The sequence below is a fragment of the Plectropomus leopardus genome, chromosome 17 (assembly GCF_008729295.1).
Source record: "Plectropomus leopardus isolate mb chromosome 17, YSFRI_Pleo_2.0, whole genome shotgun sequence".
Lineage (NCBI taxonomy): Eukaryota > Metazoa > Chordata > Actinopteri > Perciformes > Serranidae > Plectropomus > Plectropomus leopardus.
Window position 1 is genome coordinate 14,455,867 of NC_056479.1, and position 127,026 is coordinate 14,582,892.

Here is a 127,026-nt window from a genome sequence, read left to right on the forward strand (position 1 = left end):
TTGCGGTCTCAGGTGTGAAACAATTCTATCACTTCATTTTCAGGTCGTCATTCCCATTTAGCTGCCGAACTTCCACCTTTAAGAAACATATGTGCTGCAAACATTGTGCCGGTTGAGTCAGAATTGTTAAACCCCGGTAAGGGGGTAAGGATTCATTTCAACATTGAAACAAGGAGTCCTCAGCCAGAAAATTTTGAGCAGCAAACACTCAACTTTCTGCCTTGTGGTGAGTGTTTATGCATCAATTTGTGCAACTTCTGCACCAACTTCAGGTGTAAATGGTTTTTGATTTGTCAAAACAAAAGTCTTCTGATTCTTTATGTTTTTATTGGGGGGGGGGTACAAATTCATATGTTCTAAATATTGACAGTGGTGGTGTGTCCCCTGTGTCCCACCTAGATCTATGCCTATGAATCCTAGAAAATGTTGGGGTAACACTACCTTTATGTCAAAGGAAACATTTCAGGCAAATGTCAATCACTTTTATTTTAAAATTTTACTGTAGTGTTTCACCAGAATATGCTTTTCAGCTGTTCTGGGTTCGTAGTCATCAATTGATTGAAGTTCTACAGTTTAATTAAAGACTATAGATACTCGTTTAAATGCCAAAAGATTGCAGGTGCCATCTAGACGGAGAAGCAAATCATACTTTAAAGCTACTTCCTCTTCAGGTGTGTCTTCTAATGAAAGACAATAATCATAATCACTGTCAAGGTAGCTCATAAGGTCTAATTATCAATGGAAAACTCCAGGTTTAGATATGAAATGTCTTTGACATCAGGTATGGTTTTAACATTTAGCCTAGAGGAATATAATTATTTCATTCATCCCTTCTCTCTCTTTCTTTACAAGCTTTCTTAAATACAAAATTATTCACACACAGTTAGTTTATTCAGCCATCCAGCCCTGCTTTGTTATCATACAGTCAGATAATAACTTTAAAGCCACCTTGCTTTTGACCATTTCAAAAACAGATCCTACCAGTCAAAGCACACATGTTGACTGTGTTCAGAAGGTTGCAAGGAACATTCACTGGCAACGGCAGCAACTACATACCCTAAGTTGAAGGCTTGGAGACTGGGTGTCCCTTAGGGGGTATATCCTGGATGAAAATGTGGCCCATTATTCGCTCTAAGAACAGGTGCTTTCAACAAAGAACACTGCATCCTTACGGTCCCGCGGGAAATTAGGGAAAATATCAAGGTCCAGGAATTTACGATGTGGCCTTTTGAAAGTGAAGCAGATCAGATGCCAGGGTTGTGAGTCAAGCTTGAGAAGCCATTTATAGAATAAAGCTGGAGAAGTAAGGAAAGCTTCTTCTACATGAAGCAGTAATGGAAGAGAGTTTTCTTAACCAGCATGCAACAGGTCAGTTGGACACGCAGATGAAAATTATGAGTTGGTCAAGAAATTATTTTGAATCTGCCATGTATGATGAATCACATTCATTATTGTAATTATCATGTATCACTAGATGACACATAAACACAAAATTGTGTAATTATTGTATATTTTAACATCTAATCAAGATGACATGAATAAATAACACTTAAAATATTAATGGAGTTCCCTCCAAGCGCTCTAAATCATTTCTCCTTTTTTTTTTTTTAAATTTTACTAAGTACAAAACAAGAGCTGAACATGCTGCAGCATGATTCACAAACCATTTACTTACAGATTTGCGTCTTAATTGTTTGATCTTCACTCTCAGTCAGCATTTATTGTTCAGTTGAGAGGCTCTGCATGTCAGCAAATACTCTGAGGTTACAAGAAAGCAGATCTGTGGCCAAGAAAAATGTCTCACTGAAGAGCCTTCTGGGTGGAGGTGCTCTAAAGACGCGTTTTACCCCACATTTCCGCCACCTCTCCTTGCCGATGCTTTTGTTTCAACATTCCTGACGTTCTTCTTCTTTCACTTCACTTTCATTTCACTCAAGTACTTACAAATCTTGCTTCCCTACTCACATATCTTGAGCATCTCTCAAGCGAAGTTAGAGGAACTGGGTGCAGACAACTCCCTCTAAATCTTTCTCACACAGGTATACAGATCCTCTGCCCTTTTGCTCCATGTTCACAATAGCCTTCATCCAGAGACCATGGCTCCTGTCAGACCAGAGCAGGGTCCCTTTGATCTGGGCTGAGATGACAAGGCTGTGAGGTCCCAGCACCCCAGGCCTCTGTCACTACAGGCAGAATATGACAAGGTCAGTTAGGAGAGGGCAGAGGGAACACACACGACCTCCAATATCTACCTGTAAGACTGGGTGGGGGGCACACAGCTAACGACTGCTTAAGAAAAGTGATGGGCAGACAGATTCTTTTCACAGTATCAGTTTCTTTGAGTTGATACATGTACAAGTATTAAACCTTTCAAAGTTTGATACTTTTTTCAAAATAAAGTGTCAGTATCTTTATGACACTCCATTACAGTGCATGAACATTCAACAACTAGTGTTGCCCATCTCAAAAAACATCTCCTCAATGCAATGCTAGTCATCACATAAATTCTAATTAAATTAATATGAATAAAGATGAAATATTCATTTTAATGCACTGATTCAGTATCCCACTTGTAAGTAGGCAGGCTAAGCTCAATACAATCTTACAGAAATGTTACTGATGAACAATCTGTCAGTCTTTAAGTGTCAGACATCGCAGTTACCTCGTCAGCCTTTGTGCTGCATTCATGTGGTGTCGCAATAATCTGAAAAATTAGTTCCTTAAAAGAAGTCATTCAAAAAGATTGAATCATTCATCGTTGCCCACCATTATTTAAGGCCCCAGACTGAGGTACAAATTGTTCCTAATGTATAAAGAAATGTAGTCTGTTGATGTTCTGTACAAAGTGTTCCTATTCTATAAATAAAGGTAGTCTGTTGATGTTCTGTACAAAGTGTTCCTATTCTATAAATAAAGGTAGTCTGTTGATGTTCAGTACAAATCTAGATTAAGAACATATTGTCTCATGAAAAACAACTACAGTGAAAAGTTAAAGCAAGCAATGTAAAACAGAATTTAAAGTTTCCCTCCAGACGCAATACTAAAATGGTTTTCCCACATAAAAAGTAAGAAAAGGAAACTCTAAAAGGGGTCTTGAAGTTTAGCATAACAGAAAACACTGGAGAGATTCAGCCATACATCTTTGAGCGTCAGTCAGACTCAGATGAGGAGTCTGTTGTGCACCAAAACAGGCAATTATCAGACACACCAGAATGCAGAATGGTAAGTGAAGTGAACATCTTTTCTTTGTTTATGTGGTTTCTTAACTTGTAACTGCCAGAAGCTGATACAGCATTAGTAGTTGCAAAACATACAATATTATCTGAAGTTTCAGTGAGGTCACATTTACATAATTATATAAATCAACTCTAATCAAAGTTTGCAGAAAGTCATATTATATTATATATAGCAATTGGCTTTTGAATTTGTGACACACTAAATCTTGCCCTTTGAATCTCACATTTTAGGGAAGTGCTCAGATATAGCCCCTTCAGTAGAGGAATGTGAACATATATATTTATAAAACATTAGCACATTTTTAAGTGGAGGGGATCTTTCACTAAAACACAAAGATCTCTGCATTCGGAGCAAGTGGACCCAAAAGCAGGAGACAGCAGACAACTGCAATTTAGATTACTCTTTTATTTCAGGCTGGATCACAGAAACAGCAAACAGAAAACCACACAACCAAAGCCAAGATGCAACAAAGAATGAAGTGAAAACAAGGACTTAAATACAAACTAGACTGACGAGAGGATGAACCGCAGGTGGAGAAAAAGAGTGGAGAAGCTCAGGTGAGGGGAATAAGATGATGAGGCAGAGAGACAGGCAGGAAAGTGATTGGCTGGAAGAAACTAAGGAGCAGGGAAAGACTAACAAGACTGATGTAAGACAGGTGTGACAGAAAAAAAGGTGGGAATTAGATAAAGGCAGGAAGTAATACAAGAAATTACACAAGGAGATAACCTACGTAATAAATTACATCATAAGGCTTTATCAGCAGAGGTTTACTGGTATCCCTAAAGAAAAACAACTTTGTTTACTCTGTGATTTAGATTAATATTGAAGTTGATGTGATGCATTTCATGTTTTATTGTTCATTATATGATGATTTAAGGACTTTACTTTGTAGTAAAATATTTATCATTCTCATTAGTTATTCTGGATTGATGGGCTATAAAAAATTATGCTGTGATTTTTTAGGGGAACCTTTTTATGTAGCAGATTTTACTTGTGGAAGTTCTTAGAAATATTTTATGTTCATAATTGACACTGCTGCAGCAGTGGTCTTTTATTAACTCCATGTGGACTGGGCACATGGAGCTAGCTGTGCTTAACTGCAGACATGCATGTAGTGTATATGATTTGTAATTCTTTGTGAACAGTAAATGATCTTTGGCGCCTCAGTGTTGCAAGATTTTAAAGTTGAGTAAGAATGCAATCAATGCGCTGATTGAAGAGTCAAGACATTTCCAGGCAGACCACTTAAGTAAATCAGAAATAGCTCAAAAACACATGCTGTTTGTCTCTGAACTACATTCATTAGAAATGTTTGGTCATTTTTCACTCTTCTAGTTGTATTTTCAATCAGTCACGCAGTTGTCATATCCACTGACTTTACTCTCTGTGGAAAGCTGGCTGAAATGAAATAAAGCTTGTCTGTGGGCAAGTAGTCAACCCCCTGAGGAAGAGACAAGACAAACATGATAAGAGGCTGTTGGTTAAATTACAGACTGCAGGCAGCCCTTAATGGAGTTCAGCGTAGGGTTGAGGGAAGTAAGGTCAGTCAGTCATCGAAGCTCCTGCACTGACGTTGATGCTTCCTACATTCCAGAGCACCAATGTCAACAGGAAAAGAGGCCGATTATTACATTAAGGTCAGCCTTTTAAACACGAATCCTGAAAAACATGCAAACTTTATTATACTTTACGTCCACAAAGAAAGCTTATTCTAATCATAATATACTGATCCCACATTAACAAAGCTCAAAAAAGCTCTATGAAGCCAATACAAACAGCATATTGGCGATTATAAAGTCTCCCTGCAGAGCTAACCACGCTCATTAGCATTGGATAAACACACTGCTGCGCTTGAAACATGTTTAGTGTATGCATATTTCATAAGGGCTGTGACAGACCATTGCAAATTCAAGAATTACAGTTCATGCAGCAGCAGTAAGGGTGGGCAAATACCAACCACCACATAATCCACCTTCAGTATACATTCTTCACTGAGGTCATGATCCAGATTTTTTGCCAAATATACACTACACAGGTCTTAACTCAGGGATTCAGAGCTATCAGAACATTTGATTTATGGACCCTTCAGTGTTCAGTTTGGTGGAGCCATTCTTGACCTGAGTCTCTAAAGCTTTAGGTTTGAGCAAGTGCTGTGGGATCCAGCGCTGTAATTCAGCTTTGTGCGCTCTGTGTACATTTTACTTTTCCCATGGTCTATGAGCAATCAGCTGTAATATCCAGCCTGTAAATCTTTCTATCACCAGTGGCTGCCAGCCCAGGGAGGAGTTGGCTTGTCCCTCAGGTTGCGCGCCTCACGTCATAAATCCCGGACCATCTGAGCTCAATCTGTCTTTCAGATCCATGAAATGCCAAGGCTACCTCAAGGCCTCTGTTTCCACAAGTGTTGGTCTCATATCAAATGTGCTGCGTGTGTGTGTGTGTGTGTGTGTTTGTGTGTGTGGGTGGGTGTTCATGTATTAATGTTTTAGCTACACATGCAATGCTTTTCCATACTTTGCTCTTTTATACTAACATTGCACTACTTCAGAATTAAATATTGTGCTTTTATCTCAATCATAAATTATGATGTTTCATTATAGATTACAATAAAACTTTATGTGCACGTTAATACATTATTGATCAGTATGTATCATATACTGCTTTACTTTGCAAGTCCCATCCTGCTGTGCTGTGATTAGTACTGGCTGTATTCATAACCTCTTTGTCCTAACCCTAACCATCTCTAACCATGAAACATCCGTGTGATGAGTATCGGCCAATCAAAGCACAATAGGGCAGGCCCAAGCAGTGGGGTTCATAATAACACATCACTGTCTAATCCATACACTGGAAACTTGATCTGTTCTGCACGTGTGCTGATATGATTGGGATTAGGTATTGACCTCAAATGGTTAAAGTCAGGATAGCCCACTGGTCAGGGGATAGGACCTGAACAACCTGGACGAATTGGTTTCTGGTACTGATCAGGTGACCAATGGGCTATCTTATAACCATTTGAAGTCAATGCTTAGCCCCAACTAACAACATGGTGCTGAGACAATACTGAGAAGTCCGTGTAGGTTTGGATTGCAATACATTTTTGATTGTGTTGTACTTTTTATTTTTCATGATCTGTCTTACTCTCCACCTGATTTGCTACTACTCGATGCCTTCATTGGTTGGATTGTTAAGGTTTAGAGGAATGGGATTGGTTTGGGTTAAGGTATGAATGCCAGAGTAAGCCATTCAGTGGCAGAGTAAGGTGGTGTAGGTAGGGTCATGTCTATCCTAGAAAACACAAATTTCCCCTTGTGGATGCACCTTTAAAATACAAAGAACTCAACAAGAGAATACATATGGAACAGCACAACACACAAACAGTGGTACAATAAAATTGCCATTCAGCTATCCTTCATAATTACATGACTGATGGGTGAGCACATCCACATCTTGATCCCCTAAACAGAAAAAAGCCCTCTATTGATATTCTAAAACCTACTATTTATCAAATGAGTGTGCTTGCATGTATGTACATGCTCTGTCTCCTAATGCAAACATATTCACAATACACTGCAGCAGGAGCTCACCACACCCCAACAAACAGTTATTGAGTTGATGCTCCATGTTTCCATCCAAGTTAGCTAATGGAAGGTGTGCTGTGAAAGGTAGCACCTTGCTGGATGATATGAAAGCACCATTTCCTCAATTTAAGTCTACACATTATAAATAGGATCTATGAATAATTGTGTTAAAGCAATTAAGCCACTGCCATCTGATACTTTTGTCCATGGAAAGAGGCTGTTTTATTTACAACTCTTTCTAGATGATCAGTCTCAAACATGCTGTCAGTGTTTAGTGCTCAGCTCGTGTCTCTCAACTCCAGGCCTAGTCACCTGCAGACCTGCATTTAGCGTCTAAAAGGTGTTTCTGATAACCGTCATTTTCTGTCATTTGATGCATGTTTAAACAGCCCCTGTAGTTTAGACCTGTAATATATTTCCCCCTCAGATGTCACAGCGTTTTCATTAGGCCTGGCGCTGGGCTTGCTGGGGCTCATTATGGCCCTAGATAACCCTTTAAAGACACACCACAAAGTCTGGCCTCAGCACTCAGGCTTACCTGAAAGGGCTGGTGTTACCTTTGTCTCTCCACACCCAGTTTGAAAGAGAGCTGTACCAGCTACAAAGAAAAGCATTCCACTCTGCTTTTTGCAAATTGTTTGAATCATATTGTAATATCAGTGATTGATCCCTGATTATATTGGGTGTGGGATTAACATAAAAGTGAATTTCTCTGAAATAAAAGGGGTACTGTGAGGCATAGCCAGAGGGTGTATGACTCACGGTGTCTGCCTGCTGCCTTGCAAACACCTCCTTGATGAATATGTCACACTTTTCTTTAATGACAGACCAAAGGCTTGTAGCAAACCACCCGTCACACACAGACTGATTGATCTGGGTATCGCAATGCTTTTTGTCTGAAGATAAAACACAAGCATGATGTACATGTTGAACCGACTAATCTTTGCCTCTGTTGACCGGGCAGCTTTTAACTTGAGCTCACAGTATGCCATTAGGTCCTTCCTAATGCTCTGCCCTAGTTTGTTTTGAGCGCTTGATACCTTAACATTTTGTTTCCAGCAAGACCTAATGACTGCATGCAAAGGTCTTGAAAGTGTTGCTCTGATACAGTGCCTCAGTGCAGCAACCACAAGGCATCCGTCTGACCAGGGCACTGTCAAACTGCGGCCCACATATCAGTAGCAGGAAGGGGTCATCAGGTGGAGAGGTTATGACCTGAGAGAAGGCTTCATTTGGAGAATTGGGAGCCAATTAGTCCCCAGCTGCCCAGTAGAGGAGCATTAGAGTGAGAGGAAGAGCACTCAGTCATCCCGCTCACTGAGAGGAACAGCAGGAGACCGCATGACGAATCGCTGTTCAAATTTTTTCTCTCTCATGAGATGCATGCTACAAACTTGGGAACTTGAAATCCACCTCTGAATTCCCTCGTAGTTTGACTTTATGTTCCGCCCTTGCCCTTTCTCTGCTCATTGTTGAGGGATTACCAGTGAGAGTTTCTGAAACAGGCCAGCGGATGTGAAGAATCATCCATGCTGATTTAGAAGTGTCCAGAGACGCTGTGGAGTAGTAAGTTTTGGGGGTTGGGGTTAACGTCGAGAAGACCCCTGGCGATGCTATTAGAAATGCTCCCTGCTTTTAAAGGGGGCCAGGGTGGGTGTCTGGACTGAGACTGGCCAGTTCGTCTGAGTGGGGACTAATGAAAACAAATGATCTGACAAGGTCAAAAGGTTGAGATCAAGGCTGAAGGAGCCCGCCCCTCTCAATTTCCAACTTGGGAGATTAATGAGGGTAAAGAACAGCCATTTCTCTGTATCACTTACTCCCTGAGGCCTGTGGACCCAACGGTAGCGTTGTGCAGCCCACCTGTTGGCCTTTTAAGGCCTTATGACAAAGAGCCAGAGGGCATCAGCCCTGACTCGGGGCTGTATCCGTTCTGTCCTATTCATGAGCACATCATGTTGCACTATCCAAGGCCTCCAACAGCCTCCTATTTGTCTTGTGTCAATTTTTACTCTTGACATTAGGGACAAAAGATAGTTGTATTCACATCTTTACCAGTATATACCAACATACATTCTCTCCCCTCTATTACTAAATGAATAATCAAATTGGAAATAAAACGACTTTATGCTCTCACGCTGCTTTGAAAAATTGCACTTCATAGAACCTTTTTGCCATGACTAATGGACATGCTTTTTAATTACACAGTTGTTGAAAATATTTGGATGGACTCAACAGATAATCATACACCAGGACAAGCATTTCACTTGGCATGTCATTTTGTTTAAGCGTGTTACACGGTAGCAGATATCCTGAGTAAACAGCAGTCATGGTGCTGAAGCCTCTGCTTCACGCTGTGGTGCTAAATATGGTTTATAGGACAAGACTGCTCCCTTCTGGACAGTTCAAACCAGCACCAAAATCAGCACAAACTCCAAAAATACATCATAACTGTGAAATCTACAGATTTCTTCACATAGCTATGATATTTTCCATACAGGGTCAGTTTTGAAGTGGTTATACAATTATGCATGCAATGTTGGTGACAGTGGTACTGTTACAAGCATCCCATTGTTACAACCTCTCATACTCTTTCTTCCTTATTACAAAAAACATATTTATTATCATTAACAATTACATTATGCTCACAGCAGCTTTAGCCAATGCATACAGAAGTATATTTTATCTGTTTGTTCCCTTTCAAATTTAGAAGTTAGCTTACCACTTTGTTCCCTTTAGCTGCATTGGTATATATTGGACACTAGATGGAGTTGTTATCCAGGCTGGCTCACTGCAATGACTACCTTATTGGACATTTATTACAATCTTTGTGTAAATGGTATTTCCCTCTCCATTCTATTTTATTATAGGATGGAAAGTAAATAATATCACATTAAATTATAATCAATGAAAATGTACAAAATGGCTGCAAATTCATAAATGTGAGACCTGATTTGTTTGAATTACTCTTCCTTTTATTTTCCATTTTTCATATATAATTTTATTAATGGAATGACGACAATACAAGCCTCCAGATTCTGTCGTATTTGTGTTTCCCAATGCCCACATTTGGTTGAATTTCTTTGTAGCCACTGCCTCAGGATTTGGGCAACATTATACTTCAGCTAATTCCATTGCTGTAATTGACTGCTTTAGTCTACACCGATAAATTGGATTTAAAGCACGTATCACAATAAACGCCTTTTTGATCACGCCTCACAGCCTCGTGGGTACCGGCGAGATCGGATTCTTTATTGAGGATCAGCCATGATTTACTACATTTCCCACACTGCATTGCTGCGCAGCCGCTACTTGTCACTGCTGTCGCTCTCTGCCTGTGAGTGCCCGCGGTGAATTGGTCCAGCATCCCTGCGCAGGCAGTGGGGCAAATGTAGATGTGAAAAAAATATATAATTTGAAAATATGTAATCGTGGAATAAGTTTACGGCGTCGGCAGCTTGCGATGAGGGAAGGAGAATATGGCAGACTGGATTTTGTGTTGCGCCTCTGTGGAGCACGGGCCGTTACATTGAGAGAAATAATGCGGAATATTTCTCCCTGTAGGTGTTAACGCAGAAAATACAAGATGAAGAAGCAATTCAATCGGATGCGACAGCTCGCCAACCAAACGGTGGGAAGGTAAGCAAACCCTCTCCGTGCGCTTTTCTCGCCGGGCCAAGTCAAAGGGAAGAGAAACCCCCAGTATGGCCCCGATAGGATGCAGATCACATCCATGCAAAAATGATGTCTGTTACATGTTATTTTGATAAATATATTGAATAGACAATCAGTGCAATCGTGCTATTTTTGCAGAACAAAAGATTACTCCATGTTCATGTTGGTGCTCCTATGCGTAATGTCCATTGAAAGAGGCTACCGCATAGGCAGCATGTAGGCGCATTGCCCCAGTAACCTGCCCACGGAAATACATTAAATATAGACAATCGCAGCATCATTAGAGACTACTCCCCTCTTTGAGACATGCCATCACCCCTGGAGTGTGAAAACACGCAAATGTGAAGTTACGGCGTGATTAAATTTACCTCCTGTCACAGAACCTGTCAATAGGTGAACGTGATGCAGACGGATGCGGTGTGGGCTGCGACGTGAGGGAAAATGGAAAAAGGCGCAATGTTTTCATTACGCAGTAATGTCAGCTGTGAGGAGGGAAGCACCTCCTAGGCGTGGGTTATCGAGTGCATGAATTCCTGAAGGTCGTATCCAGCATCTGCCATTCATCTAACATACTTTTTTGTTAGAATAATATGATTATATTCTTACCTCTTTAAAGAGGGTGCTTCATCATACCACTGTAGTTCATAAAAACCTGAATGAGGGGTTAATGTGGGAGGATTTTCCATCCCTCCCATTACTGTCCTGTACTTGCCCTGCATCTGGATGGTTCTGAAATCCCTTTCCACCTTCAGAAATAGATGCTCTGCGACCTTTTTACATAGATCCTATGGGTTTATCACTCCTCCCACCCTGTTTGTTCACCTCACAGAGAGGCAGAGCAGCTTGGGAAGCAGCGGGCCAGAGGGTGTTCTCTGGTGAGGATTAGGACCAGGAGGTGTGGGTCATTATTATTACAAGGCTGTGTGAGAGAGTGTCATGCACTCAGAAGGCAGGGGACACACCTTGCAGGCTCTGTTTGTGCTATCATTATCAGGTGGTTCAGGCTGCTTTTTCTATCTCCGGTCTTTTCATAATAATTTCTGTGTGACTCATTAATGTGTGTGGATGTGATTCTGGATATGTGTGTGGGCAGGTGGTTTGTGGGCCCTCATCTGAGCAAAGAAGGCAGAGCTCCCTTGTGTGTGTGCACTTATGCAGCCTTATTTGAATGCACTCCCCACATGTTGTGCATGCCAGTGCTGTTGTGAGTATAATATTTCTCTCACACTGCTGTTTTCTGAAGCTGTCTGTCTAATAAGAGCAGCAAGAGCTACCTGCTGAGGTGGCCTGCCTTTACCACAAAGCCATAATGAGCAACAACATTCTCCCAGAGCAGTCCTGGCCCCCTGCTAATGGTACCGACTGTTCACAGCTAGGACTGTCACTCTCAAACCCTTAGCTGAGCTTTGGATCAGGGCAACAAGTAACAGGTCTAACCCTTTGGTGACCTTGGGTAGTGTCACACATTGGTCATGTCATACAGAAAGAAATGGAAAGAAAGGAGAAGCCACAGCTGTGCCATCTATAACAACCTAGCCGGCAAGGCAAGTTAAAAGACAATGAATGAAGCAGGACCACACAGTACTTTCTTAGGCCAAAACCCAACAGACCAATTGTCCCTACCACTAAGCTCTTATCCTTTAGTCTTGTGCATTCCTGTCTAGAGGTAGGGGGTCCCAGTTCTGTTGTGATATAGGGGTAGGCAGTGGTGTAGTGGAGGGTATATGCACGCATACATGGTATACCTTCCACTTTTTCTGGCTGTTTACAGTATACCCATCTATCAGCCAAACAGCCATTGGAATATATAGGACAGTATACCCACTTCCTCCTCCATATGCACATATACCTAACAGTGCACTCACTTCATCAACTACAACTGCACTACTGGGGGTGGGACAAAGCTTTAGGGTTACATGACCCTCCAAACCGAGGGTTTTCAAAGACAAACTCCAAATTGATTGTTATGAGAAATAATTGGCAAGATCACTACACAAGCAACATAAGACACCCACAAATGTGGGTGGTTTTCTTACTTAATAAAGATTTAAAACTTATGATTACATTATCTTCATGTCTTTCTGTGTATTATGGTTCTTTCTTTTTAACAAGCATGCAAAAGATTGCAAGAAGTAGACTATGCTGATGTTTCAGTAGCTAACTAGTTAGCTATATACCGTAACATTGTACGTGCTGATTTGTGCATGACAGTTCCACATTGTGTCATATTTCCGTGTCACACTCCTCTCTTTGATGGCATATGACACTTGAAATGTTACTTAAGTCCAACAGCGAAGTTGCACTTGTTAGCACTCCTCTAATATCAGTTTAGACCGGCAGGGTTGGAGAATGGTTTACTAACATTAACCTACACAGTACTGCTAGTAGCCTATAATAAAGCAGCGTTCTTTTTAATTCGACGAGTTGTTTGTTTGATAGCATGAAACTAAGGTTGTGAACATATTGCGAACATCCTGACAACCGCAAAAGGAGGTCTGTGCTTAGACTGCATATTTGCAAAAATCTGGCAACACATGGCACATTGTTTTATGTAAACGTCAGCATCGTCGATGTATCAGGGTCTAGAAGGGTTGTCGCATTTCATGGGAACATTTCAACAACCATCCCTTGTGACTATTCAGAGGAGCAAGGTGGTACTTGAAAAGGAGGGATATTGGTAAAAAAAATAAGAAATGAGACTGTGCCAAAGTCACTTCATGGTCCTGTAGTCTTTCCATTAATGCTACAATTACACACAATTATGGAACCATAAGGTGCTCCTGATAAACCCTGTCCAATAAAAGTGTTTTTATGGTTTTGCTGAGAAAATAAAAACCTGGAGGATCCCTAAAGATCAACATGCTTTTCTTGTTCATGTATTTGAAGACTTTGCCACATTCTTGTCTATTGATAGTTTGAAGGAGTTGAAGAGGTGTTGTGCTGCTTTGGACCCTAACCACGAATGGTGACAACATCCCTAGATAGTACCACCCACAGAGGAGAAATGTGTAAGTTTGTGTGTGCATACATTATGTAGTGACTGTGTGTTTGGATCTATGTGTCCTTGCACACACATGCTTCAGTGTGTTACGTGGGTGGGGGTCAGACAACTGTGTGTATGTGCGGATTAATGAGGCATCTAAATGTAAACAGTCACACCAAACATTCCCATCATGCTACAGCTCTACTACTCTCTGTCTTTACTTAACACAACACTGGAGCTCCTTTTTTTGCAAGGAAGTGAATTTCATCATAATTTTAATAGTTGCTGAACACATCCAAGTACTATGTTGACTGATGTGGAGACGCTCTCGCTGTCTTTTCATTTTCTTTCCACTGGCTCGCCATTTGAGCTGCATTACAAGGCTCCTCCAGCATAAGTGTTACCCTGCAAAGCCAGGAATAAATTAGCAAATCAGGGAAAAGTCTGTTCATTAACGATTTCACTGATCACACTTGTCCTTGGTTTTGTTACCACCGAAGCTTGGGATATACTATTCTGCTGACTCAAGCGTCACCCATCTTCAGAGGAACAGGGGTTACACTGCTGGTTTGAGTCTTTGACCTTACTGACCGTCAGCAGTCTCAGTGGAGCCGTTAATACCGCTGACCAGTCTTCAGTCCCTTCAAAACAACTCAACAAATCCACAAAGATCCGCAAGACTGCCATGTTGGATGTTGTATGACTCTGATGGCAAAAATATGGGTGTGTGTATTGGCAGGACTGTGTATTTATTAAGAGATAATGAGTAAGCAGTTAGACATTTAATCCACTCACCTCCCTCTGGCATGTATTATCACATCTGTAATTGCGAGAATTTCTGCATTGACAGTATTGAGTCCTTTTTTAATGTGTGTCTTATATGTGATGGAGATTGAAGGTCTTTTTCAGTGGGGGGTTGGCGATCAGGTGTGCTGTGTCAGCATCTCTCTGGCTCTCAGAGGCTGCTGCTGCTGCTGCTTGCCTGGGTAGGATCCATGTCATGTGATCGCCTGCTTGACCAATCACCTCTGTGGAGCAGGACTTCATACTGGAGGATGTGCAGCCATGCATACTGTATAGCTAAAAGAAATGTGTTCTGGCACAGTGGGAGAGACAACAGGGTGTCACAGCTCTGTAAAGTGCAAGACAATATGCATGAATTTGTGTTTGTGTGAATGTAATTGTATTTTTGTTAATGATGATCAGTTTTGGTAGTTTAGCCTTATAGAAGCCTTTAGTTGTTTGCAAACCTCTGCATGATGTTAAAATCAAATTACAGGTATTTGGGTTTGTCTTTAATACGCATTGTAATTTTTGATGCTCTCATAAAAACCAAACAAGCCACGAAGAGATAACTCTGGTCCAGCCGGCTCCCACCCTCCATTTCTCTTGACCTAGTTCTCTATTCCCAACTCACTGCCCTATCTAGGTCTAGGACAGCCTGTTAAATGACTCCATGAGACAAGCCTGTTAGTGAATTTCACACATGAAAGAAAGGTGGAAACTAAACTTGAATGAAGCATTTTTATTCATTTTAAACTTGAAAAGGGCACCACTGTCTCTAGCCATAACTCTCTGGCCTCTATCTCTATCAAACCATCTTCACACTCTTCATCACTCACCTGTGTGATGTTCACCACCAGTGTATGGTAATAGCATTGTTCCTGCCCATGCCTTTAGGGTAGGCTTTGGCTCACCACTCTACGATGCAATTATCAGAAAATGGCAGCCATTTGTGGGCTGGCGGATGAGTTGAAGATGCTTTCTCTCTCCCGCATTGTCTCACTCTTTCTCTTCCATTTGACGCAGTAAGTGAATGCATTGCCAATGAGCTTGCATGCTGGCTTTTTACGGATTTTTAGTAGTGTCCATCGAAAGTAACTATACGAATGGGACACAGGAAGAGGAAGAAGGACACGAGGCAAACATAATGAAATGTGCATGTTTGTTTATAAGCAGACGATTACATGTTTATGTGTATGCACTTTGAATACTCCTTTACTTTAGTCAGTGGATGCAGACTTTGGCTATTGGACTGCCATTGGTTGCCTATTTAGGCTGAATCTTTGTGTAACTGTTTTCAAAATCCCCTTCATTTCAGGAAACACAATCCTCCAGGCTGACAACCTACACCTTGAAAATGGCATGCTTTGACGAAGATTTGGATTGTGCGATGACTTTGGTCTTTTGTTGAATTCTTGTAAAGATCTACAACAAATAAAACAACTTCTGAACACACCTGGCGCTCAAAAGTCAACATATTTTGCACAAAAAGGCCAGACTCCATTTCACAAGACTCTCATGCCCAGTGTTGATCTGTCTTCTGACATGACCATACGTAATTGATTTGCCACATCTTCTTACTCTGGTAGAAGGTTTGACCCCGATGTGTCAGTCTGTTCTACTTCACAGGAGCATCTGTGATAATGTCGTAGTAATGTTGTGCAAGAGCCATACAGCTTGCAAATTGTCCGTGGTTGTAAAGTGTCCAGGAAGTTTCTCCAGAGCAAAAGTATTCATATTCATATCATGAAATTATGTCTGTCTTTTTTTTATCAGCACAAGTTAAATCACACAGTCAACATATATCTGTGACTGTTTTTTGTAGCGTTTTCTTTTGTGGAAAATTAACCATTTTAATGACATTGCTGATGACACTATCTTGCAAGAGCACCAGGCAATGTTGTGATTATTTTAAAGAAACACAAACAAGCCAGCACATTTTTCCCCTATAGTAGAATGACAATCTGTGCTTTCAGACCTTTCTCTTGCACTGACACAGCCCCGGAGATAGGTCTTGCTACAAAAGACTACCTTTACTCTAATGTTGACAAGGGATTGAAAAAAGAAGATTATGCATAACTCATTACTGCATCCCTGAACATATTAATCTTATAAGCAAGAATCATCTTTGCCCGTTTTAACATTCAGTGCAGCATTTGCACATAAATGAGCATATGGTTGCTGACAGGTAGTATGAGATGTGGGAGGCAACCCTGTTGAATGCCGATACAGCATCTCCTCCTCTCCTCTCTCCCTTCCTCCGCCACCTCGTTGCTTTGAATCGCTGGCTTGGCGGATGAGGACAACACTGTGGAGATGTCAGAGAGAGTGGCCTTCACAGAGCAGGTGATTCACTGCTCCTCTGGCCTCACTTTTCTATAGTTTCTGGCTGTTCACATTGTCAAATCTTGACTGCAAAGTACACTCTCAGCATATTATTTAACGCCTCAAGGCCCTTTGATGGCAAGACTTTTATGTTTTGAGGCAGTAGTCATTGGCAATCAGAAATGAGTCATTACTTGTCCTAGATGGTGTAACTTTACTGAAAGACAGAGCGATTGCTTTAATTGCATAGTGTCATTCAGTGGTAGTATCAGAAGTCCATGATAACCCTGCCATAACCCTGTCAGTGCCTCTCAGCGATGGCATACTACACGATAGAGTTAGTGATAAAGAGCCTTTGTCAAGGGGCCATTTTGGCCATCAAAAGAGAGATGATGTAATATCAGACAGAAGCGCCGTTTCTCCCTTTCTATGTCACTGATTCAATCAAAAGACTAACCTCTTAAAGAGCCCCTGTACTGGTGATCCACTGCAAACTCCATTTATACTAGCACATGAAACATAGCATGAAACATTTATTTTTCAGTTTCAGATTCAGATTTCTTTTATAATTTTCAATATGTACTTCTATACATAAAGTAAGGCAAAATTATTTTTTCCCCAAAAGACAAAAACAGTGCAAGTCGTTAATAAATAGTAGAATAAAAAACAAGATAAAAGTCACAGTTCAAAAGCAGTCCCCATTGATCTGCTGCATATTAAAAGTGGATTTATCACAACTCTCTGTGACCTAGTCTGTTGCTCATGCTCTCATATCCAACAGGAAGTGACCTCGGGGCCTGACTGAAATGCAGCAAATGAATCGGATGCAATTCAAGCTGTGAGCCATTCAGGAGTGAGACAGGGTCTATACTACACATAGATACTGAAAGCCTTGCTGTGACAGATACCTTTTCAAGTTATTATCACAATGCTCTATTTGAATAACTTCAAGACATGTTTTCATTTATCATCAATACACAATGATGATAAATCATTGTGTATTGATGTATATTATATTGAATTGTCTCTGCCATAAAATGTGGATTATTGGAGTTATACACTCTGGTGGCATAGCCATTGTTCTTCATAAAGACAAATCATTGTATCCATCTCAGTGGCACTATTCTATCAGGTTATTGCTGTAAGAATTTTCAGAAAGCTTTACTGATAAGTCTTCTTAATTTATATCAATGTACAACCCAACACCTAAGCTACTTTAAATTCACTTAGCGACTGCTTCATTCTGAGTAAGCTGTGATTAAGAGGAGCTGCAGTAGAGTGGCATTGTTGTTAGAAATAACCAAGTTCTCCAAAGGAGACGGGCGACTCCCTATCAACATGCCCACTTCCTTCCATTCAGGAATGCCAATAGACTCAAAACAGGAAGCACTAATCCGCTAATAACAATTTCCTGTTTTGTTTACCTCTCATTGCCTTTTACTAGAGTTTCTGATTCTTTGTTTAAAATCTTGCTCTTTTATTATAGAAGATGATTCTTCATCTCCCGTTTCTTAGTAGAATTAGTACATTTGCTCTGGTTGCCTAGAAACGCTCATTTGGTATCAGCTGTTTTATCACATTTGTTCGGGTTTGTCGACCCACATGTTACATTTCCAAAAATGGCAGAGAATATTTTTTTAGAACTAAGAAAGAAAGATTGCTTATGACAACATTTTAATTTATGGCCCCAGTGGCCATAAAGTACAACACTCATCTTTGTTGCCTCACTTTGTTGTCTATTTGATGCTCTCTACTGGACGTGTGTGACATCATTTAGGTGCGATGTGTTTGTGCTGCGGCAGACTCCAAGTATAAAAGCACAGTTAAGTCACAGAGTGCTTCTTGTGGAGATTATTCACCATGAATAAAGTTATTAGAGATAACTCACTGCTTGTGTTTCCAGTGAAACGTTGCTGAATGCTGCAGGCTCTCTCTCTTTTCCTCTCTCTCTCGTTCGCTCCCTCCCTGGACATGTGTGTTTTTTGTGTGTGTGCGTGTGCACGACGCTTGCGTGCATGTGTGTATACACTCCTCTCACAGTTATTCTTGCATACTTAACAGATCTGTGACCTAGTTTGCTGGACAACTACAGTAAGTGGGTTTTTCTGTTTTAGTAACCTTGCGTCCCATCAGCCCTCCGCCTTGTCATTTGGGAGGAAACCGAGTGGGCCTCTGGATGCGTTTGCACGGCAAAGGTCTGGAGGAGAAAAAAAACAGTACATGGAGAAATCAGAGAGCGTATAGCATGAAAGCTGCTGTGTTTAGTGTGTGTGTGTGTGTGTGTGTGGCTGACTGTGGCTCTCATGCCAGCGCTCCAGGCCGTGTGGTGCCCTGCTGAGGCCCAGGGCCACCATTCTGCTCCACTACCCTCCCCTCGCAGCACAGGACCTAGCATGTAGCACAGCTCTTCCAGGCCCCAGAGTAAGCGCTTTTGTAAACCAGGCTAGCAGTTTGAGCAAACCAGAGCGTGACCACTTTCTTTTTGTTCAGATGAATCAGGAGGAACCTGTGGACGCAAAGTGCTACAGCCAACAGTTGGCTAGCTGCCAAAGCAATATGTTCAAGATGATGAATGCTATTTTATTCACATTTTCATTATGTCAACATGGATTATTCATGCTTTCATAAACCATGCACGGTGCTGGGGGGATGAGCACGAGGGTTTTAACATTAACATATCTCTTGATGGAAATATTTATTATATAAGACATACTTGTATGGAATGTGCAGCTGACATAAGCGGTCAACTGGGTATTTGGCTTTACTTCCAGCTTTTTGGAATTACAATGACTTGGAATGTTTAAGGTCTCTGGGAAAATTTTCACAATAAAATTACATTTCTTTTTGGCCAGCTGCAAATACAAAAGCCCAGATGTCATCACACAGATTCAGACCTTCCTCCTTATCAGCATTTTGCTAACATTACCAAAGGTGGAGAGGGAATTATTTAAAGTCTGGGAGTCAATTTCTCTGTGTGAATATCGTCTTAACCAATTTGTCTTCCTCCAATTTTCTGCGGTTTGAAGATTTGTGGTTCTTTTTTCACTGACACATCAAATAAGCAAGCAAAATTTTGTCAGCTTTTGAAAGTATTTTAAATGTTTTGGTCTGAAAGGTTAAATCCAGACACATTTCATCATTTTGGCTTTAGTTAATTAATCTGTGTATTTATAGATGTGTGTGTTTGTGTGTGTGTGCATGTTTGTATTGAGTCATCATCAGCTCCAGGTAAAGGAATGCCTGCAAAGTGGCAGATGGTTGGCATAACCCTGGCAAAGTCTTTCTCTCCCTCCATGCGCACACCGCCCACATGGCTGCCAAGTCTCCCACGTGTTTACTTTCCTCTCAGGGCTCATTCTGCACACTGTTTGCCGAGAGGAATTTCACTCCTGTCCTCACCTCCAAAAACTCCTGCAAGTTTTCTTTCCATCAGATCAGCAACCATAATACCCCCTGCACTGTAGTCCAGCCCGTGCAACACTATTTTGTCTCAGTGCTTTCACAGGCCGGTTATGTATGATACTGCTTTCCTCAGAGGAAATACCACTTTCTGAAAACAAACAAGCTCAAAGCACAAGACAGTCTGCTGTCTTTGAAGATAGGCAAAAATCTGTTTGAAGTCTGGGTCATAATGGCCACATCAGCTGTGGTCAGCGAGAACACACCACGTCTGCATTTTAAACTTTCACTGACTTGTTCTAAACAGCAAATGTAATGACGCCATCCTCTTGGAGTGCATTGAATCCACCTTCCCCTAGTCACAAGTCTTTAGGGAAAAACACTTCCACAGTTGCACAAACACACTGAAGACAAACAGAAAGAGTGATAGGAATATGATGGCCTCCCTCTATTGTATCACTCTAACATGTGTAGCTGTCATATTGTTTGGAGAGTTTGATGGTTATCCTGTCAGTAGAGCTCCAGACAGCCAGGCCGGAGAGCCTCACAGGTTGGCCACTTATCTCTGCCAAACATCGCCAACAGACAAGCTTCTCCACATCCCCGTCACTGCCAACCCTCCCTCCCCATCGGTGCTGTAGGTCCGTATTAGGAAAGATATATAGGCCTACTTGCTTTCTAACTTTTTCATGTTGGTGTCGACAGCCAGTTCGTTTGTGAACGTAATTCTTTACATACTTGGCCATGTACTACATATGTTACTGGAGGATTATCAGGATATCAGAAAGCTCAGACCATATTATACTTTCGGATTAGCATAATGTAAACAAGAACACATATGAATGTTGAAATTAGCCCTAAATAACAAAACCAGCCCCTTCAAACATATTTATTTCTGTTTTAAAATTGGGCATTTTAACATGGGGGATAATGGGGACTGACTTGCATTTTGGAGCCAGCTTCAAGGATCCATTCAATGAACTGTGTTGGCTTCATTTTTCAGCCCTGGAGACTGTTAATTCTGAGTCTTAGCACATAATAAAAATGACAATTAGGGTTCTCTTGTTTGGTGAGGACTTACGTTTCATACCTACCCCATTCAACCCTAACCCTTTTATAAAAGGAATGGGGCTCAAACCTCCAAGGACTATGTCCATTAAATCTTAAGTCCTTAATCACTCGGCCATCCTAGTGCATTGATTTGAATATCATGGTGTTGCTTGTTGGCCATCGAATGAAAGCCAGGCTTTTCACTAACTGGAGCACTTACTGTTATTGTGGGTAGGGCATCTTGTGGAAGTATAGAGATGATTTCTGATGCCGCATTTTCACCAGATCTGGTAATGACAGGCATCACAAAGCTTTCTATTCATTTTCCATAGGGCAGGAGAAACAGTCACACAATCTATGTTCGTAATGTTACGGTGAGTGTGGAGAATATGTTTTGGTCTGTATTTGCATAAAGAAGACTGGATTTAACTTGATGCAAATAAGTCCATCCGGCGTGATACACCTGATTGACAAAACCTGGACCAAGCTCAAACCAGGCAAAATGTGACAAGATTCTGCAGTGACACTGCTTGTTTCTAACCTCAAATGTTTTCAGAAATAGATTATGGTGGATTGTTTAGACAGAATAGAGTTAATGAGCAAGCCACCATGTTGTTTCCTATTTGACAACGCAAGTAGAGAACAAGAGATAACCAACTAGCTGCGCATTCATCCCATCAGGTGCATAACAAAGCTAGTCGTGAAGAGAATTGAAACCCACCTAGTTTTTCAGTGGATACGCCTATGAAGTGGCACACAGGATATGCAAGGCAGCCAATATGTGCACCAAAATCATATTTAAAAGCAAGTATATGTGATCTTTAGGTCCCTCAGCTGCCAGAGGCCCTCTAGGGAGACCTCAACCAGCCAATGCATGATGCCCTTTAGACAGTGACGAGCTCACAGTTGCACTGCAGACCTCCGGGCTACACACTCAGCATGGTATACATGTGACAATCTTATCTGCAAGGTCTTTTTCAGAACATGGAGCTTAAGAGATTTTTAGAGGCTGTTGGAGTGTTGCAGAGAAACGGAGCCAAACTTTAGAGCTTGAGTTATTTTTATACCCCTTTGTCATGTAATCAGCAATCTGCAATCACACTTATCCTTGCAAATCATGCCAGAAACTTCTCACTCTGCCATCATCCTCTCTTTCTCTTTTAGGCCTACATGTGCACAAACACATAGTTATGTATTTTTTCCTCCTACCTCAGTGAGCAGAGTCGTTTTCCAACAGGCTGGCTGTGATTAAATCCACTGGTACATGGTTTGACCCAGTTCCCAGAGCTCCATGCTCACATCTTGGCACCGAGAGCAGTGATGCTAATAACTGACATCATTAAGGCTCAGCTTTCTGTTATTGGCAAGTAAATATGGAACATGTATACATGATTACATGTCAACATGAAACAGACTCTCTTCCATCCACTTATTTTCTGTCATTCTTAGACTGTGATCTCCTTCAACACTTTAGTGCAACACAGAATGCTACAATGCTGTGTCTTTGACGGACTCGGTGACAAGGCATCATACATGAAAAGAGCATTTTAGTTATGTGCTGCTAATGAGTTTTCATCTGACTGATGAATGATGGTGCACAAACCAAGGTCTTTTCCATTCTCTTGGTCAACACTTAGATGAATTCAGATTTTGTTTTTAAATAAATGACAAAAAAACTATTATTCACAACTGGCATTGGCATGATTGGGGCACAATGGCAGGAAGAGGTTGTGCTGACAGGAAGGGGAAGTACAGAGAGAAAGTGCGCACCACTGGGTGGCTGCTGGGGGTCTGCAGGTCTGGTTTTGACTCATTTCAGGAGGTGGCCTACAATCCTTCTGAGTAGGAAATACATGTTATCCTCCACTCTAATAAGGCAGCTCTGATAGGATTGTTGCTTTAGATGTGTGCATTGTTGTGTCCAAGTGTGGAAGGGTATTCTCGCAAAACAACCCAAATTGATGTAAGATTTACAGTCCTATAAGACAATTTGCCTATTTTATTATTTTTTTAAGGATTATAAAAAGCATATTAAGCTCTGGGAAATCTGCTTGCAGAAAAAGTACTAAAGTCTTAAAATATAAGCTGTCTGAACTGAGCTGACACTATATATTTATGATATCTAGTGGTTTGCTCTTTTCTAAGCTTATGGCTCATTCAGTACTCCGGATGAGTAGTTTTATCTGCTTCAGCAGCAGTGCAGCTCTGCCCTTTCCTTCAGTCTTTGGCTCAGTCTCCAGTCTGCTGGATTCACAGTGGGATGTGATGCTTCTCAGTGGGAACTGGCATATTTGAGTCAGTGGCCTTTGCTCGCCGCTGTCCTGCTTGTTTCGCTCGCACTGGTGCCAGAGCACTCTAGCGAGTTATGAATAGTTTGCCTGATAGTTAATGTTTTCTTCTTATGCATTGTCAAAGATCATGACTAAGAGAGGCAGCCACACACTCGCATGCTCACTCACACATGCTTCAATGGGACAGGTGCACGGATGTGGCACACCCATTTGGAGCACTGCCACACTGATGATGTGCAAAAAGCCAGTGAATGAGTCTACATCCAATGCAATACAGTTGGGACTTTATTTCACAACTGTAAAGCATTTTGGCAAACACACATCCCATATGAAATACATCTGAATACATGTGAGACTCAAATCACTACAACTAGCATGTCATCACAGGCTTATAAAAAGAGTTTTATTACGTGAGATGTCACATCTTCACATGTTCTGCAGTTGGAATGCTTCAGTTTCTCCCCTGTGTGTCATTAGACAACAACTAAAATAGCATATGGTGATAATAAGAAATGGATACGTCTTACTTTTTTTAAAGTTTCTTTTGGAAGGAACATGTTTTGTGCTCTCACGTTAGAGTACAAAACCAGTCTGCAATAGTCACAGGCTGTGTAGCTTAAGTGACCTAAAGGAGGACATATCAACTGTCAGCAACAACTGTCAAAAGTTCGGTCACTATGACTTAAAAGAAATATTTTGTTTTTTCCTGGCTTTTCAGTGCACAAAGCTGCATTTACTGGTAGAACTGATGCAATGTAGAAACAGGTGTTAAAGTCTGCTAGAGCTTATATTTATGTTGCCTCCCTTGGATCCCCTAACCATTTTACACTTTTATCTTTACAGGGCAGAAAAAACAGAGGTGTTAAGCGAGGACCTGCTACAGGTAAGCTATGGTGTAAGAATGTGTGCTTGCGTGTGTGTGTGTGTGTGCGTGCGTGCATGTGTATGTGTATGTGTGTCTAAGTAGGGAGAGTGAACAGGTGCTTGATGAAATGATGGTCTCATAGCAGTTAGTGCTGTCACTGGTCATGCTCTGTTAAATAAACAGGTGTAAATAATTTGATTATGATGGCTGTGTTTGACCATGATAGAGATCAGTAGCTCTAATGGTTCCGTCTTGTGGCCCCTCACAGCAAAGCAAGGTCTCATCATCACAGGCTTACATCCTGTATATCCTAAAGCAGTTAAAGAGTGATTCCTCGTCCTCATCACTGATGTTTTATTTGAACAGTTATAGAGGAAGGAAGAAGTTTTGTCACCGAAAAATCAGAAAGCAAAACAAGATTGCAGGAATGTTTTTTTCTTCTCTCCTATTTCTTTGATCATCTCATAATCTCTCATGGGCACTTTCAGTCTCGGTGTGAGACTAATAATTTGTCATGAGATGCAAAGCATGTGGACCCAAATGCAGAAGACGGCAGGCAACAGGAACTCAAAAAGATTTTATTTTAGTTAAACAGTAACTATATGGAGGGGTATAAACCAGCACCTTTAAATATCTAATATCTTTCCTTTGTGCATATGCATAACTTGTGTGTAATTCATCTGTACCATAAAGACAGGAGCAGGTGCTGATTTGTGATGCTGTATGAGAGATGTCTTTTTAGAGAACAGAGTTGTGTGTTGTAATGCATGGGTGTATGTGTTGTTTTTGATGTGTGTGTGTGTGTGTGTGTGTGTGTGTGTGTGTGTGTGTGTGTGTGTGTGTGTGTGTGTGTGTGTGCGCGTGTGTGTGTTCTTCCAGGTGGAGAAGCGTCTGGATCTGGTCAAGCAGGTGACACACAGCACTCACAAGAAGCTGACTGCCTGCCTGCAGGGTCAGCAGGGGACTGATATGGAGAAGAGATCGGTCAAGTCACCATCTGTGAGTACCTGCATCCATCATTCAAACACTGAATACTGATGCAGACTGATGTGTGATGATGCAGCATTCATAACTTTGTTTGATTCTCACAGATGGTCTAGTAATAGTATAATAATTTTTTCTTTGCTGTCAGAAAAAACTACCGCTTACGATCCTGGCACAATGTATGGTCGAAGGGGCGGCAGTGTTGGGGGACGACTCTCTCCTGGGGTAAATTAACAGGCCTTTGCTCACACGATATCCTACACACACTGCACACACACAGAGTCATCTTTAATTATTGATTTGGAGATTGAATTCTTCTTTGTCCTCATTACCCTTGTCTGCATTTTAATTGCATTTGATTGCCTGTGACTTTGGCTGTTACCAAACAGGAAGATGCTGAAGATGTGCGGGGAGACGGAAGAGAAGTTGGCCCACGAGCTCATCCAGTTTGAGTTCCAGATAGAGAGAGATGTGGTGGAGCCCCTCTATGTTCTCGCTGAGGTGAGCACTAATTAAGACATAACACCTCCCTGATATGGCTGAATTAGAGAGCCCCACTCTGTCACTTTTTTTCATTTCTGATATTACTTACAGAAATTAGAAGCAGAGCATGGTCCTCATTTGCATAATAGTGCTGCTCTTTTATTCCCTGAGTTGACTCCTAATCCTCCACTTAATTCTCTTTTGTAGGTGGACATTCCTAACATCCAGAAACAAAGGAAGCACTTAGCTAAACTTGTCTTGGACATGGACTCTGCTCGGACAAGGTGACGTCCACTTTAAAAAGCCAGACTGCTCTTCTTCATTTATTTTTTACACAAAGGCTCAGGTTTTTAATGTCGGCAGGAAGCATGACATATCCAATGCTGCTTTCTTTTTCTTTTTTTTCCTCTTGCCCATAGATATCAGCAGTCGTCCAAGTCATCCAGTCACCCGAGCACGCTGCAGCCCGGCGCCAAGTCCGAGTCCCTTAGAGAGGAGATGGAGGAGGCAGCCAATCGGATGGAGATTTGTAGGGTGAGTCACCAGTTAGAGTCACTCAGATATTTGTCCCTCCTCTAGCCCCTTTACACTCCATTTGATTTATTATCCTCTAGCATGTATCAGACACAAATGGACCACAATGCCAGGATGATGTTACACTTCTGTGTTTTACTTTAGTGAGATCATTGCTTATGCTTGCTCTTTGCTTTCTGTTTCAGGATCAGTTATCAGCAGATATGTACAGTTTTGTGGCCAAAGAAATAGACTATGCAAATTACTTTCAGACAGTAAGTATGTTTTTTCATCACTTGTATTTTCAGTGGGAAAAATGTTCTTTCTTCACTGCAAATAAAATATTTTCTCCCACATTAGCATAGGTTACAGTAACATTGTAGACAATCTCATAACATTACTTTGCATTATAAGATACAGACATGTCTGGGATTGCTTGTTTTCATATCTTCTCCTTCTATAGCTAATAGAAACACAGGCTGAATATCACAGGAAGTCATTAGAGATTCTTCACAGTATCCTGCCCCAGATTAAAGCGCACCAAGGTGAGTCTTCGTGTGTGTGTGTGTGTCTGCTCCAATTCTGCACCTACAGCAATATCAAGATGAGAAGTAATTGAGTTAATAGCCCTGACATGTCACCTAACCATCTCATTAGACTATAATTATCCACCTTAACATTTATGCTATCAGCTAGTTTGCATGTGCTAAACCAAACAGAGGTCTTAAACATCACATTTTCCAAGTAACAGAAATAAAGACGCAGCACCAGAAAATTGTTGAACCTTGAAAGTCACAGTAAACTGCAGTTAGGATTTTAACTAATGGATGTGGACTCTGAACTTTATATGCAGTTTTTGGTCTTATGTTGTTCAGGAGGAGGATGCAGCTAAGGTGCGTGGGTTTGTTTGTATCTGTGTGTGATTCCAGCCGCTGTTTTGTGTTGCAGAGGCGTGGGTGGAGAAGCCATCGTTTGGCAAGTCTCTGGAGGAACACCTGAATATTAGTGGAAGAGAGATAGCTTTCCCCATCGAAGCTTGTGTCACCATGCTGTTAGAGTGTGGCATGCAAGAGGAGGTATAGGACACACACAAACTCACACCTAGACATGTAATTTTAGGTTTAGGCTAATATGCATATTGTTGTCATCTTTAATCCATGCCATGTCATTTTATACCTTCTCAGACTGGAAATTCAAAATAGTTTTTTATCTGCTAGACTTTTGAATTAAAATTGAAATAAATTGAGGATGGAGAAAATGGACAAGAAGGAACAGCTTTGCAACAGGAAACAAGAGTACAACCTACCTGTTTTTAGCTTATGGACCACAACAGTATTGCTGTGTTATTACCAATTTCAAGTACACAACGATTGAGGCTATTACTTTTGTACAGGACCATGTTAGATGTGATAATTACGGATGATTATGTGTTTCCTGTATGTGGGCTGCAGGGTCTCTTCAGAGTGGCTCCATCAGCCTCCAAGCTTAAGAAGCTGAAAGCGTCCCTGGACTGCGGAGTTCTGGATGTTCAGGAGTACTCCTCCGACCCACACGCCATCGCAGGTGAACTACACCCACACACATGCCTTGTTCAAAGCCCATTTCCATAACAACAACCCCTACACTGTCATTGCAAGTCAGGATAAAAAAAAAAACAGCGAAATATATCTATGTTAAAGGCAGTTCTTTTTACTCAACATCTGTTTTTGTTTGTATCTTGGAAAGGTCATTTTTATTGTACAAAAGTTTTCAGATTGATTTTGGAGCTGGTTGGTGGAAAATTTGCTTCATCGGGCAACATAACAGTTACCAAGGAGTCTTCATCAGCGCCGCCCTCAGTGTTTTTTATCCTGAAGGCTTTCTGTTCTAATATTGCTGTGCATTTCACACATTAGCATGAAATCTGTGTTGAGCAATCTGAATCTGGCAGCTGCACTAGTTGCAAGGGCCTGCTGGAGGGGAATGGAGATATAGGGCATGGCCTCGCCAGTGCTCTGAAGAGAGAAAACAACTCTCCCCTCCTCTAAAAAAAGCAAACCAGTTTTTACTCTCTCCCTGTTTTCTCACCCAAAGGGGCTCTGAAATCATACCTCCGTGAGCTCCCCGAGCCACTGATGACCACTGAACTTTATGATGAATGGATTCAGGCCTCCAAGTAAGTTGCTGTTTTCTTAATAATTGCATTTACTTTAGTTATGCCATTGGCCTCGATGGAAAATGGAAAACAGTCCAAAATCTTTTTCAAGGGTGTCTTAACTGCCAACATGAAAAATGGTGACATTTATTAGTAAGTGGAGCAACAGTAAATCATAATGATTTTTTTTTAATCCCCAGCATTCAGGATATGGACAAGAGACTACAAGCATTAATGGCAGCATGTGAAAAACTCCCCACAGATAACTTGAACAATTTCAGGTCAGTCGCTTTCCCTCATTTTCTGTCCAATCATTTGCACATTGTTCCCATGTGGTCAGGAAGAAAAAACATTGTGAGATAGCAGGGAAGTAAGATTTTAATAAAATTCCCTTATAAACATCTCTGTTCTAATTACTAATAGGCTAAACAACCAGTTCTATCTCACACAGGCTCCACCTTCTACTGGATACTAGGGTAATACTGTTCTCCAATCACAAGCATGCATTTACCGACTGAAATTTCATAAATGTGGTCAGCCAATCAGGATGTGCCTACCCAAGTACTTACAGACCCCACAGTGTATAAGCACCATTATGCTGTTTGTCATCCTACACCCTCTTCAACAAGCAGCGCAGCAGCAACAGGACCCCAAGGTAGAGGGCTACCTGAGTATGTGCAAACCCCAAACAATATAACCGAGCACCACAGCATTGTCTGTCATCTTGTTGCCAATGATGGCAATTTGCCCTCTGATCACCCTCCCACTGTGGTATACGCACACTCTACATGCAGTGTGGCAGTGTCTTTGGTCTTGTTCTGCAGGGTGAGTGTTGAGGACATATCTACGCCATCATCTTGGTCTTTCGACCCCTGCAGTATTAGACCACAGTCCATACAATTTGTTTGCATTCCACCTGGGTTGGCTTGGGCACCATACCTCTCCACTATGGCGGCCTAGGATATAAATAAGTAAGCAGGCTGAAATCAATGACCGATAGCCAGTCAGGATCAGTGTGGCTGGGTTGATGTTATGTCACAACAGGGCGTTCATTCATTGGGCTCCACCCACTGTACCCACAGAATCCATTAGAGGCTGGAGCCTGTGTGAGATAGTACAAAGGTTACGATAACGTAACCCTAGTTCTAGCACAGGTGGAGACCTGTACCTAGAGGCCCTGTCATTCTTACGAGTAAAGTCAAGTCCAGTCAAGTCAGTTTTATTTATAAATCACAATATCACAAATCACAATTTGCCTCAGAGGGCTTTACAGCATACGACATCCCTCTGTCCTTAAACCGCTTATTGAGGAGGGTGTAGGATGATAAACAGCATTGTGGTGCTCCCTTATATACTACACTTAGGACCACACTTATTCGGGTAGGCAAGTCCTGATCAGCTGGCCACGTTTATGCAATTTCAGTGGGCAAATGCATGCTCTTGATTAGACAAGAGAATTACCCATAGGGTCCAATGGGGGAGGCTCCGTCTGTGCTAATAGAACTAGGGTTACAATGTAGTAACTTTCAGTTTCAACATGTTCTGTGAAGACAGCCTGTAATGTATGCGCCCTATCATTTAAAACAGAAAGGCGACTGCTTAATGAAAGATCATTATCAAACAAGTCTTTTCTGATCAGTTACATGATAAGTAGTCATAAATTAGATCTTGTGTTGCTTACAGAAACTTGGCTTGATTTGAATAACAGAGCAGCTGTTCTTATTGAATCAGCATCCAAAAGTTTTAACTTCATTGATCCCCCGAGAGTTGACAAGAAAGGGAGAGGAGTAGTTGGTTTCTTCCAGACATGTTTCAGTGTATCATTGGGAGTCTTTTTAATGTTTGAATATCTTGCTGCTGTACTGAAAGGCTCTCTGCGTGTTGTACTCCTGATTATATATAGACCGCCAAAGTTTTCCAGTAGTCTGATTGATGAATTTACTGAACTGCCATCCATTATGTCCATTACATATGACTGCCTGTCTACATCAGGAGATTTCAACATTCTTATTGACCACCGAAATTATGACAGTCATGAACTGAATAACTTATCTGACACTTTTGGACTGGACAACGGGTGCCATACCTGAGATTTATTTATCACAAGGTGTCCTAAACCATCATTTGTAATGACTATTGATGTTGCTCTGCCTGATCATCTTTGCATTTTTTTGATGATCTCTTACATGCCCACTTCAATCTGAATTTACCCTTTAAAACAATATGTCTGACAAAACAGAATAAATAAGGTGTAAAATTAATTTTAAGATGCACTCTTATTTAAATCCCTCAGATATCTAATAAAATTTTTAGCCAAGCTGAGCGACTACCAAGACGCAAACAAGATGACTCCTGGTAATATGGCGATTGTTCTTGGCCCTAACCTACTTTGGACGCACACTGAACCGTATGTATTTTTAACTCAGCTATTTTACATGTATGAAATTTGTTTGATTCTTACCTGAACTTGTCACATGAGGATTATATTGTATTTCAATTATTTTCCTTCTTTCCAGGAACATGACAGAGATGATGACCACCCTGTCCCTACAGATTGTTGGCATCATTGAGCCCATCATCCAGCATGCTGACTGGTTCTTCCCTGGAGGTGGGAATCACTATTATGTATGTAATATTATAGTCAGGCTGAGCAACATGTCAGTTTTTACTGATCTTCCATCATTTTACTCATTTTACTACTATAATGGGATTTCAATGACCCAGTTTTGATCAAATTAACTTATCAAAGCAAGCCATCCTAATTATCCGTTTACATAAATGTTAAAATAAAAAAAAACAAATTGACATCTACACAAAAATACTTTCTAAAATAAGCATTGAATAAGACAATCACAACTGTGTAACTGTGTTTTCTATGTAGGAATGCAGTTTTATAAACGTTTTTTATCTGATCTACGCCATCATAGCAACTACTATAACATCAGTATACTGTATGCTGATTGTGTGTCCCCCCTCCCCAGAGATTGAATTCAACTTGACAGGCAGCTACGGCAGCCCAATCCACACCAACCACAACTCCAACTACAGCTCCATGCCTTCACCAGACATGGACCAATCTGAACGCAAGCAACAGCACGACCAGAGCCGACGCCCACTAAGCGTCGCCACGGACAACATGATGCTGGAGTTTTACAAGAAGGATGGGTATGATGCCAAGTGCATCCTTCTGTTGCCCACATTTCACTCCCTCTCTTTTCTCTCTCATTCCTCCCACGCCTCCTCTCAGGCATCTGATATTTGATTCTTATATCTAAGGCAGGCAGCAGACACACATTTAAAGTCTGTTACCTTGATGCAGCATTTATGAGTCCTGTGATCTAAATTTCTCGCTCTAAAGCCTCCATAGGAGCACATACATCTATATACCTTATTATCAGGAATCATGAGGAGGAGAAAAACCTCATTTGAAAACATGGGGCTGGATTGCCTTGAGTGGCATTGTCTCTATGGCAACAGGTCTCTGATGGAGTGCTGCCGGTTACCTCTTTTTTCTCAGGAAATATTTCTCCAGTGCTATCTTTCCATCCTCCCACACCCAGCTCCTCCTTCACAGTCTGGCTAGCACGTCACCTGGCCTGAGTCATTCATCCAGCTGGTGGAAAATCACTGGCAGAATTAGAACCAATGCCTTCACCAAAATACCTCCATCAGATTAGGGATGCAATTTTATAGGCATGGATCTAGAGCTTCTGTATCCCATAATCAGCAACTCTCAATATGAGGGGGGTAGAAAATAGCTTTTATCTATTTAGAGTAATGAGTAGCTCAGGATAAAGCTCTGCCTGTGTGTTTGTGTGTTTCTAAGGCCAAACAGGTTTAATTAGAAGAAAAGCCTTTAATGGTCTAGGATTTATTTAAGCAATATCACACAAGAGGGAGTAATGTTGTACTGTATATCATCACGGTTGTGATTCGGTTGCAGGTATGAGGCCCCCTTAATCTTACGCACTGAACCCTTAAGTGGCCCAGTGCAGGCTGGTTATATGGCCTGACATCCTCTCACCTCTGCAGCATCACTTCTGCTCCTCTCTGCCACTGTAGATCCCATCTTCCCATCTCATACAGTGTACTGAGTGGTTTAGTGTTGTGAACCATGTCGTCATTACTTCTGATCACATATCCCTTTTGCCTCTCTTCCCCCTACTAACGCAGCATTAGGAAGATACAAAGGTACCGTATCATGCCTTTTTCCCCACATCTTTCCTTACCACCCCCACTCACCTCTTTATTCATTATCATACATGACTTCAAATGTGGATTTGTCTCCAGCATGGGCGTCCGGGTGATGGATACCTCCTGGGTGTCTCGTAAGGGTTCAGCCACGCTGGCACGCAAGACCTCCTCCACCCCTCCAGGCATGCAAGGCCCCGGCTCTCCAGCTGACACTCTCATACCCGAGCAGCCCGGAGAGCTCGCCACCTCCCCGTCTGCGACACCACCACCTGGAGAAAGGGTTTGGTAAGTCACAGTGGAGACGCTGCACCACCCCCCGACCTCACGCATTCACTCTTGTTCATTTTTAATGTCATCACCATCATCATCACCATTATCAACTTTCTCAGCTCTGTGTGATCAGCTTTTTGATCATACTCCCATTAATTTGCAAATGTTCTTTTTAAGCCTCTGAGCACCTTCATGTCACATAATTTTATTATTATTTGTCACTCCACATTTCTCCCTGCGGTTTGTCAGGTTGATGTCATTGTGGGTAAAATTTCCAAAAGGATAATGACTCCTCAAAGGGTTTTTAATCCGAATACTTTATGGAAGTTTTGTTTCTGTACATGGCACTAAGCTTCAATCTGCAAGTCCTTTGCGAGCATGCTAATATTTCCAATTTCCCATTGTTGTGGCTTGGCTTTTCTCAGCTTTGGTCTTGAATTATTTCCTTTTCTGTTGACACTCAGACTGATTTCACCATCTTTTGGTATGATTATCATAGTTAAACACATGAATAATCACTTCATGGTCGCTGACTCTGCCTGTGTGGCAGACAAGAGATAAAATGGCTTCTGGCTTGGCTGGCTTTCCCCTCCTCTCCTGTGGCTCTTTCAGCCAATGAAAGGGTTTTGTGTCTGTTTCACACTGCCCTGGGCTGACTGCAGGACCTGCAATGCAAACAAGTCAAATAATGTAGGATAAGGGCAGATAGGGTCTCCGTATACGCAGCAGAGAGGAGATGTTCAGTCATCAGCTCAGCTTGGTGATACTGTAAGCTACAGACCAGCACTTTGGCTCCAGAGACAGATCCTCACAGCTCCACGCAGTGTGCAGACACAAGGTGATCACAGACACTGTATTCTTTTCCTTTGGCAATAAAACCCTCTTTTCCTTTGCTGTTTCTTTGTGCTTGTCTTTGTATTTGCATTAAGCTGACTGTGTGCGAAGCTTGGTGCCCACCGCCAATCCCAAAATGCAAATTTTTTTTTCTACTGTTTTTGGCTACGGACCAACTAACACACTAACACCCTAATCATCAAAACAGATTATCCTATATCGCTCTAATGCGTCTCCCTGTTCAATCACTAGAGCTGTGTCTTTTGTGCTGTCTATTCTCTTAATATCTACAGCTCAGACAACGTGTCGCCCAATCGGCCGGACACTTCTCATGCCCACCCCCCACCAGGGGGGGACCCGCGACCCCCCCCCCCACCCCACCCCTCCAGCCACACCTCCCGACCCCATCATCCACCCCCCTCCTTGCGCTCGCCCTGTGGCACCAGGTCCAGAGTCCCAGCCCCCCGCCTCTCCCCCGCCCCCGTTGCGCTGGTCTGGCTTCACTCCCCCAGCCCCACCCCCTTCTTCCTCTTCTTCTTCCTCCTCCTCGTCACTTGACATCAATTCGAATCCCAAACCCAGCTGTCTGCATTTCCCCAAGCACAGCCCGCCTGGTGACATGTCGCATGCCCCCCCACCAGACACTAATGCCTCACCACTCTACATCAAAACCCCCTTGGTACTAACCCGCCATGACCAGTCCCTTGGCAACCCCCCTAGCCTCCCTTCGTCCGCGCCCCCGCCCCCCGCCGTGGGCTGCCTGTCCATGTGCCCGAGAGAGAGGACCCCCCAGGCTGACTAGGTAAATACAACACCACCATGGCCACTATAGATGCATCACAGAGAGGCATCTGTATCTCTCCTCTCCTCTAGCTCGCTGGCTCATATTTTCTTTTTGCTTCTTTTCTCTTCCTCCCCCTCCAAATTACATACCTCAGATTCTGTAACATTCAGGTTGTCCAGGGATGCCTCTCATGGGGGTTGCCTAGCAACAAAGGATGTTACTGGCTTATATAGCGCTCAGTTTCATGCTGGTATTGAGTAGATGATAAATACATGGATGATGCTGCATACTGCTATCAAATAGCATATGAATGTATTTATTCTACAGTTTGCAGCATTTTTTTTACTAACCAGCAGAAGGAAAACAGGTTTTTAAGGAAGTAAAGATTTTTACAATCAATAATGCAATACTGTGTTTGCATTTATGTCCTGGTGAGCTACAGTATAGAATATAAGCATCTTCAGCTCAACCCAAAGTGCTGAGTTTGTATAGAGTGACTGTGGCAGTTTCCTGAGTCATGTGCCGGTGGTGTTACAACCACACAGGACAGTGTGAATCATTTCAGCAATTTGTCAGCAATAAGAATGAGCTTGCTTGATAAAGCTCCCTCTTGTGATTTGGTAGCTCCATGATTTTTCATTCAGACGGATTATATTTGGGAAAAGGTGTCTCAAAGGGACTGCAGGAGATTGCATTTAATTAGATGTCATATAATCCAGAATGTGACCACTACACTGCAGTATTGGTGCTCTTGGTGGGTTTGAGTTCATATTAGTTTTGCAGCTTGTCTATATTATTGTGTAAATCCTCCTTACAGGTATTAATTACATATGTACTTATATCTTACAGTGAGAAGAGGATACAGTAGGTCACAAAAAAATTGACTGTGTTTAAAAAAATGCCATGAAAAATAATGCCAGGCTTATTGTAAATATGTAAGGATTTCTGTCTCGCAACATCAGCAAGTCATGCTTATTGACTGTTTATACAGCCTACACGTACACTAATTGATAAATGAAGCAAAGATGAATGAGGTGGATCCTTGATTAAGTGTGCTCTATTGGTTGCATCTATGCCTACAGTGCAGATTTAGATTAGCTGAATGAATCTTGTTACATGCAGCATCTTAACTCTATTTCCTGTACGTCATCACTATGCTCTGTACTGTAATGCTGAAGCTAATCGAGGACTTCCTGCTAAAGGAATACATACTTCTTTCTATTTGTTGCTGAGAATTATATGTACACCGTCTGTTCATTACTGCTGGAAGGAATTACTTGAGCTTGGTGGTGTTTTGGTCAGGAATCGCTCCTGAAATTGAAATCTTGTGAGTCCAGTTGAGATCCGCCGGGCTGTGGTATTTTTTTAAGATCATTATAGGATACTGTTTCAATAGAGGAAAAGCATTGAAAAGCAATTCTTTTATCACTCAGAATACAACACAACTGACATGTGACAAATCTATGCAATTTACTATGTATTATAATTATGCTACCACACAGAAGCACATAAGACAGATTATATGAAAAAAGAAATATCCATGTTCCACTGCCTCCTCATAATGCTTCTGATAGTATTTGCAAGAATCAACTGCACATGAATGTGCATTGCCTTTTTTCTAGCCTTGTTTTCAGCAACATATTTTAGTGCCCTGTTTAGCTGTCAATTAGAAAGTTTGTGATCCGGCCACCATGTTGAAAACAATCAAGCCAAAACTTAACACCGCCAGCTGGCTCTGACTGGTTGTCTGACTTCAGTAGTCCAGCAAATACCATCAGAAGCACTATGAATAAAATGATACAAACTTTACAAATACAACACCAGACGCTCTATCACCTTTGTTGTTCTTTTATGGACTTATGCGCAATATTTTAGTCTAATTATGTAAAATACGAGGTGTTAAAAGTGATGATGGTGATGGTGATGGTGATGATGATGGTGATGATACTGATGATGGTGATGATGACGATGATGATGACAATGATGATGATGATGGTGCAAGTTGTAGCTCTTGGGTAATATGCATGAGGTATGGCGGCAGTTCAAAACACTTAAACACAATGTGTCTGACACTATTCACACACTAATGTCTTCCTGTCTTTTTCAGTTCATTGAAGAGTAAAGAGCTCTCCCCAGTAATTGGACACAAAGCCATCCAGGTGGCAGGTCCAACAGTCCCTGCCAGCTGTAGTCCTCAGAGCAGTAGCCAATCCCCCCACTCCACAGAGCACAGTCCGCACACCCTGCGCAAAGGTTAGCACCTGTCTCAATCTGAGCTCACATTCTGTTTGTATTAGGGTTATTTACCATTTATTTCATTTATTTCATTAATCACGATTAATGGCAGAATGTCAATAGTTTATCGCAGCCCATATGAACAAGGCAAAGCCTGATTGCCTTGATTAGGAATCAATGACAGCAAAAAATTGCATGGGGCGAGCATAAAGTGGACATGTCTGTAATGAGGAGACTCTTGGGTACTCACAGAACCCGTTTTCATTCAAATATCTTGAAGTCAGAGGTCCAGGGACCCCTGTGAAATGACCATGCCATTTTTCCATCGACAAATGAATTTTGTAGCGTTATTTAGCCCCCTCCCTGAGAAGCTAGTATGACATGGCTTGTACCACTGGATTCCTTAGGTTTTCTAGTTTCACATACCAAAATCCTCGCTTTCAAAGATAGCTTTTAACTTGACACAAACATATACAGGAGTGTCGGCGGACAATGAACACGAGTAAAAATAAAAAAATGCCTTAATTATAGACCATAATTGCATTGCGATTAACGTGTTAATGCTGACAGGTAGTTTGTATGTATTTTCATTTCTACCAGGAGATTAATATGGCTTTGTTTTGTGTTTCCAGGTTCCAAGAAGTTGGCCCCTGTGCCTCCAAAGGTCCCTTACAGCCAGTCTTGCGGGATGTCCGACCAGTCCACAGGTCAGCCGTCACCGGTCAGCCTGTCCCCCACACCTCCTACCACCCCCTCCCCTTATGGACTGGCCTGCCCTCCAGGGCAAGTGCCCCCATCCTCCCCTGGTCAGACCCCATTTGGGGCGCCCCACTCCCTCTCGTCCCCACCGTCCCTGACCGGAACGCTCACCAAGTCGCGGCCTGCCCCTAAGCCCAGGCAGAGACCCAGTCTGCCCCCTCCTCAGCCACCCACAGCCCCCCCGGGGTTCACTGGCACGGCCATGGCCCCTGTTCCCCAGCCCCTGGAGCAGGGCCTCCTGGATGGACTGTCCCCCGGGGAGAGCATGTCTACAGGTAAACATCAGCCCTTGGCAACAACACCCCCTCCGCCACCACAGGTGGGGCTGCAGCGGCCCTCTCTCAGACTCGCTGTGGCTCTGTCCAATGGAGACGGTGGACGAGTGTAGGACTCTGTAGGACTTGTAGATAAAAAAAGAAACCTCCCCCCTAAATTGACTGTTCCCAAACGAATGTCTGAATGAATAAAAGTTGCCTTTTAGACACAGATGCCTGAGAATGATGTAAATTTTAGCGTTTTTTTGTGCTACTGTAGTGAGCAAATCTCCTATGTACTCATTGCTTGTGTTATGTGATGATGTTTCTGGGTAATGTGTGGAAACATCAGAGAAGCATAGCTCGTCCTGCTTGTATGGAAGTTGCCATTAGATTCATCATGTGCTCTCTGTTTATCTGTGTTACCCAGACCCTCACTCGGCAGAGGTAGGTCAGAGGCTTGCGCACCAGTCCAGTCTTAATGCGTAGCAGGCGTGGAAACCTAGCCAGACAAAACCCCACATTATAACTGCAGTATGATGTTCTGATGATGAGGTGTTCTGTCATTATATACCAATCATTCTGTCACTTTGCTATATTTATCATTCTCTTGTTCCCCCTGCTACTATTGTGTACTTTGCAGCTGTGTGAGGCCAGGGATTCAGTGTGGGCTAAGTGTGAGGGGGACTTTTAGGGTAAGCCAGACCGTCCCCGCCCCCCATGCGCTCCATCTCACTGCCTGGCCTCGTGCTGTGGCTGCCTCTGGGGTCTCCTGCAGCCTGCCTCAAACATACCTGTAGCTCTCAATCCAAACCCTATTTCTTCTGAGCAGGTTATTGACTGGTTGCATGGTTTTGTAGTTCAACCGATCATGCATGGCTTAAGGACTTCCCAGAGTGCACCACACTGCGCTCACATTGCAGACGCCGTCGCTTACAAAGGTCCATCTTATAGCCCCCCCCTCTCCTTTCGTTCCCCATTCCCAGCCCTATGCCAGCAGACATTCCCCTGTAACGCACCTGCCACCGGTATCAGGGGGCCACAGGTAACCCCCATTCCTCCTTTGGCAGGTTCATCGCTTTTTATAACCTCTGCTCCCTCTTACTACACTGCCACGCTCCATCTCATTCCTACACAGGAGTAGTCTCTGCTTGGACGTGCTGCTTTCAGTAAATGCAGCAGCACTTTGGAATATATTTAGAGCAAATAGTGTATACGGTCCTCATGAGATTTCCATCGTTACTTCAAGCCCACTTGGTGTCTTGGTGCCATTTTTTCCACAGAGTTCCACACACATCTTGTTGCCTCTGTGTTGGTTTACCCGGCCATTTGTTGTAAACGTGTACAGTAATGTGTCATTGTGCAGTCTTTTGACCTGTTATTGTATTTTACCTGACAAAATAACTGTTGTTGTTGTCTTAAAAGACACAAAAGAAGCTGTGACATATCACACTTGTTCAGGTGTGACTAGCAACACTCTGAAAAACATCCCTGTGTAGAATGTGAAGCACATGTAATCTACTGATTACTTCAATCAGGGCAGACATCATATGCCACTTACCATGAGACTCAAAAAGATTAATATTATTTCTGCTCTCTTCCGTTTTTTACACCTCATTATCATCACCATACGCCCTCTTCTTCTCCTCCTCTTGCTCCTCATCACCATTTTTCGCCATTCTGCTCATCACACTCTCCCGCCATGCCTCACCATTAGATATCTTCAATTATGAAATCCCCTCCATCAATGTCAATCTGGACAGCCTCATCGATGAGTTCAGCGGTGCCCCTTGCAGGAGGTCCGTGGCAGTGACAGACTCTCCAGAGGGGGATGCTGTGCCTGAGGAGGAGCCACAGAGCACCACTCTATGACCTATGACCCTAAGGCATCACAGCTTACCAGCACCCCAGTGGCTGTACATACTCTAAACTGTCGCCACCAAGGCCTGACGGAAACACCAAATTGGCCTCACCAATGCCCACCTGAAACCAGAACTCGAACACATCTGCTACAGGCTGCAAAGAAACTCATCTCTTACAATTGCTCGCTATAACATAAATATGACTAAAAAAAAAAAAACACCAAAATGCCATAGTGAAGGAACAGTTGCCTTTAGGAGGAAAGACTGGAATATAGATGAGTATTGCATTAAAAGATTTTTTTTCTCGCTTTACTTCGTTCATCTTTGTTGTTTGATGCAGTGGTCTGTATTTCTGTGAGTTTTTCGAATTTCTTTTTGCCTTATTAGAACATGCAATCAAATTGCAATATGATATTCACAAGTTGTTTGGTAAGGGAAACTCAGAGCCTGATTGGTTAGGAGCAAAGCCCATCCTCAGGGTGAAATGGAGAGACAGAGAGGTGTTTATACTGCTCACAGGGTATTCAAAGCTTTGTGCACATTAGGAACATGCTGAGCCGTAGAAAAAGGTTTTGCATGCGGGATGAATCATTTAATGCAGTTTACTTATTATTGTCACACCCAGTCTTTACTTCCCCCTCTTCTATCAAATATTCCAACCTATCTGACATTTACCTTCATACAGGTAAGCTCACTTTAACTCACTTTATACCAGCACAGTATGAGAAGAATGTTACTGTAAATTGCTTTTTTATTTTTTTTTCTCTCGACGAAAGCACCACGACGTGTTTGCATGACAAGCCAATATGAACGAACCGCTTCGGATCAAGGGCCTCAGAGTGGCAGTGTTTTTATTTTGTGTGAGTGTTTCTGTTATTGTTGTTGTCCTTGGAGAGAAAAAAAAAATTAGCCTGTTCAATGATAATGGATGGATGACTACACTGCCTTGAGGTTTATGTTTCTCTCTCAACCTTGTTTCAAGTGCTTCAGGTTCAGTGACCTTTGACCCCCTAGTGTAAATACAAAGACTGTACATAAATTGATGTATATAATAAATCTGAGGAAAAGTATATGTAAAATGCATATCTTGAATATATATAATAATAATAATAATATATGTGCTGTATTTATCATGTGTAGAAAATGTTGATTTGATTATTTTAAAAAAATGCCATTATTTTTTGTCCCTGCACACAGTGAACAGGTTTACTGTAGATTCATGATGTTTCAATGTAACACCAGGTTACAATGATGCTGCAGCCGAAACAGACTAATTTCTGCTAGCTAGAAATCAGTTGTGGTTTTTCTAATTCTGTCTCCTGAGCTTTGACTTCAAACATGCTTGAGCACTAATGAGTTGCACACCAATGCCCTCTCTTTTCTTTTCCATTTTAAAACAGTTATTTAATTGATTCATGTGTAAATAATTAGATTACTTTTAGCCCACTCGGAGTATTTAATTAATTCATTATGAGGATAAATGTAGTCCTAAGCCCTAAAGTCTTTGGCTTACTAAAAATATGTGCTCATTCAATTAGAAAAGGAGTCAAATTTGGCCCACCAACTGTCTCACCTCCAATGTTGAAAAATTATGGTGTCCTTTGTTGTTATTCTCACCGCAGACAATTAATCAGAGGTATTTCAAGGTCATCAGATAACAGATGCTGCAGTGTCTCTTTTTTAATTCAATAAAAATGTCTTAGGACTATAATTTTGTCAATTAAAGTGCAATTACAGTGTTTACTGATCCACCTCAGTCCAAAAACGTGGTCAAAGTTCCCAAACCTACAGAAAAAAAGCCATTAGTTTTATTGCTAAACAGTTCATTTCTTTTTAAGTTTGTTTTCAATTCTAGATTAACCTTTCTCCCAAAGTGATCTATGGTATGCCTCAGTGTGTGTTCTCAATGGACTATGTTTCTGAAGATTTTGGTGATGTTGATAATTATATTGATAGTTGTGGTGATTATATGACAACAATTGCAAGTGCCCTCACACTGGCTGTTATTTTTGAAACTATAGGCATAATTAATGTGTACTAGAGGTTTTATTTTCTGTGCTGGATCCATACATTTATACGAGGAGGCAGGGGTTTCTCTCTCTCTGTGCAGACTGAATGTGACTCACTCAGATTCCAAACGGTAGGCTACCTGATTTTGTAATAAATAACAGGCAAACGAGTGCTTGTATTTGGATGAAGGTTAATTTTGGCCTGATGGCATGTATTATTATCAGTGCAGGGCAGTATTACTGTAATGCTTTTGTGCATCATAACTGGAACTTACAGCCACCTAAAAGCATGCATTCATATTCATTCTAGGTGTGATTATTATGCTGCTGAATAGAAAAGAAAAACATCTGTACCCTCCCCAAAAACACAAGTCATAATTTCATCTTGTCTAATTTTAAGCCAGTTAATAACTTCACAGCAATTTTCAAGATTTCCATATTCATGGAGCCACCTTTTGCACCAAATGGTACACTGTTACATAGTTTTATCAAGCGTTTTAACTACTGTAGACCTACATTTCCTCACATCACCACCAAGTATGTTGGTCTAAAGAGAAGCTCAATTTGTTTACAATCTGTGGGGGTGATTTTAAATGAGGGGAAAAAAATCTGAAAAAGTGACATGCATGCGCTTAGATAGTCTTTTGATAATCCACGTTTTGTGTCAATCACTGTCTTTTTAGGGATTGTAAGAGGGGTAAAATGTAGAGATGGACTCTTGAGAATGTGGATCACAATAAATGGTTCTGTGTGGGGTTTTGAGCAATACGGTAGAGGAGTGGATGTTGCCTGTGGATGTACTGCCTTCTTCTGCTTTCACAAATAGTGTACAAACAAAAACCTGCCGCTTGTCAAGCCCACCATGCCCACCCCTTCCTCCTCTGCTTAGCATATCAAGTGGAACACAGTGTGTACTGTGAAGCCTACCTGCAATCCTTATCAGAATGTCAGAAATAAATATATATATTAAACTATACATTTGTAATAATCTCACCTGGTTCATGAGGGTTTTATTTCAGGTTTTCTTTTCCTGGACACATATCTGTTTTAGACTGGACAGCAGATGATCCCTGATGGCAGAACTATTACTAAGAAAACTTTACTAGAGTATTTCTATTTTTCGCCACTTCTACTCCTATACATTTTTGAGATAGATATTGTACTTTTACTCCACTACATTTGCCCAGTGGTAAAATGTAACGTATTTTAACTTAGTCCATCAACAAAAACAGGGATTTTGCATCACTCAAAACACAAGACAGTTTTACTTTTGTTAAACAGCAAAACTGACAACTTGTAAACTGTGACTTTGGTTATGGGGTGAAGTACCTTTAATTTGAGTCAATCCACTTATATGCAAACCACCAATGGGAATGGTATATATATATATATATACATACTATATACTAAAAATACTTTACCATACTAAAAAGTCTGATTCATCAAAGAAATAAATCATTATCCACACCCACTCTCTGAAAAACCAGGTAAGGCTTAAAAAGAGGCCTCTTCAAGTGTGTAACCTGCAGGACTGGCCCAGCAGGATGGCTGAGGGATTGCAAAAGGGGAAACATTTGATGTGAACTCTTTGTTTACGAGCAGTTAGTCTTTTATCAAATAATTCAGTTGCCATATTATCTCATTTTTTGTTTTTATATAACTTCTGTTGTTTCTCACTTTTGCCACAACTAACCCATTTTTCTCTGCTCCATGTCAATCTGGAGTTTTAAGAAAGAGAGAGAAAGTTGTAATCTAATGCCACAGTCCAGCAGTGTATCTCCTTACAGTATTCAGCCAGGCTCAGCTCATCCCCAGCTGCAAGTCTATCTCCTTCAGACTGCCATGGGTGCATCAATTATTTCTTACCAAAAGTTTTAAAGGTGTCTCTGTTTACACCATCTTTCTACACACTACAAGAGGAGCCAGTCACATGCTGTGTAGATATCACAGAGGAAGCGTCTAATTACAGCACTTAACTCCCTCCAGTCTGCATATTAAACACTTCCCCACTTGATCAGCATGTGTAAGATGACTGTTTAAAATGGAAATTGTGTGGGAATATTTGTAGATGTCTGACATCTTTCCTTGTGATGTAAGGGAAAGAGAAGGTCTGTTAATGTGATACACTGACTGTTTTAACAGGGTTTTATCACACTTCACTCCCTCACTAAACCAAGCTCACGTCTTGCTGCCAAAGTGTAACCCTTCTTTTATCTTTAGTACATATGCAGATACACGAAATAATCCTGAGGGTGAGATGGATGCAGTTTACCCCCACCCCCTTGCTGCATGGAAACAGTGTATCCAACAACAGGGCAACGCAACAATGAATTGAGCTGCTTTAACAATTAGGTAGGCTTAAATTGTTTTTATTGATTTTTTTCAGCCAAAACCCCTCTTTTTGTTGGAATTGTTGTTTCTAAATGCCCACACTTGTGTGCTTTTAATGGTTACATTTCCTGCATTCTCATAAAACAGGTAGAACATGTCACAGACAGGAATGTAAAACAAAAGATGCTGCTGTCAAGGCTTTAACCTTTACATTGACTGTTGCTTGGCAATGCACATAAAAGGACATGGGCATGCCTATAAACTCTCCCTAAAGGAGAGTCAATACCTTGACAATCACATCTCCAAACCATGTTGCAAAACAAAGCACTTTAACATACTGACTAAATGTACTACATTTTCATCTTGAGTATCTACTGGAATGCATTGTTTGATCAGTAAAACACATAAACTGCTTCACACACTTCATTGGATAGCTAGTGGGTAAACTTCGTTTCATGAATGAGAACTTTTTTTTCCTATAAATGTCAGTTCATGTTTGGCACTTCCGAATCCCGACATCACTGGTTATGCCAACAAAATCCAGGGTAAAGTTGCAGCCACCAGTGCTAGTATGGTAAATGCTGAGAGCAGAATGAGCAGGCATCGTGCAGTTGTACAAATTCTGCGCCTTCGCCTGCGCTGCGGTTGAACCACAGTCATCACAACACTGAGCGCATCGTCTTCAGCCATGGGCCTCCCTTGAGCGCTTATGATAAAGATCTGAGATGCATTATTGCTTGGGCTAATCAACCTCTGTCGACGGATCCTTTCAGACATCCCCCTGAAGCAACGAGCGATCCATCTAACTCCGTTCGGCAAAGTGTCTGTGGAGGCGCGCCGTGCGCTCTGGAGCTGTCTCTCCGGCGGAGGGAGAGGCACCTCTAGGGTCTGCCCTTCACCTGGTTCCTTGTGATTCGCGAGGGACACGATCGCTTCTTTTTGTTTCTTGATGAATGTAAGATGTCGGCAGATAGGGCAAACAATAGTGTCTCTGGCAATGTTCCCATTGCTGTTGATGCTTACCAGCGTTTTGACCAGACAGTCGTGGCAGAATATATGTCCACAGCTTAAAGTCCTCTCTATGCCCGACAGACTCTCATAACACACTGGACACTCTCGTGCGTCCTCCCGACTGTCTTCTCTATAAAATGCCATCAAAGGAAAATTAACCACTGCAGCAAGAGAGTTGAAAACCTATTTAGTCGATTCCTTTATTGTGAATTCACTCAACGCACGACTTTCTTGTCTGAGGGTGGAGCTGCGCCTTGTAAAACCGGGCCTGCCACCTGTGACTGCAGTGACTTCAGTGATTGGTTTCCTTGGAGGTATCACTGGCAGCCCAAGTGGCCAAGCTGGTTTAAATGTCATGCTCTTCATAAGGAACGTGCTCTCTAACATTCCCTAAATATTAGAAACCTATTCTGTTGTCAGGTCAGACTGTACAGGCCATAAGTAGCTGTAACTTTAATGATAATAATAATAATAATAATAATAATAATAAAATTAGTGAGACAAGAAAATAGTGGTTTAAAACAATTAAGCCATGAATCCTTTCTCAGCTTAAATTGCCCCCCAAAAGAGACTTTAACAGAGAGACAACAGAAAGAGAAAAAACTATCATGGTGTTTTGTCTCCATGTTCCCTATCCCTGTGTGGTGGTTTCTGGAAATCGCATGCCACCTTGTGTTCACTGCAGTGAAACTGTGTAGCAGCAATTCTACAGTCAAAAACAAAAAGGTGCGGCTGTGTCTAGTCTATCACATCTATTTCTATAGCAGCCCTGCCCAATTCTGACGTATACGTGAAATTACGTCAGCACGTACGTCTGTGTCAGGATTTACGTCTGTTCCGGGAGACGCGTTGGCAATTTCCTAAACACAGCTCAGTTACTTCAGTATCATCCGAGGCCAGAGCAGGAGAGCTGTGTGTGTATTGGATGTGACACCGGCTGGACGGCGACCTCCTGAAACAGAAGATATCTGGACACCGATTTGACATGAGCAGGTACCGAATTTAACCATGAAAATTTTACGTTTTAATGTGTTTTAATGTGTTTTTGTATCGAGGTGTCGCGTTCAGCCGCGGCGTCTGTGTGATTCTCGAGATGACAGCTCGAGCTCGCTTTAAATGCCCGAAGGTTTTCACTTCTAGTTTTGCTTTATGTGTCATTTATTCTTACTTCGTGGTATTTTCTGATGTATTTAACAGCATACAGCGTACTGTTTGGCATTAAATGGCCTATAAGCTTCTCTGCTGTCTGTCACGCAGTGTCAAATATCCACACATTGACGACTGCATCTTTTAGCTAACATACCTAAATGACAACCCGCCTCCGTGCAGATAAATGTAGCCTGATATATGTCAGTCTATTTGTATGACAGCTTTTTCTAGAAAATGTGTATATTTTTTCTCATAAAAAATTATTTTAGTTGTCAATTTTACAGTAAAGCCTCCTTTTGTTGTTTTTATTACCTTTTTGACAAAAAGTATGATTTTTTAACCTTTGCCTTGCAAATAGCTTGTCCTTCTGCAGCTAAAACTTAACACAAGGGACCAGAATATGGGCCCAGGTCAGGGGAACGCCACACCATGTAAAGCTGTAATTCAGATTATTATCCACATTAGAGTAAACCAGTAGGACTACAGAGAGCTTACTCACCCTTCTCATGGGCCCCATTATAAAAAGGTGACTACATCAGTTCAGCACTTGGATGCTTAGTAAGCACACTGTCATCGGCCCCAAAAGAGGATGTAGAGACAAAAATGTGGGGAAGGAAATTCTCTCTTCACTACCTTCCCCTGACCGTAATTTCCAGATGGCTCCACAGTAAGAGGAGAACCTCCATCATCACCACCGTCTTTGCTGGCTTCGAACCCTGCACTCTGTCCTGGTATTGTTACCACAGACAAATAGATCCAGGGGTCAAGCTGACACCGCTCCAAAGGATGCTGAAATGAGAGATAACAGGAACTGTCATGTGTTCTGGCAGAGTCTCAATGTTTGAGCTGCTGCCTGACGCAACTGAAGCTTTTCGTCTTGTTTCGGGTGATCTATAATGTTACCAGTTTGTCCTAAATATGTGAAATAGGTTTGGTAGCTCCCGTTGCTGGTCAGTGGGCTAATAAAGTAGCCTTGTCTTGTCCGGGTAATTATCCTGATATGGCTTTGATCTGGATCACCATGGAAACAGTTTCCTGTTGCTCATGCCGTTTGAAGACCCACAGGCATCAATAAAAAGCACCAGATCCCATTACAAACAGAGATCTGCCATGTTTGCTTGATTACATTGTTATTATGGTCTGTGTATCTGTTAATCAGAGGAAATATTTTGTGTTGTTCCCTGGAGATATTTTGAGACTCACCTTGGTTATATGATACGACTAACATGTTATGTCAGTATCAGCTTGGGAACATTCCCCTCTCTCCACCCTCAGGGTATTTTGGTCTCCAGTTTCCTTCGTGAAAGTAGCGTATGGACACGTGAGGCACATGTAGTGAGTGTTGATGACGGCATCTCAGAAAAATGTCTAAGGGGAAGAGAGGGCGGTCCAGCCCCTGAGTCTCCATCCCTCTGTATCTAGACGATCATGGCAAGGAAAATAACACACCCTCCCTAATCGCCTAAACCCAAGACTGGCTTGTGGTCAAAATAATACCTGCCTTTAACCTTCGAGCAAAGTTTGCTTGACCACAGTCCAGCTGAGAAGTTTCATTAGCTGCATCCACAGGTTGTCTGACCTCTGTGCAGGAAATCCTTATAATCCCAGTTGGGATTATGAATATTTTCCTGGTTCTACAGCAGTGTGAGTGTTCGGGGGTGGCAGCTTCCCCCACGCAGAACACACACAGCCGCTCTTTCCAGATGTGTTAAATAATTTCCTGACAACTACCACATAGATCAGAGTAGGTTTACTAGCTCACCAGAAAAGAGGAACTACTTTCAAGTGTTATTTCTGCAAACAGGACGGAAGATGAAAAACTTTTACAACTTGGTCAGAGCTTCAGAACTAGGCTGAAACAGACAGCTTTGAGCTGTTCAGCATTAGCCATGCTTAATTAACATGGACAGCCTTTTTAATGAATTAGTAATGCTGACATCACATGAGTTGAGCAGTGAGGTTATAAATTTAATGAGGAGGCCTGCTTCTATCAGACAAATATCATTGAGGCTGTTCACAGTCACAGAAAAGCTCGTAGGCAACTCAGTTTATCCAAACTTACTCCAAACTCCAAATAATGAGGCTAAAACTAGTGATTAATGATTAAGGATGACATGATCTCAGAGCAACAGGGTGATATGGCCAGGCCGATCTGACGCTGTTCATCACTTTTGAGTAAATAGAGATCTGTTCTGTTATCCTCTCCAGTGAGAGAAGTGAGGAATGAGAGACATTTTTTAATCTTGATTTGCCTGGTTGTTCAGCTCTGAGATAGGATGGGAATACAATGTGCTTGATTTTACTTGCCAATGGAGGCATATAGTAAAAGTGATGCACTATATTTGAGCCACCTGCTGAGTAATTGATTTACTATTCAGTGTCTGTCCTACTTTTAACCTCATGAGTACTAGCCTTGCATCATTTTCAAGCTATTGGCTAACTGCTGTGAGGCTAATAAACGTGTCTCTTTAATCTTCAGGTTGCCTTGACATGGACACAGAGATGATTCCCAAATTTTCATCAAAGGATGAGGAAGTTGATTACTGGAAGTCCCAAGCCCTCAAATATAAGAAAAGGTATGATTTACTCATATGACAAGTTCACATTGCTGAATTTTTAAATATGTGCAAAATGTTTTTATCCATGTTTAACAGCTTATCAGGATCCGTCTTTACATACCGTACTTATGACTATAGCATCAATGTGCTTTTGCTGTTTGTGCATGTAGAGTGTAACTGGTTGCCCACCAAGCTTATTCCTTCAAATTCGGTTATGTAACAATGTGTCGTATTTGATTTTGTGACCTGTCTTGCACAAACATTGAACCAAATAGCACATGGCAGCAATCCCCCATATGAAATAAGCAAAAATACTCAAAACTCCACTCAGCAGGAGGCCAACTTTGTTTAAGAAGCTGTACTTGCTCTCTCTTACGTAATGCTAATATGCTGAATGTGTAGTTTTGTCTGTAGTTACGAAAGATTTGATTGCACAATATGTTTTTCCATCATTTTCAACCACATTCTTGGAAATTTGTGGATGTTCTGTATAAAGTTGCGGCACAGAGACCTGTGTTTATCCATATAAGGAAAATGACCAGACAGGCTTTTTTGAAATCAGTGCCCACAAACAGCTGTGGCTTACTCAGGAGGAAATGACTACATCTTTGACTTTTTACACAGAGACCACAGACCATGCTCGGGTTAGTAGCTGTGTGCTTGTGAGTGTTGTTTAAATCTTTGTTAAACTCTGTCTGTCTTTTCTATTTGTGGAGTTGGGGGCCCCATTACACTCCCAAAGGAAACCTGCACACAGAGAGTTAAAGTCCTGGTGGTTTTCTAAGAAATTCCTGCTGCGGGTACATAGGGGAAAAACTCCAACCCATGGAAAAAAAAACTCAAAGTATATAGAGGCTTGTCTCACACATGTTTTAGTGCAAACTTTTCTCAGGACCACTCTTACAGTCAACTGCTCACAGTGGCAGCATGTAGTGCTGATAATAACCCTTTTCCACCAGATTAGTACACTTTTTTTGAATGCAGGAAAAAACACCATAAATATCACTAAAAACAAGCAAAAATAGTATTAATGAACTTTTGCATATATTTAGCAACTTTCAAAACACAGTTACAAAGTGCGTTATAATAAAACCAGACACTTGCAACACATGCAATAAGGGCAAAATCAAAATCAAGATAATACAAGAAATTATTATAAACCAAAAAGATATTATTAAAAATAAACACACAGCTCAGATAAAATAGGGAGGATAAAAGTATATTTTTAGGAAAAACTTAAATGCAGACTCAGACGGCCTTATTTTCCTGGGCAAGTCATTCCAGAGCCTCCGGTCCCTGATTGCATAAGCTCTGTCCCCTGTAGTCTTCATATCAGACTCTGCCCTTTCTCAGAGGATCTCATACTACACAACTGACATTGCTGGTAGACCAGAGCTGCCGACACCATTCCTTTTTTTTCTGCACTTACTGTGGAAAAACAGGCTCACAAACATAGGAAAGCAGCGTGGACACCAGTGGAAATGTTACAGTGGTTACTTCAGTGTTTGAGCTCTGCTTGGAAGGAGACTGAATTGGTTGAATTGGTGATTGAATTTCTGGTGGCACGTCTTTGTGTTTGGTGTCCACCTGGGTATCATGTTTCCATAACTGCTGTTCAAAACTGATTGGAGCTGAAGCAGTGACTACTGCTGAGTTGTTTAAACCTAGAATGAATGTCGATTGTATCCTTTCCCACTAAAGACAAAGCCAAAGGTTAGTGGGGTTTTTTCATCCATTGGGAATGAGGCTTAAGTTTCCTATTTGAAACATTATCTCCCTTTAAACTTTTTTTTTTCCATTTCATTGTGACAAGACTACTTGGATATCATACAGTTCAGGATAACCACTTAAATAATGTGAAATGCACTGCATTTACGCATTTGAGGTTATTGAAAGTTGCTCTACTTCACACATGCAGAGAGCTGTTGGTTGTTTTAAACCATAAAAAGTGCGAGAGCTTGACTGTCGACAGGAAAGTTATAGGGCCCAGCTGCTGATGAAGCAGCCACTGTGGGGTTGGTATGTGTGGAACGACCCCGGCACAACAACTGATTCATGGATTCCAGCGCTCTGCAGAGCCACTGTGAGGCCATTATCCCAGCTGATCTCAAAGCAGTGTTAACCACAGTGTCATCGTATGTGCACACCCGATAGGCAAAACCAACGAGGGCTCGTTTCATAAACTCAGAGATTACCACCAAAGTTATATTTCCTACCTATGTCATGTTAAATTAATGACATGTCAGAAGGAAATTATGAGTTATTGTGTGTGTTTTTATATTCTCTACATGGGGTAATCCCTGAGCAGCGTGTACACACATCCTGTTTCTTAGCACATGTCCCCATCCTGTTTTTGTGCCCTCTCGTTTTCTCCTCACATCTGACCTTTAACCTCTCCCACAGCTGAGGAGTCCTGACAGCAGGCATGTTTTCCTGAGCTACTTCTGAAACACCTACTGTCACAGTTCAGCTCCCTCTTTAGAGCCGTATATTTAGAATGCTTAGCTCGACAATGCTGAGCTGAGCGCTGTTTCCTGTTTGGCAGCAGCAGGACTGAAGGTTAAAAATCCACAAATATCTGACTGGGCTTTTCATGCAGGTTTATTCCTGACTATTGGAGATAAAGCTACTAGAACATGCCAGAGCCTGGCTCATCTTACAGGACAAAGGCCTGTCAGTTTTCTAGAGCTCATGTGCACGGTCATTCAGTCTGTCAGCTATACAGAGTTGAATAGTGGATGGTGAACAAGGCGGCTGGTAATTGACAATGATTGCTTATGCGTTTTCCCCACTGTGTCTGTGTGTGTGCTTTCCAGTTGCTATGATGCCCAGGAGGAGCTGCAGGAGTTCCAGGAAGGCAGTCGGGAGCTGGAAGCTGAGTTGGAGGCACAGCTCGGCCAGGCCGAACACCGACTTCGCGACCTCCAAGCTGAAAATGAGAGACTGAAGAACGACGTGTCCAACCTCAAGGTAACCGGGACTGATGTCTTGCTGTGTAGCTTAGTTTGGGATTTGGCTTGCTTTCACGGTCAATGGGTCAGGACACCAATAAAGTAATTTGTGGTTACTTAAGAGGTTATCTGATCTACGTTGGATCCTGAGGACAAGGTCCAATGTCTTATTTTATGTTTAGGTGTTAATAAGGCATGTTGTTAGGTAATCCTCCAGCACTCTTTAATTGGATTGGAAGAAAATAGAAAAGTGCAAGACAAATCTGGTTCTTAATCTCTGCGGGCGTGGACGGTAGACATATTTACTCAGTGCGCTCTCAACTGGCAATCATGTGCAAAGTAGAACAAATTATGATGTACATAATGAATCACTGTGATAATTACCACTTTACAAAAAGCAAAACAAGTATTGTGATTGTACATGTGAGCATGGTTTCAGCAGCTAATGCAAAAAACAAGCTGTACATGATGTCCTTTTTTGAGATCATGAAGCATGCTTTCCTGTCTTTGTAACTCTGGGGTCACAATACAGGCATGCTAACTGAACTGTTAGGCTCCACAGGGCCTCCCCGGGGAACAAAGAGGCTCTTTGAAAGTGAAATCATGTGTAGAAGATAATCTTCACTAACTGTGTTATGATTCACCAGGTTCTATTAACAACAGCAAGGGCACTGTTGTATATGATATGGTACTTTCACACTGCATGTTTCTGCGAAAGGAACTCAAAGTTGTTTTTTTTCCTATAACAAGGGTTGTTATCAGTACTCAAAACCCTCTAAGTGACTGACTTAAATAACCTACTACCAAATACTAAATACCATCAAAGCTTCTCCAGTCAAACGATACCTGCATCCAATCCCTCACAAAAAAACAAAACATTATATGTATGGCTTTGCTTGCTGCTAATCACCACAATTATTCAGTATAATGTGACGTATTATTACTACCACACTACCACAGCAGCTACAACCCATACGGTCTGTGGTGTGGTGACTACATGCCTGTGATGTCTAGTAGCATTTTTCGCAACTGAATGCCTCCATTCACACGATGGCTATCGAAAGGTGGAACAAATAAAGATATCAAATGAATTACTCTGTTGGTATCTGTGTCACTTTACGTGTAATGGTATTGTAATTTTATCAGTGACACCCAGCTCAACTTTGGAAATAGATTGAATGTCTTTGTTTGTCCGCATACTTACTCCCAAACTCTTTTCTCCTCCTCGCTCTATCCAACTCTACCAGGAGAAGCTGGAGCATCAGTACGCCCAGAGTTATAAACAGATATCTGTGCTAGAGGATGATCTGGGCCAGACACGCAGCATAAAGGAGCAGCTCCACAAATACGTCAGAGAGCTTGAGCAGGCCAACGATGACCTGGAGAGAGCCAAAAGGTCAGACTGACAGTTCACATTTTGGTCAATACATGAATTGTTTTGGGGGTGTTGAGGAGGTGTAAAATTCTATTGATGGACCAACTGTAATTTTTCATAAACATTTAACATTTAAACATTTAACAATTTTGCCTTTTTCTATGTACGTGCAGGGCAACAATAGTGTCTCTGGAGGATTTTGAGGGCCGTTTAAACCAGGCCATAGAGAGAAACGCCTTCCTGGAGAGTGAGCTGGATGAGAAGGAATCTCTTCTAGTATCCGTGCAGCGGCTAAAAGATGAAGCACGAGGTAAAGACAAGAATCCACACTGCCCTTTTCCAGGCTATATGTCTGCATATATGTATGCAGTGGAGGAGTATTTCATGAGTTTCACTCATCCGTCTTCAATAGATCTGAGACAGGAGCTGGCAGTACGGGAGCGGACTACAGACAGGATGTCTGCACCCAGCTCACCTACCTTAGACATCGACAAGATGGATTCTGCAGTACAGGCCTCTTTATCCCTCCCAGCCACGCCTGTAGGGAAGGGCATAGAGCACCCCTTCATCAGCTCAAAAGGTAAGGATGGAGTAATCTCACTCTTTATGGCACATGGGAAATTCACTGATATGTCTTCTAATATTGGCTTGTGTCTTTGTACAGCATTGACCAATGGCTGCACCAACTCGTCCCTCACTCCTTCTGCTAGAATCTCAGCTCTTAATATTGTAGGTGATCTCCTGAGGAAAGTTGGGGTAGGTATTAGTTCCCTTTTACATATAATTACATTAATAATATGAATGGGTTGTAGAACACAGGATGAAAAGAAATAGTGTGTCCTCCTCAGACACAGGAGAAGACAGAAGGATGTATAAATAAGGAAGTTATTTTCTGTTTTGTGTCCAGGCTTTGGAGTCCAAAATCGCTGCCTGTAGGAACTTTGCCAAAGACCAGGCAGCAAGAAAAAATTACTCCACAGACAACGGCAAACTCATCAACAGCAACGCAACAAAGTTCTCTCACTCTCTACATACCACTTACTTTGACAAAACGTGAGTCTTTTAGCAAGTGCTTTTTTTCTTCTTGCTACTGAGTGTCTTAAAAACACGATTCGCCTTGTATTTATGTCCATGTTTGCTAATATTGTACATATCCATGTGGCAACTGCAGGACTGTAAACGGACTGGACCCGAGCTCCTTGACCACCATGGCCACATCCAGAGCTGTGTCTCCACCAGGCATGCTGCCTCTGAGTGTATGAGGTGTCCCCACCCCTCATTAACCTCTACTGAAATCCCCAGCACAATGTGGGAACTGAGAGGACACTTGAAAGACCGTTACATTGTGTGTATTTGTGTGTGTGAGAGAAAGAGCTTGAAAGGAAGAGTGATAGGTGTGTGTTTGGGATTGTGCATTTTTTGAATGTGTGGAAGAGAGGCTCGACTATACGATGATCTTGCCTCGAGTTAGCAGCTCTAAATGCATCTGTGAGTAGGTACACAGTCAGGTGTGCATATGGTCCTACCACATACTTGCATGTGCCTGAAGCTGTACTGTGCTTGTATGAATGTTGTTGCAAATGCGTTGCTCTCTTGATGTCAACTCTAAAGTGGCACCTTTATATTAGTTCCACTGAAACTACTATCTCTGACAAAAGGTCCTCAACAGACCACAGCTTCCTCTCAACCTTCATTTCCTTCTGTATTTTCACTTACATTGCACAGTTAAGCTCATTTCAATCTAGAATGTATTATATTTAAAAAGGGATGTGTTCATATTCTTTAATTTATCTCATAGTATGCTTTAAAATGCAATATTTCCTATTTGCTATTTTCTTGCATGTGTGAAAATGTGATATGGGGTAGGAGAGGTATAGTTGGACCCCATATTCATGACTGAAGTGAATGTTGATCGTTCAAAGCCATGTAGCCATAGCACAGTCGTTCCTCTTGTTACTGGCTACTTGCTGTAATTAATTTGGAAGTAGTCTCCATGTTAAAGCTTGGAAATATCAGCTGGTTCTGTTCTCTGGGTTAAACCTGCACTTAAACAAGCTGCTCCTCACAGGTTGTGCTGTAGTCAAGTTTTTCTCTGTGGACACACATTGGCATTTTGAGGGAACAGTTTTGCCTTTTTTTTTTTTTTTAAAAGTGTTAAATGTTTAGTTTTACTTTTTATAAATTTTGTGACAGGCTCATTTACCTCATTCTGATATAGTGGCAATTATTCTCAGTGGTTTTGTAATAGGATTATGTTAATTTGGCTTTGTCAAACTCACATGAAAGGCTACTCAAAACAAAATGAAACTTAAGTCGAGGATTTTTTTTTTTTTTAACTGTGTTCATTTTGGCTGGTGTATGAATTCATGGTCCATTGTGGCCTTTGTGTCATGAAGCATATTTTGATGATTGTCTGCCATTGTGTGAATTTATTGTTAATTTGACATGATTCTTGGATTTTTAATGCATTTATTTTACATGCCAGAATTTTGTCTAAATCCATTTTGCCTACGTATTTCTCCCTCCCAAAGAGCTTTGTCACCATACTGAAGCATAATTTGAAGCCTTTAGAATTAATCTTTATCTTATAATACTGTATGAGATGTCATTTTGGGCACTCTATGAGCCTGTCACTAAAGTGTGTTCTACAGTCAGTGTATATAGCTTGTAAGGATGGTAATTTTTCATACCACATTTGTACATACTGACATTTAACATTAAGGTCTTATTTATTTCAGATTCTGTATGGCATGTTCAGATAATAAATGGTTAAAGCCATTGTATTATGATATAAAATGGTCAAAATTGTTTAAGTAAATAAAGATTGAGATGATAAATATATGTTGTGTAGTTTCAGTCACACTGTAATTGAAGAATGTCCACATACTGGACATTTTTCAAAAAATTTTCAGTCAATGGATTTTTTTTTCCTTGGTCATTCCTATTGTGCAATGTTAACTAGTCCTTGTGCTAAGATTTTTTAATTAGGAGTCCAAGCACATGCTGCTACAGCCCTCTATTCTGTGTGTGTGTGTTGGTGAGTGGAGACTGGTTTTTATGAAGATGATTGGAGAGACACTTTTCCTGTTGGTGTTCTTTTATTAAAAGAACATCAGAAGTCAGACCCTCTTTCTTTTCTTTTATCATATTTTGGATTTGACTGTTTTTTCGACATGTAATGTTATGGCCTTTCGGACCATTTTTGCAACATTCAATGCTATGGTGTGTCTCGGCATGCTATGTTATGCTTTTTTCAGCTGATTTTGGGACATCATATTTTGACATTTTTCGCCATATTATAGTATTACATTTTCAGTCATTTTTTCAACATTATAAATCATGGCACTCTGGCTTGTTTTTGCAACATTCCTTGCTATAGCATGTCTTGACATTTTTTGCCATTGTTACAGTTCCCCTCTAAACATAATCTGAAGGACAGGGGTCGCATTTTGGGAACTGACACCCACCACCCACTGACTCTATCAAAATGATAGACTAACCAAAAGGATTTGATTCTAAACCAAAAGGTGAAGAGGGAGTCACTGGACAGGGGGGGTATAAAATGTGTGGAAACTGGCCAAAAGAATAATCTCAAACACACTCAACTCAGATTCAAAACAGAAAACACAGAAAGCCAGCTGAAGGTGCTGACTCTCTGACACACGCACACAACTGAGCAGGGGAACTGCAGTCCCTTTATACAGCCTCCCAGCTGACTGATTGCAGTCAGCTGAGGGAGAACGTACCAGGTGCACCCAATAGCACCTGATGACCTGTGGCCGAAATCTTGGGAAATCTGTTCACAAAAGTGTCTTTGAGAATCTGTCCATAACACCATACTATAGTATTGCATTTTCAGTCATTTTTTCAACATGCCAAATTATGGTGTTTTTGGCCTTTCTTGCAATTTTCTCTGCTATGGCATGTCTCAGCAGGCTATTCCAGTCCGTTTTCAGCTGTTTTTGGGATATGTCAAATTTTGACATTATTTTCAATACTATAGTATTGCATTGTCTGTCATTTCTTGGACATGCCACATGATCATGTTTTTGGCCTTTTTGGCAACTTTCAATACCTTGGCGTGTCTCAGCAGGCTATTCTAGGTGGTTTCCAGATATTTTCAGCTGTTTTCTGGACATGTCACATTTTGACATTTTTTGCCGTACTGTAGTATGGAATTTGCAGTCGTTTTTTCGACATGCTATATTATGCACTTTTTGCCCCTTTTTTTCAACATTTGATGCCACGGCGTGTCTGGGACACGCTATTTTATGCCTTTTTTAGCTGCTTTTTAGACATGTCATATATTGACAATTTTCACCATTCTGAAGTATGGCGTTTTTAGTTGTCTTTTCGTCATGCTATTTTATGATGTTTTTTGGCCGTTTTTTTTACATGCTATACTATGTGTTTTTTAGCTGGTCTTTTTTTGACTTTCTATATTATGATGTTTTTGGCTTTTTTTTTTGACATGCTATACTATGACATATTGCTACATCCTACACTATGATGATTTTTTCATCATTGCAGTCTACATACTATACTTTGGCTTTTTTTTTCATCATTTCGGATGACATACTATGCTATGACAAATTTTCCAACATTTCGGTTGACAAAATATATTATGATGTGTTGCAATGTTTCGGACGACATACTCTAGGGTAACGGTTTTTCATAATGTTGGTTGACATACTATACTATGACTTTTTTCGCAATTTTGGACAGCATACAATGACATACATATTGAATGAGAATGTTCGGCATTATGTTTTTCTCTGTGTCTCTCTGTCAGAAGCTCCATGGTAAATCAAGTTTTTATCCAGTTTTTACATCCATTCTAACGATATACCTTTCACATCATTGTTAGCTTTACTTACTTGGTGGTCGTGGGCACAATGGGGAACTCAGTCGATGCCACTTTACCTCCACACCTAAGCCTCTCAAACAACTACGCACCCCTTGCTGATGATGCTCCAGTCCACCCGGGTAATGCTCCAGTTGACTATTGCTCTGATCTCTCCAGTCCGGTCAGCAATTGCTCCTGACACTGTAGCCCTGGCTGCTCCTCACCTGGACCCCCGAAGGCTGCCTGGCGAAAACAGTGAGAGGGTAGCTTCTCGATCCGCTTGAAAGTAAAATCAGCTGCCCTCTTCCCGTCCAAAGACTTCTTCATCCTGGCATACGCTTCTGAAGGAGACGCTCTAGAAGTCTTCCTGCCTCCTTGGCCCCACCACAACACCCGACCGCTCAGCCTCCTTCCAATCCTAAACCACCATCATCTCCTCATCCCCCCTTCCCTCTGTCCACGTTAATAGTTGGAGAATCTATAACTGTCGACATACTATACTATGACCATTTTTTCATCTTTTCAGTCGACATACTATACTATGACATTTTGGGTTTTTTTTTTTCAGGATTTTTGACAACATACCATACTATGACGATTGTTTCGGCCGACATACTATACTGACTTTTTTTCACGATTTCAGATGACATACTTTGATGTTTTTTTCATTATTTCGGTCGACAAACTATGCTATGAATTTTTATTTCGCAATTTTGGCTGACATACTATATTATGATGTTTTGTCATCATTTCAGTCGACATACTATACTATGACATTTTTTTCAAGAGTTTGGTAGACAAATGATACTATGACATTTTTCTCATAAGGGGGTGAGAGTGTTGTCAAGTTGGGGAATATTGAGAAAGTATATTTTATTTGGAGTAGGAGAAAAGAAAAAAATGTGTGGGGTGAAGCAGAGAGGGAAGAAAGGTGACTGGGTCCATTTGTCTGTTGGTATTGAAATAGTATTATCGTGGTGAGAAAAGAGTTTGTATATTTGGGATAGCAAATTTTTAGGTTGGAGTGAGTTTATTTTAATTGTAAGGGAGGTATGGAGTTGTGGAAGTTATGAATATCACTTAATTTTTTTATGGTTTCTTTCAACTGTAGGTACTGGAATTGACAATTGTGTGGTAGTCTGTATGTTTGTTTAAGAAGGTCAAAGGTCATGAGAGAGCCCCCACTAAAGAGGTGCCCCAGGCTGGTTACTGCCCTCCATTTCCAAGCAGGGAAGTTAATGGTTTCCTTATTGATTTTAAACATGGGGTTATGCCAGAGTTGGGTGAGATTAGAAGGAGATAGTGTGAGGTTGAGTATGTCATTTGCTTTCCACCATGCAGTGAGGGTCGTGTTCATAGTACTACATTTAAAGCAGTTGTGGGTTCTAATGATGTATCTGTGAAAGTGATGTGTTGAATGGGGAGATCTTTACAAATGGTCTGTTCAATGTCTAGCCAGGCGGGATTGGAGTTTTTTGTACACTGACGGATATAAGATATTGAAGCTGGTGAGAGAGAAAGTGATGATAAAAATTTGGTGCATCAAGTCCACTATACTATATGAGTTTTTGGAGTGTGGAGATTTTGATCTGCGCTCTATGACTTTTTTTTTTTTTTTTTTTTTTTTTACACACTATACAATGATATTTTTTAGTTCAGTCGAAACCCTATGATATGCCTTTTGTTAACATGTGACTTTTTCTTCAGTTTTTTATACTTGCCATACTATTTTTACATTTTTTACAAAACAATACACTATGACATGTTTTCAGCAAACAATACCATGAGTTTTTTCTTCTTTTTTTAACATACTATAACTTTTTAAAAATTTTTCTATATCATAACTTGTTTCAGTTTTTTCGACATTCTATACTATGACATGTCTTGCAATATGTTATACTATATCTTTTTAAAAATATTTTCAGCATTTTGCACCATATTATTTCTCACAATTATCAACACGCTATACTGTGGCAATTTGTTTACATGGTATACTATTACCTTTTTTCTTTTTTTTCTTTTGTTTTTTTGGGGGGGTTGTTTTTAATAACCACAAAGCAATCTATAGACAATTCAAAAGTCCATCTATATTTTTAAAATTATGCAAAATCATTTAACATCTATATCTCTACAAGTCTTCATTCAAATGCTACAAAAATAGACAGACATTCTTTGGGTAGGAGATATCACATGTTTTAAATGGCATCAGTTAATAAAGTAACCAGGAGTGAATCGCAGGTAAAAGTAGAAAAACTTCAAGTAACAACAGGTTAAATGGTTACAATTCAGGTTGAGAAAGCATTATTTCAGCACTGCTTGGTTTTTGCCTTTCCTAGCTAATGGAATCAAACACAGTCAGTTTCCACACATTTAAATACCTAATTTCTTCTCCATTTCCTCCTTCAGTATGTTCTTCTTGATCTAGAAAAACACAAAGAAGCAGCCATTTCAGTCTCATTATAGTAAGCAAACAAAAGTCACTGCGGCTATCTCGATAGCTCAGTATTGTTGGTCTTAGAGTAAAAGCATCATACCTTTCCAGAGGCTGTCAGAGGGTAGCTGTCTACAAAGATCACATAGTGTGGGATCTTGAAGTGAGAAATCTAGAAGAGAGAAGAAAAAAAAACACGGTACTGCTCTGCTCTGATTTTGGATATATTTAGATATATCAAATCACCTGCTCTCACCTGGCCTTTGCAGAAGTCTCTTATCTCTTCTGCACTGGACATCTGGCCCCCTCTCAGCCTGATGCAGGCACACACCTGCTCGCCCAGCCTCTCATCTTTCACTCCGACCACCTGGGGAACACACACACAAATACAACAACTAGAATAGAGATTCATTGATAGGTGGCTGTATATCTTTGCTATCAGCTGTGTTGAGACAATGTGTCTGATCTTTGCTGCCCTCTAGTGGTTCTGAGTCTCACCTGAACCTCCTGTACTTTGGGATGTGTGAAGAGAAATTGCTCGATCTCAGCGGGGTAGATGTTCTCCCCTCCTCGAATAATCATGTCTTTCATGCGCCCTTCAATGCAGCAGTATCCCAGACTGTTCAGGCTGGCTGTGTCACTGTGAAGAAGAAGAAACACACATGTAACATGTAAGCATCAACCCCTGTGCCACTAGCATGCCTCTGTACTTTCTCTACAAGACAACCAGTGCACATTGTGTATACACTGATTACTGGCAACATTAAACTACTGACATGTGAAGTGAACAAAATGCATCACCTTCGTTTCAACACAGTGTTCAAACTCTGTTCTCGATCAAATACCCCCTTAATGGTAACGGCACCATGTGACAATACAAAAACTGCTCAGGAGTGGCCCAGTGAATGGGACAAAGAGCTGAAGGTGTAGATTTGGCCTCTAAATATCCAAGATCTGAATCTGATCGTGCATCTGTGGGATGTGCCTGAAGAAGTCAGATCCATGGGGGCCACACCTCACGATCCATAGGACTCAAAGAATCCAATGCCACATAGGTGTAAAATTCAAGGGGGACACAGGGGACACATCCCGCTCAATATTTGGAACATCGTGGGTATTTACAGAATAAATTAATACAATAAAGACTCAAACTGGTGCATAAAAATCTACCAGAAAGCAGGAAATTAAGTGTGTGATACTCAAATGTTCCTGGAGAATCCCCCAAACCTCACATTTCATACTTGTCTTTGCCAATGTGAAACTTAGGCCCTTGCAACACCTGGGTGCCAGACACCATAAAACACAGAAGTAGGCCCCCCCGTGGATCAGATTTGGCTCTGACCTGTTGAGGCATGGACATGCAGGAGCTCTAGGGTTCCAGCACATCCCACAGATGCTCGATTAGATTAGTATCTGAGGAGTTTGGAGGCCAGGCTGATGCCCTGAGCTCTTTGTCACCTTGGTCTGAATGATGTTTAGGTGGGTTTTGCTTCTCAAGTGATGTCCACATGAATGCTAAGACCCAAGGTCTACTGGCAGAATACTGCATTGTAATTGTATGATCAATGTTGCTAACTTCACTTGTCAGAGGTTTAAATGTTGTGGCTGATCAGTGATTAGTATCTTACCCAGTCCGGTACCAGCGGTCTTGGGAGATTACTTCACTGGTTTTCTCAGGGTCATCCCAGTATCCATGCATCACACAGCTGCCTCTGATCATCAGCTCTCCTGAGGCCCCCAGAGGAACGAGCTCCCCAGTAGTAGGGTCCACCACTTTAGCCTATAGTGAAATTGTGCAGGTATTATCCACAGTGTTGTATGGTTTTGATGAAAATTGTGCAAAAAATGAAGCATACCTCAGTGTGGCTCATGATACACCCAACAGTGTTTATCTTCAGCTCTTCATTGTCTTGTGGGAATCCAAGAAATGTAATGGGGCTGTTCTCAGTGGTTCCATAGCCTAACTATTAAAAAATGATACACACACGTTTTTATATGCTGGAGAAACTATACTCAACAACAAAGTGTTATTTGACAAGTGAAGGACATGTAACCTCTCACCACTATCTCTTTCATGTTCATGTTTGTTATCAGTTTTCTCACAATCTCAGGAGGGCACGGAGAACCTGCCATGATACCTAAAATACAGCAGCATATAAACAAAGATGCCTCAAATGCCTAAAATAGGCATTAATTGGGTTTTACTTTTCAAAATCCCTTACCAGCTTCAACTGATGACATATCATACTTGTGTTTCTCTTGTTGGCTTAGCATGTCGGCGTACATTGTAGGAGTACCATAGACAGAATTGCACCTTGAGTGAAAAAAACAAAAATCAATTAAAATGCTTTTTTTAAGTCAGTTAGGTAATGAGCAGCATGACATACCTTTCACTCTGAATGGCCTCTAGGTTGGCTTGGCTGTTGTAGCCAGTGGAAGGGAAGACCAGCGTGATGCCATGGACTGCCATACACATCCCACCCAGCACAGAGCCAAAGCAGTGGTACATGGGTACGGGCACACAAACTCGCACCTGAGGCTGATAGAAATATAAAGAATAATATTATTACATTTCACTTTCTGTGTTTTTTTCAAACTAAGAGACGAATATGGACTTACCCTCCGTTCATAACCAATTCGGAGACCCATAAAGTAAGCATTGTTTACGATATTGTGGTGGGAAAGACAGGCTGCCTTTGGACTTCCTGTAGTCCCCTGGAACAAATAAACAAGTATCATGGCTGGATCTGAAAAACTGCTCCATCATAATGTCAGTCCAAGATATGTAATATGTCTGTGACAGTGGTAAAGATGCAATACTGAAGGTTACTGATGTGAACTGGATGTTGATGGGCTCATCGAAGGACAGTTTGCTGTGCAGATCCATCAGCTCTTTGTGGTGTCGACTCTCTCCTGCTTGCATCACATCCTCTACGTGGAGCATCCCTGGCTGTCTGCTGTCCGTCACAATCACCATACGCAAGTCTGGCAACCTGCAGAACAAAAAAAAAGTTTTTATGTCACATCCACAAAACCATTAATTGCATAAAGTGTGTGAGGTATTTCGATTGTCCTGCTCTTAATGTTATTAGAGTATGTAACGTGTTAGATGTGACACTTTTCACTGGCTCTGTCAAACCTGGAGCTTTTGATCACGCCCTCTGTGGTTTTGTCGATCTCTGGGCAGAGCTCCCTCAGCATCTCGCAGAAATGTTGGGTTTTAAACTGGGTAGGGCAGACCACAGCTTTACACTGGACCTGCATATGACAAAACAGTCCTGTTCAATTTGTGTTCTTACAATGTTAAAGAATGATTTTTACGATGAATACAATAAACTGTCAGAAGTCATAGTTTTGTATTTTACTTTGCTGTATGTGATTATTAGTGGTGGAAAAAGTACTTAGATTGTTGCTTCAGTAAAAGTAGCAGTGCCAGAGTGAAGATACTAGTTATGCATTCAAACTCTTACTTAAGTAAAAGTATACAAGCATCCAAATATATTAGAAGTACAAAATGCAAAAGTTATCCTGCTGTATGGCCAATTTTATAACAATGTTTGTAATGTTAGTTAACTATGATCATTGATGCATTAGTATGTTTCTTCTGTGCCTCAGCTGGTAGAGGTAGGACTTGTTATTTATTTATTTATTTATTTTTATTTTTTTATTTTTTTTTTTACTATATATACACTGCTACCACGTGTATCTTATGAATTGAACCAAGGGGGACACCACCACTGGTGGTTATGTAAGTACACTGTTAGATAACTCATCTCACCTTCTTTAGAGTAAACTCCACTTCCTTCACCTGATAAGCTGGGTTCAATGACACCTGCACACATAACAACAGTGTAAAGTCAAGTTTATGTGTAAAGCCCCTCACCACACATTTTTCACGGGCTTTTTACCATAACGTACATATGATATATTCTGAACTACATGGCTGAATACCCTATTACATTATACAGTGTATGGATACCTATTTACATTTTAGATAACAGAATAGCTTTCCAGGGGCCTTGAGAGGGTTCAGTGACACTTGACAGCAGAGTGTTTGGTAACACAGCAGATTTTGTGAGCAGTACTAGAGTGACAATATTTGAAACAGGTGACTGACCAGTACAATTCCAGCTTTGGCTGAAGCAAACTGGAAAAGGATCCACTCATATGTGTTTGGTCCCCAAACTCCTAGTCTGTCACCTCGCTTCAGGCCCAAAGCAAGCAGACCTGCAGCCGCCTTGTCAACCTGCACCAACAAATTCCACAAAATTAGTGAGTTTTTCTCCATTAGTTGTAGAAATTCTGACATTTTCCTTTCTAGCTGTGATAGAGCTTGATCATTTTTTGTGATTTCTGAGAATTCATTTTAATTCATGTTTAAAAATATCTGACTGGTACTGCTTCATTGACAAACCACACTGATAGTTTTTAGAAGGTAAATTTTGTATCTCAGGATGACCATGTGTGATTACATTGGTGGTTAAAAGGTCAAAAAAATATTTTATCAATCTAAAAAGTTTACAATGAAAGAAAATAAAAAATAAATAAAAAGTTACACTTAGCAGTGATATGACAACTTCATCTCACTCATTGTTTCAAGGTGTTCCTTATTGAAACAGGAGTCCCACTGGTACAAAATAAACCTTGTTTAAGGGTTGATACTGAATGCAGAAGCTGAGGACCCCGAATTCAAAACTCACATCCTGCTGAAACTGTGCAAAGGTTTTCCTGATCCCGTCTTGCAGGAACACAACAGCTTCACGCTCAGGCCAGCGCTCAACTGTGGAGTCCAGGCTCTGGCCCACAGTCAGGGGGAGCAGAGAGAAGGTGGAGGTGCCATGGACATAGCTGCTGCTCAGAGAGGGATTGAGAGGAGGACTGTCCACATGGAGGGACCTGGCATACAAACATTTAGGAAACAGCACAACGGTCAAATATACAACACGGATTATGATTTCAGATTAATTTCGGATAATGATTAAATTAATTTCCAGACACTTTGTAAAGTATGTCAAAAAATGTCATATTATAGCAAGTTGAGAGATTTCACAGTATATTATGCCATAAAAAAGTCATAGTATGGTGTTTTGAAAAATGTCATTTATAGTATATCATAGAAAATGTCATAGTATGTCATAAACAATGTCATAAACACCTCAACATAATGTCAAAAATGCTATTGTATGTCAAAAAATGTCTCAGTAGTGTCATGAAAATTTCCATAGCTGTAGTGTCCTGAAAAATGTCATATTATGGTGTGTCATACAGTCATAGTGTGATATATAAAAAGTCAGAGTATAGCATGTCCTAAAATGCTATTTAAAAAGTAATAAAAGTCATTGTATAGTGTTTCATAAAAAAATCATATTATAGTATGTTAAAAAATGTTATAGCATAGTGTGCCATATAAAAATGTCATAAAAATATATTATTTTGTCAAATAATCATTTGTCAAAAATGTCCTTGTATACTATGATGAAAAATTTCATTTTATAGTGTCACAGAAAAATCAGTAGTATGTCTTAAAATAAAGTAACAATAGATTCAACAAGTATTGTGCAATAATTAGGTAAAGCAAAGTATAAAAGAGATGAACACACACATTGTGGCTAATTTACACAGGAATTATCAAAGGGAGAAAAGCCTCTATCAGCTAAACTGATTGCACTTGTGAGAGCTGGCCTTTTCCCAGCAGGAGTGTTTGATATATCCACCCTGCCTCTCGTGGGTCAGACGATCTCTCTCTGGGACTTTTAACAGAATACAACATTCAGAGTATTTCTATGATGCTGAGTCTAAATTGAGATTGTCTTTACATAGTTCTCAACATAGAGGTGACCACCAGCTAGCAGCTACACAAACCAACATCACAAAATATTCAAGAAAATTCAATCCAGTAAGATGCGATTATTAACATGCCAGCAATCAGAAAATGAACAACACAGGCAGTCAAAGGCACGCTGAAGGTTAAAAGGTTAAATGGTCTTTGATAACCAGTTTTTAAATTTAACTGTCTCTGGGCTACAGGTAAATAATTCACCGAGACAGAGACTGACCATTATACTGTTCTCTTTGGTTTTTTTTCAATCAATTCCATCAATTTTTCATTGAAAAAATTGATGGAAATCTCACCAAGATCTTTCAATTAATTTTAAAGCAATGTTTTTCTATATTTACAGTAAAACATTACAGACTTGAATGTAATACAAACATTGACCACCGAGGAGTATAAACTTACCGACACCACTGACGCAAACTTGTGCTGCATAATTTCCAAGCCTTGAGTCCATCTGCAGATCTGAGATTGTGAGCACAGGATCTTAGCAGTGCTGACATTGCTCTTAAATATCCCAGTCTGTTTCTGCTGGATCTAAACACTGACTGGTTAGACGTTAAACAAGCCGGGTCTTGCCTGCCTATCTGTGAGTAATGTTTAACCTCCAGTCATCCTGGCTGTGTGAGAGCCAACCTGCCCTTTCAAAAAGATTTTATCACAAGAAAATGTTACCTATGAAGAAACAATATGAATCATTTACCAGTACAGACAAAAACAGACATAAAAGAGTTCCAGCAAGGTGTCACACCAGTCTTTTTCCTGACACATTGCTGGGGTACGCACATAAGATTTATAATGTCTGCACTCAAAAAGCAAGAGACAAGGAGCTGCTGATAAACATGAGCCACCGGAAAAGAAAAAAAAGTTGACATTACAATTGCTTTATATAAATATGTCGATATATTTTACTTATGAAAACATAATAATCATACTGGAACTGTTAACACTGTCTTGGAGAGTAGTTAAACTTTGTCCCTTACCTACAAGCTAGGGAAGAAGTAACAGAAATATCCCATAATTCCCCACTTCTTTTTCAAAAGCAGAAAAAGAAAATGTGTTGTAGTAGGCCTATATTAAAAAAAATGTCATCCTACTTAAATATTAGATGTTATTCAGTTGAAATGCTGTTTTTAATGTAACTGCCAAAAGATTTACATCAAACGGATTTTAACAATTTTGGTAAAATAAAATGAAATAAAATAAGGATAAAATGTGCACATTTTTGCATACTCAACAAAATGTTGGTTTGAATGATTACAGCTTCACATAATGGAGCCTGTGGTGTCACTTAAAGGCTTTGAAATACTTTTTACTATAAATAAACAAGGGGAAAACACCTTTTATAACTAAATTTTTTACTCAAATGTAAAGGCCCAATTTCTTCTCCATGTCCTCCCTTAATATGTTCTTCTTGATCTAGAAAACAGAAAGTAGCAGCCATTTGATTATAGTAACCAAACATAAGTCAGCACTGCCTTCTTGACTGTTCAGTAATGTTGGTGTCAGAGCAGAAGTCTTGTACCTTTCCAGAGGCTGTCAGAGGGTAGCTGTCCACAAAGATCACATAGTGTGGGATCTTGAAGTGAGAAATCTAAAAGAGAAACAACACAAACTGTACAGATGTGCTTTGATAGTGAGTATAATTAGACATATCAAATCACCTGCTCTCACCTGGCCTTTGCAGAAGTCTCTTATCTCCTCTGAACTGGAGGTCTGGCCCTCTTTCAGTTTGACGCAGGCACACACCTGCTCGCCCAGCCTCTCATCTTTCACTCCGACCACCTGGGAAACACACAGAAATACAACAAGAATGTAGATCTAACATTTCAGCCCATCAGTAAAACTGAAACATATTCTCATAAAATGCACAATTAACAGAACACTGACAGTTGTCCCTACATTTAGAGACATAAGTTACGGCTTCAAGGTGTATCTTTGCTGTCATTCGTTTGAAGTCAATGTGTCTGATCTTTGTTGCCCTCTAGTGGTTCTGAGTCTCACCTGCACCTCCTGGACTTTGGGATGTGTGAAGAGAAATTGCTCGATCTCTGCAGGGTAAATGTTCTCCCCTCCTCGGATGATCATGTCTTTTATGCGTCCATCAATGCGGCAGTATCCCAGACTGTTTAGACTGCCGATGTCGCTGTTTAAAACAAAGATCGCACTGCATATTATGTGGTGCTGAACGTAAAAATATGGCTACAATTTTTCAGCTGATATATATTGAAAATCAATTTGAATCTAAATGTTAAATATTTATGTTGAATCTAAATTTAAATAGTACATTTAAATATTAAATGTAAATCAAAATGTTAATGTTAAATGTTACATATAAAATGTAGAAGTTCAATTTAAATCTCAATGTAAAATCTTAATATTGAATCTACATCTAAGTATAAGATCTAAATCTACAGGGGAAATCTTACCCTTAGTATTAAATCTTAATATAAAATCAAATTAAGTTTAAATGCTAAATATAAATCTGTGGTGTGGGTTCATTCTAAATAGGTTGGAAAAAATTAAAGATGCAGTGTGGGGTATTTGCATAATTTCCAAGCATTTTAACTTAATATTTATATTTAACATTTATTTCTTAAACATAAGCACATTGTTAACAATTACATTATACATATATTACTTTTACATTCTTGTATTTCTGTCTAATGTGTCAGGAAAAATTGATAAATGTGAAGTGAGTGATCTAAAGATTCAAAAATGTCAGCTAGTAAATTGTAACCTCTAAATTTGGCACTCTTTGGCACTATTGGCATAATATGCCAGATAGCCTAAAATATCTCCCCTGTAAGCATCAGGCTCTGTATTTTCTCTTGTACAGAACAATTCAGTGTAGCCTACATGGTAAATATAGTATCTTACCCAGTCCTGTACCAGCCACCGTGGGAGATAACCTCTCTGGTTTTCTCAGGGTCGTCCCAGTATCCATGCATCACACAGCTGCCTCTGATCATAAACTCTCCTGAGGCCCCCAGAGGGATGATCTCCCCACTAGTAGGGTCCACCACTTTAGCCTATAACCAAGACACAAAGGCATGAGTCACACTGTTGTTATGAGGATGTGCAGATAAAAATGAGGCATACCTCAGTGTGGCTCATGATACATCCAGCAGTGTTTATCTTTAGCTCCTCGATATCTTGTGGGAATCCCAGAAATGTAAGAGGGCTGTTCTCAGTTGTTCCATAGCCTAACTATAAAAAAACATTACACACACATGTTGTTATATGCTGGAGAAGATATACTTGTGTAAGTTTAATTCAGCACATGTGACCTCTTACCACTATCTCTTTCATGTTCATGTCTGTTATCAGTTTTCTCACAACCTCAGGAGCACAAGAAGAACCTCCCATTAGGCCTAAAACACAGCAGCACTTAGCCAAGGATGGCTCAAATAGTTGCTGAACATCGCACCAATTTAAATACAACAAAGTAATCATGTTTTAGTCTTCAAATCCCTTACCAGCTTCAACTGATGACAAATCATACTTGTTTATCTCTTGCTGGCTGAGCATGTCAGTGTACATTGTGGGAGTGCCATAGACAAAATTGCACCTTGAGTTAAAAACAAGAATTAAGTCAAAGGCATGATGTTTATTTAAAAGTCAGTTAGGCATTGAGCAGCATGACATACCTTTCACTCTGAATGGCCTCTAGGTTGGCTTGGCTGTTGTAGCCAGTGGAAGGGAAGACCAGCGTGATGCCATGGACTGCCATACACATCCCACCCGCCACAGAGCCAAAGCAGTGGTACATGGGTACGGGCACACAAACCCGCACCTGAGGCTGATAGAAATATAAAGAATAAAATTATTACATTTCACTTTCTGTGTTTTTTTCAAACTATGAGACGAATATGGACTTACCCTCCGTTCATAACCAATTCGAAGACCCATAAAGTAAGCATTGTTTACGATATTGTGGTGGGAAAGACAGGCTGCCTTTGGACTTCCTGTAGTCCCTGGAACAAATAAACAAGTATCATGGCTGGATCTGAAAAACTGCTCCATCATAATGTCAGTCCAAGATATGTAATATGTCTGTGACAGTGGTAAAGATGCAATACTGAAGGTTACTGATGTGAACTGGATGTTGATGGGCTCATCGAAGGACAGTTTGCTGTGCAGATCCATCAGCTCTTTGTGGTGTCGACTCTCTCCTGCTTGCATCACATCCTCTACGTGAAGCATCCCTGGCTGTCTGCTGTCCGTCACAATCACCATACGCAAGTCTGGCAACCTGCAGAACAAAAAAAAAAAGATTTTATATCACATCCACAAAACCATTAATTGCATAAAGTGTGTGAGGTATTTAGATTGTCCTGCATGTTATTAGAGTATGTAACATGTGTTAGATGTGACACTTTTCACTGGCTCTGTCAAACCTGGAGCTTTTGATCACGCCCTCTGTGGTTTTGTCGATCTCTGGGCAGAGCTCCCTCAGCATCTCGCAGAAATGTTGGGTTTTAAAGCGGGTAGGGCAGACCACAGCTTTACACTGGACCTGCATATTGACAAATCATGTTAATGCTTTAGGACTCATTATATTAGTGATTTAAAATTGTTTGTTTATAATACGTCAAAAATTTGATATTTTGTGTTATTAATCCTAACCTGAAAAGTAACTAGAAAATAAAGGTAACAAATATATATAGTAAACAGTACAATATTGTCCTCTGAATTATAATGTGGTAGAAGTATAAAGTAGCAGAAAATTGAAATAATGAAGTACAGTACTAGTACCTCAATATATTATTGATGTACAGTACTTGAGTAAATGTACTTAGTTACTACCTTCTTTAGAGTAAACTCCACTTCCTTCACCTGATAGGCTGGGTTCAATGACACCTGCACACATAACAACAGTTTAACATCAAGTGTATGAATACAGCCCCTAACTACACATTCATAAGATAATGTATTTATGTATGAATGTCCATCAACAGTGTTACAGTACAACAACAGAAAAACTCTCCAGGGCCCCTGAAAGGGTTCAATGTCCTGCTCACTGACACTTGACAGCAGATATACAGTAGTCTATTTAACTACAAGGCTACATTGCAATGTAATTTTAAAGGGGTTAACAACTCCCAAACTGACCAGTATAATTCCAGCTTTGGCTGAAGCAAACTGGAAAAGGATCCACTCATACGTGTTTGGTCCCCAAACTCCCAGTCTGTCGCCTCGCTTCAGGCCCAAAGCAAGCAGACCTGCAGCCGCCTTGTCAACCTGCACCAACAAATGTCACATGTAAACAATTCCTCACCACCAGTCATAGAAATTCTGAGATAGAAAAAGATCAATACAAAAAAGTTTCATAGCTTTAATTCCTTTCCTAGCATTTAATCAGTTAAGGGGATTTTTGAGAAGGCTGACAACAATTTCTCCCAAAGAATAAAATTAATGTTTAACAAACTCTAATGGGTATTTTTTCATGTCGAATCACAGACACATCAGACTAAAAGCTTTTAGGAGGCACATTTTGTGTCTCAGGGCAGCCATATAGGATTTTGGTCAGGTGTCAAAAGGTCAAATAAATATAACCCTAATCACTTAACATTAAAACAAAAGGTACAAACCATTTACATTTAGCAGAGTTTTGATGATTTTATCTCACTAGTTGTGTCAAAGTGCTCATTATTGAAACAGGAGACTCATTAGTATATCATTAATAGTTTTTTTAGGGTTGATGAATGCATGAAGGCACAAAATGTAAAACTCACATCCTGCTGAAACTGTGCAAAGGTTTTCCTGATGCCGTCCTGCAGGAACACAACAGCTTCACGCTCAGGCCAGCGCTCAACTGTGGAGTCCAGGCTCTGGCCCACAGTCAGGGGGAGCAGAGAGAAGGTGGAGGTGCCATGGACATAGCTGCTGCTCAGAGAGGGTTTGAGAGGAGGACTGTCCACATGGAGGGACCTGGCATACAAAGATTTAGGGAAAAGGACAGGTGTTGCATACCAAAAAAAAAGTACGCTTAGTCTTAATGTCCAAGAAAAGTCAAAACATTAGTAGAACAATGTATTGTGAGGAGACTTTTTTAAGTGCACTGGTAGTGACCCTTAAACCTAACAAGCATCATATGGAGAAACAATCAGGTATTCTTGAGATATTATGTTCAAGAGAATGTGGCAAGTTACCCTGACTTTTTTCCACCAAAATCTAATCACTTCATCGGATATTTGTGCCGAATTTTAAGAAATTCCCTCAAGGTGTTCTTGAGATATCGCATTCACGAGAATGGATGAACCTTTAAGTCACAGTGACCTTCAACCACCATAATCCAGTCACTTAGTTGAGTCCTTGTGGACATTTGTGCTAAATTTAATGAAAATTCCTTGAAGGTGTTCTCGAGATATCACACTGAATGGGACAGATGGACTAACGTACAGACAGAAAGCCCGAAAGCAAAATGTCTCCGGCTACAGCTTTTGTTGGCCTGGTGGCATAAAAACTATCCATTGTGAGTCAGTCAGTGTTATAGAACACGATCACTGAATTTCTTGTCAATTAAAAATAGATTGCTTCAATGCAAAATCACTTCAAAATACTTGGTTCTGGAGGATGCATTTTACACCCCTGAAGAGAGAAATTCATTTTGTTAAAATGTTGAATGATAACCAGGTTTTTAGTTTGACCACCTCGAGGCAAAAAGTGAAGGACCCAGTGAGATTAATATTGTCTGTAATACTGTCATTATGTTTTTTGAAATCAGTGACTTAAAACCGATTTTATATCTAACAAAGATCTTTGTAATTTGATTTGAAAGCCTCCTCAATGTTTTTGAAGTAAAACAATGTTGCCATTTGACCAATTAAGGTATAGAGCATTAAACTTACTGACACCACTGGAGCAAACTCGTGCTGCATAATTTCCAAGCCTTTCTGTGTTTGAGTCCATCCACAGATCTGAAACTGTGAGCGCAGGACCTTAGCAGTGCTGACATTTCTCCTAAGTATCACACAGTCTGTTTCAACTTGATCTTAACGGTGACTGCTGAGAAGACACTTGGTCCTGACACCAAATTAGCTGGCTCTTACCTGCCCTTCTCCGCATAAGCTGAAATTTACAATCCATGTATAATCTTTAACTTTGACTCATTCTCAATTGCTAATAGCAAATTGATCCTTTCCTTTCCTTTCTCAAAAAGCAAGAGAAAAGGAGCTGCTAACAAACAAGAGTCACCTGAAGAGAAAAAAATGGCATAACACTCGTTTTACAGTAGCAAATTATATATAAAATCTCAATTATATGTCTAAGACATTGTTTAACCCTACTACAATGTTTAACCCAGGTCAGTATGACCTGGGTTAAACCTGTGTTGTAAATTACAGTTAATGATTACAGCTTCACATGACGGAGCCTGCAGTGCCACCTAAAGGCTATGAGTTACTTCAATCCAAGTCTCAAATATCCAGTCATGTCAGTACTTCCCAAACATAAACTTTGACACTGAGATGAAAATGTAACTAATCTATGCACTCTTTCAGCCAGACAGAATTTTACAAAATTACATGTGTTTGGGAAATACTGAGCATGAATATATGAGACTTGGATCATACTACACGAGTTATATTACAGTTTGTAAGCTTTACTGCTAAACTGTAAATTTTTATATAGTTTTGCTGTTGTTAAAGGCGGTTCCCAATCAATCAGTTAATCAATATGTTCATCTTTTTCCATGGAGAACCTGACCATATTCTATAGTGTATCTTCCACAAAGGAAAACCTCCATCCAGGAGTTTTAAAAAAATGACTAAAATGTTTTTTCTACCGTAACAACTTCATGAGTAGAGGGCCAAATATGAAATTAGACTTAAATGGTTCCTGAAAGTTAATCATAAAAATGTGGTGCAACTTTCATGCTTTTTGCAATCAGTAAAACAAATTAAAGGTCGTCAGTGTTCACAGGCCTATTATAAACAACCTCGCAGACCCCTCGCAGGCAAACAACTATTATTTTATTACTGAATTTCTTCCCAGGCGTCATGAACTGAACTTGATCTGTTGGGACTTTGTTTTCTTTCTAAATTTGGTATGAAACATCCTCCAACACTCACTGAAAACCCACCCCTGTGGAAACACTGATGAGTTTTTAAGTATACACTCTGCCAAATCACTCTCAGCTGAAAGCAGAGTACGGTTTCCCTCACTCGCTGGGTCACTGTTGTCTTTGGGACAGTGACTATAGCTGTCAGTTTTCTGCATCAGCAGGGCAGCATCGCTCTTTTCTTTGTTTATTTTCACATATCCGCAGGTAGGCATGGCTTTACTGTGTTGGACGCATCCAGTGTTGCATTAGACAGATTCAAGCCATCCATCAGTGTGTGGATGACCTGTCTGCAGTACAAATGATCATAGCTGCAGCCCTTTGATTATGCAGTGTCAGTCTTGTTCAGGCTTTGTTATGACTACAGCATAAATCTACATTTCACCACTGCTGGAAATATGAGCGGTCTCTTGGGGATTGGAGAGAGATTTTAAACATAAAGCGTACTTTCTGTGCTCTCATTACACTGCTATTATGGGTTTGGTTTGTGGGCTAATACTGTACATAACTCCGTCCAACGGTGCAGACATGATGGTGATGAAGTAGAGGGACATACTCTGGCCTCAAATTTGTCATTGTCTCAGGACTGATAGTATACATCAGTGGGAAGAGACTGTCTTCCTCCAGGGGGCAGCATCTGTCCTTTTGAACGAGAACCTTATTTTTCAACCTGACTGGGACATTCGCCTGAGTTCTTACTACCATCAACTCATTTTTTAAAAATCCATTTATGAAAGGAAAGTGTTTTTCTAAGCAGTTTACATTAAGCTGCTTTTCAATGTGAAAAAATCTGATAAATTGACACCAGACATTTTTAAAACAAACAGGTAAATTTGTAGGTGTTTACTTTTCTTCTTTAAGAAAAATTAGCCTGAGAGGTCATATCTTATATAAGCAGCACGTATTACACAGATGGATAAAGGAAATAAGTTAAATAATATTGTTCCGTCATTTTTTTTCATACATGCAAAAAGCTAAAATAACCCATCTCTATTCACAAAATACTGAAGAAAAACAATATAAAAGAACTCAATAAATGTTGCACATGTGTGTGTGACTTTCATTCCACCCACTGTGGTTTCTCATGTTTTACTTATTGAAATCTTGGATGAAACTGGTACACCAGTATTGTACTTCCACAAAGTTTGGCAATTTTCTAGAATCAGCTTTAAAAAATAAATAGCGGTCAAAATCATAGCAGCAGATATCCTGGTTCAAGCTCCAAAAAACATTGAATCTTACAGTTTCCATAATGCAAATTGACAGTGTGTTTCATGAGACGCTCCTCGCCTGCTGATTGCTCATGTCTTTCAAACTGCACATCCCTGGTTTTACAAAAAACAAATTGCAGCCTCTAAGCCTAAACCTAGATGACTGTGATGGGATCATGAGGGTTATTTCTTCAGCCAAGGCAAAGGTCATCCAGAGGAGACATAATACAACTGTCTCCACAATCACAGCAGCAGGAGTGGTGGCGTATAAAATATTTCTCTCAGCAGTCTCACATTTTTTAGATGCAAAATCTAACTGTCAGCACATGGTGAGGCTCCTCATCGCAACTTTCTATCTGATTTCTCCACTCAGGCATGCTATGCATTCCACAGTAGAGCAGTGATAATCCCCCCAAAATCTACACATTATGTCATGCCAGCAAGCGCCTGTCTCTTCAGTCTGCAACTGGGTAAGCCTGACGTGACTGTGGTGCAACATGAGCACAGAGCTCCACAACAGCTTCCTCTAAGCACGATACTCTAGATTAAGATGTTAAAAAACTGCAAGTGGGCTGAAACTGGCTGCAAGGTGAAGGGAAGCGATAAAAAGTCTTTATGTTAAAGTGATTTCTCATATTTGTGGTCTAATTTATCAAAAAATGACTTTTTTTTATTCTCTTCATATCCTGTTAAGTCTTTATTCACATACATTCCTATAGCAAAACTGTAATTTGCCTTCAGTTTTTCTTTAGCACTTTGCAGTTGTGGATTACAAACTCAAGGCTAATTAATCAGGCTGACCTTTGACCTTTAGGAGTGCAGGCAGGTTTCTAGCAACATTACAGGGTCCTGAACTCTGATTAAGGGTCACTGACTGTCACCTGTGCCGAGCTATACGTGAAACAGCTTCATGCATGCAGGCAACCACACGTGTTGTGTGACAATAGAAATGGATGTGTTTGTGTGACACAATGAATCTTACACAGATAAACATCATGTCAGACACCCGACGTTTAACCTGCATTTAACCCTCCAGAGAATGTGTGTGTGTGTGTGTGTGTGTGTGTGTGTGTGTGTGTGTGTGTGTGTGTGTGTGTGTGTGTGTGTGTGTGTGTGTGTGTGACCCCCTACAGCTATACTTTCCCTGGGCTCAGCCATTCTTTTCCCAGCTGACCATTCAGCTGTTGCCAACACTTGTCCACTTGATAACTGTTGCCGTAACTCAGAACTCAGCACGCTAGTTTACAGCCGATAATGATTTTATCAAACTCCTGTGTGATTTAAACCCAGGATCAATAATTCAACAGAATATCTTATTCTGATGATTGTACAGTGAGACATTAAAAGTTGTTTTTTTTTAAACCAAACCAAAAAATTGGAGGAGTTATAATTCAGATTGATCTTTGTTCAACACTGGGTCGCGTGCTGAGCTGCGCTGTGTGTGACAGACCCTAAATTCCTCTGATGTATCCTGAATTAGGCGATGCTGTTGTTGGGTTGAGTTTCGATTTAGAATGTGCTCGCAATGTTAAAGAAGCACGCTCAATTGATGATTTATTGATCTTGATGTTTTGTTTTTTTTTGGTAAGAAAAAGCCACAAAATGATTGATTCTTAAACAGGAGTTCAGATTTATTCCTCATTATACTGTATGTAGTTGAATTCATTTCAAACTGTAAATAATAAGAGTTGATTTAATAAAATGCTCCTGGTATGATACACAGTCTTCACTGGTACAAAAGTATGGATTTTGTTGGAATCTCCCATAATTATGAGTCAGTTTTGCCCATAAAGAAAGTTTATAATCTGTGTTGTATGCTTGCAGTGTCTCAAGTAACAGTACAACATCTGTAATTTTTTAAATATTTAAATTTGGTCATAGTGGTTGCTGGCTCGTGTCTTTAAACTGTGTTATTTGTGAAACCACTGACAACAAAAACAGAAATAATCTAAAAGCTAAACAGCAGAACGATTTATTTATTTCTTGGTTTGCCGAGTCCTCCTCCCTCAGGAATCGATCCATCATTCTCCGTCCCAAAGGCTAACAACTCACATCCGCTCCTGTGTGAAAATCTAAGTGTTCCCTTCCTACCTATCCATCACACAAGCTATTATGCTCCTCATTTAGACATCCATCAAACGTCACATGTTCCATTACACAATCCATCACGCTCTGCACTTGTCTCGCCATTGGCTGATGATCTTTGTCATCCCACAATGCCCAAAGATGTGTGTTTCCTTTAGAGGCTAGAGGGCACGCCCCCGCCTCCTCCAGATTCTAATGACTGAATTTAGACAGGAACTTTTTTTTACTCTTCTCATCCAAAGGCCATAACCCAGGCCAGAGGTCAGAGGGGGTTGGCCTGGTTGCCAGGGAAGAGTCCACCAACAGGGCAAAGCCACTGGTGCTCATTGGACTGTGCAAACAGCAGATCTGCTAAGTCTGATAGGCCTGAGAGCAGAGGAGCCGGAGCAAATCACATTATCACAAACTGACAAGAAGCAAGCGTTGATGAGTGAGAGGTTGTATAGAGCGCGCAACAAGACGCTCATTCAAAGCCAAGATTAAGTCAAGAGAGCTCTGGTGATGAAACTAGCTTTTGTTATTGTGATCAGTGAACATTTCTGTGATGGTCCGTCCACAACGCACTGAATCACTTAGGGTTGGGTCATGCTGGGAAATCAGTTTGTACAATGTGTTTACAAAAGTGTTTATAGCTGCCAGACTCGAAGGTGGAGTGAAGAGCTAGTTGTCTTTTAGGGCTCAACGTTACATACTGAGACAGAGATGGGTAAAGCCTTCTGTCAGTACTCTGTGTTCATTTCGTCCATCTTTGCGCACCTTTTCTGAAATCTTATGGATACTGATGAAACGAAGCAGTACCACTGGAGATCATGGAGGCAGTGTAGCGTACTCCAGGAGATAGGACCGTAATGATGCTGCAACTAATTTGTAATATATAATATATTGTGAAAAAGTTAAAAGGATTCTCCCTCCACATGTTGCAATGTATTTAATTTCCTCACTGCCGTCTACAACACTGCCTCTGATTAAAGGTACAATGTTACGACCTCCTCTACCATTACCTAATTTGTTTTTGTGTCAAATTTTAACTCTAGTGCCATTTCTTATATGTATCTATGCCAACACAGAGGATACATTCAAGTATGAGGGCAGTGATGCTGATTTGACATGGATGTATCTATTTTGGTATGTAGTGACGCCTCATATACAGAGGATGTATCCTCGCCGCAGCAGCCGTGGGTTCGATTCCGGCCTCGACCCTTTGCTGCATGCCCCCCCCCCCCCCCTTTAACGCTTAAGTGTCCTGTCCATTAAAGGCAATAAAAGCCGAAAATCATAATCTTTAAAACAATAAATAAAAATCCATGTCTTTACTACCACAGTTCAAGGTCAGGCCTTTATGCCAAAATCCAAAATTAATGTGTTTGTAAAAAGAAAATATCAGTTTCATTGGGATCCTTACATCTCAGAGCTTCATCTCTTTGCAACAGACCAATAACCATGACATGGTGACATCATGAGAAAGTTGTCCCCCCGTTGACAAGGCCGACTGTTGCCATGGGGCTCCTGGAAATGGCACTGCGGATCCCAGTAAATGAAGGCTGTTGGGGGCGGGGACGTGAAGGCAAGTAAATAAAAGTGCCATTTGCAGTGTGTTTGCTTGACGTCCACAGAGCCAAATTCTGCTCTGCTCAGTTATTGGGCTGCTGAGCATCGGGGGGCTCCCAGTGGCTCTGTGCAGCAGGACCCCCCACTCCGGAGGACATTGGCGTGTTTACTGAACGAACAGGGCACCCCGACGTGGCCTCTGGGAGCCATGTGAGCCGACAGCAGCCGCGCACATTCATCCATTAAGAAAAGAGGACGATGAGGGGACAAAAGGAAGAAGGAGACAGTCTTGTAGGAGCAGACTGCAGCAGCAAATCACCATTCACAACCAGAAATAATTATTTATAATACAGACATCAGCCAAGAAAGAGGAATTTGCATGATAAAGCTCAGCAGAGTGGAGCTTTCTATTACATGCATGGGGAGTAGTTTCATCAGCAGACTTTGGCTGTTGCTACTGTATGTTCCTGACTGGATGTGATCCCAAGTTTTCTGCCAAAGCAACCCTGATCTCCAAACCATCTGATGAAGACAGTGCCTGGTCTGCTTCATGCACACTACCCATTTACTCAGCCAGAGCACACAATTCCCAGATCCCCTTTGATACCTGATATTTAGACATGCAAGTCCATGCTGTGACCCCGCAATCACTTTTTGCGAGAGACACCCAACACCCGCGTCTTTAATCCTGCCATACCATTGCAGTGCAAGAGGCAGGGCGACAGAGGCGGCTGCAAGGCATTTCATGAGTGGGAAACTCATGACCCACTGGGGATTAATGAGCATTCTGTGAGGGGCCTTATTGGCTTGTTGACCCTCGCTCTCTGATGTGCTCATCACTATCTGGGAATCGCATACATGAGATTGTGACAATACTTTTACATTTATTGTTCAATCAAAATAAAAAATGCCTATATGGCATCTGTCAGTTGGTGTTCCACTTTTATTTAAAGGAGTTCAAAAGAGGAAGTACAAACAATGTCAAAATTCATGTGTTATTCCTGTGGTGCAAAATTATTTGTCAACATTAACAACTTTCTTTCAAGTCCAAAAACTAAAGGGCTAAAACACAAATTTGTGATGTTGCGCAGTATAAAGTCTGGAGCTGCTCCACAGACAATGAATTGGGAAAGATGTTGTAGATGACACTCGGAGCACCCAGGGGACGGCCAGCCTGTTCTCATTCTGAAGTTGTCAAATACCACCGCTTTGCCAGTGATTTCAGCGTAAGATACCAAAGCCAAAAGCCACATTTCATGGGCGTTGTCACTTTGTAACACAGCCGGATGGATCCTGTCACAGCCTTATGATATGCTGCCGGTCGGCTGGAGGGCTCCTGACATGGCAATAACATACATGAACAGGCGGTGTCAGTTGTTAACATGGCTGTACGGAACCTGTCGCAGCTGTACGATACACCTCTGGACGGCATCAGGTTGAAATGATGCCAGTGACAAAGCGATATAAGGAGCTAGAAGGCCTCTATATGGCAGGCATTCAAGAGGGGCAGACATAATCAAACTCCAGACTTTCACCTGGGAGCCTGGTGTTTGCTTCCCGTATGAATGTAGAGCTGAGCCATGACGTTTTTTCTAAACCTTACCATGCACTTTTCTTGCCTAAACCTAACCACTGTGACTTTTTTTACCTAATCCTAACCACATATTTGCCTGTTAATGTTAACAAATAGCTCAAAGTATCACTGTCCTACTCCTACACAGAGCTGCTAACATGACTTTAAAGCCAATTTTGCATAGCGGCCAAACCGTGAAATTACATGTCCATCATGTGATGCCATGAGGCCCAGACAGACTTCTGCCCATAGGCTTAGATTGTGAAAGAGGTGTCTAAGTGGATAATTTCTTGATTTAGCATCCAAACCTCTGAAAAAATGATTTGTTTCACTATCAGGATTTGATCCACTTGTTCCAATAACATTGCGAAAGTCAAGAAGAGTCCCATAATTAAATAATTTTATCCCTTTTTAAGAAGTGTCCAGTGTGCTTACTTTATAAGCGTATGGACTGGGTTTATGCACCGCTGAGCAGCTTTTACAGGAACTAAAAAGGCCCCACATCCAATGCAGTGTCCAGTATTTTGTAACTGGACTTATTTAACTGGTGAAAATGAAATTAATCAGAAATTACTGTAAGATTTTAGGACAGAGACTCCCGAGTAGTGTGATTTGACAAACAAACAGTTAGAGGGAAGCCTGCAGTCCTAAACTGAAGTGGGTTGTTGTTAAATAAAATACGTATCACCATAAGAAAAAGAATAATATTGCACATGATTATTTGGTGGAAAAGGTCAGATTTTAAACCTGAAATGTGAGCATGTCAGGGCTGCGACACAGAAGTGTCAGATCGGAGGTGTTGGGACTGCAGCTGCAGGGTGAGCTGCGGCTGAGTGTGGGTGGCAGCTATCTTACTGCTGAGGCGGTGTGTTTATGTGTGCTGGGGTTAGGGCCACGCGCACACTGCAGGCATACACCCTAACACACACACACACACACAGACACACACAGAAAAACCACAGAGACTCTATTGATTCCAGCTAATCAAGGCAGCAGCGCTGGGGGAAGCTGTGCACGCGTGTGTGTGAAGTCAACACATTCCCCACATTCCAGCACTTCCCAAAGACGCATAAAATATTAGCCACTGACTGCACTGAGCTCGCAGGCCTCTTCGCACTGCTGCGGACCTCCTGCTCTTTCACTACCCGTCTTTCTGCTCAGTCACTGTTGCTGTAGTTTTCAAACATACTTTTTTTTTCTTTCTCTTTTTTAATTCCAGCCACGGGATGACCATGAAGTGACTTCTGGCTGAATCACTCTGACAAAGGCTTCACATATTTATGTCTGGTCCTTTGAAACTGGCAAATTATTCCAATGAAATCTGACCTTGCCTGTAAAGTTGCAGTCGACTGCATGTGCATATATATCAGATTAGTCACATTAATTGAACTACACTCAGTGAAACTAAATCCTTCAGAAAGAAAATTTGATGGTGTGATTCATATATGGAAAACAAATATAATTTAATTCAGAGAGTGTTAATAAACACTTTTTGAATTAAATTAATTTTTTTTTTTTTGTTATCCTGCTTTTCCTGCAATTCAAAGACGGGTCCATTATGTCCAGTTAACAGTTGGTATTGTTTCACCTTGTGACTCTTTAATTGTGTGTGTGTGTGTGTATGTGTCATCATGGCAAAATGCGGTCCTCCTGGTGACACCTATTGTAGGAGCAGTGGCATATGTTAGTAATGTTGGTGTAAGCTATTATGACAGGCCCTTGAGCTCCTTAGGTAGGAAGCACACAAGCACACACACACGCACAGACTTGGATATGACACACACAGTCAGGCTCATAAACTACCGGTCACGTGTTTGGGATTTTACATTCGAAATGTTACCGAGGTTAGTGTATTTGCAAAATAAACAGGTCGAAGATAAAATTATAAGACCCGTGGACAGTGCTTTGACATTCAAAGTTCTGAAACATGGCAACAACAGGGATGATAACAATTAATCGACAATCGATTAGTCGGTTGTATGTGAAATCTAATCGATAAATTGATAGGCTATGCAATACTTTCAGAGTATATGCAATATTTTGCTGTGGGCTTTGAGGGAAAAATGCATTTGGTATAGTTTGAAAAAGGCAAAATTTAGGTTTTTTTTCTTTTTTCAAATAATGATTAATCGATCGTTCATTTTTCCAATGATCAATTGAGGAAGCAAGCACCCCAGAGCAGAGGAACTGTCCATTTCACTCTGGTGCTAAAATGACCGTGGACTTTTTGGGCATGCAAGTACAACTACAAAAAACTACTAAAAACTGGCCAGCCACAGCTGTACGCCATCAGTTTACCCACAAACATACATACACACAATGAAACAGTTGCTCGGTGGCAACCTGACTCCAAAATAATAACCTTTCACACAGGGGCCCGGCAGCCCAAATCCCCTTGAAAGGGCACTTGTACTCACCAATTTGAATGGTTCTGACCCTGTCTCTGACTAGTAACGCCTGCAATGCAAAATATGTAAATATAACATTTAGGGAAGCAGGATAATATTGGCACATCATCTGTATCAGCCGATACACTGACATCTGTCAATATCACAAACCAACATTTTTTTAAATAACTGACAAAGTGAACATGTACAAAACATCAGCCTTAGTTAAACTATTTGTCTTACACTGAGCACTTAATAAATATAAAATTCATTGAATTTTTGGATTTTACGTTTTTATTTTATTTAATGTCGCCGTCTGCTGGTGCACCATCGCGATAAGGGTATGCATAATATGATGTTAATGCCACTAAAGAAGAGACTTAATGATCACTAAAAGTAGGCGGGGGATAAAAGTGGATATATGGTTTTTGGTCAAATGCATTGTTATACATCAGCACATCAGATGGCAAAACATCCTCGTGCATCCCTAGTAACGGTTGTCTATTGCCCATAGACTGTATGCTAATGCCAGGTGTAGCTAGCATCGACTTGGCTACTAATTTGCTTATCATAATAATTTATAGGCTGCTATATACCTGCTAGAGACATTAATTTACTAGTAGCACATAACTTAGCCTACATAATATATTGCCTTGTCTTACAATTTACAAATAATTTTTAGACCAACGTTATCTGCTCGCTCCTCACATTCACCTACCTGCGGCATGTTTGTTGACACGCACTGACGGCAACGGCGAAGGGCTCGTCCGTGGGGTGGCGACTGTTTGTAAAATAATAATAATAACAATAATGATAACAATATTTTTTTAAAATCTAACATAGGCAGTTTTTCTTGCTTTCCTGTCTTGCCTTGCAACCGCTTCTGTGTCTGAACGCTCGCTCGACTCGGCTAGGTGTCCGCAGTTTGACAGTGTTGACAGGTTTTGCGTATCAACTACAGGAAGTCGTTTTGTCTTGTCACGTGATCATATAGAGATTTAGGATTGGACATCAGCGTACAGACAATACCCTGAAATCATCACTTTATCTATAAAAGATGTAATTGCAATCTAAATTCCATTATTTCAATAGTTTATTTATGAGGGGTTTGCATGCTTGAGTGTATATATACTAAATGTTTCCCATATGCTCTAGTGAACTTCTATTGTTTATATAAAGTTACGTAAATATTATTATTTATTTATTTATTTATTTATTATCTGAAGAGGTAGTACTTTTGGCTATTTTGCCAAATGGGAACATCTGCTGACAATAACACACTTTCAGTTATTATTATTACATTAGCACTCAAATCTTTTTTGTCCCTGCATTTTGCTGATGGCTGAATGAGCGTTTTTATTTGAGAAACCCTGAAATGAATGCACGAGTCAACTTTTAAACACAGAAAGAAAGTGCTGTATCAATGACAATAGCTTGAAAACAGCGAAAAATGTACATCACAGTTTCCTACAGTTCAAGGAAATGTTATAAAATGTTACCATTTGAGAAGCTGGATCAAATGTTTTCCATTTTTGTTTAAAAAATGAATTAATGTGGTTGCGATGCAGGTATTGATTATGTTGCAGGGGTCACCTGAAGACTTGGTGTATCTGTTAGGAGCAGCTGTTGGTGGCAACATGGTACAAGAGCAAGCCTGGCTGTCCAGAGCGGAAGGAGAGAGGGAGGTCTGACAACCAGGACAGCTGGACCAGCAAAGAACTCACCAGCCAAGTAATGCCCACTGGCCCTCCTCTTCTTCCTCCTCCTCCTCCTCCGAGGCTCCTGGTCTTAAAGCCAGAGCAAAAAGGTTCACAGTAAGGCATCGTTACCATGGAAACTCTGTTTGCATTTCCCAGTGAGCAATTCAGTGACCACTGGCTTTCAGCTGGAATTCTGACATTCAACTCAATGCGCAGTGCTGTCTGGAAAACCAATTGTCTATGTAGGGCAAATTAGTAAAAGACACTCTAGGTGCATTTCCGATTTAAGTGAAAAGGCAGACAGAAAGAGCCTTGGCCATGAGCTTGATGTCATCTCAGGCCTATGTCACAGGTTGCATCCAGTGGTGTGGCACCAGTAACCTCCGTGTTTGATTTGAGGAGATGAAAATGAAAGGCCTTCATTTAAACAGGAAGCCTGAGAAGGACTGTACATGCCAATCAAAATTTGGAGTGCGGTTGGAGAGTGCCGTTTTCTGCTGCGTGCCCAGTCACAGGGCTGTATTCAGGTCTGTCTTCAGTCGTCTCTCTCATACCAGGCTGCTGTGCTGGAACAAAGAGGCCTTTCACGTTGACCTTGACACACGGCCACCCCCATCACCACAGGAACCAACGCAGAGGAATCCACTCCAACTCTCTGATATCAATCTCTCTGTACCCTGGCAGACGGTCCCAGCGCAAGGCTGAGGTGAACCCGGAGAGGAGGCTAATGCACATGTGGGTGCGTTTTTATTCCAGTGGAGAATATAGAAAAAAAGAACCTGTTAGCACCACTGAGAATATTATTTCTGATCTGAAATTACCCACAATGTCCATCTACGGCCAAATATAAAATACCAAGTTAGGCTTTACAGTGTTGGTGTGTCAAAATAAATCAGATTTAATACGATTAATGCTGCAACCAACTATTTTTTCTGACAATTATTTTCTGAATTTGTTTGGAGTAGATTGTTGAAAAAAAAATGTAAAGCACCCATCAGTTTCCCACAGCCCAAGGACAGTCCAGAACTCCAAAATATTTAATTTACAATGTCATAGAACAGAAAAAGTAGTTATACGCCTAAATCAATAGCTGATAAATTTTCTGTTTATCAACAAATCAGCTTATCCCCAGCCAACATTTTTATGTGGGGCCCATGTAAGTAGTAAATGGGCTGAAAAATGGCCTCTATGAGGCATTGTCAATGGGTTCCATAATGACCCCATGTCAATTGCCTACATGAGTGGGTTTATCCAAGTGGGCCCAGTGTGGGTTATTGTAGGGGTGCCTGGGTAACAAGTGTGTTTGGGCCAAAAATGGGTATCACATCTGGGGCCCTTGAGTAAACTCACCCATTTGGGCAACTGGCATAGGGCCAACAATCTGCCAGTTATTTTCTAAATTATTCAATTGTTTGCAATAAAATGTCAAAAAACTGTTAAATGCACCCATCAGTTTCCCATAGTCCAAGGAGATGTTTTCAAATGTGTTTCTGTCCAACTAACAGTTCAAAATGCCAAAATATTTAGTTTACAATGACATAAAACAGAAAAAAAAAGTTGTTTCAGGCTTAATTAATAACCAAGTAGTTTTCTTTTTATCAACTGAGCAACATCTATAATCCCTTGCTATTAGGACTGCGACTAACAATTGTTTTAATTGTAAATAAATCTGCCAATGATTTTCTCAATTAGTTGTTTGGTCTATAAAATGTCAGAAAATGTTTTTTTTAAAAAATTCAAACCGTGTTTTACGTACTCAAACATCTTATCACAACCTAAAGATATTCAGTTTGTCATAAAAAGGTAAAATTTGACTCTTATCATCTGTAAAAGAATCACTCAAACCAAATAGTGGATTATCAAATCAGTTTACGATTCCTTTCATAGTCGAAATCTAATCGATAAATCACTGCAGCTCTACTTTCTCTTATACATACTGCATCACAAGTCAAAATCCCGCAAAATGGTCTGCTAAAGTTAAAAATCTGGGGACTGGAGATTTTGCTAATAATTTTTTTAACGTGTAAACACCACAGACATTAACGCTCATCCAGAGAAATAAAAGCTTTTATTCTCAATGGCAAAAAACATTTAGCTTTTTTTTGTTTTTTGGTTCGTTTTTCCTTTACAATTGTTCGGCCTGAAAAAACGTGTGAATTCAGGCATTAAAATTGCGAATCATTTTTTAATCAAAATAAAAATAAAAGGCTTTCACTTTATACATTTCTGTCATAAGAAATAACTTCAAAACTGTACATCAAACTTTTTTTTTTTTTACAAAAGCAGGCAGAGCTTCAAAATATACAATGTTCATTCACATTTTATACAAATAAAAACCAAATGGGGGTTTTGCTACATTTTAAACCTGGGAGTTCCTTGTCTGCGAGAAAGGCAGTCCGGACACATTCCACGTTGCATCATGTTCGACTTTGAGAGCCAAGTCGATCCAGCATGCTGCTTGGCAACATTCAGGAGCTCCAGTCTTTGTCTCCAAAGAGTCACAAGACAGCAGGAGAGGACAGAGGCTCGGGGCCAGTCTGTCAGCCTCTGTCTCTCTTTTGCATGAACTCTTGGTTCAGTGCTCCTCCCCACCCAATGAGGACTTGTCATATTTCCAAGCGTGGGCAGGTAACGCACTCAGTCAGTGTCCACCTGACAGGGGTTTGTCCCCTGCTGCTGCGCTTCATGATACAGCCGCAGGAAGTCTTTGTAGCGTGGGGCGCAACCCATCCAGGCCTCCCCAAACCTCACTGTCCCACTGAAGAGGAACTCGCCCTCCCCAGACTTCACCCCACACTGCAGGGGCATCTTAATGTGACCAGTCCACCTCCGTACTCTCACACCCCCAGATACAAAGACCTGGATCTTCTGTCTGTAGAGGTGGCTGATCTCCACACTGACAGACGAGTGCTCCTCCTCCTGCTCCACTTTCTCAATACTGCCTCGCGCCACTGAAAACACCAAACAGGAAGGCAAGATTTAGATGCTGGTAATGGCTGTATTTCATGCTACACATAATGGTGTTTTCATTGGACATTTCTGCACACCATACAGCAGCAGGAAGGCTGTGATTCTTACCAAAGTCGTTGGTGCAGACTGCTAGAAGCATCTCAGTGTCGCTGCAGGGCTGACAGGGTGCTGAATGGAAATAAAGAGAGAAGGCGGATGAGTTTGGTAGAGCAACAGAAACAGGAAAAGTCTGCTATTTCTTTGGCACCTACACTCTTGCAGCATGATAAAAATCTCCAACGGGTCCACAAATTTCCCAGTTAAGTACCACTTACACAAACACACAACTGTGGTTGGGCCAGGAGTGTGTTCCTCAAACACACACACACGTACAGTTAGGGTCACGGTCATTTCTTTCCCCACAGATTATTATTTATTTACAAAGACAGCAGATCTGGGTTCAGCTGTCGTGAGCTTCTTGTTTGAACACCAAACAGAGCAGAGCATGCTGCTAATGGTAAAGAAAAAGGAAAAAAAGTTGATCAAAGTTGTCGAGTTTTTAATGCTCGAGGGGGCTGTTTGCTTCACAGCCCCGAGAGGAACCCCTTGACACTCCATGACAAACAGGGACCAGATGAAAAGGATAAGGAGAGCGCAGGCACGAGGAAAGGCTGCATCTCTGACCCGAGATCTGTTAGCACTTCAGCAGGCCTACTGAGACTGAAACTGTGAGCAGTCTCAACTATAACATCAAGAAGAGTCAGGGCTCCTACAGCTAAAGGCAAGTTAAGACTTTATATGCTTTTTAAATGCCATTTTGAATGAAATTCAATTTAAAAATAACCACAACTGAAAAAAACATGACCCGATGTTAATTACTTAGGTTTAAAGGCAATTTGGCACAAATGTTTACTGTAAAATGTTTTTTGTTTTGTGGTGCAGACAAGGGTATCTAGGAAATACCTGATGTTTACTGACCATTTTTGAGGCTATTTTGTGTGTTTCTCATTCTGCATGTGGGATTTTTATTATTGTATGGAGTTTGAAAAACATTTATACAAAGTGCCTCATGATTATGCCTTGTACTGGTTAGAGCTAGGCCACAAAATCTTGGTTTAATAGCCATTTTTCATTGAATTTGCACTTCCCTGCGCAGTTTTGCAATGCAGGCAATTTTGTTTTACTTCAGCAATTTGTCAGAGGAGTTTTGAGTCACAGGGCGGATACTTGATCAGTTGATCTGATCAGATTGATAGATGAGAGGACAAGCAGCTTGTGAGTGAAAGCAAACTTTTAGACTCAGCACAAAGACTGGTTAAGTTTCACTTTCACAGCACCTGATGTTTTGCAAGCAAGAGGTTTTTTTTTTAGATAGATGTAGATTTAACATACTATGTCAGAAACAAATCTTCTGATATCTCACCATGACCACCAAGACATTTGATAGATTGATTAATGAATTCATGCCTTTTAAGAGTTTTTAAGGATCCTCAGGAACTCCTGTTTGTTTGTTGTTGTTTTTAACAAAGGACTTAAGAAAGGAGGCAGATTAGAAAACAAAGCCATCCCACTTTACCATATCTTTTCTTGACCCATAAAAGCAGGCCTTATGAGGGCATGCTCTCATAAGTGGAGGGCAAATTATTGGGTCTAAAAAAAGTGAAATAACCAGAATTTTTAAAGCCTGCCCCAGGCTACATTTCACCTCTGACTGATGGCTGCAGACCAGCAACTCAGCTGGCCCGCCTTCAGAGTGTTTTATAGCAGGAGAAAGGGCCCTAAATGAGAGCAGTCAAGTCAATGATTAGTTGACTCAGGTGGTCCTGTGGCTGGCCTGACCAAAACGCCTTTATTAGCCTTAGATCTGCTGTGGTTTTCCTTTGCGGCAGAGGGGCACACGGGGGCAGGTGGGGAGAGGGAAGGGTGTCGAGTCAGCAAAGGGCTGAGGGTGGGGCAGCAGTGGGTGTCCATCCATTAAATTACAGAAAGAATGATTAAAATGCTTAAATCAGGTGGGTTTTGTGCATTGGAAACCACCCTAGATTACACAGACTGGTCATAAATCTGAAACTTAATCTGGTTTCAGAAATGGAGAATAAGATGCAGACCATTACCCCGAATTCAGTCCAAAAACAGAGATGTGTGCCCCCAGTCATCTGTAGGAGCTTAATTTTAGCTGGCTTGTCTGAAGTTGAGAGTATGGGGGTGAGGGGTGAGCATGTCTTAGGTCAGCGTGTGTAGCAACACGAGGCGCTGCCGCATTACCAGAGGGATCAGAGGTCAAACAGCCACAAACTCGGACGGCTTAAGAACAGCTGGAGAGCCGGGGGACTTCAGAGCGGCCGACCTCGCCCAGAGCAGAGTGCAAAGGCCCTTTGAAGTGAGCCTGCGTGCTGCCATCACATCAGACAGAGCAGCCCAGAGCCGAGGCCTAAACCCAGGCGTGTTTTTTCTTTCCTCCAAAGCAGAGCCGAGCGGGGCTCACATGTCAGACATGAAACAGAACCACAGGAATGGGCTAAGAGCCGAGTCAGCATCTCTCTCTGGCACGTGCACATGCAGCGCCACTCTGATCAGAACCACTTCACAGGAGAAAAGAGGGATGAGGGATGGGACGCGTGGTTAAAGGAGGGGTGGAGGGGCACGATATGGTGTCCCTGCAACATCTGGGCCCAGATGCATTCCACTGTAATGGAGCACAACTCACTAATACTGCTCGGCACAGACGAAAACCACTTCAAACAGCCAGGAAGAGAGAGGGGGAAGATATATGAAGGGGAGAGGAATGAAGAAGGAAAATACTAGAATGATAAATAGACAAGAAAGAAATTAAGTAGGTAGGAAATAGAGAGAAAAAGGAGTAATTTAAGTGAGCTGAAAGGGAGGCTGAGGGAGTGACAGCAAGAAAAGGAGGAGTGCGGGGAAAAATAAGCCTATATGCTCCGTAAAGTTCCTCCCAACATCTGGTTGGAGATACATTCCAGCTTGACGGTGAGCAACTCAATCCCAGCACAGTGGGTCAGAGAGGAGAGGAAAGAAGGGAAGAGACAGGGAAAAAAAAAGAAGATGAGAGGACACGAAGCAGCAATCAATCCACCAGTCTGGGCTTCAAATGACACGAGACCACTGTCTTTGTGAATCATCCCAGTGCTATCTCAGGCCACATCACACGACCAGATTATACTGCAGAGCCGAGCGCAGCACACGAATGTGGCCAAAACAACTCCACGCTCTCTGCATTTAACCCTCTCCGCTGTGCCAGATAATGACGCAGGATGTGGATATGTGAGCACAGAGAGCCGTAAAAACAGATGTGGGCTCGATACCGCTCATATTTTGCTTCAGGCGGAGAAAAAAAACACAGTTGCTAGCACAGTTGCGCAGCTTGAAACTGTGCAGGTTTGGCAGGTACGCGGCGTGAAAATAGACGGCTGTTTTTCAATGGAGGCCCCCTGTTTGGCTGCGCCTCTCCACACACACACACACACACACACACACACACAAAAAAAACAATTATAGCTTAGGGCCAAGTCAAATCAAGCGTGAATGCTTGTGAAACGAGCTGAACACTTCATCCTAAAAAAGCTCCATAAAGACTTAAAGGCTCGGGATTTTGACGTCTTGATACTCACAGCGAGAGTTTGATTTTGACAAGAAATTTATTCCCCCCAAAACCAAAATGTACAGACAATGCTACCAGAAAAATAGACTTTGGCTTCAGTATCAGCAGAGTGCTGGAGCAAATGTTGAGTTTCCAACTATTAGAGTCCAACTTAATAAAAGTTTCCACCAGTAGATGGCTGCATTTAGTGCACAGCACACACCACAGCGACAAAGCACAAAGGAAGCCAGGCCTAGAGGGAATCAATAAGAAGTGAGTCTGCAGACCTTTATAATTAGGGCTGGGCAATATGTCAATAGTGTATCAGTATCACTAGATATCGGCTTAGATTTTGGTTATCCTAAGTGTTGCCTTTTCCTGGTTATCTCCGAATTACAGTAAAGTGTTTACATTTTCTAAACTAACCAGACTGTTCATGCTGTTTTATTATTCTCTTTTACCCACTTTTTATCCAGATTACTGATGATTATTTTTCAAAAACCATACATTTTAGGAAAGCATTAACCCACACATCAGTCCCAATATAAAATTGGTCGGGGTGAGAATCAACAGAGGCCCCATGATATAATATGATCATAATATTTAAGTCACGATGCAAAACTACTGTGATTTTGAACATTTTGCAATATGCTGGGTATTGCCATAACATAATGACATCCCAAAAGAAAAAAGTTCTTAACAGTCTGATTTATCTAATAAGATAAAGTTTTCAGTCTGTTCATCCCACTTCAGAGATTTTTATTGCTGTAGATTGTATCTAGTGTACTGTAAAAGCTACTGATTTTATTATTCTAAACAGCTAACAAAAGTTTTATTTGTAAATGTAATATTAATAACTTTTATAATAAAAAAAAGATACTTGCCATTTTTGTGTATCAATACGATATTGGCACACAAAAATATTGCAATTCTGCTGTATCAATTCCTTCCTAACCCCGAGTATTCTGTAAAAATTATATGATTTTCTCTAAATCGCCCCTTTTAAAGGAAACTTCAGACGAAATTAATTTATCTTCAAGTTTACCATTAATACTGTGCTGTAAAAGTGTCATAATAGAGCTGTATCTTACCACCCACTGAGTGTGCCTCTGGTCCCAGCCTGTCGCTGACCAGCTCATACTGGAACGCCGTGATCCGTCTGCTGATGTCCATGTGCGGGACAGCCTCGATGAAGAGCGCCCCCTCCTGGATACTGAAGCAATGCACCTTGCTTTGAGCTTGGTCCTGTTCACGCAGCAGTAACCGCAGCTTGCCATTACGGTCCAGGTAGATGTTGGTGCCACTGGAGTCTGCGTAGGGTTTGATGCAGACGGAGAGCCGTGCGGCGGCGGGGGAGACCGTGTTGGGTCGGAGGTTGACGATGATGGCCCCCGTGGGATACAGCCACTCCAGGAAGCCTTGGGAGCAACGTAGGTACACCTGCTCCACGTCCCTGGCGTGGCCTTCATGTGTCAGACCGCTGGAAGAAAATAAAGAAAAGTATAAGCAAGTACTCAAGACTCAAAGTGGCAGGCAGTGGTAGGAATTTCTGAAAGTGTGTACAGCTACAAAAAAAGAAACAAGAATTTATCTTTGTGGAGTTGTGTTTCAATGTTGTTTTTCTTTAATTCAGCATAAAGGGATTATTCGGCGCTCTGAAAATGATTTTCTGGTCGTTTATAGCCTGAGTTAACTGACCAGGGTGAAGACCTCTGGCAGACTGTAAGGACATTAGACCACATTCCTCGTGAAGCATTAATGGCCGTCTGTGCGCAAGACTGGCTGCATGACCAGTCACGAGCCGGAGCAGCCAAAATGACCTCAGCTCCAACACACACTCTCACCCATACCGCATTGTTCCTCCCAGAGCTTTGGCAAAATGCACGACTGGCAGGCTGCCTTTGGGAAGAGTTTGGAGGCAGAAATGGATGAATGGAGGGACACAGGGGCTTCTGGGCAGACAACGGCAGCAACAGTAGCTGGGCCTGCTGCATGCAAGTGCAAATGCAGGTCACGCACTGAACCTCCCCTTGCTTTCAAGCCACCAAAGAGACTGGAAGAGACTTGTCCGGGCAGCACTTCGGACTCTGGCGCCAGCATGACCAAATGACTCCCTCCAGAACTTAATGCCTGGTCAGGGTTTGAAAACTTCAGTCTGTCAGTCATTCTGTGGCAAAGCCAGAGGCAGGAAGCCATCAGCAGTCCACCAGCATGCACATGCCAAGCTAGCGGTTTGACTCTGGGGGAGAAACGCCCAGTTTCCTGAAAATGAGATGCTGAAATTCAAATTTGCAATAGATCTTAAGTAACCCATGGCACATGCTGAGCATATGCAGCTGAAGCTCCATAACCAGGCTCTCCTCAGTACGCCTCTAATTAAGTCCTTTCTAACTTCATCACTTCTGCATGCAATTAAAGGAGATTAGTCAAGAGTCGCACTAATGAACAACAGATTATTGGTTAAGGGCTCAAAGTGCTGAATATCGCCTACCCCTCCTGACTAGAGGATGAAAAACAAAACCACACTATTTGAGGCACAGCCTCTCAAGTGCAAAACAGATTTCAGCAGATGTTTGATGGGAGGTGAAATTTTCCAGTATATGCTGCCTGAGGTTTTTCAATCTATATAAACAAAATACTTAAAGGCTCTTTGGAGATCTGAACATGTAATCCTCTAAATATTTCAGTCTGTTGCAGTTTGGAATGTTAACTCTTAAACAAAAGCATGAACTAATGTTAAATTACTTACATCAGAATAATATTTTAACCCCTTGAGACCTGTACAGTGGTTACAGGTTACAAGAGTTACAAGAAAGCTACCTGAAATTTAACAACAGAGAGAGAGAGAGAGAGAGAGAGAGAGAGAGAGAGAGAGAGAGAGAGAGAGAGAGAGAGGGGTAAAAACAAGAAAGAAAAATGATATAAAAAAAGAGTAAAATAAATTTAAAAAGTAAATAATTAATCAATGATGAAATCAAAATATCAATGATAAAATAATAATAAATAAAATAAAATAAAATAATTAATTATAATAATACAAAATCTAAAAGTATAGTTTTTGGACACTTTCCCATATTTTTAAATAATTAATAACGTAAAAGAATTTCTCCCTTTTTTAAAGTTATACACAAGTAATTTTCTTGTCACATTTTCCTTATTTCTTGTAAAGAAATCAGACCAATTTGTTCATGATTAAATGCATGTGAAAGGCGTCTGAATGCTGCATTTGACACTTAACGTCGTCCCAGATTTCAAAGGGTTAATATGTCATTATGCACTATTGTTATACTCCCAAGTAAGTCATGATAGTGATCTCAAAAGAGAGTAATAACGCTGTCGATTAGTCATTCATAAATTCAGCACCACCCAGACCAAAACTCAAGTGTCTTACATACTTTACATGTCCTTTTACATCCCCAAATTATTTCCTCTATAAGCCGAGGGCAGCCATTCGTTCTGTATTTGTAGTTTGTCTTAATTTATGGCTATTTTTCGTTAAAGTCTGCTGCATTATTTCACATAGCCGCGGTTTAAGCCCGAGTTTCGGTTTCTTGAACTTCAGGTCGCTGCAGCTCACTTTAAACTCTTTTTATAATCACGTATTTAACTTAAATTTTAATAAACAGGTTCGTAAACCTCACCTGCCCTTCCAGCTGCACTGGTCGCTTGAATATTGGCAAAAAGAAATCCGACAGAGAAGGAGAAGAGGCAGCAGCAAGGAGGCCAGCATCGGGGTGAGCATGTTTATCTCGCGGCTCACTTCGCCTCCTCTCGAGTGAAACTATGAAGAAGTCCTCCGCCGTGTTTCCAGCGACATTTCGTTTCCATGTGCCCCCGGTCCGCTCCGTGCTGCTCCGTGCTGCTCCCCGGGAATTGTCCTCTGACTCTCGAGAAGCTCAGTTCGGTGACGGCGCCAATTCAGACTGGCTCTGTGGCATCCAGCACCGACAGCCCTCCGGGAAAACTGAGGAGTGAGTTCAGCTCCGACTCCGCTCCTGCAGCCCTGATTGCTCTCCACGTCACACCCCATCCACAGCAGTTTATCACGGGTGGTGCCTTCAGGTGCTCAGCCCAGGCTCCGACATCCGAGCTTCTCAGTATGAAAACGTGCGTGTGTAGCATTAGAGTTTGTTTATTGTGCAGAAAATTGGTTAAAGTTGTAGACCAAGATCACTTTTGTACTCTGTAATGCATTGTTGAAAGAAAAAAGTTGTTTTTTTTTTATCGTTTTAATGATTTTATACAGAAAACATACGTGACAAACAATACAGCTGCATGAGTTCAAATGCTAAAAGAAAGTTTAACAGATTATTCATTGCCTATACAAAAACGACTGGTTGTCATGGTTGCTTGTCTGGTTTTTGTATTGTCTTTGCGGCCTGATTATGACAGTTATGTAGGCAATATACGAACTGTGTCAACTATGTATTATTTATTGTCTTTTATTCTACTTGTTAACCCACAAGAATAGCCTATTTGTTTTGTGATCATATTATCACAGGAAAACAAATTCAAGTAATTTCATTAGAAAATTCCAATTTTACAGCTACTCAGTCGAAGACTTTCCTTCATCAGGAGAATGGATATTGACACATTTTACTTGGCTGATACTTGTGGGCCTACATGTAAAAAAATCAGTATCCATACAAGATACTTGTTTCATCCAAGTATTTTACTCAATCCTAATGGAGAAGTTATGGAAAAGTTTGAAAATTCATCGGTAAAATGTGTTGGAACCCTTGTGTGTTATTGTCAGTAACCCTGATAACCACCACAGATTTATGTAGTGTTGATTCAGTTATTTGTTATGTTTGAATGATGCATGAGAAACATGGATCAAGACATGCCACAGATGCTGTCGAAAGTTAATTTACCATCTTGGAGCATATTGGTTCGTTTATTTATGTTCAGAGGATTTCTAAGCTGGAGAGAAGAAACGACTGAAATTGGAAATCATGGTTTGGGGCTCTGGTTGAACAGCCCCACAAACATCGGCAAATATTGGCCACATCAAGGCATAAATGAATGAAAGTCCTAAGTATTGGTCAAGTAAACACAACTTTCCATATTGTTTTTAAGTGAAATAATGGTGACTCTAGAATAACATCTGAATAATGTCACAGTGGCTCAGAGAATTAAATTTATTCTGCTATAGTTCATTTATAAGATGAGTGGGAGACTGAAAAACCACATTGAGCATTCCAGACAGCTCTCAGGTCAAAGAGTCATGTCAGAACATCCAATGAAAATAATAATCATCATTAATCCCTTAACAATAGATCCTTAACTTTATGACACACAAGTCCCAACCACACTCCTGAGTTTTATGCTTAAGCTCTGTTTCCAAGTGCAACAAAAGCTGCAGGGACTTGTAGAGTGGCGGGGTCCGTTAACCACTGGGTGCATCTGTAAACATAAACTACTCATCACTCGAGTCTTGTATCCTGGGTTACGTTTTCTTATGAAACAAGATATTTTATGTGTGGACGGTGTTTGGCTTGGGAAAGAAACCTGTCTGACGAGGAAAACCAGAGCTGTTTGTAACTGCTACTTTTCCTCTCTGGCTTCTGAGGACTTTAGATAGGTTGGTGAATGACATGTCTGTATCACTGACCTGACACGCAGGGTACATGTCCAAACATGGGTCACATGCCACCAAAGAGCCCCACAAACCTCAGATACATATGTAGATACATTTTTGATTTGATTCTCCTTCTCTGATAAAATTGCTCAACCTCTAGCCATCTTCCAGACTTCACATTGAGAAACTTTTTGGTATCGTTTGTGTAATCTTGTCAGTGGATTAGAAGTCTGGTTTCTGTATGAGCCTTGTTATATTGCAGGCGGTCTGACAACCTCTTGATAAAGTAACAGGCGTGTTCAAACATGATGTCTGAGGAGCCATCATGATGACACCTGCACTGTTACACTAAAGCTACACCTGTAAGAGTTTCTCAGTTATGTCTGTGAATTACACAATTTCCCTGGTATATTCTTAATTATAGGGGAACTTGTAATTAAAGGGCAAAAGCTGTATAAAGCTGTTTGTGACTCCTCAATCTAAAATGATGGACGACATGATGGCTCCCCATAAGTGAAGCCAGAACAGCTTGCTCGTCCCCTGATGGCTGGCTGCAGTATAGGTCATAAACCCCGTCTTCTCCATGATAGCGGATTGGATATAGGATAAACTAAAAAAAGCAGACTTCAAATACATTTTTTCTAAAGATGGTTTCTCTCTTGGTAGTTCTTATCACACTGCTGTATGTTCAAGTGTTTGTTTTTCTGATAAGTTATAACTAAGTGGTTATAACGAATTATTTAATGTAAATAAAAGGGCGTGTGACATGACTGATAGCTGTAGGCCTGTGTGTCAATCACCGTGCGATCAATGGCCCTGCTCATAATTGATCATATGGCGAGGATTTGATATTGTGCGGACTCTGTCTCCACATGGAGTCACCACCAGTGCAAGATGGCAGCAGCCAGAATATTTTGGCTTGCCCATCATTATGTACAGTAGTTGGTATGAACAGTTAAGTAGCCCTTATTTTCATTATTACATCCTAAAGGTTGTAAAATTCACTAACAGCCAAATCATGAGAAATTAACTGCCACTCATGTGAGCACAAGACTGAGCTGACAGGCACATTAATGCAGAAAATCCAGGTAATTTTATACTTGGAAATGAACTTTTTTGGCTTTATGCAACACTTTATGGTCTCTTTACACATCCAAGATATTGGGTATTTTGGCTGCTTTTGTTTAACCATCCATGTTGAGTCTGACAGTGTTATCGGAGTGCAATGCTGAATCAATGGTGTACTTAAGAAGAGCAGTATATATTTATATTTATAATGGCAGGCAGCATTTTAACAGCCAGAATTCAAGAAATGCACTTCACTGCATTGTACTAGGAAAACATGATTCAACGTGCACTGATGGCCACCAATCAACCTGAGTTTAAAGGAGCTAACTTCACAAATAATGGCCATCAACACAGCAATGGCACCAGCCAAATACTTCACTTTTTCACAGCTTTTATTATTGTATTTTTATCTGTATGAACAAATTTTTTTATTAAGTTCAAGTGAGTTTACTGCATACTCAAAACAAAAATTTTGATATCCTATCGATTGTTTAAATCAAAGCCAAACCAATAAGATTTGAATATTTGCAGCTTTTCTATGTTTCACAACATAGTAAAAGGAAAATTTTGACTTTTGAAGGGCTGACAAGACAAAACATGCCATCTTAAAACCCTGAGCTCTGGGAAATTCACTTATTATTATGATTATTATTATTATTATTATTATTATTATTACTATTATTTTTTACATGTTATAGACTCAACAATTAACCAACAAATATGAGTAGATTAGACTATCATGAAATTAATATGTAGTTTCAGCCTTACTTAAAGCCTTGATAGAATGACTATATATGACCAACATGTTATGATATCACATAAGTAGGACTTAATCTCTTCTAGGACTAGAAATCTATCTTCTCCAAAAGGAGGGAGTCTCTTCCCTCTTCTTGTTTTTCCAGTTGCTTGATCACTGGCTGTCAGTGTTTGTTATTTTCCTCTCATTCTGCAGCCTAAAGGAAGCAGGTTCAGCTCTCACCCTCCACCTGTCAGAGGTTTCACTGGTGGTGGGAGTGCAGTGTGGGGCAGCGGGGTGGGAAAAAACAAATCGATGACAGATTGCAGGAGATTGAGAAACAGACAGTTAATCATACAGTGTGTTCCAGTCTTAGATTGAAACTTGGCAGAGGAATCATGACGTTCAACAGAGAAGCGGTTTGAACTCGAGGATTAGGTGGTAAATATATGTTATGTAGCCTGGGATAGTGGAGTTTAAGGAGTCAGGGAGGAGGAGGCTGCTGGAGTTGGTGGGGGATGGTAGGATTGTTTTCTTTGTCAGGCCTGTTGTCCCAAACTCATGCTGAGTGTGACTCACTTTTATGCCTCGAGCTATCCTCCAGGTGAAAAAGCAGTCATAAAGTAGATTAGGCTGCTGACAGGATGTGATTTTTATGTGTGTTTACGTGTGTGTGTCTTCACTGTCCCCTCTGTCTTCTACTCTTCTGTTTTTTCTTTGATTGATCAACTGTGGGAAATCTAGTGGCTTGTCAATGATTAAAAACCCTTGTTGAGAGAACTTTATTTAGAAGAACAGTGGACTGTGAACAAACACATTTTTTGCATTTCAACTCTTGGTTTTAAAAGATAGTTTTATTGATCCATTTGGCTGAAATATTTGCTGTGGGGGACTGAAAGCTTGTGCTAAATTGTTAACAACTATGTCGCCAGAAGAAAATGTTTACATTGAACATTTCTGCAAACCAGGGATATATTACATTTGTATGTAATTGAAGGGAAAGGGGGCAATGGACGACATGTCACCAAGGAGAGCAGCCTAATCTGTAAACCACTGTTCAAGGCCAACTAAAAATAAAACTTTTTTTTTTTAATTGCAATTTTTTAAATAGTGACCAGTCACTGTGTCACCAGGAATGCAAAAAATGTTGGTTTTTTTTTTGACTGAGACGTTGCATTTCCAGCATTAATTGTGCCACCAAAAGCATGTATTTTAAGCCAAACACAATCTTTCCCTAACCTTTACCAAGTGTTTCGGGGCCTCAACCTTACTACACATTAACCACATAATTGTTGAGATGTTAGGTTTTAACATATCTCTTACATAACATCATACAAATGTTACGTATCCATAGTTTTCAGAATTAACCAATATGTTATGAGAATCATTTTGATAAACGCATAAACCCCTGTTCTTTTTCAAAACCAAACTAGTCTCAACCTGTTTCTTTAAGTCTACTATCTTGGCCAGATAAACTGTAAACTGCAGTCACACAAGCATGTCCGATATCTTGTGGTATGCAAAGGCACATGCTGATATCATCGAGAGGCTGTCTGCCTGTCATCATCCCTCTCTGGCTCCTTTCCAGACTGTCAGAAATGCAGCTGAGCTCAAACCTGCATGAGCGTTTCTCTTTTAGTAAACAGGAACCCTGTCATTATGAAGTGCCTGCAGTATCTGAAGACAGACATGGTGTTTGTATCTCTTCTAACACCTACCATGACTTTGTCAGTCTTACTTAAACATTGTGGCGATGAACATAGTGTTCATTCCAGATCCAGTTTCTCAATCATCAGCATGGGCAACGGTTCTACTGCTGCTAGTAAAGTCCATACATCCAGTCAGTGTGAAAATATGTGGGAGGAAGTGATATATTTGAAGTATGCAGCAACTGGCGCATCTCACTCAAAATTCCCTGAAGTTTTCGCAAGCCTTGGGAAGACAAAGCCTGTCTTTTGTTTCAGCCCTAATGGTGATATGTTGCTTATGTGCATGTACTTGTGGAAAGAGAAAAAACATACTCAAATATGGAGAAAAGAGAGGCCAAAAGGGAAAAAGCCCCAAAAAATATGGTGCCATGCCATTATTCCAAGGGTCCCAAATCCTGGAGCCTCTATCAGTCCAAAAAAATGTTCCATTGGATTGAAAGTCCATTTCTGCAAAAGCCTGTTATATTAAAAAATAAATGTCCATTGCGCAGAAGTCCCGTTTTTCCAAAAACACCCACTCCCTGCAGTTAGTTTTGGTTCAGTGACCACCACCACCGATCCCAGATGTTTTGACTGACCCTTTGCAGCATTTCTCAGCAGTGTTTGAACCAACCATCCTGGGTGTTTTTACCAAAACTTTGCACCACTTTCCAGAGGCGTTTGATCCACCAAACTCGAATGTTTTTCACAGACACATCCCTGCTTTACCATTGTCTTTAGTGCCAACAAATATGGGAATTTTATATCATAACCAAGTGTTGTTTGTGTGGAAACCTAACCAAAAATTCACCAAAGCGTTGTTGACAAATGTAACCTATCTGTGGTTTACAGAGATTTAAAATGCACACAGTTTTTATTCTTGCAATCGGGCTGTCTGATTGCAGGGAGTCTGGATTTACGGATTTTGGAGCAATGGGCATTTGTTTTTGGGCTGTTGCAGAAATGTGCTTTCAGTCCAGTGGGACATTATTTTGGACTGATGGGGCTTCAGAATTTTGGGTAGTCCCTATGTTCCTTGCAGGCCATGCAAAGGGTGGCAGATAAGATTAGATGTTGCCAAGGCCTTGGCACAGAGACATGCTCAAGTCCATGCTGGATTAGCCCTTGATGCCTTCAAGCTGTTCCCAACACCATGCTATCAGCTTCTTCACATCCCTCTCTCAGCAGCACACAGAAATCTGAGGAACTACAGTGCCAAGAGGAATTTGGGTCAGAGCTCATTTTGACAAGGCAGGTGGGCACTCTTATGAAAGCAACATAATAAAAGTGAACCCCACTCTGCTTTGGAATTTCACAGAGATCAGATATGGATTAGTCCTGCAGGTCCAGGTGGCTCTGAGGCCCAAGGATTAGCCAATCAGGCGACCAAACAGGAACATAGCGATGCAACGGCAAAGGAAGACAGGGACCAGTATTGAAGGTAAAATCTGTCTCACTAAGGAAAAGCAGTTGCGCATCTATACAGCACCCTTTTCTCCAGGACGACTTCCGCTCTCTAGATTAGCCTCACTGATCTGATTCTCATGGCTTCCTGTGGAGAAAGAGCTCTGGCCCACGTCCCTCTTTTTTCTCCATGGCCCTGTGACATGAGATGGGTACACTCATTCTTTGATTCGCTCGATCAGTCCAGGATGCTGTACACAAAAAGCTTCAGCCATTAGGCTCCCTGATGCTGGGTGACAGCCATGATAGACTCAGAGACTGGGGGGGGTGGGAGGGAAGAAGCAGGAGCGCCCTCCTTTGTTAATGCCCAAGTTCTCTGGCTCGCACAGCGAGCTCCTATCTACCAAAAGAATCTGGCATCATTCCTGTGCAACACTCTGGCTCTATAAGTCTCTTGAACATTGCTGGAGAACATTTTAATATGTTACAATCCAAATGATATTGATTTCATATAAGCTGTGCCGATCTCTGAAACAAAGTGAAACAGCTTGTTGCAGAGTTTCAGCACTGCAGGAGATGTCGTCTGTCTTCAATCAGAGAAGCCGCGATCTGCCAGTGCTGATGAGGCTGAGTCAGACTCCCTGGGCTTTTTCAGTCTTTATACTTTGCGGAGATCTTTGTGGAGATATCTCTAAGTGTTCCCTGCGTGTGGTTTTCAAGGTTGAAAAGTGAACAAAGAACAATTACCTATACCCACGCTTTTTTAGGCCATACATTCACAAAAAGAAAGACAGATACTTTTCATTTTCTACCACTATTTCTATATATCAGAGAGAAATATTGTACATTTTACTACACATTTGACTGGCAGCTTAAGGTACTTTATGGATAATGTGAAATGTCTGCTATTGAGTTCAAAAAGTCTCATTTTCTCAAAACGAGTTAAAAAAAATTCATAGTATGATGGAGTTTTTCCAATGTATCTGCATACAATGGTCTGTATGACATCTTAAAATAATAAATTAGTGCCTCAAAAATGGCATTGTCACGTTATTTACTTAATGTGAAGATATAGTTCACATGGTTTCACGTGCGACACAAACAATGGTCTGCTGGGTATTTGTTTGACCCATCAACCACCTCAATCTGCCTTGCTACATGGCCTTATGCTCATAACACACCTTTCAACGCTTTGGTCATGTGATCATGGCCTACAATAACAATGATTATACACAAATTCTGGTGCATGGCTTTTCATAGTTAAACGAACAATGCATGAGAACAGCTTGAGTTTTTTTTTTTATAGTGCAAAACATACCAAGAACATCATCTGCTCCATCTTTACCAGCAGCAACAGTAAAATGCTGTTCATATTAATGCACAGGTGATCATGATCTAATAACATGTTGTATGTTAAAACACTCCATTGTGTATAATGAGGTATTTTACTTTCGATTCTTGAATTAGATAGACCTTATAATATATCTACACTTGTAGTTATGTAATGTGCTAATGCAGGATGTTTACTTGTTATGGAGTATTTTCACACTGTGGTAATGATACTTTTACTGAAGTAAAAGACCTGAACATTTCTTCCACCGCTGCACCGCTGACACAGCCAGCCAACAAGTACATCAATTCACATTGCAAGCTCATGTGTTTACACAGGGAGAGAACGAGAAAAGGAAATGCAGGAGAGGAGAACAGTTGGCCTATTGTGTCCATCCACATGCAAAGTTGTACATTAGCACATGGCTTGCCTGGAGAAACAACCAACAAACAATTTAGAACATAACCATCAGTCAAATATGGTATAAACTAAACACGGTGGCTCTTTATGGAAATTTTGACCCGGTGGTTTGGTTCTTGGAGCGCTGATACAGAGGGGTCTTTAAGATCCTCTGGCACCCCTCTGAATGGATCTCATTCTGCCTGTAACGAGAGCAGGATTTCGGAAACCCAGAGTTCTGAACCTGGTCGGTGTTGTGTTCTGCTTTGACGACAACACTCGGCTCATATGCTGATTCACAAGCTGGTGACAGACGTGGTCACAGGTGACGGGAGGTGGCATGTTCATGGGAAAGGTAAGGGTCAGCATAAACCACGAAAGGGTCAGTGAGTAAGAGAAAGAGTTCATGTTTGGGGTTCATACACACAAACTTACTCTGGGTTTTTTTTTTTTTTTGGTTTATTTAGCTCAGTGCTGCTACACAGGAAATCCTGGAACATTTTATTGTCTTTTTTAACATGTTCTGCTCCACTGAAGTGCATCAATATGCTTTGAGTGGCGATACAGCTGTTTAATAGCTTACAGTAAAGCCATGATGGAAACTAAGATAGGCTTATTATAAAGATACATTTCAATGTATAATAAAAAATTAATGATATAGTTATTTTGCTGTTGCAGTATTGTCTCCTAAATGAGGTTGCTGCACATACATGGTTTTATAATGATTCTTCTATTGCATATCCAATGTAGGGGTGTCAGATTTGTTCTATCTTCTTATACTGTCACAAGTGTACGCTCTGTTACCTTAAAATTTCATTGGGCAGACTTAAAGAAATACTTCATTTCCCAAATGACCATTTAATATTAGTTACTCACACAGTCCACATTTAACAACAGCAAAACTATATCATAACATCAGCTCACAAACTGTCACAAAATGTCTCTTAAAAGCCAGACTCCATTGAAAATAACAATAATTTTACCTTTGTAAACACAGGAGCTGCTGGTCTATAGCTGCCTAGACAAGTTAGTTAGTTTGTGTTATTGTGTGACATTGTTGAATCCGAACCCACCCTTTAAAACACAAAAGTCACACAATAACAAAAACAAACTGTTTAATGCAGCGGTAGATCACCTGTGTTCAGTGAGGTAAAATTTTTGTTAATGAGTCTGGCTTTTAAGAGAGAATAGATTCGTTTCACTTTTAGTTTAGTTTTAAGGTTTTAGTGACAATGGATGTTTTTGGGAAGCACTTAGCAGGCAATGAGGCTTGGGTTGTATATCACAAGTTGTGTGAGTTCATAAACGGAGGTTTTGATATAGTTTTTGTGTTTTAAAACACAGCCCCCTTTTGCTTCAATTCATCCAAGTTTTCATCACACATTCAACATTACACGAGGGGAGTAACTGTTATACAAATTGTCACTTTGGGTGAGAAAAGTTTTCTTTTTATTTTTAAGTTTCCTTTTATTTCAAGGTGTCAGAGCCTTATTCAATTTCAGGTGCAGATTTTTCTTTACTATGTCACAACAGCAAAGCTGAACCTTTCAGGTCTGTTTTAAAGGAACTGCCATTTACTAAATCTAACAGAGTGAAAAGGTAATAAATACTTAGCAGACACACTGGAGATCATGTGTTCAAACTTTTTGTAAAGTCTTTACTACAGCTATTCTAGCAGGGAGCGTGCTGTTTGTCCCAGGGTATAAAATGACCCTATTTCATCATCATGTTGTTCCTTGGTGTGCTGTTAAGGGATCGTCTTTTGTATGAGGAAGATTGAAGAAAAAAGCACTGCAGCACTCAGCGCCAAGTCCTTGCTAAATACATCTCTTCTCTATCTCTCTATCAAATCTCTTCTTTGTTTTGAGGTTGCATTTGAGAAAAACAATGCGGACATGCTGAGACACGATGCACGGCATTATTAGAGAATACAGAGTGACGCACAAATAACCTGTTAGGTTTGTATATTGCACTCATCCTGAGGTCACGTCGGGCAGTCCGCCAACAGTGCCTGTGGTGAAATGAAGCGCCATTTTAAGCCAAACAGGTATCCAGAGAGCGTTGATGGAAACAGCCTCTCAGTGGGTAACTAATCTCTGATGTTTACAAAAATACATCTATTTTGTTAAATACTGGAAGTGAGCCTTTAAATGAATCTCTGGGAGAATGAGGCTTGATATACCTTCCATGAAACCACCTGTATTATTACACTTACCCAAAGCGAATACGCTGAAAGATCAGGTCCACATCAGGAGATTATTTTAGGGTTTAAGCAGGTGGCGCTGAATTCAGAGCAAGTCTTAATATTTAGTAACCTGGACGAGGTTGAAAGCGGCTGATGTGCTGACTAAGTGGAACATGGAGGTCGTCGCTGCCAGATCAGCTGTGGGATCAGCTGAGGGATCATGGGAACTGAGCATGGAGGCTGTGCTCTGTGATCTTATTATTATGCTTTGTGTTATTCGGGCACTCTACTCCACACTTTGCCCGCTCAGCTTAGCCCAGCTAAGTAGCTCAGCGTCCGACACTCACAAACACACACCTTTAAGTTGAATCAGCAAGTTGTCTGGCCAATTTGTGTGGTGTCCAACACACACACACACACACACACACACACACACACACACACAGGGAACACTAATCCTCCCACATACTCAAGGCTGGCACACTCCTCACACACTCCCGTGGTCATATGCCCCAGTGTACTGACACGCTTCAGCAGGTCAAAAGTCATGCACAGCTGCACGTGGAAGTGTATTAGATATGCTCACGGCAAAGCACAGAAAGTTCACAATGTTGAGCACAAATGTATGATAGAAGTTACACTGATGGCACGTTTCAGACACAACCTCAACAGCATGTAATTATGGAGATAACAGATTTGGGAAAACAGTTGAAATGTACCCTGTGGTGAATGCTCTAGTTTAGCATGATCCTTTAAAGACTCTCTGTTGTTTGCTGAATATGCCCCCATGTGAAGGAGTTCATATTATTGTGCTGCCTGACACCTGTTGAAACACGGGAGACTCCATCATGACGAGACATGCGTCTATGCAGGTGAATCACAACCAGTTGAAAGATCTGCAGCAGGTGAAAGCACACACACACACACACACACACATTCCCTTACAAAGGAGGCATGAGGAGAGCTCTGAGTAAAGTGTGTACAGTGTCTATTACAGATCTACAGTGCCGCACCAAGCAATATTCAGTGCCCAGGAAAGCTTCTGCTGCCCCGCACCACCTCCACCCATCCCCCCAATCCCAAAATTAATATTATTATCATGTAATTTTTACCATATTTAGTTCTAACAGGAACAAAAACTAATGAGAAAGTGGCACAAATAAACAACCTAGCTAGGAAACAATAATCACAAACAAACACTAAGAGAATTTGCCAATTTAATTTTTTTGTCTTTGTACTGTGGCCTGGATGGCTTTATCCTTTTTATTTTCGATTACTCTTATGCTCCTCAAATACACTCAAAATAACAATTATATAATACTAATACTACTAATAATAACAATAGTAATGATAATAATAAACGTTAATTTCTTTCACTTATTTTCAAAACTATAGATACTACATAAATAATGGATATAGCGACTGTGACGGCACCCTTTAATATGTGGACTGCCATTCTAAAGCCTAAAGGAGTTTTGGCATTTCAGCCATCGCCATCTTGGTTTTTTTGGAGCCAGAAATGACCATATTTGGATGAGAGACTGGCGCTGTGGAGGAGTGAGGGGTGGATCTGACCTGAAGCTGAGGACACTACTGGCATACAGCACATCACCCAAGTGGTCCGCCCTTAATTATTCAAAACTTTGGGCCTTAATAAAATGTAAACGGGTGAGTTATAGAAAAATTCTTCCCCTGTACAGTTATCATGGATGTTGAAAATAGTTATAGAAACCCAAATCATTTGTTGTACCAGGATGTAAACATGTTTTTTCTGTGTAAAGTAGGGCATTCTAACATGAGGGTTTATGGGGATTTATTTAGTTTTGGAGCCAGCATCATGTGGCCATACAATGAGCTGCGGTTTTTGGCACTTTTGCATTGGCTACATTTTTCAGCTGCTGCTTGATTACAATGTGCTTCAAATGCAAAACCTAAAGATATAAAGTAAAAAACAAACAAAAAAATCCAATGAAAACTGTGATTTCAAAAAGTGTGAAAAACATTGTGTAAGTGCCAGTCTGTACAGGTGGGATCCCAAAAGCTTTTTCAAAGGAGGCACTAAATGCATGTTGTGTGCCTAAATATAAATCCAGATGCTTTTACCACCAACATATCCACAATATTCATGGTGAGATTAAACATGCCTGCACATGTGTGTGTGACAATGTGCAGCCCAGACTACAAGCAAAGCTAAGTAGCTTTGAGCCGCAGTCATTTCAACCGTATGATCAAAATCCCAGGATATGTCTGCAAACAAAGCCGGTGATTCAGTGGTGGACTCGCTCTGTACCTCCACCCCGTCCCGCTCTCTTCTCGCCAAGCCTCAGATCCACCAGCAGCCTGGGGAGTTGTAGGTTGCACAATGGGCCCATTGTATGTGCTGAGGTAACACCATAATTGTTACAATCTTCCTATTCAGGTGAAAAACACACCCACTTTTGACTCCCAGTGACATTTTGAGAGGTTTGCGGCTTTCACTGATGTTGCATTAATCAGACATAATGGAGAAAAGCGTGGGTGGCTCGCGCACCTGAGGTTGCGGCCGGAGCTTCAATACAGTGAGCTCCTGTTTGTGTGTTCGCGTGTGTCTGTGTAAGCCAAGGTCCGAACCACAAGCTCTGTAGAGCTGGAGTGACAGATTTAATAACATCCTGATATTTCCACGAGGTGATCAGTGATCTGTGGCGACAGCACAGTCCACTGGAGAAGATTAATAACTCCTTGCTGCCAATCTGAAACCCCCAAATGAAAAATAATTTCTAGCACAAGCAGATACATAAAGAAACGTGCTGACAAGAGTACATCTATATTCTCCAAGATTGTGTTTCTCTTTTTTGGTTTTATTTATTTATCTTTCCCTGCACAGCTTCTTATCATGGGGCTTTGCATTTAACGATAGGGATGTCAGCCCCAGCGTCCTCCCCACGCGCCTTACACATCCTGCGGAGATAAATCACAACTATGGGCCTGCGTCTGGGAGGGGCCAGCAGGGAGGAAATAGTATGGAGGCGTGGGTGGTTCCAGCTGGTCGGCTTCCAACTCTTAGTTGAGTCTGATGCAGGCTTGCAAGGAGCTTCCCTGACTTTCATCCGTTTAGGAAACATCTGGAATCATCTGCCGGTTGAATGAGAGCATACTGTGTGTGTGTGTGTGTGTGTGTGTGTGTGTGTGTGTGTGTGTGTGTATTCCAGGAGGTTTGCCAGGAATGTTATCATTGTGTAAAAGATTAACCTCGCTGTCCAGCAAATAAATTAAGGAAACTCACTGGTGAATTGCCAATAGATATTTGGGCTTTGACATCATCGGCAATGAACAAATTTCTGCTGAAGATCAACAAGTAGTTTTCGATAAATCCCTTCCTTATTACTCATGGAAGAGCAGTTGACCACACAACTGATTGCATGTACAATCACCCAGTTTTCTGTTGCAAGTTACCCTTTAAAATGTGGAGCAACATCCCTTTCCTTGTGCTGTTTACAGACGTCTTTCACAAATATATAAACTTATGAACCCTGAGAAAACTAATGTAATTTCTTTCAAAAACAGGGGGAAAAGGCAAGGAGAATATTTACATATTTAATTTTAGAATAATGTTCAAAAAAATTCTAAATTTTGAGCACATATTCACAAAGTCTTTTTTTTTTGTGGTTTTCTTTTTTCTTTTTTTCCAGTAATTTTCTTGGACTTTTCACTAATTTCTTGCCAAGTTTTGGGTCATTTCTTTCTTTGTTGCTCATCCAAGTTTGTGAAAAAAATCAAGACAATTTGCTCAGGAGTTCAAGGGTTAACTTGTCAAAGACTTCAGAATGCGTACAACAGCTGAATGGTGAAAACCAGTTACAAGCGCGTACTGTTGCCGTTCAGCAGAGTGGATATTGTATCCAGGTGAGCAGACAAAGACAGTAGTGGCGCACGGCGTGTCTGTCCATGCCCGAGCTGGATGTGTTGACAGAGACAGACAGAGGCAGGGTCAGGAGTCACACCTGTCGATAAAACACCTCTTTTCTCCACACACGAGGCATCATCACCTCAAACTGTAGACACACACTCGCAGCAGCCTCCATACCTGCAGTCTGCACACAAAAGTCTTTCATGTCAGGACTGTGTGGTGAAAAACATCAGCGTTTGCTTTGTCACTGTATGGTGAAAACCACATTCCTCCAAGAATGTCTACTTTTAGAAAAATAAGAGTAATGGCACTGCTTTCGCGTATTTTTGAGCACATTTTGTTTGTTTTTACAGTACTCTCTTCAATTAACACAAGAACATGTAATCTTTTTCCGGAGTGAAAATATGAAAATCACTAGTCGAGTGGCTTTCACACCACAACAACATCATAAAAAAATATCATACAAACATCTCTTCCTCCTTCCCCCCTCTTTTTCATTTACACAGTGCGTAAACACAACCTAAAAGATAACAGACCGCCCTCTCAGACATTACAATCCCAACGTTTTTACAGCTGAATTTCCCATTGCAGACTAGGTGTGTAGGGAAGAGAGCTGCTGTGTTTGGACCGGGGAGAGGATGCTCAGGTCTGGCTGCAGTGACACCAGGGGATGTGATTTCTGGGAGTATTGCGGAGGATGTTTTGCCTCCTGTGTGGTGACTCCTGACCTCCACCATCCTCTCCCAACCTGTTTCACCTCTGTCCTATTGTAGCTCTTATCAAAAAGATAAATGTTGTGCATACATTCAGTCCGTTGGCCCGCACAGGAGATAACACTGGCTCACATCAGAGCTGCTGTCATATTTGTGTCGTCAATCATTTGACCCTCCATGCACAGTATCTATCGCATAAATTTATATGTAGACAACTTCCTATTCCTTCTATCCCTTTCTCCATCCAAATCATCACCTGTCTGTCCCTGCTGCTCTCTTTCCCTGTCCACCTTTGTCTGCCTCATCTCAGCTCCTGTGCCTGGCTGTTTTGTCAGACCTGCGTGACTCTCTCGCCTGCTAAGACAACATGGTGTCGTCCTAAGGGTGCACCGTGGCCCCTGCTGATCACACTCTGCTGACTTGCGCTCGTACCACGTCTCATCTTCTCTAACACGCACTGACATGGGCCTTTGATGTCATGGGGAGCAGCGTGGACCTGGGACAGGCCCAACAAAAGCAATCTGATCCTGGGCTGATGTGTCCATGCATGCCCCCCCCCCCCGGGCAACAATGGACTAGCACAGCCGGGGCCCCCTTTGCAACTTCTGTGTGTACCTCGGAGTGGACGTGTATGTTGTGGACATGGGACAGAACATGTGAAAGATCTGATTAGAGAAGGCTCTGATTACTTCCTGCATTAAAATGCCTGAAAAAACAACTTGAGGTCTGTTATATGTTTGATTTAGTTGTGTTCTTACACAATATTTCCAACAATGTTCAAACCCAGATAAAGCTGTAATTTTATTCAGGAAAAGATGTGTTTCATTTGGTCGCCAATGGCATCATGTCCCCTTAACCTACTCTAGGTGCTCTTACTTCCAGTGAAACATGGGAAACACCAGATGATGCATCACTGTAATCATATAATGTCACAGTAAGAAATCACATACTATGATGTGCCTAAAGCCAGCCACCGAGCATATGTGTACTGTAACATGGGATATAAGGATATAAGTGCAAAAGAACGTAATCTGGTGGGAAGTCAGAGTGGTCCAGGATACAACCTACAGCTGCTAACTGAAGGTCCATCCCCCCCTCTGTTCAGCTACCACCACAACTGCAGTCTAATTTTGTGGGAAACATTGTTCAACACGCTCATTAAGTTACTTTTGGAATAATTGTTTGACGACGGATGACAGCGCTGGGCATCTCTATGCTCAAATACGCCACATAACATTAGCTAGCTGTATGGGTAGGCGTCTCATCTCATGCTAATGCTAAGTTAGCAAGTTAATGTTACATTAATTGTGATACTTTATGAGAATGATATACACGAATGAACAAATGAACAAACGTAATGTGAATAAAAACAAATACACTTCCTTGTCTGTGAACATGATTCACATGAACAATGAAAAAAGCAACTCCTCCAATACTATGCTGCTTCATGATGCAAACCCATCTTTTGTTATTTTTTTGACTGAGAGACAAATGTTATATCCAACAAGGTTAAATGTGTCATATAAAGTTGACTCGTATTCTGCAAAATTAATTAATTCAAACCCTTTCCCCACTCAAATCATGTTTGTACAGTCCCTTACACAGCTCAAAATAAGTTAAATTTACTCTTCCAACACAGGTACGATTTACTACCATTTACTATTTACTGCCAGTATATAATCGGCAAGTGTACTCGAAGGACTATTTTATGAGATGCAGAGTAATCTGACCCAAATACAGAAGACAGCACACAACAGGAGCCAGAAAGAGCAACTGAACATCACACCATCAAATCAAGGACTTAACAAAGACTGAACCCAAAACCCGGGCTTAAATACAAACTAGACTACCAAGGGGATGAAGTGCAGGTGGAGAAAAAAGGCTCAGGTGAGGGGAATAAGGTGATGAGGCAGAAGAACAAGCAGGGAGCTGATTGGCTGGGAGAAACTGAGGAGCAGGAAGGACTAACGAGGTGGATGCAGGAGAGGTGTGACAGCAAAAAGGCGGGAAACAGACAAAGGCAGGGAGTAACACAAGACATGACACAACAAGGAGATAACCTACAAAATAAATTACAACACAGACAGACCACGATGAATACATAAAACCAGAAAAAAACACAAACAGAAAACCCTAAAACAAAGTCCAAAAGACAACAGAATATTAACAAAACCCAGGATCACGACACTACAGTTTACCCGTTTTCATTCTCACCCTGTGAGGACTCCTATTTCAAAGATTAGTGTTTTTTTGGCTGCATTCAGAGGCCTTTACCATTACTTTTTTTTGTTTAAAACACTGTTTTTTTTTATTAGGTGACTCATCCAAAAGGGTAACCTCCACAGCAACCTGCATCTGACCTCAAACCAAAAATCTCTCCACACACATTTGAAAACATAAAATATGCAAAGCTCACCTCAAACAGTATTTGCATACAGACAGGGAGGAACCTTGAGTCGCAAGCCAGACGTGCTTTTTGTTATCGCAACATTCCAGTGTGTGTGTGTGTGTGTTAGTGCTGTGTGTTTACATTTGCTGATATGTATGTATCAGACAAGTTAGAACAGCTCAAACCCAGCTGGATGGCTTGTTCTGGTCTCAAGGTCTTGAGTATCTCTTTTCCTTCCTGGAGAGTATGAAGGGAATAAAGTCCTGGCTGCTACCATCTAAAGGTCCTATCTGTATCTGGAACCATTCTGGACACAAGGCCATGCAAAACAATGGCTATGGTTACATCAGTATTCCCCTATTATTCCAAATATGCCAATATTCTGAATTTGATGTGGGTCATATAAACAGCATATTCTGTTTAAATATTCTCAATTAGGCCATTTTCTGAATTTAGCATTTTCTGATTAAGAGATTTGGGATATGCTGGTATTATTTGGGTTCTGTATGAGCGTTATTTGGGCATGCATACAGCCACTTCTGAATATTCGTCTAAACTGGGGTTTTTACCACAGTGTGCGAGACGCTGCCTCTTGTCTGTTTACAGTCTGTGCTGTTTGTTGTCAAGGATATGTTGTACACAAACCGAATCATCAACGGTTTGCAAAGTTTTGGGGTAGAGATGCATGCAAAATAAAATTCCATATTTCTGATTGGAAGGAGAAACACACCTGCTTTTAAACTTTATGAAAAAAGTGGATATCAACAGGTTTTGGATATGCTCAAATATTGTAGCGCTGACCTTTTCAAGAAGGTGGAGGAAGGAAAGAGGGAGTCCAACAAGTCTGCCACCGGAAGGAAGCTGTGAAAAAATCCTATTTTGAGGCAAAGAAGCAACATGACAAGCGGCTCCAGTTGTTCTACTTTTCCATATTTTGACGTGATATTCTCAGTGCCAAAGGATATCACAGTCTCGCTTACACAGTAACCATCTTTTCTTTGCATGAGCGACTCCTCAGTCTTCGACATCTCAAACATACAATTTATAAATAAGCTATCTATATCCCTACACCAGTGGTGTTTGTGACTGACAGGTTTAAAACACCAGCCTTCAGTGAAGACTCTGGCTGGACTGTATTCATTTACTCTTACTATGAATTTTTCCTCAGAATATGGAGCACACACATGGCTCAAATGTGCCAGTGACTCTGCCAAAAAGACTATATAGAGGAATCAAAGCGTACAATGTAAAATAGGCTCAATTTCACATCATCTTCTCTCACTTTTCAATATTTTTTTTTTTGCTTGTGGATTACACTGACAGGAACTTCTTTCAAACCTGCCTCCAAAACACTTCTGTTTGTCTTTAAAGTTTACACCAATACAAGCATGCAAATTATATACCATCGCCCAAAACTGAGCCCAAGAATGATCTCAGTGCACAGCAACGCAGCATGTCCCCTCCACTACATCTGTTTCACTTTAGCTTCAGCATCAACAAGTGCTTCCATCTCCACAGCACATGCTTTTTCTCTCTCTTACATACACACAGAGCACATATGAATCACACAGGATGATGTGCTGCAAAAGCTTGAGAGCATAGCACCCAATGTATATTTCATGAGGCATTAGACGCCGTATTATTCATGCTGCTCTGTTTTGTTTGGGAGACAGAGAGCTGGACAATAGATTCACAGCATAGAGATGGAGGATTAGAATACCTCGAGTCTGCAAAAGCCCACAAGCGCTCTTTATTCACTGGAGGGGTCCATTCATAATTGTATTAAGCGATTTTCTATGGAAGAATTCTTGTTAATCATTCGGAGGAATTTCTTTACATAAAAAAATGAGTCATGTTTTGGAGGCGGGGCTGGAAACAGAGAGTGTACTTGTGGACTTTGGATACTGTTGCATGATAAAACGTTTTATGGCAGGGAATCAAACTTCCTCCAGAGGCTACGATGTGTTGGATAATCATCTCAACATCAAAAACGGGTGTGAAACTCACTACCAACAAACCTAACCAAGCACTGTGTATGTTCAGAAGAAAAGAACACATTCACTGAACCACCTTAACATTGACCTAACCCCATCATAAACCTGCTTCTACTACAGTCTCCACGTCCCGAACAACGCTGCCTTTGTTCCCATGTGAGGACGGAAAAATGAAGGAGACTGCGGCCCTGCGCTGTAAATCATTTGAAACAGACGGGGTCACAGGTTTTGGTTGTAGTTTTTAACAGCTAAGCTTACAGTGTATCAGCCCCATGAGCGCTCGCTTCTCAGCCAGCTGCTGCCTTCTGTGGAGCTGACTGCAGGTAGCTCGGCAGGAAGCACACGCTTGCCCCTGTGACACATCAGAGGTATTTATTCAAACACACTAAATAGTTCTCTTTGGAGAATTCAGAGCTGCCATACATCTTCTGATACATTCCAGTGGATGAGCGGCTGATGACAAATTGTGCTCAGGCCAGATATTTTTTGAGGGAATGTTTACATCTTCTGAAACACATAGTTTCTTTTTTGCTATCAAATGAAACATTCAAACAATCTTTCATGAATTCTTAATTGTCCTTGAAGCTGTGAACTTCTATCATGTTTGCTAAAACTATCCCTTTATACACAAGAAAACCATGTTCCTCTGTCTCCTCTAACACTTCTAATAGCATTTTCTATAATCCACAGCAGCTAAAGGAAAAAAACAGAGACGAGGTAACGCAGCAATCTGTCATGTCAATCACTGCTCGTGAGCTGCGGTAAGACCGTCAAACTAGGCAGCACTGAACAATTATGAATCAAGATTCTGTTACTGTGTTGACAATTTCTCGCCTCAAATGGTTTGAGAAACATATTGTTGTTGTCAGGCACAAACCACGCATCTCCACATTGCACTATTTTCATTTTTTTCCTAAATCAATTCTATTGGTCCCCTTTACGTCTATTCGTGGGTTTTACCGTATCTCAACCAATGAAATGTATTTTAAAAAGCTTGTGACTAAACCTCCTGTCGCCATTGGATCATTTTAAAAACTGTATTTTCTAATTCCTGAAAATATAGCAATTTTGGAGACAGGAGATTTGCACCCGGCAGCAGCAGCAGCGATATTTTAGTGTACTGTTTATCTGTAAAATTAACACTATTAGCTCTGTCACCATTCTTGCTGTTATTACCACCAGTCACACTGTTAACACTGTTAGCACTGTTAGCTGTGCAGGCAATCCCAGCTCAGATCCTTGTTAATTAACAATGGATCACAGGACTGCTTGTATGTAAAAGGGATTGTTCGTAGTGATGAACCGACAGAAAATTAACCGTTTTCTGTGTTAAGGCCTGCTGTTCGTTCCAGTCTCACCGCTCATAAGCCACATTATAGTAGCACACTGTTGTAAGCTTGATCGATATTGAAATGATATCAATAAAATAAAAGTCTTCTAGATCGCTGTTGCAAAATGTCATTTAAATCTATTTGTCTTTTCTTAGGCCTCCTTTTGCCTCCAATTTCATTTAAAGAAAATATAATGCACTTTCTAAATAAATATTTGTCATTTTTTACAATGTTTCAAGAAGTATCATATCTTATAGATTTGGAGGATTCACAGCAAATCATGTTTTGATACATTTCTTGATACATTCAATTGAGTGGTTGATGACTAATAGTGTTAGGGACAGATTTTTTCACACTGTTTACACCTTCACATATAATTTTTTTCTTTGTTGCCTTTAACCCTCTGAAACCTGAGTAAATTGTTTTGATTTCTTTCAGAAACATGGGAAAATGTTAAAAAGATAAAGTTGGTGTCAGAATTCATAAATAACTGTAAATGTACCCATGATTTTAAAGTTAATGAGACAATTAAGTTGTTAAAAAAAAACATGGAAAAGGCAATGAGCAACTTAAGAAGCAATGATTTCAAAATTAGTAAAAAAGAAAAGTGCAGGAAATTACCTAAAAATCAGAGGAAAAATATATCTTTAAAAAAGGTTAAACAAACAAACAGGGAAATTACTTTTTTTAAAAGTTTAAAAATAATAAGAAATCTGTTAATATTTTTTATATATAATTATGATAATTATAAATATAGTTTGGGGTACGTTTTTCCCTAGCTTTCTTGGTTTTTTTTTCAAATCTAGTAATTCCTTGCAATTTGCAAAACAGTTCTTTCCAAGTTGCTCATTGCATTTTTTTGCAGTGTTTTCAAACAAAAGCAAAACAATTTGATTTTGAAGGTTTAAATACTCGTGAAGGCATCTAAACGCAGCACAAGAGAAGTAATGTGGATCCGAGTTTTTAAGGGTTAAAGCAACATTTAAGGGTCATTTTTGTTTCTTTGGGATACAATAATCACTTTAACTTTTTTTAAACAAATGACAGGTGTTTGTAATCAATCTTCACCATTTTAAAGGTAGACACCTGAGAGGTTAACATGTACTCACAATAGGGCAGAGTGGAAAAAGCAACATGGAGGTCAGAAAGAGAGATAATAAAAAAAGGAATGGGGGAGACGAAGTGAGCAAATTCAATTTAGCCATATGTGATTCTGTCTCCACAGCAACTCTTTGTGTTTGCAGCGAGCAGTTTGTGAGCTTTGGCACAGGCTGACTCCTCTCCCCATGCTAGCCCCCTTCCTAACTGCCATCCCTGAAAAGACGAGCAGGCAGACAGAAAAAGGGACGCGATGAGGGAAAGAGATAAAACGTGGAGCAATGTGGGGAGAAAGTGAGGGAGAAGAGGAAAAATAAAGAGCGAGAGGGGGATAGGGAGGTGATGAAGTGAGTGGAGACTTGAGAGGGGAGTCGCAGGACATTCCTGAGCCAGCTGTGGGTTGGAGGGGGAATTCTCACTGAATGCCTGACAAATAAAACAAGACACAGGCTATTTCAGTATTCCAGGCAAAAACCCACTGGCACATCACAGCGGAATGAGGGGGGAAAGAGAGATTTTGGAAGGAAAAAGAGGCAGGCTAATGAGAGAACCAGCAGGCTGCAAGGTCCTGTAAGGCAGGCCTGAAACCGCAGCAGTCCAGCGGTTAACCTTTCGCTGCCTCTCCCTCTCCTGTCTCCTCCAAAATGGAGGCAGAAACTGGCGGCAGCAGCAGCAGCTCTTGGGCCCTGACAGCACACACATTCCTCTTGCACAGACAGGTGGAGGGGCTGTTTAATAAATACAGGATTTGATGGAGAGAGTCAGCCAAGGAGGGGGGAGAGTCAAAGGCCATCACAGACTGTAAACAGCAGAACTGAGCAGCCATAATATGGCTACTGCTCTTCAGGGGATACAAAACCCCGGACTACTCATAATTCCTTGTTAATGACTCACCCATTCAACTGAAATGCTGCTGACTATCTAAACAACACCATTGTTCCTGTGAAATGACTGACTACACATGGCTCACTATATTAAGTGGTGCTCAACTAAACAGCTTAAAAGTTGAAGAGTAAGTCGTCCAAACAGTGAAGTTCAACACTGTGGCTCAAAAGCTGAAAACTGCATCTGATTTCCTCTAAACTCAGGCCACACAGGAGAGACCAGATAAAACACCACAGCCCTATCACATGAACTTCACCCCTCGCTGATCCATCATACTGTGTTCATTTCAACTGATTTTTAGAGTGGATATTATCTAACACTATCGTTTAAATAAAAGCAGATATTGTTGCTGTTTTGTTTTTTTAAAGTGGGAACAGGCAACTTTTCAACCATCCTAGCGTTTCCATGAAGTATTATTTTAGTGCTGCTGTTGCAAAGACTTCTGGGTCTACGTTTTCCTCATGCTCAAATAAATGTATCCACGGATTTACAGACCTCTCTTTCACCATTTAAGTCTACGGAAAAAAATGTCTTTTGGAGCCACATAACATCTTGTGATGGAGGGAATTATACTGTTAGGCCACTATGGAAATTGGCTTCAAAGCTGACGCACTTCACAGACCATGTAAAGACCTCACATTAATACTCTTTGTTAACTGGGGGTAGCTAGCAATAGCTTGTGTGATCCTCTTTCTGTTTTGGTTGGGTAATGGTTGACAAACTTTTTTAAGGGTTTTTTTTCATACTCAATGGCAGACAGAACTGTATCGTGAAAAAGGCTAATAGCATCATTATTCTATACCCATTAGGATACATTAAGTAATCAACATGCACTTCATAATGATAAATTAAAGCAAACAACAATAATAACAACAGCAAAAGAGTCTATTTCCACTTCAAGTTGGTTTGGTAAAATTAGCATTTTTTTTAAAATTTCAATCATTTATACATTAACTTACTTTTCCATAACTATTTAAACTGTTTTTAGGATTTCTTTTTGTAGACTGCTCACTGGCTAACTAGGTTTCACACACTATCAAAGGCACCATGATGCGTTCAGGTTCAACTGAAGGAAATATGTGGGGCGGTACAGTGACTACGTGATACATTTGGTCAAGCTCAGCATTACGTCAGTTTGTATTCCTATTTTATGACTTCTTCTTGACACAAACATGTTGATACATATGTGTATTTATTTATTTATTTTCAAATTTGTTGAGTTAATACATTTTTTTTTACATGTATCCCCTGAGGTACAAGTCCCCCTGGTTTCTTAAATAAACCAGTAAAATCTACTGTAATGAAAGAAACAACAGCCCATTCATAAATAAACCCTAAGTTTAGATGTTGCTGGCATTGTATCAGAGAGACTCTAATGTGACTCTCTGGTTTTTGGATGTAGCATGAAAAGGTGTTTATTATAGAACCAAAAAAATGTTGCTTAAAGCCACAGATAAACACAAAGATAAAAGTGTTTCTTTAAGAAGAAAAACCTCATCTTGAGTGGGATCAGTTTTGACTTAGTCTCATGGAACAGCCAGAGCCTAAAATAACTATAAAAATTCCCTCCTTTGTTTCATGTTACAGTTTTTTTCACACCTACTCTATTTAAGAATCAGTTAGCGCTGTTTCCCAACAATTAGTACCTCTGTAGCATTTAATATTTCACACTTTTTGATGAGTGTCATATAGCGCACCCACATTCATGAGCTAAGTAAACTCTCGGTGAACTCAAACTGCTGTCAGGATGTTACTTAGTGTAACTGGATGTCAGAGTTTCTTCAAGACACTGTAAATCATATATTATAAATAATAAAAAAAAAAACCCACAGAGGACCATGCAGTATAACAAAAGACTTATTAGCAAGCCATAAAGTACTGAGGTGTTTACAGTATTGCTTGACAATGTTTATCTTCATGGATTTCTTTCCATCATGACAAACACTTGCTATTGTTCCATCCACATGCAAGGACTTGCCCTTTCAGCACAACCGACACAGAGTGTGTCAGTGTGTGTTGTAGGAGGGGCTGAGCTGACAGCCAGTAATGAGAAATGACAGACTGATTCACTTGGATGAATGTCATGATGTGCAGAGCCAACTGCACCTGTATGACAGCAATGACTAATTTGACTCCAGTGAACAATGGAGTTTAATTTGTGGTCATGGAGTAACCTGTTATACATGTGATTTGTGTCACAGGCCAATCAGCTGGACTGCATTTTCGAGTTTGTCGTCTCGTACTAGATTCAGAGTCCTACAGCCTGTATCCAAGTAGCTCCAAAGTGGAGGAGACACATCCACTGCTGCCTTTTAAGTACTCTCTGTGTTATGCAGCAGAAGGCCGGGGCTTTCCGATGAGCAGCACTCCACTGTTGCCACCCAGGGACAGAATTAGTGGCCATGTGTGTCAGCGGGTCACCACATCACAGCCACTATCCCGCCAAAGCCCTTGTGATCTTCCCAACAGCGTGCGAGCTCGCCTGTGCCCCTGCACGCGCTTTTTCCTTCCTCTCCTCCCCCCTTAACCACATAGATGAGAGAAGAAGAGGGAAGAGGGGTGATCATTTCATAGGGGGGAATCCCACATCCTGCAATTTTATCTTCTTGCGGAACCTCAGAAAAATATGATAACGTTACTTAAGGGGTGAAGAAAAAAAACTGAGGTAAAGTGGATGCAACAGTGACAGTATTGCTACTTTGACTCTAGGCAGTAGGCATATCCACTTTCATGTGCAACTGATAAACAGTTGAGTCGAGAGCAATGTGCACACTTCTTTTACTCTAAACTGTATGTCAAAAGCCACTTCCTAGAGTTAAGTCACTCATTTAGGATGACAGCTGCTGGTAGACCGCTGCAACCGCATCCAATGTCCTTTCTTCCTCCATATACTCATCCCAAATCTTCTCCTTCTCTCTCTCTCTCCCCTCAGTACTAGAATTAGCAGGCACACGCTGCACCGCTCTTGCTGGGGTCAAAGCTTGAGTGACGCACATCATTGACGGTTTCAAAGGCTTTTCTACAAATGGTAGTTGTGCGGTGATCTCGGCTAAACCATTTGAGGACAATAATTTGGATTGTGAATGTGCCTCATGGAAAGAAGCCCTGTAGCAGCAGAAGAGTTTAGTCCTTGCTCTGTATCCCACATCACTGATGGAAATGATTAAGTATATTGGAGTGTAATTCCACCCCCCTTGGTCTGGCTCTTAAAATAGAGAAATAAAGAGAGGAGGGCGGCTGGCCTGGGCGGATGTCTGAATTCCTCTGATTGGAGCAGAGCAGCAAGTTGTTATTAGGCCGATGTCGACCCATGACCGCACCAGCAGGACTGCCATGTGGAGGAGAGGGGCATGGCATCACTCACTCAGAAGTCCCTCTCGCCTGCTCTCTTTGCCTCCTGCATTTCTAGCCTGTGGTTATTTTGTGTGTGTGTGTGTGTGTGTGTATTATTGATTTCAAAGACATTCCTTACATTTGAATGTAAACACAAAAATGCACACATGTGCTCGCAGTGTACCCAGATCATGCTTCCGACATCAGAGGAGCAGCTTTGAGGGTCATGCTTTAGTTGGTTCAGTATCTCTAAACATCATAGAGCTGGTTTATATGAAACATGTGTTGGAGTTCGCTTTCCACAACTGTGAGTGAATGGCAGCACTTTAGCTAGTGTGATATTTATCATGTTAATAACCCACACACGTCTGGCACAGTGTAACTGCTCTGGTTATTGTGTTCACTGGAGGCTGGTGGGAAATGAGGCATGAACAGCTGAAAGATTTCAAAGGAAGCGGAGGTTACATTGAGTATGTAGCCTATACTCCAACCACCTGAAAGTCACAGCATCCAGCCCTGTAATTTAGGCTAAAAGCCAAGGCCATTGCTACAATAACAGCAGAAGTGTTCATAAAAAAATGAACTGGCGCTGTGTCGTTTTTTAAAAGCGGATGCTGTCAGGCTAACAGAGAGACAGGCAAATTTTGAACACGAGACACTGATTTGTCCCGCTGAGGCTAACCAGAAAAGACTAAACAGAGGCCTCAACCACATATCAGATGTTAAAACTTTTGTTACAACGACAAACAAACAATGAATTACAGAGCAGAGAGAAGGTGTGGAAAACATACCAAAAATCTCATCACACCAACAGATGTAGACTTTACAGAAGTCAGCTGTTGAGTCACATCTGAGTTTTGATGCTACTTAACTAGTACAGTCCAGCCGACGCACCTGACCACAAATGCAATTAGCGTTTGAACTGGCTTGGATCTGTCTATGCCATCCATGTCCTTACTATCAGTCCTTTCAACCCTGCCCATAGGGAAAAGTGATACATGACATATATGCCTCTATATCGAGAGTGATTTTGCCATATATGTTACCAATGAGGCAGTACATTAATATCATTTACATACTCCCTCTAAATATACAGTATCAAGATATACGTTTAAATTCTACAGTATAATATACTGTTTCCATAAACATATACAGTATACACACACAGACACAGAGGCACACTCAGGCACACACAGGCACACACACACACACACAGAAACACACACACACAGAGTCTAGAAATGTATGTCAGTGAATATGAAATTGTATTTTTTGTTTCATATGTTGTTTTTTACATATGTGTACATACAGCATATATTTTCACTCTTCTGAACACAACAACTCCAAAGCCCTAAAAGCAAGTATATATCTCACCATAACTTCTATAAAGAACACATGATGCAGCTGTGCATGAAATAAAGCACATATTGAAAGATTATAGCTCCACAGTAATACGGTACCAGCGTCTTGCATCACATGACAGGAGACTATAACCGTGAGGAAGCTGTCAAGACAAGACAAAGAGACTATAAATTGCCACCATATCATCTGATTTGAGAGTCCTGTGATGGTCTTTGGGCGCTGCAATTGTAAAGTGTCTGTCTGTTTGCCCGTCACAAGTTCATGACCAGCCACAGTTATTACACTGCCCTGGAGAGAGCAACTGCAGCTAATCAGATGCACTCAGGGCTGCAGCCTTATCACATGCTCCAACCGCAAACTAGTGACTGCCTCTGACCCAGGTCATACTGCTAATTGGTAGCCTTAAAATCTGCCAGGAAAAATTAGAGCCAACTCTGTTTGCTCCATGAAAACTGAAAGTTGTCATCTGAGACCACAAGGCTCAGTGCTGCAGATTTGCACATAGATATGCAGGATGTGTGAATGGAAAATGAGTCATATCACCTTAAACTGGAACTGATGCTATCTGATGTGACTCATTTGTTTTTCGAGCAAATGAAAAATCATCATCACTATTTTAGTACCGCTTAATGCATACCCTGTCTCTTGTGTTGTGTCAGATAATTCCTCTGCAGCAAAACTTTTCCACTTTATTTGACATTATTCATGAATTCATTTAACTGAATAAATGCACTAGGACAGACGCCTTATGTTACTTTAGAGTTGTTGATTTTTATTCTCGTATAACGTGGACATTGGAATACTGGGTAACTTTTTTTTTTTTCAACAACTGGGAAAAGAGAAATGAAACGCAAATACCCATTTAAGCCAAAACCTGATGATAAAAAAGTTAGTACTGTCAAACACAATTTTGCAGACGTGGGATGAACTCAATGTGATAAAGTGCACTTCTGGTGGAAAGGTTTGATGATATTGTAGCAATGAGATGCAATCACAGTGTTTCTGACCTCTCTGTCAAGCAGCCAGGTCCCCTGCCAAACGCTGCAAGCAGATCCAACTGGGTCCAGAGCTGACCCATGGGCCCAGAATAGGACCTACACTGAGTGACAGATGTTTTTGATAGCTTTTTTCTGCAAACCACAGCTTTGGCCTACTCTAAGTTGTACCCCATAAGAACGCCTCTTCTTCAGTCTCTTTAAGACCCCCTCTGAATCCTAAATCCCAGCTCCAAACTTACTTGTCCAACTCATGGACTTGGCTAAACACCATATACCTATCCCCCATCCCAAGGCTCTTTTCTTCTGGCCCTGGAGTCTCCAGAGCACCCACCTCCCTACTGCATCAGCCCTCCAACTGGCTGATCCCCGAGAACAGCCGTTAATCTGAGGGGGAACGCTGGAGAACGTCTCCTTTTAATTATCAGAAAACTCAGAGCCGGGTTGGATAATGGATTCCAAATGGTGAGCTTGGGCAGGAGCGCATTGCAGGGTTGGAGGAGAAGGAAATGGAGTGAGCATGAGATCAGGAGGAGGAGGAGGAGCAAAGAGATATGACTCCTGATCAGGTCCTGACCTTTGGCTGCCCCCACGCTCGTGTGCTTTGCCACAGATTGAGACCAGATTGACTGCGTTCGCCGCGGAGATGACTGAGTGACAGAATAATCTCACTGACAGAATGGCACACAGCCCAGTGGAGCTATCTTCTCCCCTGGGGCTATCTATCTGAGCTGTGGATACCTTATATGCTCAGGAGATCTTTAAGTCATGCTGATATTACTGACAGAGCAGCACCTCTCCACTCAGAATAAGTTGCTGGAGCCAGCAGCTCACTCTGTCCTTTAACTAACACAACTTTCCCTCAGGACCAGAAGCCTATCAGCATTTATCTTCACAGAAAAGTTGAATGAGTTAGAATCGTAATCTTTTATGTGCTGTCCTCCTCTCAGTTCCCAGGACACACTGGTGGCTTGACAAAGACAGAGAGATCTTACAGCCCGAAGGCTTAACACAAGGCAAAAATAATAGAATCACACAAAAACAAAACACAAGCTAATCATTATGACTCCAAACACATCACACATACACATACATTCACACACGCACTACAGGACCACCCCTGAGAGCTGACCTGGCCATGCCCCCTGCCGCTCAGTGCTGGCGTGTGTCCAGAACAAACTGGGCCTCTCCGTAGGGAACAGCGGAGGCCTGAGGCCGTGCTGCTTAGCAGGCGCCGAGGGGGCGGCAGGCTGCCAGTGGTCAGTTACTGCCGGAGCTTCTGGGAATGGTGTCACACTCATATTAACCCCCATCCTCACACCAGCCAGCTCCTGGGTTCAGGGCCGGGTGCAGAGGTCGAGAAAGAACAGCAATCCTATGACCGAGCAGCTGGATTCGCTGTCATGGATGAGCTCATTTTGGCCACCGTCCAAACAAGAGGCGAGCCAGGTCCCCCGACATCTGAGCTGTCTCCATGAAGTCACTCGCCGAGCATAGATCACCAGCAGCAGCACACAGTCTCCGCGCACACGGCCACAGACAAAGTCTAAAGACTCTCTGAGGTTCAACCAAGGCCAGAGTGATGACAGGAAGAGGAGGCACATCTTAAAGAAGGGTGGATTGGCAGCAGAAAAAAGGACTGAAACACTTTTGATTAAAAGAAACTGCAAAGAGGGCAAGGAGACATGCTTTCAAGGCTAAATGTAGTCTTATCATACATATAATCAGGCTACTGTAAAAAAATAACAAATCTTACCTGACAGAAAGACTAACCAAAGTGATACTAAGTAAGCAGCCCTCAACTTCTTTCATCAAACACACACAGCACAAAGGAAGACATTTCCCAGAGGGCCACAATGAACTCTTAGCAGGCGGCTTGATGTCATTTTAACCCCAACAGACATCCCGATCGCCAGAAAAAATACTGGCATTGTACATTTCTGCAAACCGCAGATATGTAACATTTGTGCGTTATTATGTAGTGGATATGTTGAAATTTTATGTTTTAACAACGCTGTGGTTAACACGTGGTTATGTTTAGGCACAAGATATATTTGGTTACGGTTAGGAGAAGATCATGTTTTGGCTTAAAAATACAATTTTGGTGGCACAATCACAGTTGGAAATGCTGCTGTCTTGTTTGCACTATCACAGCTGGAAATGTCAGCAATGTCTTGCTCAAAAACTACCCTGTTTTAGTGGCATGATTGCCCCTGGAAATGCCACTGATGTCTCTCAAAAACAAAACCCTTTGGTGGCATAATTGATGCTGGAAATCCTGGAAGTCTTGATAAAATAGAACTTTGTTTGGTGGCAAAATCACAGCTGGACTTTCCTCAGATGTCTCGCCAAGCATTTTGCCTCGGTGTCACACCATTAACCATCACTTCCACCTCCCAATGACAAACTCGGCCCATATATACGTCATCAGAACTACGTCACTTTAGAAAATTGATATAATCAAAAAAAAGTAATGTGTCCCTGGTTTGCAGAAATGTACAATGCCAATATTTAATTCTGGCGACTGCGCTGCGGCATTCCAGCTGGCTGACAACCTCCTCTCCAGCTCCCTTACACAACAATAACACGAGCTTCAGTCTCAATGTTCCTTGGTGAGACAGACATGATTTACATGTTCCCTCAAATACTGTACATATGAAATGAATGGTTAATGTGGAATGTGAAAGGTGCTGCAGCTGATAATGGCTGTCAGACTCCTGCAGGACAACAGCAATGAGGAAGGAAGGCTAATTGGAGTCTTCCTGGGAAACACAAGCCAAGGAAACTGTTTATCAGGTCTAAATCCCATTTTCTGTTGCACAGGTTACAACACTGCTGCGATAAGGTGGTAAGAACATACACAAAGTGCCCATTGTAAAAAAGGAAGAAAACAATAAGGCTATGAGACATTGTCAGGCTTACTCAAACCACAGTTTTGAAGGATAGTGGCCTTTTGTCGCATAGGGAATGAATAACAAAGTAACAGAGGTCAGCAGCAGATTATTACGTTTCCATTCGATTAAGCAAAATATTTATAAGCACACGTGTGCTGTTGATATAAAAACACACTGCCCATTAGCCAGTGGTCTATAAAAGGACAGAGGCTTTGCAATTAACCCACATTCCCAAATGTATCCAGCTGCCTCCATTTCTAAATGACTATAATTCCAAACAACGTGGTAATTTCCTAGGCAGAGAGCGCATGTCTGGTGTGCTGCTGATTATGGCTTTTTGGAAACTTATAAAGACTGCGGTTTCCTGGAGGGAGACCGCATCAGCTGTCATATTCATAATTATAGCATTTCTGCTATTTCTATCAATCATGTAATTATCGTATCTGCTATTTCTATCAGTCATGTAATTATCATATTCAGTCATTTCTACTAGAAACTTTGTTTTTGAAACTTTCTGAAGTCTTCTTTACAGTTCGAGGCACATGACAGACATAACATTGGGACAGTGTGTGCTGCTTTTCTTTTCCACCTCAATTTCAGCACAAGCTTTGCTCTGAGAGCTTGACTTGATGTTTGTATGG

The 127,026-nt window shown here is 41.0% G+C and overlaps 6 protein-coding genes across 6 annotated transcripts; 2 read left to right on the forward strand and 4 right to left on the reverse strand.

The window, feature by feature from the left end:
* The first annotated feature begins 10,141 nt into the window (after nt 1–10,141).
* On the forward strand, nt 10,142–39,746 carry arhgap44a (Rho GTPase activating protein 44a). Its single transcript, XM_042505399.1, is given in 24 exon segments — nt 10,142–10,460; nt 24,171–24,210; nt 25,072–25,191; nt 25,325–25,401; nt 25,566–25,677; nt 25,867–25,943; nt 26,079–26,193; nt 26,379–26,447; nt 26,636–26,717; nt 27,121–27,248; nt 27,624–27,735; nt 28,246–28,327; nt 28,507–28,587; nt 30,600–30,713; nt 30,823–30,914; nt 31,288–31,471; nt 32,480–32,497; nt 32,597–32,785; nt 33,898–34,017; nt 34,019–34,346; nt 34,348–34,406; nt 36,496–36,641; nt 37,256–37,657; nt 39,354–39,746. Coding segments are annotated over 24 exon segments (2,955 nt in total). The 5' UTR covers nt 10,142–10,407; the 3' UTR covers nt 39,509–39,746.
* Nucleotides 39,747–43,870: 4,124 nt separating this feature from the next.
* LOC121957311 (RING finger protein 222) lies at nt 43,871–45,058 on the reverse strand. Its single transcript, XM_042505884.1, has one exon. It carries the CDS (start codon nt 44,991–44,993, stop codon nt 44,364–44,366), a length of 630 nt encoding a protein of 209 aa, XP_042361818.1. The 5' UTR covers nt 44,994–45,058; the 3' UTR covers nt 43,871–44,363.
* Nucleotides 45,059–45,714: 656 nt separating this feature from the next.
* Nucleotides 45,715–55,721, forward strand: ndel1b (nudE neurodevelopment protein 1-like 1b). Its single transcript, XM_042505071.1, has 9 exons — nt 45,715–45,842; nt 48,478–48,574; nt 51,373–51,526; nt 52,755–52,903; nt 53,056–53,192; nt 53,295–53,462; nt 53,547–53,638; nt 53,790–53,935; nt 54,054–55,721. Exons 2-9 carry the CDS (start codon nt 48,489–48,491, stop codon nt 54,142–54,144), a joined length of 1,023 nt encoding a protein of 340 aa, XP_042361005.1. The 5' UTR covers nt 45,715–45,842; nt 48,478–48,488; the 3' UTR covers nt 54,145–55,721.
* Nucleotides 55,722–59,769: 4,048 nt separating this feature from the next.
* On the reverse strand, nt 59,770–67,032 carry LOC121957085 (medium-chain acyl-CoA ligase ACSF2, mitochondrial-like). Its single transcript, XM_042505596.1, has 16 exons — nt 66,398–67,032; nt 64,860–65,055; nt 64,277–64,405; nt 63,938–63,991; nt 63,299–63,417; nt 62,990–63,152; nt 62,779–62,874; nt 62,547–62,698; nt 62,382–62,473; nt 62,221–62,297; nt 62,016–62,123; nt 61,788–61,939; nt 60,658–60,799; nt 60,416–60,526; nt 60,263–60,331; nt 59,770–60,149 (listed from the first exon to the last, which is right to left on the reverse strand). Exons 1-16 carry the CDS (start codon nt 66,493–66,495, stop codon nt 60,099–60,101), a joined length of 1,809 nt encoding a protein of 602 aa, XP_042361530.1. The 5' UTR covers nt 66,496–67,032; the 3' UTR covers nt 59,770–60,098.
* A 74-nt stretch (nt 67,033–67,106) lies between these two features.
* LOC121957086 (medium-chain acyl-CoA ligase ACSF2, mitochondrial-like) lies at nt 67,107–73,006 on the reverse strand. Its single transcript, XM_042505597.1, has 16 exons — nt 72,847–73,006; nt 71,731–71,926; nt 71,108–71,236; nt 70,802–70,855; nt 70,393–70,511; nt 70,087–70,247; nt 69,875–69,972; nt 69,643–69,794; nt 69,472–69,563; nt 69,290–69,366; nt 69,095–69,202; nt 68,873–69,024; nt 67,997–68,138; nt 67,667–67,777; nt 67,518–67,586; nt 67,107–67,411 (listed from the first exon to the last, which is right to left on the reverse strand). The coding sequence occupies exons 1-16, from the start codon at nt 72,951–72,953 to the stop codon at nt 67,355–67,357; spliced, it is 1,824 nt and encodes a 607-aa protein (XP_042361531.1). The 5' UTR covers nt 72,954–73,006; the 3' UTR covers nt 67,107–67,354.
* Nucleotides 73,007–86,567: 13,561 nt separating this feature from the next.
* Nucleotides 86,568–95,109, reverse strand: metrnla (meteorin like, glial cell differentiation regulator a). Its single transcript, XM_042505775.1, has 4 exons — nt 94,753–95,109; nt 92,203–92,591; nt 87,640–87,699; nt 86,568–87,512 (listed from the first exon to the last, which is right to left on the reverse strand). Exons 1-4 carry the CDS (start codon nt 94,851–94,853, stop codon nt 87,199–87,201), a joined length of 864 nt encoding a protein of 287 aa, XP_042361709.1. The 5' UTR covers nt 94,854–95,109; the 3' UTR covers nt 86,568–87,198.
* Between the last annotated feature and the right edge of the window lie 31,917 nt (nt 95,110–127,026).

Coding starts and splice junctions, on each gene's coding strand:
- metrnla (XM_042505775.1), bottom strand. CDS start 94,853: ATGCTCACCCCGATGCTGGCCTCCTTGCTGCTGCCTCTTCTCCTTCTC. Junction 92,592..94,752: donor CAGTGCAGCTGGAAGGGCAG/GTGAGGTTTACG, acceptor ATTTTCTTCCAG/CGGTCTGACACATGAAGGCC. Junction 87,513..87,639: donor AGTCTGCACCAACGACTTTG/GTAAGAATCACA, acceptor TGGTGTTTTCAG/TGGCGCGAGGCAGTATTGAG.
- ndel1b (XM_042505071.1), top strand. CDS start 48,489: ATGGACACAGAGATGATTCCCAAATTTTCATCAAAGGATGAGGAAGTT. Junction 48,575..51,372: donor GCCCTCAAATATAAGAAAAG/GTATGATTTACT, acceptor TGTGCTTTCCAG/TTGCTATGATGCCCAGGAGG. Junction 52,904..53,055: donor GACCTGGAGAGAGCCAAAAG/GTCAGACTGACA, acceptor ATGTACGTGCAG/GGCAACAATAGTGTCTCTGG.
- LOC121957086 (XM_042505597.1), bottom strand. CDS start 72,953: ATGTCAGCACTGCTAAGGTCCTGCGCTCACAGTTTCAGATCTGTGGAT. Junction 69,973..70,086: donor CATCAACATCCAGTTCACAT/CAGTAACCTTCA, acceptor GTTTATTTGTTC/CAGGGACTACAGGAAGTCCA. Junction 67,412..67,517: donor CTCTGACAGCCTCTGGAAAG/GTACAAGACTTC, acceptor TCTGTTTTCTAG/ATCAAGAAGAACATATTAAG.
- LOC121957085 (XM_042505596.1), bottom strand. CDS start 66,495: ATGTCAGCACTGCTAAGATCCTGTGCTCACAATCTCAGATCTGCAGAT. Junction 63,153..63,298: donor GGCGTGATCAAAAGCTCCAG/GTTTGACAGAGC, acceptor TTTGTTCTGCAG/GTTGCCAGACTTGCGTATGG. Junction 60,150..60,262: donor CTCTGACAGCCTCTGGAAAG/GTATGATGCTTT, acceptor GTGTTTTTCTAG/ATCAAGAAGAACATACTGAA.
- LOC121957311 (XM_042505884.1), bottom strand. CDS start 44,993: ATGGCATTTTATAGAGAAGACAGTCGGGAGGACGCACGAGAGTGTCCA.